We start from the raw sequence: 121,896 nt of genomic DNA, 5'->3' as shown, positions 1-121,896 counted from the left end.
ATCGAAGAGAACAAAATTATGGTACTTGTAATAAGGAAATCTGTATTTATTGCCGAATGAAGGCAAGAAAAGCACTATCTACTCTACATGCTCGCTATTTCCGCCATCATTTGCAATACATTCATAGCATACTTCTATTTGCTTTAAAATGCATATATAGGGAAAACAGACTTATGTCACCTTGTGCATAACTTGCTCACTGAGGAAACGTCATTTGGGTTTAAGAATATTTCTATAAATCTTTGTAAAAAAGTTTATTTAACACTTCGAAACCAATTCAATTACAATGTATTATGTAATGTATTTTCTTTAAAAAAAAGTGCAAATTTTTAGTTTGCATACAACACTTTTATTGAAACGTTTTAACTTAATTGTTTTTATAGAAACAGAAAAACAGCGTTAATCCATCCTAGTCTTCAAGTACTTTGTCGTCACTTTGTCCTTTTCACTGAAAAAGAAATATTAGACGGTAGAAGATTAATTCCCAACTTTCTTACTACTATGGGTCACTTAAACTATCAGTATACATTACAGAAGTTGCAGAAATTAAAGCCTACCAGTGGACTTATCTTTTCTAGGAAATTCATTTTTGAGGTCCACAAAGCAAAATACCATATATTTTTTCTTTCTCTCTTTCCACGAGGCCGAAAGTGCGTCACATGACTGGCAATATTTGTAGAAGATGGTCGAGGCAGCAACTCGGTTCGAGTTGGCGAAAGATAACATTATAAATGGAAGACATAAATAATTTTCTTAAAAAAATTAACTCTGCTAAAGATAGGAAAGAGGATCATATGAAACGTCAATTTTGAATGTTGAGTTCATAACAAGGATTAAGAATTTCAAAAATTTTCACCTAGATGTCATCCTTCCCAATGACCTGGAAAAGTCATGGAATGTCATGAAAAGCTGAAGAAATCCATAAAAGTTAGGGAACTTTAAGGAGATGGTGATGAGAAATGAATGCAATGATGGAATGAAGAAAGTGAGAGGAAACGGGTGAATCCCGAGAAAACAAATGCACACGGTGTTTGTCCACCACAAAGCCTACTTGGCGCGAGTTGAGAACGAACTAGGTACCCCACGCACCAGAGGTGAACGCTCTACCACTGAGTCACCGTGCCCTCCCCCCATTCTCCCGGAGAGAATTTTTAAGCACAGAAGTTTACTTCTCAGCTCCGATTGTTTTAAACCTTTATTTTGCTACAGCAATTGCTTCCACGGCTATTTCGGAGAGGATATTTTATAGCATGAATTAGTTTGCTTTCAAAACTTATCTACACATATGGATACATGCAGAGTAGATGAAGAACCCATGCGTAGAAAATCAGTGCATGGGGCGAGAGTATACGTGGCGCCCCCGCACATATAAACGAGGTCAACAGACCAGCCGCGAAGCGCGACCATGGTTGGCGCGAAGCGTAAAGAAAATTTTCAAAAATAAACCCTGCTTTTCCTTGATTTTCAGTACTTTTTATTACTTTTTTCCTTCTATTTTATATATGTGCATATACATTTTCCTGACAACATTATAGGAACACTTCCTAAAGCAGGAAGAGGATTTAAGTAAATATCAGTTTGTACTGATATCTAACATATTCCAAATAATTTTTCCTAATTTTTTCTTTCGAATTCCCCCAATCGTCATCTTCGTGCTCGCCAAATAAGCGGGAACCCTGGATGTTTCTGCAATCCGTTGCTCTTAAAGTGTTACAAGGGTTGCGTATTAGCGTTACGCAAAACTTACATTTATGAATGAGTGGGATATAGATAGCCACCGTTAAAAGCAACGGATCAGTAACGAACATGTTAACGGACTGACTTCACTAACGATGTCAGAACGAGATCATCGTTCTAGCTATCGAATGCATATAATGGAACTCAAAAACTCTCTCTCGTTCAAGGGTACATATTAACATTACAAGCTTAGGCTCACCAGTGCGATCCTAATCATTAATATTCTTTATTTATTTCTATTCCATCAGCACACCATATAATGCCTGCATTGAAATTATATTCGCAATTAACACACACGTCGCAGCTGCATTCAAAACAGTAACAACACATGAATCCTTGACAAATGATCATGCTTCGATCAGGAATTGAGAATGCCTTCGTCGTATTTCCATGCGTTACTTACAACACTTGTCGATAATAGCTGGTTGGTTAAAAGCTGAAGGCAAATATGATTTATTATTAATCATATTATTTGCTGAGGCTTATGTGCCGCACTCTCGGCCTTCAACAGAAAAAAAAAAACACTTTATCTTGTTTATTACCTTACAGAATATTCGTTTTCCTTACGAAAATCTATTTGAAACCTCTCCGATCTAACCTATAGACAACAAGTTTCGACATACAATGAAAATATCAACACGACAAACAATAGTTTTAACGAACTCTGTTTTTATACAGGGTTTCAAAACAACATCGACAACGCTTGGGAGGTGATTCCTAACACCACGATAAGACAAAAAGTATAGAGCAATTTCAATGCACAAATGCTTCCTTTCGGAGTTATAGGTTGGCGAACGATCCCTATCCAAATATCCAAGTTTCAGAACCCTGCGGTACTCTCACAACAATTTTTTACAGGGAGTTTGGCTAAGGGCATACAATTTGAAGTACTCACCAACTACCTCTATAAAAATTGTTGCGGAAGTACCGTAGGATTCTGAAACATGGATATTTGGATAGGACACATACCAGTTCCTAAGTGATGTCTTGACCCAACTACGGTAGGTTTCATTGTATGGGAGCTATGGACCTTTCAAGTTCACTGTTTCATGTTTTCGGCAGGCTATAACTCCAAAATGGGGAATTTCTGCAGCCAGTTTGGTCAATAGTTTTTGTCTTACCATGGTGTCAGGAATCATCTCTCAAACGTTGTTTGTGTTGTTTTGAAAAAGCCTCTATATGAATTAAGAGAAGCTCAGTGGAACCTCAATATTATACTCTAGTCACACAGAACCTAAGGGAACAAATTTTGTGTACAGGTAAGCTTCTGTAGGCTCATGATTAGAACGTTCCTCTTCGATGCAAGCGGTCACAGGTTCAAACCCTAATGGAATTTCATTTTTTTTTGGGGGGGGGGGCAGTGGCTCAGTGGTAGAGCGTTTACCTCTGGTGCTTGGGGTCCCGGGTTCGATCCCAGCCCCCGTCAAGTGAACTTTGTGGTGGACAAACACCGTGTGCGTGGGTTTTCTCGGGTTCTCCCGTTTTCTCCCACTTTCTTCATTCATCTCTCATAATCACCGTCTCCTTTAGCCTAACCGCCATAACCGTGGGACGTAAAACTCAAAGATTTATTTTTTTAATTCATTTTTTTTGTGTAAGAAGTATATGCAATTACTTCGTAAGGAATAACAGTAGAATCTTCTACTTATGTTCCTCAGTCAATTTTTCTTCCAATATTCCAAGTGTAACACTCGAAATACTCATTCTCAGGGACACAAAATGCCTTAAGTCTTTTTTCACAGCATAATCTTTACATTCTTTTATGCGTCAACAATGGAAATGTAAAAATATAAAAGAATGGGAAAGGTAGGTGATCATAACTAGCTAATTTAAGGGCAGAATATCAAATGAATTTGTTTAATTTAACGTCACACAATTATGCGCTTTAGGCTACAGGACACGGATAATTAATGAAAGTGAATGACTTGTAAAATTTTTGTCCTTTCCCACCAGGAATTGAACCCGAAACCATGCGCACCAAAGGCACACTTGCTAGTCACTATACCAGCGCGGAGGACAAGGCGAGAATATGTAGCCTTATATGTCAAGTTGGATTTGTATTATTATATCGCCTAGGTCAGAAGAAAATTTTTCAAGCACTGGAAGTGAGTATTAAAAATATAAATATTTTAAGTTTAAGTAACTACACAATTACTAATATTAGTAATACAAACCAATTGGCTTCCAAATACGAATTACAAGACCTGTAAAGTTTATACATATGGCTTGCAACTTTCGACTGATCAAGATTTCTTATTCAAAAACTGAGAAAGTAGAAAGTGTTTACTCACATAACATGCACGACGGCACCCCAACCAGAAATAGCGTCTCTGTCACAAGCATTCACCAGCGCCTGAGAAATTGTTTCAAATAGATCGTCCGGTGCAAGATTTGGCTCATACAAGGCTTCACACATTCCATACAGCTGCTCGGAGCATGTGCCCCCTACAACAAAATCCTCGGGAACATTCGGGCAACCAATTAAGTCCATGTTGCAGACGTACGGTTCATAAGTTTTGGGGTCCAAACCTGCGATCACTGGTTCTACGAAATATGGCCCGAATCTGAAAAGAATGCAATGATCATAGTCACGAACAAACATCATAAAATGTTCTAAATAAAAATTCAATGCAGTAAAATTTAACGCTTACTTTAAAGTACAACAGGCAAAAATATTTTGGTAATACGTTAACGCACTTCCCATCCATTAAAAATACAGCGCATCAACAGGAATAGTAACAGTAATATAAATTGTACGAGAACTTCTATTAACAGCTAGTACGGGGCGTATTCGGAAAGTAAGTGCCGTTTTGAAAGAAAGAAAAAAAAAGTTTGTTCAATTCAAATTTATGTTTACACGAGAGAGCATACCTGAAATTATTTTTAGACAGTTTCCACCGACGTTCAAACACTTATTGCGGGTGACCAACATGTCCAAACCTTCCTCAAAGAAACATCCCGTCAGTAGAGAACAATAACTCTACAAGCGGCTTTTCCGTCATCGTCACTTTCAAAGCGCTTACCGCCAAGCTCGCGCTTTATGTGCAGGAATAAGTGGTAGTCAGACGGGGCTGTATGGTGGGTGGTCAAATTACTCCTAACCGAACTGTCGGTTTAATGTTTGAGTGACACCAACAGTATGGGGACAGGCATTGTCATGGAGTAACACAACTCCTATACTGAGCATTCCTCTCCTTTTGTTTTGGTTATACGTCGAAGGACACTAGCGCTGCGGTGGAGCTCAAACAAAATGGTGCGTACTTTACGGACACTGGTGGGATAAATAAATTCGGCTTGAACAAACCTGTTTTAGCACTTTTTTTTTTCAAAATGGTTCTTACTTTCCGGATAGACCTCGTAGATATGCATCTCACTGTATCAATTAGTAATTATTGATAATAAATATTTTATTGGATAAATATAGTTCTAACCTTTTCGTATTCCTAGAAGCTGAAATAATTTTCGATATTTTAGCGAGTATCCAGTTTCCAGCATAATGGGGGTTTGAGTCATATTTTTTTGCAGTATGGTCTTCACATGCTTATTTCAGCTGGTACTATTATTATTTTATAATATGTATTCCATACATTCTATTAGTCAACTACTTTATTATTTAAGAATATTGTGGCTTTGTGGTCTAATATTTTGAATATACTACGATAAAATCTGCAAATGTTTCACAGGTACAACTAATCTTACGTAATTTGTATTCCAGTTAATTACGAGACCAGATTAAAAGCTAATGAGATTTTTCACCAAATTTCGTAATTATTCTAAAATACCTAAATGATCTTTTCAAAGTACTTCCCCTTCTTCACTATACGTTTTTACCCGTGCTACTGCCACGCATCAAATTCGTGATTCAGGCCATTCTGTGAAAAGTGTTTGCGAGTAGTTTCCTTCCAGATTGCATGAAAATTGATGGCTTTGCAGCCGTTTCTTTAGCTGAAGAAACAGTTAAAAGCATCACCCTCATTTCGAACTTATTCTTGCAAGTTCTTGCACTTTACAACATGATTCGCCTTATGTTCCTCATTCAGCACACGAGAAACCCATCGACATAAAACTCCGATCATCAGGAATATCATGAATGCTACCAAATGAAAGGTTAAGACCGGTTGCCATCTGTCGGATAGATGTCTTCTCTTATAATGGCGGTCACAGTGTTTATCCTACTTCCCGTTCTTGATGTTGTTGGGAGTCCCGATCTTTTGTACTCATTTTTCTCTTCTGATCCCTTCAAACTGAGTTATAATCATTATTAAGTACTGCCTTTCGGCAGGTTCTGCGACTAATGAGGGTTCTTTTGTTTTTCAATTTTAGATTTAGGACTGGAAATGTTTTTTCCGCGTTTCTCGATCTTCAGCCTCCTATTCTGACTCTCAATATTTTCTTCTATTTCTCGAATCATCGTTCAGTTGTGTTCTTCTTCCTATTCCTCGCTTTCCTTCTATGGCGGTCCAATCCAATTGACCTTCCTACGAGTTCGTGGTGAACATCATCATATCTGTGAGTCCTCTCGGGTTTCTCCCACTCTCATTCCATCAATTCTTTCATTAATGAATCGTCTTCTTTAACCAAAAAGAACGTTAAATTAAAGTTTTTATTATTATTATTTTCATAATCAGCTCTCACTACTTTCTGAGAACACAGTCCTGTCATGTAAAACCCTCTCCCTGTGTATATATAAACAAGTTCTTACTTTAACTTCAGAGACAAGTAAAACATGCAAAGATTGGATTGGCAACAATGATGTTCACTGATACAAGGGGGTTATGTTCCTGACCTTAACATCAGATTTTAAATTTGTAAATTAATCATTGCAGCTTTGGAAAATTCAAGATTGCTAATAAAACTCCAACTGACCAAAGCAGTTTATATATTTTAAGATTATATATCTGTGTTACAGTTTCAACTATGTAACATAGCCTTCCTTAGACACATTATGAGAGAAATATCCAATTTTGACAGCTTATATACAATCTGGATGCAACACACGCCCACTTTCTCTTTATAAAACGTAAACTTTTAATTGGCTGTAAAAAGTAAATTTTTAATTGCATATAAGCGGTCAAAATTCAATATTTCTCTCATGTGTCTAAGGAAGGCTGTTACATAGCCGAAACTGGAACACAAATATATAATCTTAAAATATATATATACTGCTTTGGTCAGTTGCAGATTTTAAAGTGACAATATTTGATATTAACCATATTTACGCATGTAGTATATTTCTTTCCCTTAAAAATGCTCCTATGAGTTACTACCTAGTTTTAGAAAGGCAATATTATGGTGGTTGCACAAGGAATAATTTCCAGAGCTACATAAAACCACGTATGCTTCTGATTAAGCCACTGCATATACATCAATTATGGGACTGTAAAAGAACATCTGGTTGGGAAGGAGTTAACTTGGATAAGGAATAAAGAACACGCCTGTATGATTTTCCGTGGATGGAAAGCCAAGTACACTGATCCAATGTATAGGTTGACAATTCAAGCACAACAAATGCAAAAACTCACCTTCTCTCATACAGCAGATTGGAGATCATAGACGTGAAAGTCTTTGGAGAGATTCGTCTATTTTCTTTCAACTCATACAAATTGAGTCTGAATCGCAAACGTTGATAAACAGTTTGAGTATCCGTCGCTAACCCTGGCAACCCTAAATACAAGTGTGGACCCATTTGGAATATTCTCTAAAATAAATAAATAAAAAAATCCATATAAATAAATATTTTCAAAAATAAACTTATCGAACTATTCACTTGAAGACATTATTTATTGCATCTTAAATCTAATTATTGAATAACTATGTAAAACATACTTTGTTGATCGATTAACAGAAATCCGTATGTTCTAGTAACTAAACATACAATGGAAATTCTCCATTGAAAGCACCTTATTCTCATCCAGAAGAAAAGCAATCGATAATTTTGACTGAAATATCGATGAGCATTTGAAGGGGGGAAAAAAAATCATTACAATAAGAATGGATGCAAGTTAGTACTGTGTTGTAACTGATAAGCGTTCTTTACGTCCGATCAGTTATATTAGTGCATTTACTCACGCTCTATGCACACATTACATTAATTACATTGTAAAGATCCCCACATCACGACGAAAGCACATGTCAACACAACACGTGATATTGATTGTAAACAGCGTAGCAGAAGAGAAGCCGACACATAAGACACCGAGGAATGCCGAAAGAAGACGGACCTCACGGAAGGACTCGAAGAGGACAGATAAAAGCCCGATCATCGAGGGACCCAGCATCAATCGACCAACTGATCGTAACCTATCCTAAACCCTGGAGGCTGCTATGAAACTAAGGGAATCACCTTGAATACCATACCTCGTAAGGGCTGCTACGTATGAGCGAAGGTTTCCTAGAACCGAATCCTTGAAAACCCTGAAGGTTGCTATGAAGCTAAGGGGTTACCCATACAGAACGTTATAACCTATAAACCTGGGTCATTATAGAAACACTTTGTTGTTAGAACTTTTGTAATAAAATTATAATAAAATTGGTGAAGGGATAAAATCTCGGTCCATTTATTGACTCTACCTATAAGACATTACAATATTTAGATGATGGCTTGGTTGTTTACATCCAAACTAACCTGTATATCTTAACTACTGAAAAGAATGCTAAATGAACTAATTTCTCAAGGTAATAAAAATGTACAGTATGCTAACCGACTCACTTTATACTATTTGAAATTTAAGAGTTCCACCCCTCACCAACTCTTTTGGGTGCTTTGCTTTAGTCATAAATGTAGTTTCTTACAATAATGACTTCTTGGTATTCTGTCATCCTATTAGTTAGTTTTGGAATTTGATTCAGATTTTAGGAATACTGTCCGCCTTTGTAAAATAAGACTTCAAGTTAAATCTATAGCATACAAAGTGAAAACGTGACTGACTGGACTGCAACACGAACCCGGGACCTCCGGCATACTGTGTCGATGCATTAACCACTACACCACCCAATCCACTTCCCAGAACAGCCACTCATTCTCTCACTCTCGAGGTCGGTGCTCTCCACTCAGACTACGTGGGTTGTACCACAGACCATTGTGCTGATTAGACAATCCCTGTGTCCATATACCGAGCACCTATGACGGTTGTAATTTCATATAGATATTAGTAAAAAAGGAAACAACTATTTGTGTGTTATATTTATGTTGTGAGGTGGAAAATTTTCCATTCTAAACAAATATTAGTAATCAAGTAACACTTCCTCGTAACCATAAAATTGATTGACTTCATGTATAGAAATGTTAAAAAGCGGAAGACTGTTTAAAGAATCTGAAAATTTTCATGGCTCAGAAAATTTCCGGTACTATGTAGGAGCAAGTGAAACGATTTTTCAGGAATCGAAAAATTTTCTGTCGTGTATGGAAAAACTTAAAACCTTTTTATAAATCGGAAATTTTTCATCATTTTGAAGCAAAAAGTAAAACATTTTATGAATCAGAAAGTTTTATTTCTCATTAGAAACAAATGAATCGGAAAATTTTCATCATGATGTAGAAACAAGTGGAACAACCCTTGATAACCCGTACAATTTTGAATATTATGTATAGTAAAGTGAGCTAGAAAATTTTCCACTATATTTAACTGTACATTGAGCTACAAAATGAAATTCCTACAGAGGAAAGTTAGTAACAAATTATAATTTTCCAATTAGCTTTCAGGAATCGGAAAATTTTCGAGTATTTCCAGTTGGCAAGTAAAAACTAATATAGTGTTTCTCTCTCTCTCTTTCACTGTGTGTGCGTGTGTAAAGTGCAGGGTTCGTAGAATGCAAATATCTCATCCCATTGTTTAAAATGTAACAAGAAAGAAAAAAGAAACTTTTGTGAATTTATCACTTATTTCAAAAACAGAAAATTCCACTATTTCTTCACATATACGCCTGCCTGCCTGTGTAATGAAATAACTACATAAAACATAAGCTCCAGTTCCTTATGACAATTATTTTTCTAACCGGAAATAAAAAGAAACGCTTAGATTTTATTGTGTTTAAAGCTATGAGGAAATATAGTCTTACGCATATTAAATTAACGAAATATGATTTTGTAAGATCAAAGGTGAATTCTGAGGGAAGAATACATTGATGTTTTTGAAACATTTTTGCAGAAATGAAGAATCGTTAGATTTTCACTTCATGAAACTTTTTTTCAAACAATATTTACTAGAAATAAATTTTATGGCTAAACAACGATGTAGGGATAAGTAGAGTATTTTTTTATGAATCGGAAAATTTTCAGTTTCAAAATTTTTCGGGAAATTTATATCACTGGTTATATTATTCCAATCTACAGAGGATCTGATGTGTTATTAATCGCTTGTTTCCTCTTTCATTGATATACATTAAATCTAAAAATTTCTATACATAATTAAAGTCTACAAATGAGAAACTAGAAATCAATGTCAAACTAACATCCAACTATTGAATGTTAAATAACTTTGTTCTTAAAGGGAATCAGCTAATATTATTTAGTAAGTTTTTATGATACCAATATAATACTTACATCAAAATCAATAGCTAATGTCTGAGCTCTAATACCAAATCTTCTGTCTGATGCGATTGCAACACAATCTTTTCCTTTCATAGCCACCACAGCTCCACCATTATATGCAAGGATAGACTGAAAATCAGAAAAGGAACGGTGAAATTACAGGTTGATAATATAAATATTCATAAGAGAAAGACTGAATGCAGCATATATCTTTAATACCAAATCCTCTGTGCATGTAGATTCAAATAAAATTCAACGAGAGAAAAACTTCGATTTCGATGTAAATTGTACCTGGATTTTCTGCTTACCGTTCCAGTCCGCTAAGCACTACGCTACCCAAATTATTAAGAAGTTGTAACACTAAGTCCGTTACCTGTATTTGAAAGAGTTTTCTTAAACAGTTTCGATCAATTGTTCTGTGGCCTTGTTTACGAGGTTAAGTCACTTAGTGGCCTTGTTTACAAGGTTAAGTCCCGAGTTCGATTCCCGGTGGGGCCACTCGGTCGAAAGTGTAAAAAGCTTTTTCAGGCCAGTATCCTGAATGAGGTTTTCCTGAGTTTTCATAATTCACACCAGGCAAATGCTGGGGTGGTACCCAAATTATAGGTCAAAGGTCGCTTCATTCCTTCCCTTTCCCCAGATAGTGTGCTCGCCGAGAGACGTCACCCCTCATACGTGACGGGCTAAAGGGCCTTAGACGCCAAAAGCCTAGAAATCTAAATCCTAAATCGAATCATTTTATAAATACATTTTGCGCTTTCGACGCAAGAGTTCTAACACTGAAATGAAACGCTCGACGGCTCCGTAGCCGGTACTGTGATTTTTATACTTAACGTAATCAATTACTGAATCACAGTTACAAATAACGAACCATAATCACTACCAAATGGACCCAGACTCACTTTCATGTCATTTGGGGAAGAAACTAAAGGGTGAACTTTACAATGCCCGCTCCAGCTGGTATACTCACAAACGAGAAATTACACTCTATTAGCCTAATTTTTTGGAAATGGATCAAAACTTCCTTAAGCTAACCCGTTTCTATCCCTACTCTACTTATCCCTATCATATTCGACTCTACTCTACCCTTTTAAAGTAGCCCTACTTATAGATGCGTAGTGAAGGGTGTATTGTAATGTTTACTCAAAGCACGAACCAATTTGTGCTAGGGGCCACTAAAAAACACGAATGCCATCTAACCAGGGTTTGCCCAAGTGGAGCCAGTAAGAAAAAAATCACCAGGTTGGATCCACCTGAAAAAAAAAACAACTTAAAACCCACCTGGGTTTTTGAGGTTTTTCTTAGTATATTATTGGTACAACTAAGATGATCACATTGAAAGTGATTTTCATCAGATTTTGAACTTTACTTGGGCGAGTTAGATGCTTTCACGTCAAGGTATACAACAACATTCAACGTAAAAACTTTTATAAAGTTTAGAATGCACTGAATGAATGAATGAATAATAATTTCTCCTAGACTTCATGACTACCAAGGTTGGCAGCCAACTAGTTTTTGGTATTCGGATATAAACCGCCTGTCTTTCCTGTTTATACGCTGTGTTGTCATAATAATAATAATAATAATAATAATAATAATAATAATAATAATAATAATAACAACAACAACTTAGCTTGAGATAATTATAGAACAAGGTAATGTATGGACCATGCTTATAGCCTACTTAATAAATTAAATATGCAAGTTTATATTTAGAAGATATTTTCCGTGAATAGTATGCTGGCTGACACCAAGGCAAGTTATCCCACATACGTTTGACGGGTTTAAGGCCATAGGTGCCCGTACTATCAGTAAATATGTAAGGTGCCTTTCTTTTCAATTCAGGCAGAGCATGTACCATTACCATCTCAGATATTGTTGAAATTTTCTTTTTTATAGAAACTAAAAAAAAAAAAAAAAAATCCCACTAAGTAATGGGGCCATGAAAGACGACGAGTACAATTTATGAATTGTAGAAAACATGGAAAATGGTCAACTTCGGAGCCGCACCATTCAGCTGTGGATACAGACAGAGTTATAATTCTTGTTGTAGTATGTGCATAGAGATATAAATAAACTATATTTTATTATAGTTTGGCTTACGAGCACTTCTGGTTCAAATTTTAAAATCCTGTTTTCACGGTTACCTGCTTTCCCAAAAACATTTTGTATCGTTTGTGTGTGCAACCGTTTTGTTAATAGGAAAAAAAAAAAGTCAAATTTTTAATAATCGCCATTTTTGGGCGCATTTTCTCGAAAACACCATATTTTAAAATTCTGAAATTTTGTCAGATGATTTAACTTTACATGAATAATAACAGGGTGTCTACTAAAATGAAATGAAATTTCGTGACTTTTTCGTGACCTTTTCTTTACCAAATGATAAAATTTCCTAATATTTTCAAGAGCGAATTCGGATGCGAATTAGGCCGAATTTTCATCCATGCGATAGAAACGTACTTTGCTTGCGCTTTGGTAGCGTCTAAAGCTGATCATAGACATTTTTGGTGGTGAACTTTGACGTTTTATAGAACAAAATTTTCCAATCTGTACTTACATTTGAACAGTTAAAAAAAAATCGTGACCCAAAAGCTAAATTTCGTGACTTTCATGACCATTTTCTGATTTCGTGACCAATAGACACCCTGAATAAACATACCAAATAGCATTCTCGACCAATGCTTCATGAATTAACTACAGTCTTTTGAAGTTAGCGAAGTTTTGTTGATTTTGATGTCGCATTTGGCAACACTGAAAATAAAAGTGCAACAATTTGATGATGTTTGTGGTTCACTTAATTAAATAAAGAACAAAAATTTTTCCTAACTGTTTTTTTTATTATTTTGATTAAGAAGGAAAAATGAAATAGTAAAATGAGTCTCTCCCCACTCCTCCTCTGTTTTCTTAAACCGAAGCAATCTGAGGTGGAAATTACGATTATGAATACACAAATTTTAAGTATACTTACTTAAAATTTTATTCGGGAACAAAGTGTCACTGAATGTTTTCTCACACTGAAGCAATCATTTGTTTGCTTAGTGTCTTCTTCGCTAATAGCATGTAACCGTGCAAATGCTCCTATAGGTGTTAGTGCACTCATTAACTCGTAGCACATTGTCGATAGTCACAAAACACTTATTTTCACTTCTCTTATACTCTTCTAGAAAACTGTTGACAGTCCATGTGGAAGCATAAACTGCAGGTAATTCATGATTTATTGGTAATATATCTGCTACCCACCACTGATTATCACATATGCATGTATGCATGTTTCCTTTTTGCAGACTCCTTAAATCTACACTTTGAATTGCAGAAGCTCGATTTTGGGGGAAGCATGAAATTAGTTCATAGTGACTCGTTACTGCATTAAAATTTCGCTATTTTTCGAAAGCCAAAGGTGACTTCGTTGAATATCTTAGCCGTTGCATACTTTTCTTTTCTCGAAAATTGTCAATTTCATTTCCTGGCAACAAAACGAGAGTAACACCCAGAGTTTTGTACTTGTACTACACTCTCGAATTCTTTTGCAGTTTTAGAACTGTATGCTTTTTAGCCTAAGGTTATGTCGCTTTGCCACATTCTTTACAACGTATCAATACCATCGCAGGGATCCTTGCCATGGCCGGTTTCACCGCCAATCCACTCCTTTATTGAACCTGTCTCCATCTCGGACACCTGAAAGTAATTTTTAAACTGGGATGCAACACCATAAGAAATTACCGACAAAGTTGGTGAAATTGTAGACACCTGACGTTTTTCTTCTAGTATTTTTAGAATCTTGTCTATGGCTATGAGTACACGAGCCGGATGCTGTGTTTTGTCATCACTTATTACAGCAAAACTATCCGTTGTTTCATAATAATATACCACTACCGTAAAGATGGAGATTTGATCATTTTTCCAGTGGTAACTCTGAATTTCACTTTGCAGAATAACAGTCGTTTTCAGCGAAGTGCACATGCAGTAAAACAGAATTTGTATCTTGAAATTTTACACGATGCTTTTCGTTAGTACCGTAATTAATTCTCTTCGGATTATTTGATGAAGTCATGAGTTACAATTCTTACAGTTAAACCAGCAACGTACGACAAGAAAACAGAAAATGGACTTTTTTTTCCTTTTGTGAGATAATTGTTTTCCCAAATGGCATACGTAACACTTTCATTTTCATCAGGATCAATAATTAAAGACTCCATACTTACTCCCTCCAGGACATTCACCACATTCTTGAAGACAGCTGTCATTTCCTACAGAGCATAATACTAGTGAAAATAAGTCACTCATGAGTATGACAGCTTCAATACAGACTGTACCTTTGATTGTTGCAACGCAGTAGCAGCTAATTTAAAATTTGCACTATACACACACACACACACACACACTTCCCTCACAGGTTGCGGACTGACCCACTTTGGTGGGAGACTATAAAATTTCGGGAGACCCATTCTTATGCTGGGATTGTTCTGTTTAAACAGTCCGTAAATTTCTTAGATGGAACGCGTCCGAAAACGTTTCGATTTTATAACTTTTTGTCCATTTTTCTTTACTGTAATGACATCGCACTTATTGGGACTTCGTCTGGAGCACTTTAAAATATCTCTGAGATAATAATTCAGGGCTCTTAGTAGATCATCAGAATTTATAGGATGGCCCTTGTATGGATCTGCGCATCCGTATATACCTAGTTCTCACATACGATTGGGAGGGAAATGGGCACATTTCACAAATTAATAAACGCAAAAAACTAAAAAATACTTCGAGAAAAGTGTCTTATCTTTATTCAATTAATGTGAACTACAAACATCACCAAATTGTTGGACTTTTATTGTTTCCAGTGTTGCCAAATGCAACATCAAAATCAACAAACCTTCGCTAACTTCAAAAGACTGTAGTTAATTCATGAAGCATTGGTCGAGAATGCTATTTGGTGTGTTTATTATTCATGTAAAGTTGAACCATCTGACAAAATTTCAGAATTTTAAAAGATGGTGTTTTCGAGAAAATGGCGCCCAAAAATAACGATATTTGAAAATTTGACAATTTCTCGAATTTTTTGCGACAAAATGGTTGCATACAGAAGCGATACAAAAGTTTTTGGGAAACCGGGTTACTGGTTCTTACCAAACGTGAAAACAGAAGTTTAAAATTCGAACCATAAGTGCTCGAAAGAAAAAAAAAATCGCAACTTCGACTTTTCAGATGAACTGATGTTCATTTGTTAATTTATGTACAAACAAGACACGCATGCGCAAGTCAAACTATAATAAAATACAGTTTATTTATATCCTTATGTACATACCGCAACAAGAATTATAACTCCACCCGTTTTATTTACCTTTTGTGCTTTTTTATGTAATGTAGTGAATCTATTTGATCTTCATTTATAAATTCATAAGAAATTCTTTTCTTAAAGTGAAGGGCAGGGAGCTTCCTTGGAGGCCAGTCGCCCGCTGCCCCCCACAAGTTACGGCCCTGCACTGAGGCTACTGGGATGATTCGATATACATTTGTTCGTTCGTTTGCCTGTATCATACATACTACAGGGTACCACTTTCGGTCTCAAAAAGTTTAAATTTTCAGAGTACAAGCACGAGACACTAAATTTCCTGTATAGATTTTGGCGGCATACCAACGTAAAATTTCAAAATGGCTGCCATTTCTTTCAAAATAGCACGTATCCACGTTACAAAGAGCAATTTTGGTATTTTAGGTTGAAATTTTCAGAGTACGAGCACGAAGCACTCTAAATTAGCTGTATACATTTTGGCGGCGATCCAACGTGAAATTTCAAAATGGTGGCCATTTTAAAAAAATAGCAGTGAATAAAAAATTGTTGCAAGTTGTGACAATGATAATCTTGAAATATAAATCACCTTTTTACACTTCTACCCCAAAGACAATGAAATATTTCGATAAAACCCAGTTAAACCCGAAAAAACCCATATGGTTCCAGGTGGATTGGGTTTTTTCAGAAAAACCCGGTTTTTTCAAACCCTGGTCATGGTACATGCTCTGCCTGAAAAATGAAATCTTTAAGTTTTACGTCCCACGGTTATGCCGGTTAGGCTAAAGGAGACTGTGATGATGAGAGATGAGTGAAATGAAGAAAGTGGGAGAACCCCGAGCACGGTGTTTGTCCACCACAAAGTTCACTTGGCGGGGGCTGGGAATGCTCTGCCTGAATTGAAATGAAATGCACCTTACATATTCACTGATAGTACGGGCATCTATAACCTTAAACCCATCAAACGTATGTGGGATAACGTGCCTTTGTGTCGGCGAGCAAACTATTCACGGAAAGTATCTTCTAAATATAAAATTGCATATTTAATTTCGATAGCTATAAGCATAGTCCATACATTACTCTGTTCTATAATTATCTTAAGCTAAGATTATTATCATTCATTCAGTGCATTCTGAACTTCAAAGTTCTTACATTAAATATTGTACACCTTGATGTGAAAGCATCTAACTCGCCCAATTAAAGTCCAAAATATGATAAAATTACTTTCAATGTGATCACCTTAGCTGCACCAATAATACATATACTACGAAAAATCTCAAAAACCAAGGCGGGTTTTAAGGTATTTTTTTTCAGGTGGGTCCAACCTGAAAAAACCCGCTGGGTCTTTTCGGGCTGAGCCCACTTGGAGACACCCTGGTTAGATGTCATTCGTTTTTTAATGGCCCCTAGCACAAGTTGGTTCCTGTTATAAGTACTTTATAACACTCCTCGCATCGATAAGTAGGGCCACAGAATAAGAAAGTTTTGATCCATTTCCAAACAAAATAGGCTAATAGAGTGTAACTTCTCGTTTTTAAGTGAGTATACCAACTGGAGCGGGCATTGTAAAGTTCACCCTTTAGTTTCTCCCCAAATGACTTGATAGTGACTGGCTCATTTGGTAGTGATTATGGTTCGTTATTTGTAACTATGATGCAGTAATTACGTGAAGTTAAAAATCACAGTACCTGCTACGGAGCCGTCAAGCGATTTGAGGAAGATACTAAACGAAATGAAATGAAATCTTTGAGTTTTACGTCCCACGCTTATGCCGGTTATGCTAAAGGAGACGGTGATGATGAGCAATGAATGAAATGGTGCAATGAAGGAAGTGGCAGAACCCCGAGAAAACCCACGCACACGGTGTTTGTCCACCACAAGGTTCTCTTGGCGGGGGCTGGGATCGTACCCGGGATTACAAGCACCAGAGGTCAACGCTCTACCACTGAGCCACCGCGGCCCCCAAGATAGTTATCCGCATGCTCTATCTATACACATAACGCTGAGTCGTCCTAAACTCGTTGAATGTATCTCTAAAATAGAGAAGTACGACAATTTGTAAACAAAAAGTCAATTACCGATTTCTTTTCTTCACCCTAGTAACGTGACAATGAAAATACACGTTCCTTTGTTATAATATATATTAACAACTTATTTAAATGTTCTACCAATTACAAACAATTAAACTTTAATGAACTACATCAACTTACCATCTTGAGGGTAAATAAGCCTGAATTACCAATTTACCACTGACAACTTGGTTTATTCCCTAGAGTACTTGTCTTGAATTATGAAACCATGAAATGACAATTTATGTACCACTACAATTTCTTCTTCTTCTTCTTCACCAACTAATCGACCCAGGAAAAAACTCCATTGAGCAGTTATTCAGATTCTTAAGCGCTCACGGACTTGAACAAATTATTAGCAATTTTCACTTGAAAATTGAAGAAAATCACAAATTAAAGAAGTAATTCTTGTGTAAACGTTTTAATATAAGAATAATTTTGTATTCTACTACATTCTACGTACTGGTACAGTATTTCAGTACTTTGTATGGAAACCAGGGTATTTGCTAGAAATTTTCTTCAGGGGGGTGTAGATTGTAATGATATGTACGTAGAAAAACCTTAAGCGTATCTTTTCTTAATACTACACACACATTACAAATTTAGCATAACCTTCGCAAAGGAAAGCATTATTTGCTTTAGTTATGAATAGGAGAAAAGAAAAATTCTCTCCTGTCACTTTTATTTGCTATTGTATAAACACATTTTGTTATTATCACTCTCATGCACACACAGAAATATACTTACCCTCATACGTATCTTTGGTACTACCAAAACCAAAGTTGTACCACGTTCATTCATTCTTCACGCATCTTTATGCATAAAAGTTATCTACATTCTTCTCCATAGGCAAGATGCAAGAGTTTTGTGTGTGTGTGTGTGTGTGGACGCTGGTGTTAGGACCTGCAGGAACTCTTTTGTAAAATTTGTACTCTAATTCGACTTCAGATTTATTAACATTACAAATGCTAGCCACTTCAGTTACACCAGGTGGGTCGGGGGTGTTTTTGAGCACATCATATAAGTGAGACACCTGTTTGAGAGGACCACCAAACCTTTCTTTCATGTTGCTGATAATTTTTGATTTGTAACTGGAGAGAAAAGCCTTGAGTTCTTGGGTTTTAAGTTTTCTTCCATTCTCACACCCTCAAATTTTGCCTCTTCTACAACACTTTCAGCATGCTCTGATCTTTTCAAAAGTGATATCTTCCAAATGTGCAATAATACTTCAGCGCTGTAACCACATCATTTCCACTTGACATTTACAGACTTTTGCTTAGTTTTGCAAAAATGTATTTAAGATTAGATCTACTAGTGTGAAAGTTGTTGATGTCTTTCGTAGTTGCAGTAGTAGTCCATAAGCATCTGATGGCATGTCTCCTGCATCAACATAGATATGCTTTAACACAACGCATATTGCAGCATAATGTTTGATTATCATATGAAAGCCACCTAGTGGAAGCAGGTTGCATCAATTTGTAAGAAGTAACGTCTATTGAAGATTCCACTTCCTGCAGAATTTTCAGCCTCTTGTGACTCCCATGAAATGTTGTGTACAGTTTATTCGTTACATTTACAACCCTTTTGATATCTTTTGGAGTTCCACAAGCCCTTATCAAAGCCAGTTTCAAAAGATGGAGTCAGCAATGAACGAAAATCAATCTAGAAGAATCTTCTTTGAGACGTGCTTGAACTCCGGATTTGTCACCGCTGAAATTTGAAGCATCATCAAAAGTCACAGCAGTCAGTTTTGCAGTACTAAGCCAACACCCTCTTATAATGACTAAGAGGGTGTTGACTAAGCCTTACTTTATGCGTCTCTTGAATAATTGTCTCTTTGATGCATTTTGCCTTAGTAGATTGAACTGGAACAGCACAAACGAAGGTCGTCTTCACTTTTGCAAGCCTCTATGTAACGTATACAAATACCCAGAATTTCTGTTCCATTTATATCTGTGCACTCGTCTGTCATGAGAGAATTTACTAATTCTAGAGAACTTGGCTATTGTAGATTCAGTGATGGCAATGCCAAAAGATTATAGAATAGAAGTAATAGAGTAATGTGACAAGTGATGTGCATTCTCTGGTGAGTTTCTTATATGTTGCCTTATTGTTCCTGAATGGTCTAGCGATGCCAATGTACTCCATTTGGATGTATGTGGTATTTCTTCGGAAAATAGGAAATACGTGATTTTGAACAAATCATTATTTACCATCGATATACCTTCACGCTGAATGTTAAACTGCTGATGGACTTGAATAATAACAGTCACTTTGCATTGAGACCTGTACCGCACGTATATGTTCTTTACTTTTGTCATGTTTTCTTGCCTTTTCTGAAAGTTCTCTAGATAAGTATAAAGACGCAGGAACTAACAAAAGGTGATGTGCTTCTTACAAATTATTCCGCCCCTTCATATGACAGACTGACGCTCTGACACCACTGTTTCTTGTTTCAAGCTCTGTTATGGATTGAATGAAACAAGAGTAGTTTAGAATACTGCTCTTGACGGAACAGCCTACGTGCGCCACCACCACCAGGGCTCCAGCTTATCACGGATATATTTTAAGTTTCCTACTGCTCTTTTGGAGTTACCTAATCACCTTTATTTTATTGATTATAGTGAGCCAGCTTTGACATTGTTCTGGTATCAGATTTTATTTCTAACATGGAATGTTTATATGATTGTCAAGCACTTCTTTGAGCGCAATACTTCACACAATTTCGTGAGGAGAGAAATAAAAGTATAAAATCAAAGCTAATATTTGATTGAAGCTATTGCAGCTAATTTTTAGATTGATGAGTTTCGTGCCAGTCAGGTTCGTAGCCAACCCAAAAATGTAGGGGGGGCGGCTGAAGTTAGGGGGCCCGATCCAACCATATGATAGTTCATCACCATATTATAGTTCATTTGCAAGCCTACCGTGAAAATTTTTAGGGGGCCAGCAAAAATTTAGGGAGGCCCGCCCCTCCTGGATACGGACCTGGTGCCAGCTATTAGAAAACTATCACCAAGACATTATTTATTGGGCTATATTTTACACTTATGGTACCGATGATAGTAATAACATAAAAATTCCCACACTTCCCTTTGAGGGTGGTATCGAGCTGCTTTGCTAGGGGGATATCGTCTATCATAGGGAGAGTGTAAGGGGGTGTTGGGGGAGTGTGAAAATTCCCTTATGGAAATCCTTAAGTTGACATAGTGCCTGGATTCGCTATGACATCTGGTTTACTAACGTAAAGCGAAAGTTCTCTACTTCTGGATCACTATGGCATACATTATTCACCACTTCTGTCAGCTTGTTTCTTGAAATTGGATGCTGCTCCATAACTTTTCTCTTCAGGAAGGTCCATCGAGACTCTATGCTGTTCCTATCTGGGCTGTTTCCAGGTCACGGAAGGACTCAGACGCTTTTCTTTTCCAAAGTCTTTTGGAAACAATTTTGAAGAAGATTCTGTTTACTGATCACATTGCTGCCATGACCAAGAGTGCTATACGATTATTAGGTCCTCTTTACAGGTTTACAGAGATTAGGGATATTACAGCCTTAAGTATATTCTATAAAACATTTATTTCAACCAAAATAGAGTACTGTTCCACCATTTGGAGTATGGCTAGCGTATAAAATCTCTCTCACATTGACTCAGTTCTAAATTTCTTTCTTGCCATTGTCAGGAAAAGAATACCTTCTGTACGCTGTTTAAGTAAACCTGAATTGTTGATTGTTCTTGTCATCCGTACACCTTCATCTCGTCGCATGCTATTTGATAACTCTACATGAATCTTAAGGAAGCTTAATTTTGTCCTCATTTAAGCATAAAAATGGTCATCGTAGTGATCTGATGAATTGTTAAACACACCCCTACCGCTCAACATATGGTTGACAAAACATGGCGGTGAAACAAACAGAAGAAAAGAAACATAGCAATGAAATGCCTAGGAGAAAAGAGACCAAGAAAAGTGAAAAATGTCAGAAAAATGTTAAAGGGGAGAGAAGTCAAAAAGTAGAAAAAGAAACTGATTCAGGTGTATTAAACTCATGGTCATGCTGGATTGCCGTATTACTTTTAGGTAAGACACTGGAGATCGGCAATATATTATATTTAACAATATTGTGACCTTAGTATTAGAGCTCTTATGAAATTTTGGCAGGAATTAGTGATGCTGGTCAAGTTTAGGCACACCGCATTTTGTAAATTTACTGCTAAAATTCAATACTGTTCATAGCAAGACATGTTTATCAGGAACAAATTTCTGCAGGCGGCAGAATTAAATACTAAGGTAATAATAGTATTTTAGGTGTAGAAGTGTAGATTTGCTTGTGTAAAATCATTCAGGGATTACACGGGTACAGGTTTTGCCACATTTCTTACATTTTCAAGTTAGGTTAGAGCTTTTTATTTCTTTTAGCAGAGTATGCACTAAATGAGGAGGGATATAGTATACGTAAGACCGTCTGAGTTCCAGAAGGAGCTGGACGCTCATACTTTTAGGGATTACTCATTGAGTATCTACGAACTTAGAAAGGGGGTAACAAACCCACTTTCATTTACTTATCCACTGATACGAAAATAAAAAAGAACGTACCTATTTGCCCTTGTACTTTATATGCTATAGCGCATTACATTATATGCAACAAGGATTTTGGTCTGCATCACGATATAAATTTAAAAATATTTAACATTTTTCGAATCGAAATCAACAAAATTTATTCTAGAAAGTAAAAATAGAATGTTAAGCACATATAATGAAGACGGCGCAGTGATTTAATTTGGTAACGTATAAATATATAATATGAAGTATCCTCGTGCACGGAAGACAGGGGGTTCTCATGTATACTATTACCATGAGGAGCTCCATTACCACTTGCAGATTGACTTTAAGAGCGCTCAGTATAAATACAGTGTGGAACAAGGTTCTAGGACACACGTCCCCATTCCCATTTAGCTGTAATAAAGACAGAATACAACGTATCCTGTCGGGTCCCAACCCTCCTTCACTCAACTCGCTCGACAATACTATGTGAATTAAATATTAAACTTTGGTACAGAAAGGAACCAACCTAGCTACTAACCTATATGGGGAACCTGTGTTCTAGAACCTTCCCCAGTGTGAACGTATTGCATAAAAACACGAACCAACTTGTTAGGTAGGGCCACTAAAAAGCACGAATGCCATTTAAGCGGGTCAGGCCAGGAAGGTAATAGGGGAGGCCAAGCGTTAGCGAGGGATGGATCTGTAGGGAGCCGGCACGTCCGCGACGAGGGTATACAAATAAACGAGGATAGTGGAAGAGCGTACTTATACATACAATATTTTCACTATCACTCAAAATCTATTTCAATATGCTGTGTACCGACAGTTATTACATTCACACTCTCATTCCTTCACGAAAAATTTTTCACATCGTATTTTAGCTATAAATTTTCTATTTGCTCGAGTTAACCCGTGCTTCACGACAGTTAAAATAAGTGCGTATGAAAGATGGCTTGATTAGATATTATTTTCCACTAGTGGAGTATTGTAGCACAATGTACAAACGTTGTATTTTGGGTTTACAGGTGTAGCGTTACTAGTGTCCAACTGCTATTAGAGCTCGTATCATTGCGAAAACATAAGGGACCTTATGCAGAGTCGTTCTGACGCGTGATTAGTGCCATGCTAAAGAGTTGAACTAAAATGTTTCCTGCAGTAGTCAGGCCTTTAGTATGACGCTAATCATACGTCAAAACGACTTTGCATAAGGCGGAATGTTTTCACTACCCTTGATTACGCGTATATCTACCGTCGCTGATGCGCTTTTCCCTTCGAACATGTGGGCCCGCCACATTCTCTCTGATCTTAATCGTTTAGTAATATTCATGCTTTTTTGTGGCGACCTAGGAGAGGTTGGTTAGAGTATTTTGCACTAGTTTTCTTTCTTTTTTTTTCTTTTTTTTTTTTTTTTTTTAATGCCACACATCTGGACGCTGCAAATCGTGAAGAATTGTAAACTTTGAATAATTGCTTCTGATGTCCCTTTTGAATTTTATCTGTGCTAAGTGGGGTAATGTTATGTCGCCCAGTGTAAATCTTTTGGAGGATAAAAAGAATGAAATTAATGAAAAGAAAAATATAATTTTTCAACGATTATTTCGAGTAGTGTGGCCAAACTTTACCTGCACGATTATTGATCATTATGTTAATTGATACTTAAATTTAAAGTTGTTCCGATGAAAACTTAAAAAAAAAGGGTCATTTATACTGGTTCATGTATTGCTCACTTAATTACTATTCTGGTTGTAATTGGCGAAGTAACGGAAATGGTCGAGCGTTGGCTTCGCATTCGGGAGGTCGTAGGTTCGTTTCCCGATGCCAGCCATCCTGACTGGGGTTTTCCAGGGTTTCCTTCAGTTCTAGCAGGCAAATGCTGGGATGGTACCTATTAAAACGCCCTGGTCGATACCTTCTTAAATCCTTTCCATTGTTGTTGTTAGATGTCTAGTGTAAAATGGTCTCTGAGCTGTATCTGGTGACTGTCAAATAAATGATTATCAAAACTACGTAACTAGTTTGAGAATAACCTGAATGTCTGTATACGGGAAGGGGAAATGAATAATAAATAATCAGGGTATCGGTCACGAAAGTCACGAAGAAGTCACGAAATCAGAAAACGTTCATGAAAGTCACGAAATTTAGCTTGTGGGTCACGACTTTATTAGCTTCTTAATACCATCAGGAGTTGTATTATTTTGATTGGCTCAGTGGTAGAGCGTTTACTCCTAGTGCGTGGGGTCGCAATTTAGTTCCTAGCTCGCACTAAGTGAGCTTTGTGGTGGACACAATGCGCATGAGTGTTTTCGGTGTAATTCGTTTCGTTCCACTTTTCTTCATTCCAAGAGCTCCTCCATGGCTAAGCGGCAGGGTTGGTTCGTTTAAACCAGCTGTTTTTTTCTTTTTTAAATCAACTGGTTTAACCCCCCCTCCCTCAGAAAAAAAAAAACGTAAAATGTTTTAAATTATGTGAACTTCATGTGACGTTTCCACATATCAAACCATATGCATTAGCTGTATCTCCTTTTCACGTTTTAATGAAGGCGTCCCATGTTCAATTCTCGGTCGAACCACAAACCTTATTTCAAGTGTAAACCAAGTAGCGGTTCGGATATCACTTTAAGCGAAAGTCTTGATAACCTCGGGATTATATAAGGATGTTAAGCCTAAACATACGAAACGAAACCAAATTGTATATTTCTGCTTGCCTGAATCTCTGTTGTTTTACCAAGTAACCAAGGTTGCTTAAATATATTGATAGAAATTGGCAAAATTTATCGACTGCCTATGTAGCTTCCAACATTAGCTTGGATTGGACTTTCAGGTGTGAGCGGTCTCAGGTTCGATTTCCGGTGGGGGCACTCGGTCGAAAAAGTAGAACAGCTTTTTCAGGCCAGCCACCTTGAATGAGGTTTTCCTGGGTTTTCCTCATTCACACCAAGCAAATGCCGGGGTGGTACCTAACTTATAGGTCCCAGGCCAATTCCTTCCTTCCCTCTCTCCGAATAGTGTGCTCGCCGAGGGCGTATCCCTCAAACGTGACTGGCTAAATGGCCATAAGATGCCGGGAGCCCAGAAATCTAAAATCCTAAATCCTGGATTGGTCATTCAGTTTTAATTTAATTGAATGATATCTACATACTACATTTGTAATTTAATACTTCAGTTGTAGTGTACAGATTATGATAAGTTTACCTTAAAATTTTACATGACAGCAATAACAGGATTTTCCCGTCATTGCTTGGCATTTAAAGTAGTAACAGGATTTTGCCGATGGCTAAGCAGAGAGTGTCCCGATTTATATATAATTCTGTATAATGGTTTCACTTGTATAACTGTTTATCTTTTTGTTTCTGAAATGGCTCTTGACGATTATATTAAAACGTATGTAAAGATCAGTAAACATATTTTTATTAGGAGTGCTTCGTGAGTGAGTCGGCAGAGCCATCGTATTTGTGACCAATTAGTCCCGGTTTCGAGTCTAAATGGAGGACAATTTCTGTCGGATGTAAGCTGAGAAGCGATTTGGATTCTGCTTTAAGCTTATGTGACCACTTCCAGTATAACCTCGTTGTTGCATAATGACACCAAGGCGAAAGTAACTTATTTCTGTTCATATGTACTATAAATACATAGAGCAAATTATTAAACCCAAAAACCGTTTTTTTTTTGTTTTTTGTTTTTTTTTTTTTTGTTTTTCAGGAAAGATGGTTTTTGCCAACTCTCCTAAGCGGTTAGCGTACGCGCCTTTGGCGTGGGACAACCGAGTTCGATTCTCGACGGGAGCTCATGTGGTTCAGATTCCACGTTAATCAATAGGTCCCGTCTCATATAGCCTCGCTGCTGAAAGGAACATTAAACTCACAATCAACTCAACTGAATTTTCTTCATTCCACCATTTCATTAAGTCTCAACATCATCGTCTCCTTTAGCTTACAAAGTAAAACTGTGGACGTAAAACAGAAAGAAAGAAAAAATTATGAACTGCGGTTCAAGATAGGGTGAAGCCAAGGGGCTCGTACAAGAGTGCGACCATAGATAGTAGGCGCGCTATCGACGGTGAATATGCGTGTAAACAAAGACAAATACGAAAAACACACACCAACCTGTGTTAGGTAACTAGTACAAGCTAATTTTATGAACTAAATTTGTATAGCAGTGAACCGCATCTCATCTGTATTTGCATGTTAACGGATATCTTACATGTTTGACGCGTACATATAACTTCCTTTAATATTATACTTGCTTTTTTGCTAGTTAACATATTTCATCTTGCAAACTTGAAGATAAACTAAACCTCCATGGAAGGAGTACAACGTAAACGGGAATCATTTTTATTGCCTAATTTTTTGACTACTCTCTCTTCGCAGATATGTTGCGCTTAACTGATTTAATACTTATGCAATACTCTTTCATTGCAATATAAATTTCACTTGTAAATTTTCCAAATTATGGATCCCATATTGTAAATTAATACCAAAGAAATAAGAACTAACCTTATGCCTGTGTGCAAATTAACCCTCGCGTTACGTAGATTTTTTTTTTTGTAACGCGGAGTACCAAGGGGGGGGGGGTCATTTTATGCCCACTTGTTAAGATTAAATATATTTCGCAAGAAAAATAAATTAGAAACTCGTACAAAAATCTAGAGGCCGTGGTGGCTCAGTGGTAGAGTGTCCACCTCTGTGCTTGGTGTTCCGGGTTCGATCCCGGCCCCCCGCCAAGTGAACATTGTGGTGGACAAACACCGTGCTCGTGGGTTTTCTCGGGGTTCTCCCACTTTCTTCATCCACCATTTCATTCATTTGTCATCATCACCGTCTCCTTTAGCCTAACTGGCATACACGTGGGACGTAAAACTAAATTATTTCATTTTTCTTATAAAAATCTACAGTGACAAATGAACAGTACATGGAATACGACTAACAGCTCCCCTTCCTGATACTTTGTACCCACCAACTTGAAATAACAAATTTTATGAGACACACAAACGTTCAATTTGCATCATCGTAAAGTATACGCTTTAGCTAAACATGTTGAACAATAACTTTTTACAATTTTAAAGAAACGATTAGAAGAGCAATTAGAAGAAATATACTGCGGTCGCCACAAAGTATCCCCTCCCCCCGGTTGGTAGTCAGAGGGTTAAGTCTGGGGCTGTGGTTTGGAAAATTTACTTATGAAATATAATCTAATATATAAAAATAAAGCAGATCTTGTATGATTGAATCTCGGGAATGTAACTAAACCGTTTGAAATGAATTTTAGAATATATTTGTTACGTAGCTATAACTGAGTTTTTTCGTGTTACTTTGATTAAAATGCATATCCTAAGGGGGAAACAGAGAGGGGGTCATAATTTGTACGAGAAATTCAGTATCTCACGAGTTCACTCCTACTCTTACTAGTAATTTATTGATGCTCTAATATGGTTGAAAGTATTCAAAGCTCTCGCACAATGTTTTCGTGAGTTCATTTAAGTATTTTGTCACGAATTAAACAACAGAACGTAAAACAAAACTAATGTTATTTTTTTCGTTATAGGTATAGGGTTTTCATATCTCCACGCATATCATGTGTCAACAATGTTCGAGAACGATCGTCATTTCTCTCACCTGTCGACCTTGGAACGGGAGATGACATTTCGAACCGAAATGGTGAGTATTAGGTTGTATAGATGATTCTAAGAATTCTGGAGTAAGACGCTAGCGATAGGTAATCATAGGTGCATGTTAATCAAATGTAACTGTAAATATATGAAGCACTTGCTTTATTGCAGATTATATTATGAGGATGGGCGCTTGAGAACAAAACATTCCTTTCTTTCTTGCATTGAATTCGTTGTTCCCTGCTGTAAGTATTATTTCTGGTGTAAGTATTTTTCTTAGCAAGTTATTTCAAATGTTTTGGTTTATGCAGAATGTTTCAAAACAACACCGACAATGTTTGGGAGGTGATTCCTGACATCAAGATAAGACAAAAAGAATAGACCAACCTGGGTGCAAAAATGCTTCCTTTCGGAGTTATAGGCTGTCGAAAACATGAAAAAATTAGCTTTAAAGGTCCATAGCTCCCAAATTATGGGTCCTACCGTTGGGTCAAGACTTCACTTAGGAACTAATATGTTCGCTGTCCTAAAATGTATGTTTCCGAATTCTAAGGTACTCACGAAGCATTTTTTATAGAGGGAGTTTGGCTACGGGCATATAATTTGAAATACTCAGCAACTACCTCTATAGAAATTGTTGCGGACGTACCAGGATTCTGAAACATGTATTTTTGGGTAGCGCACATTTTAGTTCCTAAGTGACGTCTTGACCCGACGGTAGGTCCCATAATTTGGCAGCTATGGACCTTTAAAGCTAATTTTTTCATGTTTTCGGCAGCCTATAACTCCGAAAAGAAACATTTGTACACCCAGGTAGGTCTATACTTTTTGTCTTACCTTGTCAGATATCACCTCCCAAACGTTGTCTTTTTTTTTTTTTTTTTTGTTTGTTTGTTTGTTTTGTTTTAAATACCCTGTATATTACTGTTTAAGTGGAAATCGTTTTCCAGAATGAAACTAGAGAATTCATTACTGTACTGGAAGAAGCATATGCCTTAAAGCCATATAATTGTGAATTTATTTCAGTTGAACTCCTGATATGTCAGTTCTTATATAGACTTCAAATTCTAAGTAAACTGTTCTCCTGTCCAAAAATTATAAAATTTTGAAAGGTTCACAGTAGTTCAGTACTAGAGCGCCCACCTCTGGTTCCTGGTTCGTGGTTCGATCTCAGTTTAATGCGAAATATTCTTTGTTGTGAACAAACAACGTATGGATGAGTTTTCTCAGGTTTATGTCGTTTCCTCCCAGTTCCTTTATTATCATCACTGTCATCCTTAGTCTTGGGATATTGAAGAAACAAAAAAGACATTTCAAGGCAGAAATGGGTGGATATTCCCTAGAATACTGAACTGAACGAAAATATAAGATATTCTATTATTTAATTGTGTATCAACCATTCTCCCCCCAAAAAATTGGATAATAAATTTACCAAATGTAAAAACTATTTTACGTGGGTGTACTCCGACGCAAGTGAAGCGCGTTGCTAACATGGTGAAGAGTGTGGGTCTGTGGAAACGAAATATATACACTAGACTGAAGGAACATATGAAGGACTTGAAAAAGTGTAATTCCCAGGCATATAAAGGGACCTGATAAGTGTAGCGAAAGTTATAAAGGAAACTAAGAATGATGTGAAACTTACTTTTTAAAATATTTTGTGGACATAAAGATATTGATACAGGGTTGTCTGTAGTAAGTGTTTTCGTATATTACTTATGTTAGGATCATGCAAGTGGGATTTACAAGATTGTAATGTTGGTAAGTCAGTTACTCCACACAAGAATTCAGCAATTAGCTAGGCGGAGTTCGTCAATGGAGTCAGTCCGTTAGCGTCCATATCCTTTCGTTTCGCGTACTTTTCAATTGATTTCTTATGTCTCCCTCGGATGAGACCGATTTATGCACTTATGGAATGAAATTTCAACAATAAGTGGGCCGCGGTGGCTGAATGGTAGAGCATTCACCTGTGGGTCCTGGGTTCGATCACAGCTCGTGCCAAGTGAACTTTGTGGTGGACAAACACCGCGTGCGTGGGTTTCCTCGGGGTTCTCCCGTTTCCTCCCACTTTCTTCATTCCATCATTTTCATTCATTACTCATCATCACCATCTTCTTTAGCTTAACCGGAGTAAACGTGGGACGTAAAACTCAAAGATTTAATTTCATTTTTTTCAACAATAAGTAAAGTTGTACGAGTGAACTGAGTGAGAGAGAGAGAGGGAGTGTGTGTTTGTGTTTTGGTTTGTTTGTTTGTTTGTTTAAGTTTGCTTTTCATGATTTGTCTTTTCACTGAAGTTTCAAATATGGACAATTTACATTCAAGTGAATTTACAACACTAATGTTATTGAATGCATTTAACTAATGCTAGTTGACTTTGCATTGTTCAGATTTCGCTTAATTGGAATCTTCTGTGTTTCAGGGCCTTTATTACTCTTACTACAAAACATTAGTTGAAGCTCCATCGTATGTAGAAGGCTTACACCAGCTGATGCATGATAACTTAACCGAATATCCGTCTATAATAAATACATTAGAGAGATTTAATATATATCCCGAGGTAAGTAAGACAAGTTTCTAAATATTTGAATATCTAGTAGCAAAGTTACAAATGTTTCATAAATGTACACTCATGTCCAAAATGATTGTCGCATATCTATAACTGTCTTCTTGTAAGAATATAATTTGATAATGATTTTGCAGGGTAGTTTTAATACTGATACTATGTGTATAATCGGGAAATGTATGTTTGTGGTAAATTTCATAGGAAAATAATTATAAATACGAAAATTAGAGTGAGTAAAAGAAAATGTTGCTAAATGCACAAGAAAATTTTATTTTCGTTTTATTGTTCTTATTTACTGCTCATTTGACATGAAATTTGCCACATACATGTCTTTGCCATTATACACATACTAACTTTATAAGAAATACCGGACGAATTCGTTATCAAATTACATTCCTATAACAACATATTTATAGACATGCGACAATAATTTTGAACATGAGTGTACATTAAAAAATATATATATATTTTCCAGACGAAGAAATAACTTGTGTTATCAATAAGTTCCAATGGTTCGCAACGTTCTTAATACAGCTGAAATGATTTCTCTGTCAGTTTACTGTAATTTGGACAGTATCACTTTTCCTATGTTATTTATATAATTTTCATAACAGTTAAAATATTATTTCCTTTTGTAGGTCGTTCTGGCTGGTTTGTATCGCTTGTACAAAAGTGTAATGGAGAGCTGGAAGATAGATACAAAACAGTGTTGGCAGGTCCAAAGAGGCGAAGGTCTTTCCCCCGTGTGGAGCTGTGAAGGGCTTGGAGACCCTTCCTATTTTTATCTTGAAGGAGTGTGGTACTGCGCGGGTCTATCTGTTGCAACCATTTTTCTATCTGGAGTGTTTCTCAGGTACAGTTATATTGCATTTAAATTAGGAAAGAAATAAAATTGATATGTGTAGATAAGTGATGAAGGAATTATTTATTTATTTTGTCAGTCTGAGTTGTTAGTTACTCCTTTAAAATTAACTTAAGAATGTAGCATTTCTACTAATAGAGCACTTTGATTAGACCCAGATTGGTAGCATCAGCTCAAGATATATCTTAAATTACCTGTATTACTAATGTTTAAAATGTAGGCACCTAAAATGTGCTATGAGATACTTTTGGGGATCTCCTTCACTGTTTTGAGTCGACAGAACAAAACTGTGTGTGTGTGAAAGAAACACAAATTCAAAGTGGTATGTTAACATGAATTTTGTCTCATTCTTACTGTGTTTAAGTAGCGAGTACTGTCGGTTATGTACTCTAAAGTGTTTGACAATTCTCAGGCTAAAAGAGGATAGGTTAACTGGATCATACCTGACGTAGATGATGATGATGATGATCAAAATCAAGAAGCAGGCCGCGGTGGCTTAGTGGTAGAGCGTTCACCTCTGGTGCATGGGGTCCTTGGTTCGATCCCATCTCGCGCCAAGTGTACGTTGTGGTGACAAACACCGTGTACGTAGGTTTTCTCGAGGTTCTCCCGTTTCCCCCCACTTTCTTCATTTCACCATGCAAATGGAAAGCTACTAGGTGACTCGAGATAACGGTACCTCATGCAAAATAATATTATCTAGCGCGCTCTTGTTCCACATTTCGATTATCTTTTATCTATTTGAAGATATCACATAATTACTGTAAAATTAGCGGCATTTTAATTTCGCATTGATTAGGCCTCTTAAACCCGACTATGGTGGTGGTACTGTTAACCGCTCGACTGAATTATTGATTTTATTGTGTACAGTTGCTTCAAAAATGTGGAAGAGAGAAAGAGGCTGCAGATTCCGGGACATTTAAATGGTACCGAGTTTAAAGTATTGATATCTGCTAAGTTCAATGTCAGTGTTAAATATCGTATAGTGTGTAGAAATTGTTTTAATTAACCAGTTTCTAATTGTCCTTTCCAGTGGTTCAATAGCAGGAGGTTTGCTTGCTGCCATATGCTTCTTTTATAATCATGGAGAGGTAAGAGATATTCAAATATTATTATTATTATTATTTTTAATTTTTTTTTAATTTTTTTTTTTTTTTTTCATATAGTATTAGTTTAGAGTGCTATTCTTCATAAGTATTCATTTTTAAATTAAGATGTGGACAAACTGGACAAAATATGTCATCAGTGTAGCCACTTGTCCTGGAAAGCGGGAAAATCAGGGAATTCTATTTTGTGAAGATTTCTTTTTTCTTTTTCTTTTTCTTTTTTTTTTTTTTTGTTTGTTTGTTTAATGGTTTGGTCTCCCCCTTTCAGTACTGGTCTAGCAAGTAATTTTAACCAGGGTGAAAATGGTACTCAAACAACTTTCTCATTTTTTTCAGCTTTACTTTCATTTCTATTGGTTTTCAGTTGCTGTGTTGGGCGTTTTTTTGACAGTACGCAAGCAGTTTCCCTTATCTAGTTCGAACACTGCTCCTTCGCTGCTACTATTAGACTCTTTCTCGAACGAAACTACGTAGAATACTGCGAAGTTGCTACGAGGACGTTGTTTCCCCTTAGCAATTTTATCCTATACGTCCGGCTCGTATAGGCTGATTAACAATATGTAGTGTATAGTCTAGAAACAATAAGTTTTTTTTTCTTTCTTTACAACTTTGCAAAATTTTATTGTCTAATAGTGGCAACCGCTACTTGTTCAATATAGTTTCATTACAAGTGTGACTGGAACTTTTACAAGTTTGGTCTGTAAAACCTGTAAAAGTCAGGGAATTTTGAAATCATGAAAGAGTGGACACCCTGTGTCATTCATTTCTCAATAACTTCAAGATCTGAATAGAACAGGAATCGGATCAAGTCTCTTTTCCAGCTAAAAGTATATTTTTTACTGGAAAAATCTCTATCATTCTCTACTAGGTCTCTCTTTTTTCTCATTCCTGCGTAGTGAAATTGTTTGGACTGATGGCCAATGTACTGGAAAATGTTAGTTATTAGATAAAAAATAATAGTGATGATAACGAATAGGAGACCACATTATACAAGGTAAATATACTCAGTACAATAATAGAGTTGTCAGAGAGATCCTTCTGTGTTTGTCTTATCTTTTCTGTTCACTAGAAGTGAATTTGGACACGTTATCACTTCTCTGTGATTAGTTTTTAATACTGCACTTTATTCACTTTTTTCCCGCTCCTTGAACTTTCTCTAATGTATAGAACCATACAATTCATTTCAAAAACATCGTTATATTTGAAAAAGCACTAAAATATAGCACTTCGGAGTAACTACCACTTGCACTCTCTTTCAGATCTATTTCACAGAATTCAGCTTAACACAGTAATATAAAATATCACTGATTTATATTTTATATTTAGAGAATGTCATATTTAGAGAATTATGGATAAAACAGTTTGCGTGCAGTAGGGTTGAAATACGTATGTAAAATACAAAATGGCATTAATCCAAAAGATCATAGTGATCTACATAGTTTAGAAACTCAAAACACATGACTAAAGCGGAAGAAGAATTTATTCCAAATAGTTTGTTTCGCCAAGAATAAAACAGCCTACGTCGCTGAGCTTCGTCCATTGCGATAGCCCCTGCAAGTATACTCTACAAGAAATGTGCGTAGCTTCCTGACAACAGATGAAAGCACAAGAGAAATAGCGGAAAGTGATTAGACAAGCAAAGAATACTGACATGAAAACCCAGCCATTTTGAATCCTCTAGAGTACTTATATTAATCTTAAAATATGATGTACATAAATGTTACCACCAGGTCTGAAAGGGATATCTAAGTCTTAGAATTAACCATATAATAATATGTTGTAGTTATGTCTCATCTAAGAACATCAGTTAGGTCAATAACCTAGAGAAAATGATCAGAACTACTTGAGGTCTACAAATGTGTTATTCTGTAACTCCCAAATTTAAGGAGTACTGTAACAAAAATTTGAAAAGAGAGCATTAAAGTATACATGTTCTATAAAACGAAATAAATCCCTGTACACAACCATATATTTATATAACGCGTCAAACCTCATCAAGGTCAAAACATGAACCGAACACCTTCCAGTAGTACAAAGTATTGCTTACGTTTATATGTTGGTATTTCTGTAGGCGGGGATAACCTAGACCAATACAAATGTACAGAAATGTATATTACGTAATTTCGTTTTGACAATTCTCAAATTTAAGGAGAGTAATCCTAAGTACTTCTCCTAAAGTCTAAGAGAAACGCATCAATGTACTAATGTCCTGGACTCCTATATAATCATATAAGATAATCATAGGTCAATAACTGATCACATGACCATACTAATATTTGACAATTATTTACCCAAAGAATGAGATAAGCTGGACCACCCAATTTTTACAATGATACATATTCATATCTTAAGAACAATTACCAATTATTGATTTAACAATTCCCTAAATTTAAGGGTGAAGGAATGTACCCCTCCCAAAATTTAAGATTGCTGCACAAATATACCTATGTCTTATGAAAGGTAATGAACCCCGTACTCATTCATATAATTATATAAGATAATAAAGCCGTATCAAACTAGATAAAATAGGTCAATAACCTTCGAAATTTGATAATTTCACCATCAAATTTTTACAATGGGTCCTAGAGAATTTTTACCGAATTTTGTTGTTTGGTAATTCTCGAATTTAAGGAAGGGTTCTATGTACCCCAACAAATTTTAAAAAGGGAACATCAAAGTATACGTGTACTATAAAGGAAATTGACCCCTGTTCACACCCACTTAACGTGTTAAATGCTTATCAAAAAGAATAAATTGGGTCAGTAATGGAACACGTGATCGTACTAATTTTTGGTAAATTCTACCCCTGAAAGGGGACGATATGGACCACCCAAATTTATAGTGGTATGTATTAAGAACCTATACTACTATAGCAAATTCTTAAAGTTGGCAATTTCCAGACTTTAAGGGGTGGGCCAATGTACCTGTGTCAAATTTTAAGAGGGAAGAATCGATGTACCCATGCCTTATAAAAGAAAATAGACCCTTGAACATATTCATACAATCATATAAAATAATAAAGCCCTCATTAAAGGGAATAAATTGGGTTAATAACCGATCACATGATCGTACTAATTTTTGGCATTTTTTTTTTATCCATAAATGGAAACGAAATGCACCACCCAAATTTATAGTGATACATATTAGGGTCATTTACTACTATACTAAAATTTTAAATTTGGCAATTTCTAAAATTTAAGGGGTGGGCCAATGTACCCTTCCCAAATTTTAAGAAGGTGTAGCAATGGATGCATGTCTTATGAAAGAAAGTGAACATACCCATACATACTCCTATACAAGCCCATATAACCATATAAGGTAATAGGACCTCATCAAAGGGGATAAATTGGGTCAAAACCGAACACGTGGTACAACGTATTGCTTACATTTATATTTTGGCAGTTTTTTTACTCATGAAAGGGAACGAGATGAACCACCTAAATTTATAGTGATATATATTAGGGTCCTACTATTATACCACATTTTTAAATTTGGCAATTTCCAAAATTTAAGGGATCGATCAAGGTACCTCTCCCAAAATTTTAAAGGAGTGTACCAATGTACCCATGTCTTATGAAAGAGAATGGACCCCTGTACAGGCCCATATAACCATATAAGGTAATAAGACCTCATCAAAGGTGATAAATTAGGTCAATAACCTCCGAAATTTTAATTTTTGGCAATTTTTTACCCATGAAAGGGAACGAGAAGGACCTTCAATACTTAAAGATGTACGTACCCTGGTACCATACCAGATTTTTAGTTTTAGCAATTTCCAAAATTTAAGGAGATGGTCCTATGCACCCTGCCAAAAATTAGAGGCTGGCCAAGGTACCCGGGTCAGGAGGCAGGGTTCATTAAGCCGTAGAATGGGGAGTACTATCAAGTGAACCTTGTGGTAGACAAACACCGTTTATGTGGGATTTTTCTGGGTTCTTCCGTTTCTTCTCACTTTCTTCGTTCCACCATTTCATTCATTTATCATCATCACCGTCTCTAACCTAGCCGCCATAACCACGGGACGTAAAACAAAAAGATTTCATTTTTTTCAGCAAAATATGAATTGTCGTAAGATACCAGAAATAGATGTCCTACAATTCTTGAAGAATGTACAAACATACGTTATATTTCGAGTGGTAAACATTTGCTGCAAAATACAATGACTTATTCTGTTCAAATTTTACGAGCTCTTGCATTCTCAGTCGTCAGGGAAGAAAATCAAAATAGCTGCAGATATATCAGAACTGTAGCAAAAGCAGTATCAGTGGCCAATCCAAATGATCAACTTGTTGATGAGAGGAAATATCTGCAGCTTGAGGATGAACCTGCTGGAATTGAAATCACTTCTTTACATATTGACAGTTACGGGATGGAAAAGGGAGGATGGTTTACCAAAGTTTCTTCTGGTGACTAAAGTAATAAACGGTGCACTCTGTCAATCTCATGATAATGCTGACATTGAAAGAATATTTTCGTATAAAATAATACTCTTACAGACGAAAAGACGGAGATGTCTTGTGGAATCTTAGACAGTATTCTGATGGTGGCAGATGCTTTGAAATTTGGAAATTTTATAACAACATGCCCCATCTCGTTCGAATTTCAAAGAAAATTGAACCTTGGATCAAAATGGTCATAAGAATTACCAACAGTTTCTGGAGAAACAGCGCCTAGCACAGGAAAGAATTGTTTCACTTAGGGAAGAAGAAATGAAATTGGAAAAACAGAAGAAGGGACGTTGGAAAATGCTAGCAGTGCTAAGAAGAATACAGAAGAAATGAAAAGGAAGACGAAGTACAGTGACAAAAGAATCTGCAAATTCTCAACTTGGTAAAGCCACAGATCGACTTCGGGTAGCTCCTGAAAAGGAGGACGTGAAGGAGGCACATATTGCTCAGGGAGTGTTGGAAGGTGTCATGTCTTTGAAAGAAGAGCATAAGGATGTTCAGGCTCTTCAAAAAAAAAAAAAAAAAAAAAAAAGTTTAAAAGTGTTTCTGAGATGTGTGTCTAATTACAGATGATGTAAATATATATGAAAAAAGCCAATCCCCGTCCAGGCCCAGAAATAAAAAGTGTGTTCAGTTTAAGACTAGGCAACTGAGTTGTCACTCAGCTTTCTCTACAGATATATTCAAAAATTAAAAACTGTTTTAATCATTTGTCAAAAATTGGAAGATATGCAAATGTATTTCTTTTATTTCTGGTCTTAACCGGCATCTTGATGGGAGTAAATCACTATTTAAAAAAAAGTTACGTTTTCTGTCCTCTAAATGAGTGTTAATTTGTCAAATATCTTATCACAAGCTGGTTAGTCAACATAGTACATGATTTAGCTTACAAAGTACCTTTATTCAATGTCATTAGATCCCTGAAAGAAGGAAAAAAAAGTTAATTAATGTTCTTAAGTTATATGACTTTCACATCGTGGGTAGCTTCATTTTGTACTAAAATTAGTATGGTTTTCATTTTTATGTTCTGCAGTGCACACGAGTTCAATGGACTCCTCCTTTGAGGGAGAGCTTCGCCTATCCGTTTTGCGTAATGCAGATGCTGACCGTGAGTGCTTCTCTTAAGCATAATACCTATTCATGGATATGTGTAAGTATAGTACGTTATGTTCTATTGTGTAAGTGTATTTATTTGAGTAATTGCCAAGTATAGCCAAGTTTTACAGGAACCATTAGCTAACAACAAGAATGGGATAAAAAGTGGAAGAAAGTGAGACAGAACCCATTTTCTTTGAAGGTACGAGAGTCATTTGAAAAGTCTTGCACACAGCGCATGCGCAACCGTTTGAATGGTGTGATCAAGTTCAATTTTATGTCAGTTGTGAGTCAGAGTTTGGGCTGGAAGGTTGTTGAGTTGAGTTGATTTTGAGTTTAACGTCCCGTTCAGCAGCGAGGCTATATGAGACGTGGGCCTACTGATTAACTTGGAATCCGAACCACATGAGCTCCCGCCGGGAATCGAACCCGGGCCTCCCACGCCAAAGAGGCTTGAGGGTTGTGTCTTAGTTTGCTAATTTGCGTAGCTCTGTTGTGAAAAATTCAGTGTTAAAATGGAAAGTGAACCCGACTCAGCTCGGATTACACATAATGACCAGCGTTCCTATATCAAAATCGAAACTCTACGTGGAAAGAATCCAACTGAAATTTACAATGCTTTTTTATCGGGGTACTTCAGTTTCCTCCCACATTCTCATTCCACCAAATAATTCCATCATCATTCACTTGGCTTAATCATCCGTCTGCTTTAGCCTAAAAGGGAGTAACCGTGTGACGTTAAACTCAAAGATTTCATTTCATTTCGTTTTCTATGTTGCAGGAGGAATTTTACTATATAATTATTAACAACTAGTAGGAGTGTCCATTTTTGTTTCACAGACTGAACAATATGCAACACTGTAACACAGCAGAGTAGTTGGGTTGTCTAACTTAAAGGGATTGTGAAATACTCTATATTTTTTTAAATCTCAAGAGCGTGTTGCCTCCTGCCAATCTCTCACTCGAGTCAAAACTCAGAAGAATGGCTTCGTGCGCGATTAGATTGGCAACGCTCTATCTGTGAACAAAATTTGATGGCTCTAGTTTACTCCCTTATGTACGAAAATTCGATGACAGACAGAAACAGGGTTATTTTATATATTAATGAGAATAAAATACAAACTAATAAGTAGATCATAAGTATGTAGTGCATTAGAAATGCTTACATTGTGATCTATGATGGTATTTGTTGCAAACTACACTTATTTTCTGTAAGATAGTCATTTTCATTTTCTGTAATTTGGTCATTTTTGAATGGAACTGATCATGACCAATATATGTACGAGAAGGTATCAAAAAGTTCGTGCATCACCTAAATGAAACGCACTCTGGAGAACTCTACCGTGCCTAGCGACACAAACCTGCAGTTTGGCTTTGAAAGCACAGTTCAACCTCAGAAATGACGTCATTCCTGTCAAAATGGTGTTCTCTGAGTGGACTCTTTATTTCTGGGAAAAGAAAGAAGTTACTTGGTGCTAGATCCGGTGAGTGTGGGGGTGAGGCAATATTTCATATCCTAATTCTGCTGCCTTTTTCATGGCTGCATGGGCGGAATCAGCTGGTGCATTGTCTCCCAACAGCAGCACCTCTTTTATGACCATGACGTTTTTCATTCAGTTCCTGTCATAACTTAGGGGATGGGAATAATAGGTACTAGTAATAGTTTGCCCCCGTGCGAGCTAATCTATCTTGGTGACCTCTTCACAGTCCTAGAAAACGGAAAGCACCACCTTATCGGCAGATTTCTGCACTCGTGCCTTTTAGGAGTGGGGGAGGTGGTCTTCACCCACCTCACAGCGATGGAACATCTTCAGCGTTCTCGCGATTTCTTTTCTGGAAAGGTGTGAGCAATCGTGGCATCCGTTCTGCTGACACTTCCTGATGATGCAGCTGGCTCAGTTTGGAATTGCCATTTCCACTTGGATACCACATCATAGAATGAGTTTTCAACCCCGTAGACTTCTTTCATCTCTTCGTGGATCTGCTTTGCTGATTTTCCCTGAAGATGAAGGAACTTAATTCGCTCCGTGCCTCAAGCTTGTCAGTCATTGCACCTTCAGTGATTTACCTGCAAGAAAGAATTGTTCGGACAAGTTCAGAATTTACATGGTTAACATACAAGGACCTAATTATAAAACGCATGTCCGAAGGAGTTTGTAGTTCACCTTGTAGGTGATTACACGATTTTTTTTTTATACCTTCTCGTGTTTCGGTGTATTTTAGACTATTTATATATATGCATAAGTACGTGAATTCCTTTTAAGTTTTGTCATAGAGCTTAAATATATCTTCGCATCAATTAATAACTGAAAAAACATTTATTTGGTAGCATATAAAAATGCTGGATAGAAATGGTAATATACTAGTAAAAAACGTAGTTTAACTAACTATTCAACTGGATGCTAACGTGTACAGCTAAGCGTAGCAGAGAATATATGTAATGAAATGAGTACTAATTACCAAAGAAATTTGTTTCTCAATTTCAGGCGGCGTGCATTGCCGTGTCAACGATGTTGTGTCTGATTTTGTGGCAGTTTTCTCAGTTCTTCGTCACAACACAGATGGCAATCATATTTCTTATGTTTCTTGGAGGCTACATTAACAGAAGAACTCTTTTGACTATTGTAGTTGGACAGGGGGTAAGTGAATTATGCATTCTGTGTGTGTTTCGTATTTAAAAAAATATACCGGTTGTATCAAAAGTTACATAAAAACCAGGCAAAAGTGATTTCTGTTACTGATCTTTCAAAAACGTATTGTTATACAGTATACTCTCGCTAATCCGGATACTTCGTTCACAGGAAACTATCGAATTATTGACAGTACTTCCAATTTTTTGTATTTACGTTACATCTTATTTATGTGATACTGTAGGGATGCAGTTTAAATACACTTCAACACAGTGCAGATGTGCTCATAAATGTCATAATACAATAACACAAATTGAAGACAAGTACCTGTACAAAACAATGCAGGGTACAGTAGACAGAATTTTAAATTTTTTATCGATATGAGCGGTCTGAAACATGTCACCTTTTTTGTAGTGACTACGTAGCGTAATCGCTATATTATTGCCTTCGGTGGGAACCAGGGTTGGCAAAAACCATGGTTTTTATTGAAAAAACCAAAAAACCAGGTTTTTTTGGTTTAAATAATTTACTCTATGTATTTATATTAGATATGGACAGAAATTAGTTTGTTTCGCTTTGGTGTTATTATGCAACAACAAGGTTATGCTGGAAGGGATCACATAAGCTTAAAGCAGAATCCAAACCGTTTCTCGGCTTACATCCAAGAGAAATTGTCCATTTCGACACGAAACCGGGACTAATTGGTCACAAATGCGATTGCCGACTCACTCACAAAGGACTCCTGATAAAAATACGTTGTACTGATCATTACATAGGGCTAGTTGTTAATATAATTGTCAAGGGTCATTTCAGAAGGACAAAATGACAAACAGTTACACAAGTAAAAACATTATACAGAATTATATATAAATCTTGAAACTCCCGCCTTAGCCATTGGGAAAATCCTTTTATTAACTTAAATGTATTTGTATGTAAAATTTTAAGGTCAACGTATCATAATCACTACGCTAAAACTGAGGTATTAAATTACAAATTTGGTATGTAGATATCATTCAATAAAATTAAAACAAAGTCCAATCCAAGCTGATGTTGAAAGCTGCGTAGGCAGTTGATACATTTTACCAATTTCTATCAATATATTTAAGCAACCTTGGCTTCTTCATAAAACAACAGGCATTCAGGCGAGTAGAAATATATAATTTGGTTTCGTTTCGTATGTTTAAGCTTAACGTCCTTATGAAATACCAAGGTTATCACGGAGAAGACTTTCGCTTAAAGGGACACCTCGAATCGCTACTTGGTTTACGGGACCCCTTGATTAAAAGGTGAAAAGTAGATAAACGGAATGCAGATGGTGTGATATGTGGAGACGTCACCGTGAAGTTCACACGATTTAAAGCATTTTTCGTTTTTTTTTTTTTTTTTGGTTTAAACCAGTTTTTTTTTTTTTAAACCAGCCAACTCTGGTGGGAACGGTTCCGGTTCGATTCTAGTGGGGATATTCGGTCGAAAATGTGTAAAAGCAGTTTCAGGGCAGCCATTCTGAGTGAGTTTTTTCCTGGTTTCCTTCATTCACACCAAACAAATGCCGGGATGATACCTAAGATACAGGTCCCAGGCCACTTCCTTTCCCAACCCTTTCCTCGGATAATGCGATCGCCGAGGGACGTCATCTCTCATACATGACAGGCTTAGAAGGCCATAGATGTCGAATACCCAGAATTTCAATTTCTCATTCTTAAATTTTCTTTGTTTTAGTGAAATATTCGTGGTGGCGTGCTTTGTGATGTAATCTTGGCACTAGCAGCACATGCATTGTCTATTTGATGAATTGTGTCTGCAACTTTGGCGCCGTCTGTGTGCGAGGTTGCATGTTGTGATATTTACACTGGATTAGCAAGGGTGTAGTATATTTGATATATTGTTAACGCATCTTAAAACTAAGTAATTATTCCGTATTATAATTTATTATTATTATTATAAATTTCCACTTTTGTGTAATGCGCAGTTATATATAATAAAAAGTAAATAAGTTCAACGTACCTTTTTGCATATTTTGGTATTTTTTATTTAGAAGTCGATGATTTCGATACCTATGTAATCCTCTGGTATCTTTAACCTATCTGGATAATTTGCATGTTAGTCCATTGATATCTTGAACCAAAGTATTAAACTAAACAACTTGTTAACAACACTATAAAAATTTTCGGGAATTCAATTATTTCTCCCAGCGAAGTAAGTTTGTGACAGACAAGATCGTACTCGTGGGTTTTCTCAGGTACTCCAATTTTCTCCCACTTTCTCATTCCACCAATTCTTCCATCATTTACTTTAATCATAGTCTCTCTCAGCCTTACAGGCATAATCGTGGGACGTTAAATTCAAAGATTTCAATTATTGCTGGAAAATATACTGGTAATAAAACTTATCAAGGTACGTTGACTTTATTTACTTCCTATTTTTCTATATTGGTTATTATTATTATTATTATTATTATAAAAACATTATTGCGATTCTTTTTCCTTCCAGCTGGGTGTAGAATACAGTATATTCCTTCTGTTTGGCAATGAGCTGCTGGTATGCTCGTTCTTAGTCAGTCTTTTGTTGTCTATTCTAATTGTTGTGTTGATGGTGGAGCCTGCGTTGAAGCACTTCCCAGACATTGCTCGTAGCCTAGTATTAGTAGGATTCACAGTATTAAGCACAGGCACAATTAAAATGAGACTGTCACAGTTTATGGGCAACAAAGATGATGTAAGTATCCATGAGAATTGTTTTATGTTTATTTATTTTATTTTAAATACGTATTTTTATTTTAGCGCATTGTTTTTCGGCATTTATTTTCCTTGAGAGTGACCAGCAAAAGTAATATCCACATCCTACATTTTTAATAACTCAACCCCTAAATAAGCTAGAAAGATAATTTTGATATTAATGTGTTCCTGAAGGATAAAGCTTGCAGCCGATGTGCATTTTATGTGCCACAGTGGAGAGGGAGAGTGTAAAGTTCATGTTTGTTTGCTTTTTTTTTGGGGGGGGGGTATTCCCTTCCTTGAGGGTACAGTCATAAAAATTGGTATATGAAGCAATGAACTACACACTAATACTATGCAAAAGAACTTTTACTTATACGAGGGGAGTAGGGGAGGGGCAAAGTTGGCCAATGTTTTAATTTTTTTTTTAACGTCAATTACATGTATTTTCTGGACGGTTCTATATAAGACAGATATCTTTTCGTTGAATTGGTCTACACAAATGTTACCTCTTTGAAATCTGTGTTCCATAAGCTTTCTAACGATGTATGAATCATGACTCTTGTCATAATTAGAGGGGTTACCAGGGCTGACAATGTGGAGGTCTACAACAGCCCTTCCAAAATGATATACAGGGCGTTTCTATAGGAATTTTGTTCTGCATTTTTATCTAGCTTTATATTACAGCAATGGCTGCGGGTTTTTTTATATTATTGTTACACGTGTATTATCTACACATTAGCTTCATTCTGACAGCGTAAAGTGACTGGAAGTGTTGCCAAGGCCCCCAAATTATGTTTTATTTCGTATTTTTTAATATTTTTTCTTCTACGAATATGACGGGAATTGCACAAAATATTACCGCGTTGGAATCAGTGTTCTATAAGCTTTCTAACGAGGTATCAATCATTATCCTGTGATAATTAGAGTGTCGCCAGGGCCTCCAACGTGAGAATCTATGATTTCGTTCAAATCCCTGCCCGGTGTGTCAAGGTTAATAACTTTAATTTCGTACTTCAAACCTTAGTCACTGACTATACACAAAATGGAGAAGATCATTCTGCAGGAAGGTCAGTTTAATTGTGTTATGCACTATCGCTGTGCTGATAATAGAACTGTATGTACAAAACAGAATAATAATTACAGGCATTTTTGAACAAATCAAATAACACTCACTGAAAAATCAGATTTACTATAGAATTGGAAAAGAAAACCTGTATAAGATGTTTGGATTTGATGTTGACTAGGACAGTGGTTCTCAATCGATATGTCGCGACACACTCGTATGTCATGCAGTCCCTGAAATCATGAAGAATTTAATAGTTAAAATCGAGACAGACTCCAGCGGTAGCCATAATGCTCAGTGCTATATAGAGTCATTTAATAGATATAATAATAATAATAATAATAATAATAATAATAATAATAATAATAATAATAATAATAATAATATAATTACCAATTAATGCGGTAAAAAAAATGAGAATCAGAATAAATGTTGCGAAGGTATTTGGAAACTGAATATAAGATTTGAACAGACCGAGTTGATAGAGAAAGTTCCTCGTGCAGGTATGCCTAAATCAATTTATACAACAGAGAATTTAAATGTTTTTGCCAATGTGAACTTTGCATCAAACAGAATGGAAGTTACTTTGAACATCTTTTGCAGGAATATCTTGTAACCCTGAGCACTAACTATTTTTCTTAAAAGTTAGAAGATGTAACTGTATTTCTTTTGGCTTGTATTTCACTTCTATATTAAAAATTCATTTTTTCCAAATGATTTATGGGTCCCCCTGTACTGCAGATTCGTACAGTGATAAACTTTGAATAAATAAATAAATTAATGTGCAGTTCCCAAAGTAATCATGTTATATTTTTTCGGTAATGTGAATGAGAGATTATTTCTTTTCTAGGCCCACATTCTCAACATACTCCGAGCCAAGTTCACCAATTACAAAGACTTCCATACGTTGCTTTACACATGTGCTCCAGAGTTTGACTTCCTGCAGATGGAAACTTTGTGGAGTTTAACCGAGACGCTGTTGCTTCCAGGTGGTTTGCTTGTTGTTATAGTTGTTGGGTGGCGTATGTTGAATGATCTCATATCTCAGTGTAGACTAAGTGATTCCACAAAAAGTGATACAAGACTTTCGTGTGATCCAGACGTTGTTTACAATGTCTTGCAGCTGTGCACTTTTTTTGTGATGGCTGTGTTAATTATGAGACTGAAATTGTTCTTTACTCCACAGTTGTGCATAGTCATATCGTTACTGGCCTCGCGAAAGGTAAGCATTATTCCATTATAACATATTGAATGAGTAAGTCACAAAGTTATAGGCATAGCTTAAGGTGTACTGTTAAGTTATAGACATACTGTATTTACATTACGGTAGTCGGGTCAAGTATTTTATAACTGAAGTTAATAGTGCGATAGATATTCCGTTTAGTAGTACTGCAGAAAACATGGTGCTTTCCGATACTGTGTCACATGTATTGAGTTTGTTTGTTATGTGCCAAGTCACAGACTCCATTTGCAGACATTATTTAACAGTTTTTCACATCAAGTTGTGCGCAGTGCCGTACCGTGGAAAATCAGCGGCCGGAGCGAGAGTATACGACGGTACCTCCGTACATATGAGTGAGGTCGACAGACCAGCCGCGAAGCGCCACCATGATTGGCACGAAACGGAAGAAAATTTTCAAAAATAAACCCTGCTTTTCCTTAGTTTTAAGCACTTTTTATTACGTTTTTCCTTCCATTTTACATATGTGCACATGCATTTTCCTAACATGAGTAACATTTTAACAAGTGTCTAGGGAAAAAGTATAAATCTGACCCTGGTCAAATTAAATATTAAAATTGAAAAATATTGCTGTTAATTTAAAATATAACAAGTAATTTTTCCTTTCTCTTTTTTCTTTCCTTTTTTCCTTCCGAATTTTGCGCCTCCTTACTTCGGCACCCGGGGCCGTCTCCCCGCTCGGCCTCGCACGGTACGACACTGATTGTGCTTGTACATTGTTTAAAACTATGATGAATCCCGTTGCGCGTTGAATGTTGTCTGTAATTCGCATTATGAATGCTAAGAACACTAAACCGACTGATATTCATCATCCACAATAAGTAACCTGGCATTTTTAGTTCGATTGGAATGATGACTGTGATAGCGCTCGCGTATTCAGTGCTTCCGAAATGCACGATCACATGTGAATACTAAAATTCAGTATTTCCTTTGTCCCCGCACATCACACATTTAGCACGAAATTTGTTATTATTTTAAATATATTCTACGGCGCAAGTTCTTTCTTTCTAGATAGTATCATTCTAAAATCATCATTATCATAACTATTCTGCCTTTATTGGCAAGTCATATGCCGCAGCTGAGAAGTTTCCATGTTCCACAGTCTTCCGCTAACCTCTTCGTCTTCATGTACGATTTTCCTGTTTTGATATCGTCCATTAGTTGTAGTCTTCTTCATCCCATCCCTCTCTTTCCTGCCACCATATCCTCTAGCACGTCCCTCATGATACAGTTCCTTCTTATCCAATGTCCCAACCACTTTCTCTTCCTTTTCTTAACCATGTCGGTCTCGGCATCCCCTACAGGGGATATAAAATATGACGACATTATTATTGCTTTACAACTTTAAAATCCGACTGGCAACATTGAAAACTGTTTATAAGGGATGGTCCATTTATGATTATCCCCTGTAAAAAGTTTTCAGTGTTGCCAGTCTGATTTTAAAGTTGTAAAGCAATAATAATATCGTCATATTTTACGTCCCCTATGGGGGACGCCAGGACCGACATTATTCTTTTCTCTCCTACCATTTCTAACACCCTTTCATTAGTTTTCCGCTCGACCCAGCTAATTCGCTCCATTCTTCTCTACACCCACATTTCGAAAGCTTCCAGCCTTTTTTCATCATTTTTGCCATTCTAGAATAAGAGAAATAAATCATATCCTGCTGTGACAGTGCTTTAACCATGGTGAAAATTACGTCGAAACGTAAAGCAGTAAACGGAATATAACCTTTCTTTTCTTTGTTTTAACCTGGTCTATCACGTTTCTTAAAGACCATCTTCTTGCAAGAGAAATATATACGGAAGTGAGAGTAAATTAACATTACATTTTTTTTCCACTTTTCAAACCCCTCCATATTTATTTCGTGTTACAGAAGTTGATGAAAGTGAAAAATGTATGCTGCAATATGTCGGTATCTTTTATTTTTGCTCTCATTTAGGACTGCTGTGACTCCCTTAGGAGTTTGCTGCCAGAGAATTTTATTTCCACCTGTCACAGTTTCTGTATATGCATTTTTTCGCGCAGTGTGTAATTTTTTTGTTTCGTTGTTAACTTGGTTCTAATTGATGTCCATTTTTCTTCCTAGTATTTCAGTTTTATCCGGACCAATGAAGTTCATTGGGCAATAATAGTAGCTCTCATAAGTGGAATGAGTGTCAAGGGATTGAAGAATATCTCTGACCAGAGAGGAATTCTAGGTACCTTGGATTTTTTCTTGTTCTTTTGATTTCCTTCAAGTAGATAGCATTTTGTGTTCGAAAAGTAGATTGGATTGCTTATGGTTATAGTAAAGAATACGTCTAATGGCTTGACTCACCTTTTTATTCTTCAGTATATTTAGTTAGCGAAATTTTCGATGGAGAATTTCTCAGCAGCGTTCTTCAGAACATCTACTGCTACTCTTAATTGCATCTCGTGGCATCAATATATTTTTTGAGATATTTACTGGTATGGGCCACGTGTACACAACTCTGACATTTTCGTAATGCAAACGAACGAAACGTCAGTGAATTGGTCTGTAACAAATATTGCAATTCCTTTTTACCTAAATGTTCAAAATAATACAAAAATAGATGTCGCAGAGATTACTTAATAACGTAATGGGATATGTATCGTTAATAGTAATAAAATAATGTGTGTATCCGTTTGTCTGTCATCAGCTTTTCATATGAAAAGGAATAAGATCTAGAGCCATTAAATTCGGTCCGTGAATAAATCTTACCAGACGTAATCACCTATGAGGCTCTTTTTGAATTTCAGGACGGGGAAGAATTAAGAATGGGTCAAAATGTATTCATAAAGGGAGGTGATAAAGACATGGGACGCCGAATGTTAGTGTCAAATTCGTAGTTTTCGGGGTCACTGAGATAATTAGTAACAAACGCAATGACAGTCAAGCCCAACTTTTTAGCCCTCATCATTATGAGGGATTAAGGAGAAGGAGAGCGTGAGAAATAACATGTTCAAAATGACTGATATTACTGTCGAATCCCTAGTTTTCGAGATTTCAAAGCTGATTGATGAGAGTCTCGATGACGTTTGAGTTAATTTTAGGCTAAAAGGGACATGGCGGCCGATTCGGGAATTGACAAAGGCAACGCTCAAGGCGTTGCTCTTCCTTATTTATTTGTATCATTTCTTTACTTTGAAATATGATATATCACATAATCCTCACCTGCTCTTACGAAGAATGTGTACTTCATCTAGTTAATAATTACAACTGTACTTACGTAAGCACTCAAATGGTAATCTATGATTTGACGTAAATGTTTCAGTTACCAATTGTCATCTTCTGCAATGCGTTTTCCTTAAGAGAGATGCTGTATTCAGAATTACATGTTTTCATCAGTTTTGGCCGTTGGAGAGATAATGTTTGTTGAATCATAGCTCTTATTATTATTTTTCGTTTGTTTGTTTGTTTAAAAACACTGCTTCCTGTTCTTAGCATTTTTCCTAAGAAAACATGCAGACAAACCACAGCACCACAACAGACATGCACATAGACGTAATTAATATCAGAGGAATATAACAACACAGTTTCAAAACAGGGGCGTCATTTCAGACTTCGCTTGGGGGGGGGGGGCAAGAGCACCACCGACATAAGACTTTCACGTTTTGTACTAGTATATTAGTAGGCAATCTATTAAAGTATATGTATTCCTCAAACTCTTGGGGGGGGGGGAATTGCCCTGCCCCCTCCTGCCCTCCCCCTAAATGACGCCCCTGTTTCAAAATATTCAGAAAAAAATAAAACTACCAATTACAAGTGTTATATAACTATTCGTAAATGCACTAGGGTACATATTAATACAAAAATGCATTCACTTTATACACGCTGTTATTGCGTTTCATTTAAGAAAACATATCTTCAACATTCCACTCCGCTCTCTATCTTTGGCCACGAACAATCCAACCCTAAACTAGAAACCTCTAGTTAAACATACGACCTCGTTTTTGTCGTGTAACAAAAGATAGAAAGAAATATAACGTTTATTCCATAGGATGGTGATCCAGATAGAGCAAGCATTATATTTGATAGTCGTAAATAGGACGTTTGCTCGAGCGTTGACGATGAAACAAGTTATCCGAAGAAAGCTCCTTTCAACGCCAACTACACATAAGCAAAAATTCTACGTACAACTTTTAGAGACACAAAAGATTCAGCATCATATTTTCGGAAAATTAATGAATTACACACATAATAAGTAAAGTAAATTTTGCACCATGTACTCAATAGACAGCCACGAGGCGTAGGAGATGACATGCACAATCGCAGAAAATACTCGTCAATCGATTTGAAAATTTTAATTATATTGATACTTACATAGCTTTACACTAGGAAATAACGGTTAAGAGAATAATAATAATGGATGTGCCTTAAAATGTGAAAAATAATTCGATTCGGTTAAGTGCAGAACATTATTACGCAGTGTCTTGTTGCAGCAGGGTAGAATGTGCTGTTATATGTTCTTCTCTTGGGCGCCAAGTAGTTTGTCTCCCGCTAAATCTCTTCAGCTCTCGCTGTTTGCGTGGGTTTCACGTGTTAAGTGACGTAAGAGCGGACAGGGCTGTGATTGGCTGAAGAAGTGCTGATCAAGGTCACAACGCCCACATGCATCCGATGAGAGAGAACACACACACATAGTAACATCGTCTGCTAGGATGTGCTAGTCCTTTTAAATTAAAAGAGAATTAAACTGCTTGAACTGCATACAGCCAAAATAATGAATAAATGAGTTTATGACAAATGGCACCCGAACAGTTGATAGGTAAAGTTCTGATGAGATACGTTTATCCTAAGAACCCTGGCAACATTGATAGTTTGTGTCTGCGTATGACGAGGACACACTGTATAGAGTTTTGACGTACACATGGGTTGAGTTACAGTTCACACAAACACTTCACTTCACTTACTGCTGCAATCACGACCATATAAAATGTTTATTCAGTCCATAAATATGTAATATATCGATAAATGTACAGAAATATATTTATTATAGTCCTATTAATTCAAATGTAAATTCACTCAATACTTAAAGAAATTGGATATATAACACATACACTAAAATATTGTAAATAATGTGAATAAAATGAGAAAACACTTCAAGCAATGAATTAATTTCAACTTTTAGGAACACTTTCACCTTTGCAATTAATTGAACATAAAAAGAAAAATGAATATTGAAATAAATATAGATATATTTTCCAGTTCGAATAATAACACTTTACTGTTCATTTATAACACACTGTTTATACTTTACTATCTGCACACGTCACACTGTCCAAGTTATTCACTATTCACAATCTACACCATGCTCCAGAACAAGGTCCAGTCCATAGGCCATCCTCTTCGTTCATTCTCTTCCGACTGAATGAACACTCGGCGATTAAATCTTCTGCTCCTATCCTCTTCCCATTGGATAGGGCTAGGTCCATCGGCGGAAGTTCTAGAAGGTCTCTGCAGGCTATAGTCCCTTTTATTTATTTATACAGGACTATTTACCAAAATTCGGCGCCAATATGAAGATGCGTGGAATATTGTAACTTATTGCGTATAAACTTATTAACGTATAATTTGCATCTTCCTTTCTACCCTTTTTTTTTTTTTTTTTTTTTTTTGATTTAAAATGTGCTGCAGTTGTTTCCGCTGCATTCGTATTAATTGGAAGTGAATAGAATGTGTGTTCTTCTTATTGTTTGGACCTACGTGTGTTCTTCCTTGTGTTGTATTCTTCGTGTATGGATATCAAGTGTATGTTTTTACGTGTTACATGTAATTACTATAATAAGGTTAAAATAACATAATTATGGTTAAAAGGAAGTTGACTTGGGATGGGTTAGCAAAAGAAATGTAAGTATTTCTTCTTTCATTCATTTTTTTTTTTTTTTTTTTTTTCAAATCACTTCACGAGCATAAACTACGACAAGCACGTCCCAATCCTCAACGCCTTCGTGCAACTTCATCAAATAAGTACATGGTACATGATAAATTAATATTGAAATATACCCATACAGGACATGATGCTGAATAAAAATATATATATAGATAATATAATAAGCCTATAGATATAACCTTAATGATGACTATTACATGAATACTATAATGAAGAGAGAAATAAACCAATATAAGCTCGAATGATGGAGAATTATATTGAGGCAATGTCAGATGTCTACAGATGCCAACCTGTATCCATCTTAGGGATGGTCTGACGACTAAATGAAGAAGGGCCAACCCACAAAAAACCATATAAACCTACCTACTGTAAATACGACCACGAAGACACACAGAGATGTGGTTACAAACAAGTTATACTAAGGAAACCCCATAGAGTTTTATAGAAGACAAAAAGAAAACGATGCACATGAAATTCATGGCGAAATGTGGTCGTAGGTCTTAAGGTAAAACTTCAATGTTGTTCCAATAACAACAAAAGGAATACTGTAATAAACGTGTATATTACTCTAATATCTCCTAACATATCTCTAAATTCAAACTGACTTCTTCGAAGTACTAATGGTAATATTTCTCTAATAAATTCAACAACTTTCGCTTATCTAAATAACCATGTCGTATATACCACAAGACATTTTCGTCGACAAAACTAGAATGTACTCTCACTTCTTGATCTCCTTGGGAACGCTAATAAACTAGTCTTCGTTCGTAGGGATTCAATAGTGTTCAACTTTCTTCTCTTTTCCAACACTATATGCAAAGGTAGCAGATGACGTGATGAACTAGGTCTGATTACACCCCACTTTAACAATTTTCGGATCTCTTCACGCACTCCTTCCTTATATTTGTGCGGAATATCATAAGGACGAGCAACAATGGGTTCATTTGTATCCACTTCTAATCGGTACTGAAATTTATTACACAGGCCAGGAAAACGGGCGAACACTCTTCTGTGTTTCATTAACAACTGAAATAATTCTTCTTTCTCGTTTTCACTAAACAGCGTAGCGCGTGTAACTGCATCCCTTATTTCATCTACTGTGAAATATAGATCTGGTGGGAAGTCCTCCACTAAGTCACTAGCTTCAATTTTCTCTAAAGGCTCGGCGCACCCACTGCGGAACACATTCACCTTTCTCGCATAAAAATCATTAAGGTCCCTTATCTCGGACAACACAACAATAGGGGCTACCTTGCACTTAATTTCACTTACATTAGCTACAATGACATTTTCACTATTTCTCTGTATTAAAGGCACTTCACCACTAATTCCTTGAAATTCAACACGCAAGTTACTTCGCTTAAAATCAATGACACTGTTTAATTTCTCTAGAAAGTTTGCACCGAGTATTACATCTTCATGCAGTTCTGGTAACACAAGAAACTCAACTGACACTTCCACGTTTTCAATTCGTACCGGTAAAATAACCTTTCCTTTCACGTTCTTTTTCTTTCTTCCTAGAAAATCGCACAAAACGATATGCTCTCCTTTTTGCAAATGCACGTTTGCTACACACTTTGTTACTTCTCGAAAAATATTGTACCGTAATAGGCACAGTTCTGATCCACTATCTAACAAACAGATTTTGGGTTGATCGTTTAACAAAATTTTTACTCTCATTGTATTATGACCTAATTCACATTTGATTACTTCTTCTTCATTATCATTACTTATATCATCTTCTGCTTGTAAATCTTCCTCGTTGCACATATGTGGAAAAGTAATCCGGTTTACACTACTGAAATCCCTCCCCTTTGCAGCGACCAAATGGGAGGGCGCTACTAGTTTAAAGGCACAGAACTCTGCGGGTAAAAACCACTTTGTTGGTATGGATATTGACGTTGCTGATTGTTACCGTTGTTTACTCCAGGACCTCTATTAAATGTTGGAAACCAATTATTATTTTGATTCGGGCTACCTGGAGAAGTCGACGTACTACCTTGGTTTTCATTTGCCCTTGCACCTTGCGTTTCATTTCGATTTTCATTTGCACTCGTGTTTTGTCGGCCATTACCTTGCGACTGATTACCACCGTTCGAATTATTATTATTGTTTCTGTTAAAATTACCTCGTCGTCCACGTCTATGAAATTTCCTTTTCCATCCCTGTTTGAAATTCGAGCGCGCACTATTATCACTGTTTACTTCGCTACCGTGTTCTACTTTCACATTGTTCACGCTAACACCTGTACCACCCTGCTGTTTCTGCTTATTACGCTGATTATCGTACATATTAGTAATTCCTGACAATCCTTCAATGGACTGCACACTCGCAAGGAACTGATTTATGTTATCGGGCATAGAGCCCATCATAGCTAACTGGTACCTCTTGGGCAGGAGAGTGATGATGTGTGACAACGTAATGGTCGGGTTTTCATATTCTTCCAAAGCTTGAATTTGACTAAAACGCTCTGTCACAAAATCAACAACACTACTATAACGTTTTGGGTCAAACGGAATAGATCGCAAGTTGCGCAGACGCGTAGCTTTCACTAAGGGACTCTCAAATGCATTCTGAAACTCTATCACAAATTCTTGAAAAGTTTGACACTTCTTACCATGTAAATCGTACCACTTAAGTGCACTGTCCTTAAGAATCAATGGCATGATCGTCAAATATTCACTTTGAGGCACTCCGGCGAATGACATTTCTCTACCAAAATTTTCTAAAAATGCACTTGCACTTTCCTTCATCATATCACCTGAAAATGTGGAGAGTTGTTTAATGTCTGCTAATCGCAATGAACAACGCCTTACATTCACTTCACTATTTCTTGCACGCTTAATACGCGGACTTTCTCTTTCGGTTCTGATTCTTGACACGGTTGTCTTTATTACGTCACTTTCCACCTCTGTATCGGACGCCGTTTGAGACTCACTGCTCGATTTTCTCTCACGCTTCACACTGTGCACGGAACCTGTGTTTCTTTGTGACATATTACTTCCAGTATCATGGTGCTCATTTGCTAATTCTATACGCTGCACACGCTCTGATAATCGTTCCACATCTTGCTTAGTTTGTTCACTTAATTCACTGGCGCGGAGACACGTTTCAAAACACTGCTGGTTAAATTTACTCTGTTCGTGGCACACTTGAATACACTCTTGCACTGCTATACCGTATTCACTTTGTTTAGTCTCGCATTTCTGAATTCTGCTTTCACGGTACTTGTCGAGACTTTCGACCAAACGCAACCTTTTTTCATAATCATCCACTCTATTGTGACATTCATTTAATTAACGTTGTTGGTCGTTTACTTGGCGCGTATTTTCTTCAACTGTGCCCCGTATATCATGCACTCCATCGGCCAATTCACGTACACTTCTACGTATATCTTCATTCGTATTAAAACACTTTAATTCCACTGCTTCAATTCGTTCTATCAATTCCTGCCGCACTGCACTAATACACTTATTCACATTGTTAATTTCACCTGACAAATCATCTTTACATCGGGATATGTTTTCACGACACTCGCTACGTAATTCATTGATATCATCTTGCATTTTCTGTTGGTTTACATTTATCGCCTCAACGCTTTCACTCACACGCTTTTGATTATCACTCAATGTTTTGGCTTTCATTCAACTTGTTCTGATTTTCTTTAATTTCGTTAATTGATGCACTCAGTTCTCTTTGCATTGCAAGGAGAACTGTTCTAAGATCACCCTCAGCCATGGTGTTGCAAATATAACAAACTCGCTAACACAAATAATTGACTAATTTCTGCAAAAATCTAAGAATGCAGATAATAAAATATTCTAATTTAGACAGGATTTAGGCTTCAATATGCAAGGATGAATGCACTGGATAAGGATACAATGACACGAATTTCATGTACTTATTGACTGAGATGGCGGCAAAAATTACACAGCAAGTTTTGAACATCAAGAATACCTAGGCCTATGCTCATAAACACAAAAACTGAACATTTATACAAAAAGAAAGGTTCCTGCTTCGACATATATATCCCGGCACCATTTTATAACGTTTACTCCATAGGATGGTGATCCAGATAGAGCAAGCATTATATTTGATAGTCGTAAATAGGACGTTTGCTCGAGCGTTGACGATGAAACAAGTTATCCGAAGAAAGCTCCTTTCAACGCCAACTACACATAAGCAAAAATTCTACGTACAACTTTTAGAGACACAAAAGATTCAGCATCATATTTTCGGAAAATTAATGAATTACACACATAATAAGTAAAGTAAATTTTGCACCATGTACTCAATAGACAGCCACGAGGCGTAGGAGATGACATGCACAATCGCAGAAAATACTCGTCAATCGATTTGAAAATTTTAATTATATTGATACTTACATAGCTTTACACTAGGAAATAACGGTTGAGATAATAATAATAATGGATGTGCCTTAAAATGTGAAAAATAATTCGATTCGGTTAAGTGCAGAACATTATTACGCAGTGTCTTGTTGCAGCAGGGTAGAATGTGCTGTTATATGTTCTTCTCTTGGGCGCCAAGTAGTTTGTCTCCCGCTAAATCTCTTCAGCTCTCGCTGTTTGCGTGGGTTTCACGTGTTAAGTGACGTAAGAGCGGACAGGGCTGTGATTGGCTGAAGAAGTGCTGATCAAGGTCACAACGCCCACATGCATCCGATGAGAGAGAACACACACACATAGTAACATCGTCTGCTAGGATGTGCTAGTCCTTTTAAATTAAAAGAGAATTAAACTGCTTGAACTGCATACAGCCAAAATAATGAATAAATGAGTTTATGACAGAATGAAAACATATTCTGTTGGTTCTGTTAATGACAGTTTCTGTAACTGTAACTTCAGTTGATTACAAATAAATTTTTAACGTAATAAAAACAGACATAATTAAACAAACCTAGAGTGGCAAAATTACATACGATGTCAAGTGATTTTCATTTATAACGAGAACAAATCATCCTAATGCAATTACCTCAATTTATTAAAAGTAAATGGACATAATTCCAGCCTTTAAATGTTAAATACGCTTTAGTGTCTTTCAGAATACTTGCTTTTTTTCTTTTGTTACAAGACAAAAAACGACGAAGTGTGCGTATAATTAGAGGCGTGTAGTTTAAGGTCGGATTGTTCATAATCAAAGTCCCAAAGCGGGTTGAAATATTGAAGATACGTTTTCTTAAGTGAAACGCAACGTGAATAATTTTTGTACGACTGTAGTGATTTGTCCGTTATTTATTTATTTATTTCGCAAGTGGATGGTAAGAGGCAGTCGATTTTTAACAAGAAAATTAAACAGGAGTGATTATGTAACAAATATTAACATCTCTACAGTGGAGAAAATTGATCAAAAATATACTTTTACAAGCGGCGTAATTTCTTAGGGAACGCGCATTGACCAACTAGTCATCGAAACATTTGCGTCAAATTACCTTTTGCAATTTGGGTGCTTACGTGAGTACGTTTCTAATCAAGCAGCAATAGGTGTTTTGAAGAACGACTTTAAGGAAGATGAAAGCTTCGTCAAAAAATCCGGTAATTAAATATCTCGACGTATAAACAGGTAGAAGTTATTGATACACAAAGAGGGAAAAATGTGGATGACTGGACCGGAATCTTCGGCGTACCGTGCCGATGCGTTAACCACTGTGCTACCCAGTCCGTTTCCCAGAACAGCCGTATTCCTCTCACTCATGAAGTCGGTGCTCTTTACCTAGACCACATAGCTTGTATCACAACCTAGCTGTTGTGCTTGGAGAATCCAGTGTCTATATTCAAAACACCTCTGACGGTTGTATTATCATTATATATTAATGAAGGGGGAAAAACTGGATTTTTAATACACCAAATTCTCTGTAGGTGTGAATTCAATAATACACAAAGAATAAAAATGTGGATGGCTGGACCAAGTGTCAAACTCAGGATCGTTGGCGTACCGTGCCGACGCGTTAACCATTACGCTGCCCTGAGTGGGAAGGTGTGTAGCTGTTCTGAGAAGCAAACTGGGTAGCGTAGTGATTAACGCATCGGCACAGTACGCCGAAGACCCCGAGTTCGAGTCTCTGTCAAGCTATCTACTTTTGCGCTCTCTATGTATCATTGGCTCCACACGTGCAGAGAATTTGGTGTGTTAAATATCCGGTTATTTCGTTTCCGTCATTGATATATAAGATAAAGTTATTATTTGTTTTTGCATCTATAAATGTATTTCACTAAATACAACAATGTGAGTTTGGGTAAACCCTTTTAAAAACAATTAGCATAGCATTTAGGTCAACTTTAGGTTATCCACATATCTTGCAATTTGTCACTATCTTCAGGTGCATATATATATATATATATATATATATATATATATATATATATATATATATATATGAATATCCATGCAGTAGCTTCCTACAAATTAAGAAATAATAAAATCTTCATTAAGTACATAAAAAACGAATGATTATTTACTTTATAAATGTCGGATGAAGTATTGGTCCTATATAATCTAATTTTTGTATTGACTATTGTATGTTTGCAATTTTTAACAATTTTTATAATAATAAATCGATGTCATCCATATCTCCTCTTTGTAGAAATTATTTCTTCAAGATTTCGGCAAAAAATCGTCATTCCTATACGAAATAATGCCGAGTCTTTAAAAACTTTTAGGGAAAAAGTGGTAAATTTTCAATTTTACGGTTGTCAGAAGTAGTAAAATCGATTTGAATTGCATGTTTATTCTTCCATCATTTCATTTCTTTTTTTCTAGTGTTATCTCCATAAGAAGATAGTTCCGTTCGGTGTTTCCAACCTTAAAACTTTGTAATTCACAAATGAATCGCAATTTAAATTGGGTAATGAACGCAAGTAACAGAACATTTTAAAATTTTTAACTTTTTTTTTTTTTACTTAAGTTTTTTCTAAGTGAGCAAAGAAATAATACAATATATTTTTTGTACCTAAAAAATATATATATGATATAACTATTTAAGGTGTTCTTTGACCGTTTTCTGTTTCAGGAGAATATAGTAATATTCCTTTTGAAGAGCTTCTAGTCTGGGTTCAGACCCAAACAAGTCCAAATGCTGTGTTTGCTGGTCCCATGCCAGTGATGGCAAATCTCTTGCTATCCACGCGGAGGCCGATTGTCAATCATCCACATTATGAAGACGCAGGAGTTAGGTGGGTAATCTTCAGTCTGCAACATATTGTAGAGGATGCTTCTTAATTCCTGGTACAGCGTTTGAGAAATAATGCTAGTCATAAAAAAAGAGCAAAAAAAATAAAAATCAAGTTAGTCGCTGGGTTTGATAATATGCGAGAAAGTGAACTTTGAGACCACGTAACACAAAAACTATTCGCTTTCGAGGAAGCGTTGTAGATAATTTTAGAGGAAGTCGTACTTGAAGACTCAATAGTATCCGATTCAAAGTTAAGAGTGGTGTGCAAGGTTATTTTGTTCGCTTGTTTGCTTGTTACTGATGTACCTTTGCTCAGGAGATTACTCGAGATTCTTTTAGTGTTACACGGGGCGCGGTGGCTCAGTGGCAGAGCATTCACCTCCGATGCTTGGGGTCCCTGGTTCGATCCCAGCTTGTGCCGTGTGGACTTTGTGGTGGACAAACACCTTGCTGGTGGGAGTTCTCCCGTTTCCTCCCACTTTCTTCATTCCACCATTTCACTCATCTCTCATCATCACCGTCTCCTTTAGCATAATTGGTATAACCGTGGGACGTAAAACTTAAAGATTTCATTTCATTTCTTTTAGTGTTACAGAGAACACCTACCGCACCATCTCCAAATACTTAAATTGGATGTTACCTTTACCGCTGGTCTATTGACTAGTACGCACACCTTTGATGCACAGGGTCTCCGGTTCGATTCTTGGTCTGAAAGCATTAAAAAAATTGAACCCATTACTGTGCTTTGGATTCCACCTTAAATTGTAGAAATGAAATCTTTTAAATTTTACGTCCCACGGGTGTGCCGGATAGGCTAAAGGAGACGATGATGAGAAATGAATGAAATGGTGGAATGAAGGAAGTGGAAAGAAACGGGAAACCCCAAAAATCCCCCCACACGGTGTTTGTCCACCACAAAGTTCACTTGGCGCGAGATAGGATCGAACCAGGGGCCCTATACACCAGAGGTGAAGCTCTATCACTGAGCCATCGCGCCCCTCCTTAAATTGTAGATGCACGTTTCATATATATCCTTGGTGTTGAAAAAGACCGTTAAACTTCGATGAACGACCAACCAATTAAATTGAGAATTGATGGATACTTCCAGATATCTTTTTGTATTACGTGTTCTCAAAATTCATTTTTCCATAGAGGAACAAAGCAGGTTTGTGACAGTTTTTGACTTGGTCTTGTAAGCACAATCCAACTTCCCAAACGTTGTAGCAGAGTTGTGAAATATATTGGCTGTCCGTTGTTCGCTCTATTGTCTCTTGTACATACTGGTATTATCTTTAAATAAAAATGAAAGATGACTGAACCATTTGAAATGCATTTTTCAGTACAGTTATTACTTACTTCATACTGGGTTTTTATCATGTCGCTTTAATTAAAATGCGTGTCCTAAATGAGGAAAGGAGAATTCAAATTGTATGGAAAACTAGAGTATCTCAGTAGCCCGTCAAGTTAGGACGATACAGCGTGGAATATAAGCTCCTCATTAGAAATAAGAAAACACGTGTTCCAGCATTTTCGAAAATTCTGCTTTTGAAGCACGAAAAGTGGTCAGTTCTATAATACTTTAATTTCTTACGCTGCATTTATAAAATGTCGAAGTGAGAAAAAGGTTGAACCGTTTAAAATGCATTTTCAAACATAGTTAGCACCCGGGTTTCCATCATTACAATTTGATTGAAATACTTATTCTAAGGAAAAAAGTAGGATTTAAATTTTTCGCAAAGAATAACAACTGCACCGGTTGAAAGAATTTTTAAACATATGAGTAGAGATGACCGTTTATCATTTTATTTCGATTCAAATACGCATTCTAAGGGAGAGGGAGAAAGAAAATTCAAATATACTTTTTAAAAATTTCTTCCCGTGCGAAGAACAACCATTTCAGTTAATATGAACTAAAACAGTACATTCCGAGAGCCGTTATCTACTAAGGACCAGGCCGGCTAAACAGTCTATTTGATTAATATGTGCTCGTATCGTTATTTCGGGGGCATAGTGGCTCAGTGGTAGAGCGCTTAGCTCTGGTGCGTAGGGTCCCTGGTTCGATCCCTGACAAAGTAAGTTTGTGGTGGATAACATCGTGTCCGCAAGTTTTCTTGGGGTACTCCCGTTTCCTCCCACTTTCTCATTTGACTGTGTTTCTGGTTAATTAAAGTAGCCTCCAGTTGTGTTGTGACACTGAATCAACACCAAAACTTGTATCCCCCATCGGCAATAACCAGTGCTAGCCGTTTGTTTGGTTACACTAGAGCACTTGCTGTTATGTAAAATTTAAAATACAGTAAACCATCCATGCAACGCACAGCATTTGTCAAATGTAGCAAATGTGGTTGGGAGGAAAAAACTATTAAGGGAGAACCTTCGACCAAATGTTTAAAAAATATGGCGACGGATGCGATTGTAATGTAGCAGTGGTTCGTACACAAAACAACAGTACTACCACCGCTGCTTAATCGAGTCGAAACTTCGGATACATTCGTAATAATTTGTACATATGCGCAGCTCCGAGCATCAATTCCGATCAGCTTTCAGCGTTTACTGTGCTTTGTTTTGTAGCGAATTGTAGTCTTCTGTGGTACAGTGGTTGCTATTGAATAGTGGGTGAACCTGGACGAGGTGATCCAGGCTACCGGGTTGTCACCCAAGAGGAGATAGTAGAAACCGTTATGAGGAAGAAGAATTAGTCAAGCCTAGTCCTAAATTATCAGTCCATATGGGCTCCATAGGTAGAGAGATCTGAAGTATTGCGTTATTATGAACATTGCGAGCAGTTTAGATTTTTATTATTAAAAGATAACATTTAACTGAAAAGCAGCTGAAGTCTAAGGCTTGTTTCCACCCTTATAATACTCAGTAAAAAACATTTTGTTATTAATATAGTGTACGCAGAAAATAATTTAATATTATATTGTACAGCACCATTTTAAGTGTAATGTCTTATTTTAAATATTGTCATAACACAATTCGCGATTTTAGGGGCAACCTATTCCATAATTAAGTGGTGAGGTTACTGTGATTTAAGTTTGTACCTGCTGCTCATGTCCTCTTTAAAATTCTGACTTGTCAAAAGTTTATGGTTGGTTAAAACCCACCAATAAGCATCAAACACAATTTCACTAAATAATATTTTGTAGATTCTTATAAGATTATATAGAGAAAATGGTAATATGATATTTGCAATATGTATTTATAATACAAAAACAGCTCAATCTGGGAATTCATAAGAATCAACAATTCCCTGCCTGCCTTGATTTGAAAAGGGATAGTGATAATGTTGAGAATAAATTTGCTTTTCTGTTTATCATTAAAACAATGACCTTTTAAGTGTGAATACGGTTTTGATTACTGATAGAAAATCCACAAGTATGTATTCCATATTAAATAATAATAATAATAATAATAATAATTTAGTAACTAAGCAAACGTGAGCAGTATACAAAGTACAGACACTTGTTACCGGTCAGCTTTAGGACAGTGCAGTATTTAACAAACTTTATAACACAAATCTACATGAAATATACTAGTAGTAGCAGGTGAACTATGTTTAAATTTGATTAGTAATGTTCATGTAATTCCAAGTTAATTGGTATTCAGATATAAAACAAAATAAATAAAGGAAAATAAATAATGTAAGTAAAAGGCTAATAGTCACCGCAAGAAACAAACCTTATCTCTAGGAATTACTTTCGAAGAACATTGTCCTCATCGTCAGCCTTTTCTTCCAAAGTACTTCCTAGTGATAAGGTTTGTTTCTTGCGATGACTATTAGCATTTTACTTACATTATTTCTAATCATTATCACCGCTCGCAATATAATAATAAAGAAAAATAAAATTTAAAAACTTAAATATGAACTATTAGAATTTTTAATTAAATACGATTTTTAGCCTATAGCATACAGCAAGCCGAAAACTTCAAGGCGGACAACTAGGTTTGATGAATATGCATAGTTGACAACATGATCTCTAATATTTGGCAAGAGATTTCAGTTGTGATATTTTGTATCTCATTAATTGTTTAATTTTCAGGGAAAGAACGAAGAAAGTGTACTCCGTGTTCAGTAGGAAATCTCCAGAAGAAGTGTTTGAAATTCTTTCCGAAATGAAAGTGGAGTATTTAGTTATAGAGGAGTCGTGGTGCTTTAGGAAAAGCAAGTAAGTAGCCCACTTTTACGTATTCGAAACAACAACATTTGTCATAGAAAGTCAAACATGCCTTTGCTTATGTTATTATGGATCAGTGATAGAGCGCTCATTTGTAGTGCGAGTAGTTCCTAGTTCGATCGTAGATCAAGTAAGTTTGTGGTGGTCAGCGTCGTATATCTGTATGTTTTCTCGGAATTTTTCCGTGTCCTTAATATTCTCACTCCACCAATTCTTTCATAATTAATCACCCGCCTTATCCTAAAGTCCATAAATGTGCGACGTTAAATTAGACATTTAATTTGATTTTCATTTCCTATTTGTTGTATGACCTATTCAGCGTTATCGGTGGTTTCTTGCGTGATCACTTCGCAATAGAAGAAAATTTGTGAGTTTGAGGTTTGAGGAAGCAATGGAGGGGTAGAAAGGCCATAACAAGAGAGTAAGAGAGGAACGCAACCATTTCGAACTCGATGATTTGGATTCACTTTTCATTGGATACAAATGGATAATGTTTGGAGTAGTTTAAATTCATCATCATCATGATTATTCTGCCATAATTAGTAGGTCATTTGCTGCAACTGAGAAGCTTCCATGCTCCACGGTATTCCGCTAACCTTTTCGTTCTCACGTACAATTTTTCTGGTTTGATATCGTTCATTAATTATAGTCTCCTTCGCCCCTTCCCTCTTTTTCCTACCATCATACCCTCTAGCACGTTTCCCATGATACAGTTCCTTCAATAGCAAATGTCCCGTCCAGTTTATCTTCGTCTTCTTAATGATATCTAAAATTGTTCTTCCCTTCCCCACCATTTCTAACACATTCTCATTCGTTTTCTGTGTTTTATGAGTTTTCTCAATTCTTTATTCAAAGTTCCACAAAATAGTATTTTCTTCCTCCTAAAGGCTTCTTTCGCTATTCCTGTCTTTGCTTTTATTTCACGTTTACATTTCAATCATCAGTAATAATGCTACTCAGGTATTGAAAACTAGCCACCTGTTCTGTTTTCTCCCCTCCTACTTCTATATTTGGCATCTACCCCTTCGTTCCAATCACCATGGCTTTTGTCTCTCTAACAATTATTTTCATCGCATATGCGCAAACTAAGAATATTTACTATTTTTTCTTGTTTTTTACAATTCTCATCAGAACAAGTAGGAAATGTTACTTCATTCAAAAATTTATTTGATTGCTTTTGTTTTTTAATTTTCCTAATTTCTACAATACAATACAAAGCGAGATTTAATTCAAAACGAAATCCCTAAAAGCGCCCTGTATATAATTTTCGAAGGGCTGTTGCATATCGACAGAAAGCTTCATCCTTGAGGAATACATTAATACCAAAGAGGGGGCGCGGTGCCTCAGTGGTAGAGCCTTCACCTCCGGTGCTTGGGATCCCCGGTTCGATTCTAGCTCGCGCCGTGTGGACTTTGTGGTGAACGAATACCGTGCTCGTGGGTTTTCTCGGGGTTCCCCGTTTCCTCCCACTTTCTTCATTCCATCATTTCTCATCTTCACCGTCTCCTGTAGCCTTACCAGCATAACCGTGGGACGTAAAACTCAAAGATTTTACATTGATATCAAAATTACCTTCCTAGCTTAATTAGAGGCTGAGCTATTGAGGTTTAAAGCCTTGACGCAGGAGTTGCGTGAATGGGCGTTTAAAGCTTAAAGTCCCAGATGTTCGCCTGTTCGCCGAGGCTAAGGCAGACGGTGATGGTGGGATGAATTATAACTCTGGAATGGCGAGACTGGGAGGAAACGGAAAATTCCGAGAAAACTCACGCACATAGTGTTCGTCCACAACAAAGCCCATTTGGTGGGAGCTGAGATCGAACCAGGGACCCCTCGTGCAAGAAGTGAGCGCTGTACCACTGAGTTGAACATCCATGCTTTCTGTACGTGTAGTGACGTGTTTAATCTCTCATAAGAGTACTTACCTTCAATATAAATATATGGGCAGTGCTGCCAGATTGGGCGATTTTTAAGTGCCGTCCCTACCAAAATTTCCAATAGGGCAACACGCTACTTTTAATTATATGCAGGCTATAACTGTTAAGAATTGGCTACTTTTTTATTTTTATATATGAAATCACGAATTATTAGTTTTATATAACAAAATGAAACTTTTCTTTGTCAAGTATTCTATTCACAATAAACAATAGTTTTACTAAAACTAACATATTCAATAGTAGTTCAATTCTTGTTGTTATACTGTTTAATCTCCAGATCTGACAATAATAGGCTTCTGTTAAGTTTGCGCTGTTGCAGTATCACTGCCCGTATTGGTATCTCAGTTAATACGTGGGTCTAATAGTTGTGGAGAGCTATGTAAACACGAACATCGCAAATTTATCTGTATTACTGTATTGTCCGTGTTCACATAATCCGTAAGTGGAGCTACACTAAATCTCCGAAAATTCAGGGCTCCTAGATAAAGAATTTAGGAACTGAATTAAAGAAGTGAGGAATAACAATGATTAGACATACTGAAACGTTGTAAAGTATATTTCAGAATCTACAAAACTGACTTAGGCAAACATGTCTCCTTGAAAATCAAAGTCACCCAGTTTATATACCTAAGTGCCGGTATATTTTATGTTACCGAACCGAACCGCCTGCCCAGTTCATTGTAAACTTCAGTTCTACTGCGACTGATGTAGTATGGAGTTTGCCTTAACATTCCAGCGTCAACAGGCCGAAACAGCGGTCGCTGCCTGACCATTGCCAATCCAAATGTCTGACAGTTTTATGTTTGAACTACACGTAGTTCAAATCCGCTACTTTTGGAGCATAATTTCGCTACTTTTTAATCTTCAGATCTGGCAACACTCCCTGAAAATAGTTTTAATCCCACATAAACCAGCCAAGTAGGTCTCGTTTTATTTAGCCTTCATTCTGAAAAGGGATAATAAACTCGAGTGAATCATTTAATCAAATTGATGGTTTGAATTTGGAAGGTGAGGCTTCGAGACTATAGCTCTAAAAGTAGTTTTCAAGGTTTATACAACAGTCTCACTCTATACAGTACAGAGCTCTCTGATGACTAAATTATGAAAAATGTAATTAAATCTTTTGGCTGAAGAACACAGCTGATTAATGGTTGTGAATTATAGCAGAGTCCTTAAAACTTGGCACTCAATAACCCAATTGTCCTAGTAGCTCGGCCACACTGGGAAGGCGAAAAATCTCCGTGTGGAGACCATTGCCCGCGTGCGTCTGTCCCCTCGCGTCATACTCTCACTCCTCCACGGTGTGTCTAAATTACTGTACAATGTATATTGATTAATTTTCATTTTCATGTCTAGTAAAGGCTCTATGCCTTCATGAAGTACGTACTTTCCCTTTGTTTAAAGGTAATTGGGCAGTTTATTCTCTGTTGTATTCTTAAGTAACCAATACATACAAGTACAGTACTGTATTTTCTGAGGAAACACTCTCTTAACCCCATTCTTTCTTATTCTTAACTTATTCTTTCTTAACCCCATTCCCGATAACCCGGCATTTTCACAAACTCAGCCACCCTTAGGTCCACATTAGGCCAAGTTTTCGGGACCCTACTGTATTATCAAAGAATGGTTGGTTGAGAATGTGCGGGAAAACGTGAGAATCCCAAGAAAGTCCAGCGACAGTTTGTTGTCCACCACTAACTCACATCACCTGAGATCGAAGCAGAGTCCCATCACAGCAGAGGTGAGCGCTGTAGCTCTCACCCTTTCTAAATGGTTAACGTTTTTGGTCCACTGGTATGGGAGTCCTAGGAGGAGTGTGGTTCGAATTTCGCATCAAATTAAGTTTCAGTATAATTTTGTCTCTGATATAGAGTTATACTTAAAACAAAAAATCTATTAAACAATCCATATTTAACATTTAATTATTTGTATCTGTGTGATTAGCTATTGTTGTTTGTTTATTTCCAGGGCAGGTTGTAGTATGACTGAGCTGTGGGATGTGGAGGAACCAGAATATAGAAACAAGCCAGCCCTTTGTCCGCAGCTATTCCTGAAGAGTCCTCCGCCCTTCCAACGAGTGTTTGATAACGATGTCTACGTTGTTCTTCGTTTACATTCACGTTTTGTAGAGTTTAAATTTTTAAAAGAGTATAAATTATAGTACAGTAGTTGATTAAGTGATTCACGCCACGCAAAACTGTGCTTCCGAAAGTGACAATGAAGATAAAAACGGTTCTTCAGTTCACAGTTTATGTGTCTTTTGATATTTTATTTTTGTATCTGTTTACACTGGAAAATGTAACTGGCTACCTTACCCTACTTTGCTCGTTTTGTGCCCTCACCTAATTTTGTGAGGGAAAGTGGGTTAGAACTTTCCTTTTTAACGAAATTGAGTTTTACTGACGAGGATAAGATGATGTACTTTGTAAAGAATAGTAATTTATTATTACGAAATGCGATTTTGTAGAAAAGACAAACTCCATCTTATCTTTTTAATTTGTACCTTTATGAGTTACCTGTAAAATGCCTGCCTGCACTGAGATTTTATTTTCGTCCAATATAAGTCAGCTCTTTTGTACTGTAAAGCAAAGGGCGTCCCATATAAAATGCAATCCAGTTTTCGTTATGTATTTTTAAAGGAATGCAACATGTGAGATTAAGCTCGGACGGAAAAAGGTGAATAATAAGTACTATTTCCACAATAAGTTCTAGAAGAGGCCGCGGTGGTTCAGTGGTAGAAGATTATTTCGTGTGCATTGGGTCCTTGATTCGGTCCCATCTTGTTCCAAGTGGGTTTTGTAATGGACAAACACCGTATGTGCTGGTTTTCTCAGGGTTCTTCCGTTTCCTCCCACTTTCTTCATTCCACCATTTCGTTCATTATCATCACCTCCCTTATCCTCCAAGGCATAATTGTGGAATGTTAGGTTAGGTTAGGTTTCGCCCGATGATTTCTTTTGAAATACTCTTCACGCATTGTCAGTCCATATAAACACTTGCGATAGACTACTCTGCTTCACACGTCCCGTAGGTGTCAGCATTCTTTTCTCCCTAGTAATACAGTCAGTAGTCACACACCAGCCAAATCCGTTTTGCTTTAACTGTCTTTTGAACCGCCTCTCTCGACTACGATGGCGGAAAACTTGGCAGCTTCAGGCGTCATTTTTCGGGACTTTTTCTAATGCACTGATAAACAGTGTCTCCTATTTACCGGACGTGTTAACGACACCTATTATAAGCAGAAGGACGTTTTTTGAACCGAAGGAAAAAAAGTCATCTTACAATTAGTTAAATACGGTATCAATTTTTTTTCAATAATCGCATATTGAAGTATTACGAAATCAACTTTCTGAATACTTATAGGAAACACAGATCCCCTACTGAGCTATGTTTTATGGGTGAAAACAAATTTTTATTTTGTGGAGGGATAATAACAGAAGGAAAAATCTTAATACACAGACGATATTAATATTGGCTTTATGATAATAATAATAATAATAATAATAATAATAATAATAATAATAATAATAATAATAAACTATCGGAACGAGTCTGCTGTGTTGAGAGTCATACTATATGTTGGATGAATCAGCTCAGCTACAGAGAGATATTGTGTGTAAATAATTAATTTTTTCGGTAACTTCAGTCAGCGGATTGCATTTTATATGGGGCACCCAGTGTATATATATGTATTTATTTATCATCTGCTCATGTATTTATACACCTGTCATATCATTTGTGTCACTTGACATTTTTATATAAATAAAATTTTATTGTTTATTTTTGTATTTGCTTATGCATTATTTTCACACAATCCTTTGAAAATATTATCATTTCACAGTGACAAGTTTTTAAGTAAATACACTAATGGAAATATATTTGAGGGCACCCAATAGGCCAGAAGTTGGTACATTAGAAGGTAGCTATAGGTGGTAATGATGCCATGATAAAAGTAGTTGTGTAGCTTAGCCAGAGCTCGGCTGCCAATCATGTTCGAGACCTAACAGACCAAGGTAGGTTTATACCGAGTAGAGCAGTTTTGTAGCAGTATGGAAATTGACACTATCTTGCTCAAATATGGGGTGCCGTGAAGTCTTGATAAGGCCGGAAGATATGATTGACGACATCCTGAATGTATATCGCACTGGTCATACTTCTCTGAGTGAAGATCAGAGGTGAAGGGATATGTAGCTTGTCTTTATACCAGAGTACCAGCTGTGGATCCTATGTAGTAAGTGTATTGATTTTCCAGCTCTTTTCTGTCTATGGATATATACACGGCCACTGTGTGCAAGATAGAAACGACTCTCCATTGGGTTAACCACTGCAGTCTCTTTCGACACCACCCAAGACGTTGTTAGCGATGAGAAGAAGTAAGGGATAATCGTGCGATAGGAACTCGGGAAAATGGACCTACCTTCAACGATCGATTGTTTAAAATTCCTATCGGCCTCGATAATTCAAACTGAACTGTTGGTCCCCATTTTGTCAGTTACAGTAACCCGAAGATCCTTCTGTCCCGGCATTTCGTGGTAGTTGTGCAAACACTGGAATGTTAACATCTGCTGGAGAACCTTTTACATCCCATCGTATACAGCATCGATGGATCACTAGCACGTCGCGTCTGTTACGTGGAAAGACCACCTGATCTCTAGTAGTCCTACTATACGCACTCTAACAGTACGACCAAACTCGAAGTTAACTGGACAAAAGGTGTTCCCTAGTGTCGTGACATTGGAGAATTAAACCAACTTCCAAACTACTAACAGTGTGCCATTTGCAGTTCTCTAGAGACATGCATTCTGTTTTACGAATTTCTAGTTGAATAATGGGGATGTTCTTAAAGTGTGTTTCCATCAGTGTATATATGTATATCGGGTGGACAATTTATCTTGATCATCCGCTATAACGGAAAAACCAAAACAGAGAGAAAATCAAAACGTTGCACGAAGCAACTATAAGCAGGGGGCATAGGCGTGCCCACCAAAAATTTTCTGGGAGGGACAGTACCCTTCACTCAACATTGTGGTCCAAATTTAAAGAAAGGCTGATGTCATTGCACCCCCCTTAATTTTCAAAATGTCACATAACATGAATTAAAAGTGCCGTAATTTAGGATAGATAAATCCTATCAATGCTGATAACAGGTTCTATTCCAGCGACACAAAAAATCCTATTTATGTACTGTTGACAATATTTATTCTAATTAATGGGATTTCCAGGGCGATGATATTAATTTGTAGGTTTCATGACAGTACAATGAACTTATAATCAGTGACTAAGCATAATTTTCAAGTTCATGTTTTCATTTTTGATTTGTATTGTTTCCCATTTTGACACTGAAATTGGGTCTTTAAGTGTCCTGTTAAAAAGCTCCAACCTCTGATAATATCTCTAGCCATATGAGTCCAAGAAACGTAGACCCTTCTTCAAAAAACTGCAAAATCCCAGCTGCTGATCCTGAAGATGTGTTGACTGAAGATCCGTCAGTCTTCATCTTGCCAACGTAAAGAGAATTTCTTCATAATGTTAAACAACTCCCGTTATTAGAGTAAGTCTACAAATTCACCTAGTGGGATACAAGGAATTAATGTTTACAATGTTTAAGACGAGACCACAAGCATTAGCCTCGATTAGAGCAGAAAATCGTGACCTCACTGAAAGTGACTGCGAAAACAGTACTCATAGTTCGTGCACCCACTGCAAAGAGTTTCTCATTACTTCTGACGCACTACAGGCACCCTTAATCACAAGATTAGTACTGAGCTCTACAATGTACATACAAGGCAAGAAGTTGCTATTTACATATATTTAGTTCGTTCAATAATGATTGCCACTCCCCCCTATAACTGGTGCCAAGTAGCAGTTGGAAATGTTTGTTGATGTATGCATTAAGATAGACTATAGTACTATCAAACCCCACTAAATGGTTTTGTTTCCGTAGGTAGCACATTGTAGCAGTAGTTGTTCCAACTTGCCAGGACGCTGGTGGACAGCGAAAAGACAGCAGGGAAGGAGTGAATACTTCAGACATCCACAACAGATTATTAGCCGTATGTGGGGACACAGCACCAAGTCGCAGATCCGTGTTTCGTTGGGTATCCAAATTCAAAGAAGGCAAAACCAGTGCTGCAAAAAACAAAAGCACTGGGCGTCCTGCAACTGCACGCAGACCAAGCAATGCCGCGTGAGTGAATGATTTGATAATGGAGCACAGGAGAATCACGTTTGATGAATTAGAGAAAGAAACATCTATACACTATCATTCATGAGGATTTGAAGCTGCACAAGGTGTGTGCACAATGGATGCCTCATGACCTCACCGTTGCACAGAAACAAAAGCGTGTGGAGATTTGCCAGCAGTTGATGCGACAGTACAGTGAAAATCCGACCGAGTTCTTTGAGCGTCTGGTTACCATCGACGAAACTTGGTTCCTCTACGAGACTCCAGAAAAGAAACGCCAGTCCATGGAATGGAGGCATACTGGAAGCCCTTGTCCCAAGGTGGCACGGATGGGACTATTCGTGCGGAAACAAATGGCGACCGTTTTCTGGGATCAGGAAGGGATACTGCTGGAGGAATGGCTCCCTCCCAATACGTCCATCGTCAATGAGAGCTACTGCAGGTCACTGCATAGACTCCGCCGACGCATCCAACAACGCCGACAATGGGGCCGTGGCGTTCTTCTCCAACACGACAATGCACGGCCACATGTCAGTCGCGAGACATTTGCTACAGTGCATGAACTAGGGTTTAGTGTACTGCCGCATCCTCCATATTTGCCTGATCTGGCTCCTAGCGACTATGCTTTATTCGACACAATGAAAGAGGGCATGAGAGGTAAAAAAAAAAAAAAAAAGTTCAACACAAATGATGAACTCCATGCATTTGTCCGCCAGTGGCAGAGAGATACCCCAAAGAATGGTTTGCTACACAAATAAGGAAGCTTCCAGAACGGTGGCAAAGGCGCATAGAGCTTGCCGGGGAAAACCTCTAAAATAAACTGTAATCGTTTGTTCAATAAATGGTTGCTGTGAAAACAAATTAATTGTAGTGCCAATCATTTCTGAACGCCCCAAACAATAGATGGAACACTAATTCCAGAGCCATCATAAACTTGTCCACTGAGTTGAGCAATGGAAAGCTGGAGTCTCACCATCTCATCCAGAATAACTGAAGCTATAAACTCACCACTATTTTTTGATATACTGTAGAGCACAAGAAAACTTTCATGAGAACAGAGATCTTCATCAACTTACCTGGCACAAATAACCTAATTGTTCTTCGCCATTCACATCACGGGAACCATCAGACACGATAGAGTACAGAGAAGAGTTTTGAGATTTGATTTTGTTACATATATGAAAAGCAATTTCTTGGCCCATGGTTTCGAGATTTCATTCTGGATTTTAACATCCATGAAATTACATATCTTCATGTTTCCTTTCTCCGGCTTTTCAATTGTGAAAAATCTTCAGAGCAAAGGCTCATCAACTGAAATAAATTCCTGAACCGGGAGTCATTTCCTCTAAATGTGAGTCCTTGTCTTGCAAGATAAAGTATACTTGAGATTACATTTTTTCCAGGAATTTCCTGGCTTTGACTTGATCATCTAAAATTTGTCTGTCAGTTGGTTTTCTATTGGAATTTTTCTCTGGGTGTAGCGCAGTACAGCCAGTTTATGGCATTCTGAAGTTTCGTGATACACTTACCAAATTTATATACATACACTTACGAAATTATATATATATACTTAATTTCTCTTTAGCTTTCTTCGAGCTGCAAAATTCTACAGTAGAGAAAGCGTCTTCCATGATTTTAGTAAGATTAAAAAAAAAATGTTTTTCAAGATGTCCATACAGTAAAAATAGAAAATGACGTTAATTTTGTTTGGATCGGGGTGCAGCCATGGAAGAAACCAAGTTAGCACGACCTTTCAGAGGCTGTTGTGGAAAATTCTAATTGTAAGTCTAATTGAGCTTTGAAAGGTTCGAAGGGTGGGGGAAAATCTTAACCACTTGCTAGACGTGGAAATTGAAAGGTTTCTTCTATAGACACTGATGGTGATGGTGACCGATACAAGATTTGAATTTCCATTGTCAGTTTCAGGTTGTAATCCATCAGCTGAACTATTAGCTAACTATAAAATGTTATCTTTAAAAACGCACAGTATAGTCAACTACTTTTTTTATAAGTTTCATTTATTCATAAATTCTTACACAACGAACTTGATTGCACAATACTCATTAATAAAATTGACGGGTTAAGTTTAGAGTTGCCCCTCCGCTTTTTATGAAAATTAGGAAACTTTACAGAAGAAATGAGGTAAGAAATAATGACCTGGGGTTCTTATGTGACGTTTAGATGTGCAAGTTTGGCAGTAAATATGTGTTTAATATGAGAAAAGTTCTGTAGAAGTCGTACTATTTGCAACACGCGGACGGTTTCTGTCATTCAGCAGCATGGTAGTCGTATAGGACGACGAATCGGTGCGTTAAATAAGATATTTCCGCATTGCGTTTTATAAAATTATATAAGAATAACGTAGATAATCTATTAAATTTTTATGAGAACCACGGATAATTGAAGCTTGTATGAGAACCGGGTCTAATCATTGTTCTAGTCTGACTGAAGTCTTACCAATGTCTTAATTGCTTTATTGTAGGTTCGAAACTGGAGCGGTAACTCTAAACTTAAGCCAAATTAACGTACTCTCACTGAAGACAAATTAAATTAAATTAAATTAAATTATTATTATTATTATTATTATTATTATTATTATTATTATTATTATTATTATTATTATTATTATTATTGCAGTTGTAAGAAGGAACCAATTCCAATCAACATTCTCCAATATGGAGAATTTGTGCGGTCTTCAACAGAATTGGAAAATATATTTGACACAACTAAGGAATTCAGAGAGAAAGTGATTATGTAAATACCTACATGTAATGAGTCAAGATATTAATTCGAGGACTAGCTCGAGAGAGTAATACTACCGGAAGTGAGAACTAAGTACACGGTTCTGATTGGTTGGCGTTATCCATGTCTTGTCACGTAGCATACATATAACAGAAATCAAACACTTGCTGCTGTTGGTCCTCGCGGGCGAGCGTACTAGTGCAACATGCTAGCAATAGAAATTGCTTTTGGTATGAGTTCAAACCCGACCCAAGGAAAGTTTTTTTCTTTTATTTTCATAACACTTTCTTTTATTAAAATAAGATGAAAATAATACTCAGAACAGTGAATTAATTACTTTTGTGCAGATAGGTAGTAGTAGTAGGAATGGGTTAGAGGCCCTGCAGGGCTCATTTTGTTCCACCTTGACCCCATGATATAAATTTGGTGACTAACTTAAAACAGCTGGTTAGGATAGCGTGCGAAAAATACGTACATCAGGGAGTATTACTTTCTCGAGTGGGTTGTTTAATTCCTAGAACACAGATTGTGTATTTCTCTATAAATATTATATTACTCCATCTTGTTACTCCACCAAAATGTCCTTAATGCTGACTTTGCAAGAATTACACACTCCGCACATAAGTCAAGCATCTCGACTTTATCTGTATGTTATTAGGTATAATACGATTTTCAATATCACATTACGTACTAAGTGTCGTTATGTGCGAAACTTCCAATATAGTTAAAGAAAGAGGGTAAGAACTAATACAGCAATTTATTCAGAGTTCCCTATATATTGATTTTTTTTATCCGACCATAATTGCGCAAGAGTCATTGACGAAGTCCGGTTATAGATTATCCAGAAAATATTGCATCCTATGTTGAAGTGGTGAAAATATGGAGATTCCTGCCCCTTTATTTGTTAAGCCTTGTTTTTTTAAATTCTTAAATTATTTTCAACATGAGGACGAGAGGACCGAGAGTCATCCGCCATCTTTCATTATCAACAATCATTTTTATCAAATTTTACATTGAATTTATTGCAATACAGACAAGGGTGCCCATCAGGGGGGCAAGGTGGGGCGCTTGCCCCCCCCTAAGAGGAAATTGTACTTGGGAATATTGAAAACCCAATAGAATTTTTACATTAGTTACAGCAAAATTTGAAACTATATTTGAAACGTCGCTTATACTTGCCCCCCTTGGAAACCACAACATGGGCGCCCTTGAATACAGAGAATATTTAATAAGAGCGTAATTTAGTGATATAGGCAACTAAGACTTACATCTGCTTAAAGATATAATGCCTTATGCAGAGTAATTTTGACATATGATTAGCGTAATACTAAAGGTCTGACTACTGCAGGAAACATATGTTGGTCGAACTCTTTAGTATGGAACCAATCATGAGTCAGAATGACTCTGCATAAGGCCCATAAATTCTTAATTAGTGTTAGGAAAGAACAGGAAAACAGATATTCATTCACCATTTTTCATCATCGACTATCATTTTCAAAAATTTTTATATCAAAATTACAATATATACAAAACAATTATTTTGATAAAACCCAATGATACAGATAGCTAAGACCTGGGTTTACACCTAAAGATATAGAAACTCAAGTGAGGTTAATGATAAATTCGGAAATCATTAAAAAGAATATTGCAATGTAATTAAACTAAACAATAAGAGGAAAACACCCTTTAGAAACAAATTACTATGGGTAGTAAATATTTATTGAAGTCTACAAATATTTTAGTCTGTATACACAAAGTTCCGCTACTATCATGTTTAATTTGGAATTACTATATCAATAATACTTCAGTTCTATAATACCGCACTACTTTAAGGCAGACAATGAGTATTTAAGAAATAACATTTATACATTAATTTGGAATTCATTTATCCAAAAACTTCCTCAAGGTAATGTTCTAATCTATACAGATGCTTTCAAAACACATGAGAAAAATATTGGGCAGAAGTACTTATACCCTCAAGTGAACTTACTATGAAGTACATACTACATCTATGCACATCAATATTTGAAAGGGAATCGTTCGCCATTGGACAAGCTTCAATTTACATTAAAAACCATTAAGACCAGCATGTATCTGTACTAACGCATTTAGTTTTCTAATGGCATTGGCAAACACTCATTGGAAGAAATAAACCTTATGGGTCATCCTCAATATTGAATTCTTATTTCAGAAACTGTCGGAGAAACATTTTACCATATGGGTTTTAAACACGAAAGGACATGTAGACATTAAAAATAATTGCATCGCCGATATAGCTGTGAAATTTGCATGTGAAGAAGACAGATCTTATTCTATCAAGTTACTTTTCCACAATTATGAGTCTAATAATGGAAAATTACAAACAAAGGATTTTGAAATGGAAAACACAAAATATAACTTCTAATATGTAATAACGCTTTAGCACCAATAAAACTACATCAACTAAAGGGAAATTTTACGAGTCGTTGTTCATGTGACAAATGACTGAACCATATAATCTTCTTGGGTTGTACAACTGGAAAGCAACCACAAAGAACTAATCAATTTTTACAATTTACAGGTATACATTTGTTTTTTTTAAAAAAAGAGAATGAAATCCCCACATAGCACACGATATCACTAGGACATCTCATTTTGATCCCAATTACCCTATATAGTTGCCGGGATCATCGGGACAATGAGTAGAGATCCCATCGACGTCTTGCATGAGACGTTCTAAAGGACTTTCACGTATGATGTCCACGGAACGTCCCTGATGGAACAGGAGATCTCAGGGAGATCCCACGCCAAACATACCTAGGACCATATTATCCCACGATTTACCAGGGGACATCTCTTTGAAGTCCCGTTGAATATCCCGTTTTCCGGGATATTAGTAGACATCTGAATATCTCGCGGAGATCCTATGAATATCCCGGGAGCAAATTCGGATGATTCCGGGATGTCCTGTTGCCCATTACGGCTCAATCTCGGATGTTTCATGGACGTCCGTGCGCTGTGTCGATCTATAATAATGTTCTCTTAAACCACAGATCTTCGGGATTTACAAGCTTGTAGCTATAACAGTACTGGTTAAGCTAATTAAATTCAATTTAATATTCACTATGGACATAACATAATACATAGATATAATACCTGGTCAAGCCCCTCAGGAACGAAAAAAATAAAGAATTTTTTGGTATATAACTCTGGACAATCTTCAGGATGTAGATAACCGAGACAACTTAATCTATACCAACAAAAATACCTCTAAAATGGTATAAAGGATAAGGTAAAGGAGAGATGGGAAATGGTGGAAATATGGCGGAAAGCTAAGTAGCGGAGTTTTATATTAACCTTTAATACATTTTTTATACCTTTAAATAAATTTAATTTAGACTTTTTGTTTTGATACGATTTTTCATATTATGTAGTTTAAATAAAATACAATAAACGCTAGTATCAAAATCGATCTAGGATATAGTATACGTAAGACCGTCTGAGTTCCAGAAGAAGCTGGACGCTCATACTTTTAGGGATTATTCATTGAGTATCTACGAACTTAGAAAGGGGGTAACAAATCCGCTTTCATTTACTTATCCACTGATACGAAAATAAAAAAATTCGATTCCCGGCGGGAGCTCATGTGGTTCGGATTCCACGTTAATCAGTAGGTCCACGTCTCATATAGCCTCGCTGCTGAAAGGGACGTTAAACTCAAAATCACCTCACCTCACCTCACGAAAATAAAAAAGAACGTACCTATTGCCCTTGTACTTTATATGCTATAGCGCATTACATTATATGCAACAAGGATTTTGGTCTGCATCATGATATAAATTTAAAAATATTTAACATTTTTCGAATCGAAATCAACAAAATTTATTCTCGAAAGTAAAAATAGAATGTTAAGAACATATAATGAAGACAACGCAGTGATTTAATTTGGTAACGTATAAATATATAATATGAAGTATCCTCGTGCACGGAAGACAGGGTGTTCTCATGTATACTATTACCTCGATCTATAACAGTTCAAGAGCTTAAACATATCACGCACCCATGTCCGTGCAATTTTGATACAGTATGAACTATAACTATTTAAACCATTTTAAAGAATTTGACACAAATTAATTTGATACTGTTTGAACTTTGATACGTTGTTTGGATTTATGTCTGTAGTAATATAATTACACGATTAGTGTAACGAATCAAAGAAAAAAAAAAAGATAAGAAAGAATTTTTTCAATGGTCACAGTGTGTAATTAAATGAAGTATTTACATATGTTGCAGGAGAAAAGAAGTCAGAAGAACAGGATATTTAGTGATAATATTGAAGTAATTACTGATAAATTTTGTGTTTAATGATTGTTCTGAACTAAAGACTACAATAGATTTAAGTCTGTATCATTCATCTGCATCTACGTTTATAGAATTAACAATCCATTCTATTCTATTTTCTAAAGTAAATCTTTTTAGGTAAAGTTAGGAACACGTTTTCCTTTTTATTACCTATCAGTTTCACACCTTAAATTTCGACTTCAAGTTAATCAGAGGCAGGGTGGATTGATTTAAATCAGTCTGATTTAAATCGCGATTTAAATCAAGATTTAAATCACTTGATTTTTTAAATAAAAATCGTTGATTTAAATCGAATTCCGAAATAAATTAATTTAAAGTGAAAATAAGTAAAATCTCGTTTCTGTTTTGTTATTTCGATTATGGAAGTTAATAATCATACTACAATGAGACTCAAATGTACATTATAGTATGAAAACAAGTGTCATGCAGAGGATGATTAGGGAAAATCCCGTTTGGAACAGGTAACGGAGCAATCCTGCTTTCTTCTTTTCGTAACATTGGGTTTGGGTTTTTAAATCGTTCACTATTCCAACGGGGAAATCACCATCGACATTTAAGACGAAAATTGTTTTTTTGTGCGTGTCTGTTTGTTTGTTCCCAGATAATAGGGTGTATTTAGAGGGATCCTATCCAGTCTCCATTTATTTTTTTTGTTTCTTGTTAATTTTTTAACTTTAGGCGAAATTTATGTATTTCATGGCGCAAGCTAGTTCTGAGTTTTTGAAAATAGGCCCCTTCCAAATATCAGTAACTTTCGTGAAAAAAAGTGTCATTTTGAAAAACGTTGCTGTACTTTTTCCTTAATGCTTAACCTTTTAAATTATATCACCTATTTTTAGGTGATAGGGTAGAATCTTCATTATTCGATTAAAAAAAAGTACCAATAAGGCTTTTTACTTCGTTTTCTTCAAGACTAGAGGCATTTTAGAACACGTTACATATTCTTTCACGCCCTTCTGCGTTGAGGTATAGTGTGTGATGACGTCATAATCTTAAAAAGATATTTTTTGTTATGCGTATTATTATTATTATTTGGCGAGTTACATTTTGCATTCAGAAGACTGAAATTTTGCACACTCGTTCAGTGCACCTCTTAATAATTTTCAGATGTTTTCAGATCTCTGCGTGAAAACAGCGGGGTCCAGAGGGGCAAAAATATTTTTAAAAATGGATATTTTTAACAAAAAATAGCTTTTTTCGTGATTTTCACGCCTCAGGTGGAGACATATGAATGGTACGGTTTGAAAGGCTGTTGTATTCTGAAGAAAATGATGTACGTACTATGCTCCTAGGATAAATAGGGATGTCTCAGGAAACTGTTACCTGAGATCCTGTTTTATACGGGAATCTGGGGTATTTGGGAATATTATTTTTCGCGGGCTTACTTTTGCACCTACAAGATTGAAATTTTGCACTTTTACGCAGTGCACCCCTCAGTATTTTTCAGATTTGTTTCAGATCTCTGCCTTAAAACAGGGAGAGGAGTCGGGTCCACAGAGGTATTTTTTTTTAAAGATATTTTTTATCAAAGTATTCCTTTTTTCGTAATTTTCCCGCCCCAGATACATGATACATTTGAAGGATACCGTTTGAAAATTTGTTTTATTCTAAAGATAATAATGTACAAATCATGATCCTAGACAGGGTTGTCTGGTTTAAACCAAAAACGAAAAATGTTCGTAAAAGTGTAAGTGTTCGTAAAATCTTGATGAACACACATTTGTGGGTTATCACGTTTCACTCCCGTATATTATTTGTATTATATTCAGACCTAAATTTCCCATTCATTTCTCAAAGAGATTATACTACAAAAGCAACTTTAAAAAAAAATCAGTTTATGAATGTTTCTTTTGTGATTTTTTTTAATAGTTTGTTATTATTGTTATGCAATTGCAATCAAAGAAATTCTAAATATTGTTTCGTTTTAATAATGTTTATTATTGATAAAATACATTGAAATGCCGTACTTTGGGGGGGGGTATACAAACCCCACGAGAGGTATTTATTGAAATCAGACGTATCTTTTATGTGAACTCAAATAATTCGTATCTTCATTCACTTTTCTTACTGATATGCAAATTAAGTCGTCGTATTTCTTTTCGTATCTTTATTCACTTTTCTTACTATCTATACAAATTAAGTCGTTGTATTTCTTTAACTTGGACTAATAAAAGTCGTAGTGAACTAACTTGGACTAAATTAGATCTTGGAATTGTCCATATGTAATTCTGTATAATGGTTTTACTTGTGCAACTGATTATCTTTTTCTGAAATGACTCTTGACAGTTATATTAACAATTATGTAAAGATTAGTACAACGTATTTTTTTATCAGGAGTTCTTCGTGAGTGAGTCGGCAGACGTATCGCGTTTGTGGCCAATTGGTCCCGGTTCAGAGTTCAAGCGGAGGATAATTTCACTCGGATGTAAGCCGAGAAGCGGTTTGGATTCCACTTTGGGCTTATGTCACCCCTTGTAGCATAACCCGGTTGTTGCATAATAACACCAAGGCGAAAGAAAGAAACTTGTTTCTATCCACATGTGGTATAAGTGCGTAGAGCAAATTATTTAAGCCAGAAAAAAACTGGTTTAACCCCCCCGCCCAAAAAAAAAACGGATTTCTGGTTTCAAAAAATAAAAATCATGGTTTTTGCCAACCCTGATCCTAGGATAAATAGGGATGTCTGAGGAAATTGTTATATTATATCCGGGTCATCTGGGGCATTGTGGGAATGTTCTTAGCTCATTGTTAAATAGTTTCCTCACCCTTACTACTCAAGATAGAAGCTCGAAATTTTGTACACACATTTAGTACACCCCTTAATATTTCACAGTTGATTTTGAAATCTACACAGTGGAATCCAGAAGGGATCAATTTAAAAAAAAAAAGTTAAAAAATGCCGATTACTCTCAAAATTTTCCCCTTCAGGGACATGATAAGGAAATGTGAATGTTACCGTTTCAAAAGCTGTTCTATTCTAAAGAGAGTGATGTATGTACCATGATCCTAGGATAAATAGGAATGATGTTGTAGCTGCTTGACTGAAAGTCTATAATTTACCTTTAAAAAGAGCCATAATTTCAAAGGGTTAAGAAACATTGTTTGGGATTGATATAGGTTAACAATTGGGGATAATTCCAAATTCAACCCCAATACTTTCACTTAAATGGCATAATTAGCATTTAATACTAATACCTAAAGCTTTTTCTTCAGTTCGTGGCTTGTATTATACGAGGAGAAAGATTTGATTTAAATCAAAAAAATCGATTTAAATCAAAAAAATCAACAAAAATGATTTTAAAAAAAAAATCATGATTTTTTTCCACCCTGATCAGAGGTTGTGGTTATCCAGTCAAATTGCCCCTAAGATAAATTCACGAATGATAGACTAGAATTCTTAAGGTTCAAAATTTGACATTGTAAATCAGAAGTAGGGATCAACCGATCTGATTGCACCAATGACCTTTGACTACGGCTTGTTCCTCGCTTTCAAAGTGTTAAGATATATTAGGTAAAAGTCCTTAACCTCTTCACGGATATGGCATCAAATGATGTCACATATTTATCGGGAAAATAATCCGATTTTTCTTTCACGAAAAACAATGCGAACTGAAGGAAAGTAAAAATAATATTCTGAAACACTTGTTTTTACTTACCTTCAGTTCGCACTTTTCTTCGTGAAAAAAAAAAATCGGATTATTTTCCTAATAAATATGTGGCATCATTTCATGCCATATCTGTTGTTGGAATGGTACAGATTGGCACAAAGTGTTTTATAAATGTGACACTAGTTGTTTTGAAGCTGAAAATGGTTATGAATATGTGCAAACATAGAGAAATATAACAAAAATAATTGATGGTTGGTATCATAGGCGCCGACTTTGGGGGGGGCAGGGCACTTTTGGCCCCCCCAATATTTAAAGGTGGGGTCCTCGCCCCCCCAATATAATCCAGTTGAGGAAACATTACCAAAGAGGAGCAAGAATTTCTGTCGTAAATTACGTCGTGCCTTTAATTCAATATTAGGAACAGCCTTCTTATTCGATAAAAAGCACCGTTTTCAAATCGGCGTTTAACCCTTTTAGGATTTCCACTTTTTCAGGTAAATTTTAGACTTTCACTCAAACAGTTACTGCTTCCTTACTATTTATCGTAGGATCGAGGTTCATACCTCGTTTTTTTCAGGATAGCTCATACTTTCCAACGGTACCACTCTCTTGTCCGTATTATACACCAGAAATAAGACAATTGAAAAAAAAAACGAGATTTTTCGGAAAAAATAGAAATTTTTGTGCCCCTCTGGCCCGGGCCTGGGTTCACGTAGGGATCTGAATCTTTTTAAAAAATCTTGTTATATACATAATACGTGCGCAAAATTTCGTTCTTGTATCTTGAAAACTGAGGTCGGGAGAAATTTTTGAAAGTCTAAAGGTGACCCATCTTTTCATACATGTATATAAATAGAGGAATGAAATGAAATCTTTAAGTTTTACGTCCCACGGTTATGCCGGTTAGGCTACAGGAGACGGTGATGATGAGTAATGAATGAAATGGTGGAATGAAGAAAGTAGGAGGAAACGGGAGAACCCCGAGAAAACCCACGCACACGGTGTTTGTCCACCACAAAGTTCACTTGGTGGGGACTGGGATCGAACCCAGGACCCCAAGCACCGGAGGTGAACGCTCTACCACTGAGCCACCGCGGCCCCATAAATAGAGGAAGTTCGGGTATTATGGAATAGTCGGATAATATGGAATACCTCATTATCTCGCCTGTGATGTGTTGCTTCCAAGCGGAGAGGAAAGAAACTACTACCTCACGTCCCCATGATGCTCTACAGTCAGTCTCCTTGTGATTGCGACATTCGTTGTGTTGGTAGACGTGAAAATCTGATTTCTTATTCAGGAATACTTTTACAGATGAGTGGTTTACAACCTGTATTTTCCTATTGAAATGTAATAGAACAACAATTCTCTATTTACTACGACGTTGGATATACAGAGGTAGTTTGATAAGCGCCATTATGCGTTCGAATGCGTTTAACAGCTCTTTCGTTTCCAAGGTGGTGTGGAGGGCAATATGGAATACCCGCAAGAAAAGCATGGTATTCCGTATTCTGTATGGTATTCTGGTTACATAAATATCTATCGATATTGTGCAATTAAATATACATTTATGATGACAACAATGCTAAGTGTATTTTTTATTACAGCAGATTTTCTTATGATAGAAGGGGTGAGCTTGGTTACAGCGTTCATCATGTTTAATGTGAGCACACAATGACCGTGCCGATCCTGAAGCAGAGTATTATATTTATGACTTTTGCAAATAATCACAATCAGTTATGGCTTGGCATTCAGAGTCCCTGTATTCATTGTAGGTTCAACAGAAAACTCATTTCTTTTCTGTATAGCATTTGTATTCCATGCTCGACTATTTCATATTACCCTCCAAAGTGGTTTCTTTACAAATTATAAATTTTACTCACCCCTGTAACGAAACTTCTTTATCAAGATATGCATAAATAAAGCCAAATATGTAAGGCGTATACTTGTTTTCCTTTTTGTTTCAATGTGCAATTATTAACTGAGTTACAAGCGAAACAAAAATGGTATTCCATAATACCCGAACTTCCTCTGTATATACCTAGGTATAAAATATTTTTAAAATGTACTGCGTTATTCCTACTTAGCCTAGAATCATGGTTTAAACGCCATTTTCTTCAGTATAATAAGCCCTTTCCAACGGTATCACTCACATGTCCGTATCATACACCTAAACCAGATAATTAGGAAAAAACTCGGAAGTATTTTTGCAACTCCAACCAAAACATTTTGTCCCTCTGGCCTAGGCCTGGGTTGACGTAGGGATCTGAATTTTTTCTAAAAATACATTTTATGTACATAATACATGTGCAAAATTCCAATCTTGTATCTTAAAAACAAAGAGCAGGAAAATTGTTGAAAGTCTGAATTTAGACACACACATACTCTCTCTTTATACACACACACGCTCTCTCTTTATACACACACATACGTATATACTTATTATAAAAATTTTCTGCGTCATTACTATTGAGCCTAGAGTCAAGGCTTAAACGTTATTTTCTTTAGTATAACAAGCCTTATCCAACGGTGCCAAACACGTGATCGTATCGTATTCCTGAACCGGAAAAATCGGGAAAACTGTTTTTTTTTTTCTGAAAAAATCAGCCCCTCGGAACATTCGCGCCCCTCGAGCCCGGACTCGGCTTCACGTAGAGATCTCAGGAAAATTTGAGAAATATTCAAAGGTACATACAATTCCAATCTGATATCGTGAAAACTACAGGCGTGAAAAATTTTTGAAATTTGCCTTAAGAAAAAGTAAAAAGTCACGCCCTTCCGCCCCCACTTGGCGCAGCCAAGTTGACCATCCGATTCCAAAACGCATCTAGGGTGTTCTTTGGTCTATCCTTGACTTTGAATAATAAAAAAAAACGACTCAAGTACCTGTTATAGAACCTAAATAAAAGGTTAAAGACCATAGTACGCCATGGTAACAAAAGTTACCAAAAATCCTAAAAGAGTTAATAGAGCACTGAAGCTTCAACCAACACTATGGTAACACTGATATTAGAAGTGAAGATCAATGTGGTGCAGTGAAGTTCCCAGAATTTGAACTTGAATTTGTTTTAATGCGTTTACACAAATTTGACTTAGGTCATGAATTTAGCAGTGGAGCGGATGCAGCAGACCGAGATGTGGAGGGAAGGGGGCCTTTACCCAGCAGTTGGTAGAAAATGGCTGAATATGTTTATATATTTATTCATTGTTTTGGCCCCCCCAATATTTTCTTCAAGTCGGCGCCTATGGTTGGTATGACGTTATTTTGTGGTGGTTGTAAGTACAATAACAAATAAGATTATAGGAAGTATGAAGATGTGTGTTAACGGATCTTATTAATGAGAATATTGTGAATATTTGGTTCCTGTACAGATTAAGAATAAATGGACTATACTCGATATAAGAATACATCTGTGAAGAGGTTAAGTTTGAATTTCGGCAATTTTATACCCATAAAATGACACAAATGTATTCGATGTACAGATGACACAGACGTAAATTTAGACTGTCGAAATTTACAAAATACATATACCCGAGTCCGAGAGAACAATTGCATTTTTTAAAATTTTTTGATAACTCCAAAAATTTAAGGGTAAGCTAAATTTACTTCTCCCAAAATCTGAGAAGAGTCTCAAGGTACTCATGTCCAATGAAAGACAATGAGACCTTATATTCATTCATATGATCATGTCACAGTCTATCTTAGTGAACATTAAGCAGGAGACTCGGAATTCATGCGTCATACTAATTACATTTTCCGGACAAAATTTAATATTACCACAAAATACGAATACTTTTCACAATTTATTTTTGCCAATTTTGTACCCATAGAAGGAGAAAAATTGGATCAACCAAATTTACATAAGTATATATTCAAACATTAGAGAACATTAACCAATATAGGTCTATATATTTAACAATTCCCAATTTTAAGAGGGAGCTAATGTACCCCTCCTAAATTTTAAAAGGAAAAGATCATGTCCCATAAAAGAGAGTTGACTCCTGTACTCATTTATATAAACATACGAGGGACAGTCATAAAGTTCCCGGAATTCTATTGTATAGTGCTGCCAAAATGTCTTGAGCCGTGGCAAAATGCGAACTAAAGCTCACCGCCTCACACACCCACGCGTTGAGCCATTAAGGGTTCAGTTGTTGCTAAGCGAGAGAGCCTTAGGCAAAGGGAATGGAATTCCTTAAGCCAATAGCAGCGCTCGGAATGAAAGACTAGGTGTCAAGTAAATGTGGTATATATTTAGCTCTTTATTACTACAATATAAGTATATATTTACTTAATCACCTTCAAAAGAGGTACCTTTGGATAGTGCTCTCAACGGGTCGGGTTGAAGACCCACCCGACCCGACCCGTGACCCGAATTGACTGACCCGACCTATGATCCGATCCGATTGACCTAACCCGACCCGAGCTGATCCGATTGACCCGACCCGAGTAGCCTGACCCGACAACCCGGCCCGGCCCGACCCGTAACCCGACTCGAGCTGACTCGACCCGACTTGACCTGACCCGATCCGACCCGTAACCCGATTCGAGCTGGCCCGACCCGACCCGTTTGAGAGCACACCTTTGGAACACACACACACATTTGTTTCACTGTTCCTGCAGTTGAGGATCGGCAAAAGTCTTCTTTTGACATCTTCCGAAGTTTAGCCGTCCCGTTCGTTTTGATCTCTTCCCTGACGCGTATCTTTGAGGCCCATTTTTAGCTTTAGAAGGAGCCAAACGTCCCTTGGTGCTAATTATTTTTAAGGCTATCAAAGTCTGTGAAGCCTATTTTCCTCCATTTGCACATGAATTTCATGGTTGATCGTTGCTGGATCTGTGAAATTGCGCCAACTGATTATTATACACCCCTCCGTTCAGCTACACCGTATTCGTACAATGCGTGTTAAGATATGTTGACACTTGTTAGATTCATAAGTAGACAACCGAAGGACTATACTGCACAGGATTCGTTGTGATTGAATCACAAATGCCAAAACTACAACAACATCCCTGAAACTTTTTGATTGCTCCTCGTATAATACACTAGAGCCTCATCAAGGAGGATATAACGGGTCAAGAACCTCAACATTCTGAAATTTTTACAATTTTTACCCATAAAATAGAACCAAAAGGGCCAACCAAATTTACAGAAATATATATATTCGAGTCCTAGAGAATCTTAACCGATTTTTATTCTATATTTAAGGATGGGCCAATGTATTCCTCTCAAAATTTTAGACAGGTGTGTCAATATACCCATGTTGAATGAACCCCTATACTCAAACATATAAATAAGGTAATAAAGCTTCATGAAAGAGGATAAAACAGATCGAAAACCTCCTAAATTTAACATTTTTAACAATTGTTTACCCATAAAAAGAAATTGAATGAACCACCCAAACTTATAGAGGTATATTATTTACCGGTCCTATACTACAGTACCGAATTTTTAAATTTATCAATTTCCAAAATCTAAAGAGAGTAGTCCTATGTACCCTCCCAAAATTTAGGGAGTGGGTCAAGGTACCCCTACCAAAATCAAGAGTTCTTTGACCGCTATATCGTCGTACTATGTGATCAAGTCACATGGCATCTCTCAGTTAATCAGAGCCGATTTTGTCTGAATCGGACCTAGAACTTCCCATTCTACTTAGTGTTTCTTCCAGGCTTATCTCCCCGGAGCTAAGATAAACTACATTGCTATTACGTATCCAAAACATGTCCTTTAACAAACAGTATCCCAATAAAATTCCCTCACATTTTGATTTTTCTTCCTCGGACAAAAATTTCTGGAAGAAATCCTGGTCAGTAGGTACGTTTAAGATCTAATACTGAAAATTTTAATGAAAGACAGAGTAATCCATCTTGAAGATTGATATTACAAGGCTTCGAGACTGTTCACACTCTGTGCAGAAATATTTGAAATTCGTCTTCTCAAATTGTTAATATTCTCATGGATGTAAACTTGATTGAAAACTATCTCTTTTAGACTAAAAATCGAAGAAGATGGTTACCGACTAATGTTCCATCTAGTTCTAATGTCTGTGCGTCAAATACGCATGTTCTCTTTATGTCTGTGTTGTCATCTCTCTATTTTCTATGTGGAAAGACCCTATCACATACCTTTTATATCTTCTGATGTGTTTGATGTAAACGTTTAGAAGTACAAAATATGTCATTATCCGACTCAGCGTAAGTTATACATAAGTTATATGGGGCTATCTTTCATAAATTAAGTTAGCATAGAAAAAGCTCAACTGTCTACAGTGGAAAACAAAAAAGAAAAAAATCCTGTTCTTATCTCTTAATCTTCCAAGTATGAATATCATTTCCGTATAATTATCGATAACAACTAACAGCTCTCTAAATATTCATAATTTCCTATCTACGTCCTTACAATAGTACTTGCTCGTAAATGTCTAGGGTATTTGGCTCATATCGAAGAATATTAAATGAAATTTCGAGAAATTAAATAGGAGATTAATCGTTTATTTACAAAAGGAATACTCTAATTTAAAGGTAGGGTACTAACTTTAATTCAGGACGCCACTCCGCCCTATATACACTCTATCTTCCTTCTTACCCGTCCCCAATAACTAATGGAGAAAGGAAGTATATTAATCTAACCTCTAGAAATCCTGATTTCCTTATTAATCAAATTACTCTCTATTATAGCAGGGACCTGTGGAAAATACGGTTTACAGAATTGAGTAACTCCTGGACCGTACTCCTTGCTTTTAAAGACGGGACCTTGACTCAAAGGACACTGTCTGGCCTAAACCTGTCTCTGGGACTCCAAGTTAAGTCCACAAAAGGATTCTATCTAGCTTAAGCAAATAATTATATAGGATAGGTTGGTATTAGGGATAGGATGTCAGCCTTTATTCATGGCTCTAACTAATTTTCCTTACACTCAAGGAAATAAAGGAATTTGGTTAGTCACTCACTCTAACACTCTCTTAAATGAAAGTTGCAGTGAGAAAATCTCTAAACTCTTACAGCACCTAAATATGCTATAATTACATAAACAGGGATCGAACCCAAACGCATTTGGATTTCAAATTAAATGTTCGCCCACCATTAGGATGGAACCAAAACCTCGAGTCTATACGTGCGTCACTCACCTCCGCCATAGACCCTTAGGAAGCTTAAATACTCCCATTCTAAACAAGCAATAGTAATCCAATAGCCTCTGTTATAGGCGTAGGATTAAGCATCTAAAATAACAACTTATTTCCTAACTCCCTATCATTTGTATATCCTATCTCTCGTCCAAAGCTCAGCTGCTTAAGCGGGCATATGTAATGTAGTAGAATCACTATTCTGACTACATACAGTAACTAACTAGAGGGACTCTCTCCAAACTGCACTATTCACTTCCAGTGCACCGGACTGGCTGGCCAAGATCCTACATTCAGGAATCCTCAAAACGCGCAGCCACGAAGATAGGGGAGGCAGCCTTTTTATACGTTTTGGCCTGCTAAAAAAATAGCAACAAAAAATTCTTTTGAAAGCTTTTTAGCGCCAACTTCTCAAATGGAAAATTCCCAGTAAGGGAGACTGAAATACAATAGATTTAGCAGCTAGCCTCCTCGACAGGCTTCTCAAAGAAAAAAGTTAGCATGGAAAAAGCAACGATAGCACTAGCTAAACTGTAAATAATAATATGGTTAATTCTTAAATAATAGGGGATGATGCTCTAATATATATATACATAAACATACAACATAAATTGAATAAATATTTCCTTACACTAATAATAATAAAATAAATGAATAGATATATATACCAATAAATTAATATACTCCAGGCCTGGATTTCTAACTTATAAATAAACACAATTATTAAATAGAGCAATATTTAAATTATATCATTTATATTTGAATCTAATATCAGCAAGGTCGCAAGATGTACCTTGCATTAGCTATTAGGCCTAACCAGATATTGTATGTCGATAATTTTGGATCGTTAGTGCCAAGTAAAATAGAAGGATATATATATGGATTAGTCCTTGTTGATGGATTTTCAAGATTGGTAAAGATTTATCCTGTCAGAAGACTTACTGCAAAGACAATGGTAGACTGTCTTTTAACTTTTTTCTCGGAGTTTGGACCTTATTCTCAGATATCAAGTATCTCCATTTTGATTTTCTCTAAGTTTATCTAAATCTCTGATTTGCTAGAAGTCTGCATAATTATTTTCTTCCTCTTCTTCTACTAACATGCAGTAAGGTAATTCTGACAGCATTTCTCTCTTTTCATCTAGAGAAAATTTTCTTACTTTCCTCACGACTAAGTTTTTTCTTCTCTTCCTTTCCTTCATTTGTTTCTTTAATAGTTTTACTTCCCTAAAACTATTATAATCAATGAGTAGTATAGGCGTCTGTACGGACCACTTTTTTGGACCACTTTTTCAATGATAAATTTATGAAGCCGCCACTGTGCACTTTAACACAGAGGGATACCCCAAAGTGAGATTGAATATGCTGTTATGACATTTAAAATCATAAAAACTTACATCTAAAAACTTACAATGGAATCCTACACAAAATATATTTATTGCATCTTAATCTCCAGTTTATAAGCTTTCATTTGACACTTGAATCATGAAAATCCGTTAATAATTAGCTTTAAATACTCAATGAGAAGGAATACATACAAATACTATATCTACTTCGGAACAGGTGATCTGTCACTGATTCATTTGAACGATTCCAGTACTAACATTGGAACATCACAACACGAGCAGCAATTCAATTACATACTAACACGCAACTTGCTCAGTGATATATAAAAATTGCCTGGAGCATGCATGCATACTACCATCCCACACAGCCAGTAGACATCAGATGGCGCTGTTATGACGTAATCCCGCGAGATGGGACTACGCAATAACTATGACGAAATCCCGCGAGATGGGACTACGTCATATATCCTTCCACCTCCAGCAAGAGAGAGAATGACTTACATATAGCTCAACATGATTTCCTCAACATGATTTCCTCAAATAAAAGAAAGAAATTCACAACTCACATGATGTTCTCACTAGATGGCTTTTTACCATGCAGTGTATCCAACTCAATATATTTTTTCGGAACGTTCCAGGATTTTAATTTTTCAAGATATCGCTTTAAAACATATCGGGATGAATTCACCCCATTACTAATAAATATGATAATTGTTAAAAATGAGTTGGCAACACTGACAGTTTTACCCCCAAATAAGGTTATTATTTAATATCTCAGCTCCTAATTAACCGATTTTCAAAATTCAAACGACATTCGACAGAGAAATAAATTTGCCATCTTCTGAATGTATTGTGGGTTGCATACCTCTAAGGGTACTATTCCGAATTTGTTATATCTCCGTTGTTTATTAACCGATTTTCAAAATTCAAACGACATTCGATAGAGAAATACATTTACCATCTTCTGAATGTATTGTGGGTTGCATACCTCTAAGGATACTATTTCGAATTTGTTATATCTCCGTTGTTTATTAACCGATTTTCAAAATTCAAACGGCAATCAATAGACAAATAAATTTCCTATCTATCGAATGTCTTATAAATTGCATAACTCTAAGGATATAATTACAAAAAAACTCAAATAAATCTCTTATTTATACATGTATCTTTAAAATTCGAATGACATTCAAAAGTACTGCTTCTCCTTATGCATTGTGTATGTTTAAAGATCTCAGTTTTATGGCTTTATCACCATAAAACACTTAGAACATACTTAAAATTACAAGTTCGGATACTGATAATGGAATCTTCTGTTAACTTCGTTCTCTATAGGAAACAATGACTTCTTAAACTCTGTCCATTGATCGTAATTCAAGCTGAATAGACAAGCGTTAATATCAAATACCACTTGAACTTCGGTTTGCACATTTTTTACAATTACATTGAAGTTATTAGTAAGAATGAACTTCTTTTGGGGATCCATTTCTAAACACTCCATTTTTTACTTCTGACAACATATTTTTGTTCATTTTCGTTCATTTTTGGATTTACATACAGAACTCAACAGTTGGGTAGTTACCCTTTAGACCAGTGTATTTGATTTTTATTCCATCTTTAACGATCTCATCAATCATTTTATCTGTTAAGTGTTTTGTAAATCTAGGTGGAAGAAAAACCTTGAACTTCTCACACTCAGCTAATATGCTCTTCCCAAACTTAGTTTTAATCTTTTCCATTTTCACAATCTTATATTCTGTATTTAATTCTAATTCTCTTAATCCAATAACCTCTTTTTGTTCAAGACTTCCAAGCTTGTTTAAAAAATCAACGTGTTTTGCCATCGTATTTATTATATAGAAAATCAATCTTCAATTTTTATCTTCACCAAAAATATTTAATCATTTTTTATCAATTTCGTTTGATGGAAAAACTTCCATAAAACAATCGTTAATGAAAACAGTTTGAGGGTATCTTTTCGATACCCTTATGTCCGTTGATATTTTGTTAACCATCTAAAACTCTTCTACTACTTTCTCATTCTTGGGATCATATGTAAAGTTCTTTCGCCCAATTAAAATCGCATAACATATAGTATCAGCAGCCATACTTTCTGAAAAGTCTACAACAATCTTTATGTTTGTTCTTTCATTTACTGATACATTCTTTCTCTTACTACAATTAATCACATACATTGGTCTGTTGTCTATAAACTCTTTAGGGTCATAGTACATTTCGGTGTTGCCACATGTTATTCTCTTAAACGCAGTATAATCTTCATACATCTTAAAGTAATCCTTGTTAGCAATATCTAAGTTTCTTGATTCTTTTGGAAATACCTCATTCCTCCCATTCTTAAGATAGATATTCTTTACCTTACAATGATCAAACTTACTTGCATCTGCTGTTTGTTTGCCGCTTCTATCAGTTTGGAACATTACAACTACGAAATCAGGCATATCAAATTGTCTAGAATTAAATTGAGTAGTAACATCAAACTCCAAGAAAGAACCTACAACAGCCTTTTGAACACATTGATAAGTATGGAATGAAAACATGATTTTTGGTTCTTTAAGAATGCTCAACTTTAACTTGTTTTCATAATTAGATTCGTATTCAACAATAGACATTCTTATCTCCATACTTTTTATTGTTATTTTTCCATCATGAGGAGCTGCTCCTGATCCAGTCCATTTGTACAAGATATCGTTATTGTTGTTAGCTTTTGTAAATGTTATTCTCAATCCACCTTTCCACATAACCTCTTTATAATCACTTAAGAAGCCTGGAATTAATCTTAATGGATACAAAACGCTAAAGTCCTTTCTTAGACCAAGTTTATCATCTGTTTCAAATCCTGCTTGTTTTAAATATTCAACTTCTGGCTTGGAAATCTTTAATGTTCCGACAGCTGTAGATGTTATTCCAGGTAGCTCAACCTTATCTATAACAACTCCATGCTTTCTAACCTCAATTTGAGAAAAGAAGAATGGGAAGAAGTTATCTACAAGTTTTATAGTATCATTTGCACCAAATGTTCCTCCAGCTGATGCACCAACAACTTCAAAAGTCATATGACAATCTGCTTTGTGTGGATGTACGAACCCATCACCCACGTTGAAATCGAACTCAATATCTTTGTTAGCTTCATTCAAATTATTAAATGTTCTTGTGTTAGCTTTAAAACTCTGTAACTCGTAACTTTCAACACTATCCATTTATTATAAAGAAAATCTTGAAACAACGCTTTTATGGGATATGTCCATAAAAGAATCATTGGTCCTTCACATGTGAAGGGCATATTAACAATCAAAAACTTATAATCCCCATCCCAACTTAACCTTAGCATTCATAGCAGTACCAACTCCAAAAGTAGCTAATCGTTCACCAATTGGCGCATCACTACTAAATGCTCTTTTCCATGCTTTAGTTTCTATTTCCTTATCTGCAATATGTCTTGACTCTGTATCTTTATTGTCTCTGTAGTATATATCGTGTTCTTTACAAGCCTCATCTAATGGGTTAATACCTTCATCACCTCTCTCTAACCTTTCTTGAAGCTTCGTAAAAGGTCCGCAAAATCTGAAGCCTGGTATATGTAACTCCGGTATTCCCTTCATGTTTAAAATCTTATTCATTAGTCCTTTCCCAAGCTTCTCATCATTCCAGAATCGTGGTGGTAATGTATTTAAGATCTTAATCAAATAACCTATACCTTTTGGATCATTAGGAATAAACTGTGAAAGCTTATTATTAATCATACTCACTATACCTACTTTCTCATTGTAAAAGTTATGATTTCCAGCCTTTTCTTCTCCATCTATAATTATTAACCTATCTATAAGCTTTCTCACGTCATCCATCCATACATATTCTTTAGGTATCTCGGTATATTGTTTAATTCCTTCACCAGTCCTTTTAGGTGTCGTGTTCTTTTTAGGAGTTGTTGGTAAAGTTGGTTTAATATAATTATCCCAAATAGGCTTGATAATATTAATGTACTTTGAACCTCTACTAGATGCTACCTTTTTATCTCGATTATATTTTTGGAAGGCAGCATCTGAGTCTATTATTATTTCCTTGTACTGTTCAAAATCATCATCATCATAATCTTCAATGGATTTATTAGTATTCGTCGTTAACAATTCCCATAGACCTTCTGTTCCTTTATAAGTTTTACCATTAATTATCAAATCATCGCCATTCACTTTAACTTCCAAATTTCCTATCTTGTTTATTATTTTTCCATCTTCTTCTACAGTTCTTATTCCAAACACAGTATCATTTCTTTTACTATAATATTTCGTTGCAATCTTACCAAATGACTGTGCTGTTGTTAAAGGTTCTACTCCTTCCACTTTGTCTTTAATTTGTTTTCTCATTTGTTTTATTTCTCCCGTTATAGGCGTATCACTACTACTTGGAGAACTATCATAAGTTATCTTTTTAGGTGTTTCTAGTAGACTGGGATCTATTGAAGCCGTCTTATGTGCAACTGGAACAAGTTCAGTTATTAGATTTTTATTTTGTTCTGCTACTTCTTTGATCTCACTTCCCAAGTTTTGAATAGCATCAATTACAGGTTGCTCTTGTGTCTTAAATTTATCGTATATACCTGCTCTTTCTTTCTTCCAAGATTTGAAGCCCTTTATCAAGAACTCCTTCAACTTAATATTCTTATCAATTTCTTTCTCATCCATTTATTGTATAGCAAACGAACAAACGTCAATGAACGTCAAAGAACGTCAATAAACGTGAAAAACGTCAATAAACGTCAATAAACGTCAAACGTTAAAACGTAAAACGTCAATAAACATCAAACGTTTAAGAAGTGTTTTATCTTGTTCCTATACTTACCATTGTTTACTTTCCTTGTCATATCAATTACTATGAAACCATAATCTTCTTGCCAACATTTTGAACATATCTCTTTAAATTTATCATAAGATATCTCCCCCAACAAACTCATTATACACATGTTTGAGATTAGTATCATCTTGTCTGAATATGCATAGGAAGTTGACGTTATCTCTTATAAGCTGTTTAGGTACTTTTGAATATGTTTGTGCAAGATAGAAACAGTCTAAATGTCTATGCCTACCTCTTGTAAAGTAATTTCTAACAGTATCTTGATTCTCCAAAATGTAATCGTCAAACACAACAACAGAGTATTCTTCACATTCATCAATAGGTACAATAGAGTCATTACTGTTTAAAAACGTTGCTATTTGCTTCTTAAACTTTAGTTCTGCCTTTTCAAATCGATCTTTTAACTGCTCATACTTTGGCTGATTCATGCTTTTAGAATATATGTAGAAGTAATTATTGTTTAACCAACCTGGCTGTAATAAGAAGTTAAATAGCAAAAACGTTTTACCAGACCCCGACGAACCTACGATAAGACAACGAACATCATCAGGTATAAGCTCTCCATTTCTTTTCTTAGCTGTTGTTTCTTTTATCATCTCTTTCACATCCCAATTAATAGTTTTCTTACTCATTTATTATAGAGAAAATCAGGGGGTGAGCGTTTTGCTCACACTTTCAGGCCCTTCACATGTGAAGGGGCAAGGATTAGAGTTCTTTACAAACACGAAACATTTTGGACCTCCGAATACAGCGGGGCAAATTTTATGATCTTATATCTTTAAGTTGTTCTCTGATCTTAAGCAACGTATCCTTTATATATTCGCTATCCATTTCGCCATTCAATGTTATTATCATCTCTAACTGTTCTTTAAATGAGTTAATACAAGTGACAATGGTTTTATACTCGTCTTTTCTTTTGCTTATGTTTAACTTCGAAGATAAACCTGTTATTATAGCACTTCCAGTTGCAAGAGACGTTGTTAATATCGAGTAAATTGTTACAGGTATAAAAATATTAATAAACCCAGTTGTCGCAGAAAGTATAACCGACAACGTGATCAAAGTGTAGTATGTATATTTAACAATTCGTAGTTTTCTCTTTTTCTTCTTTAAACTGCATTCTAACTTTCGAATGACATCTTCTATTAACTTGATTACTTTCTCTCTTGGAATATCTCTAGGTAAATCAAACTCGTTCATTTATTATATAATAAATGGCTAAGGTATTTAAGCTAACGAGTGATACTTCTGTTTTAAAGAAGAAACTTCATTACGAATTAGACAACAAGAGCAACTATTTAAGTATAGGACTAGTTGGGCTTTACAGTACATATCTGACACCAAACATAACAACACAAAAAAACAGTTTCTCATATAGTGATAGACAAGTTTTTATACCAGAAGGGCAATACAGCTTAAACAGTCTTAATGAATATTTAAAATCTCAATCCATCAACATAACATTATCAGAAGATCATTTAAGAAATAGAGTTAAAATTGAAACTGATAGTAATGATATTACAATTGGGAGTATAGGCACTGTCCTCGGGTTTAATGTTTTTGAAGTTTTAGAAAAGAACAAAACACATATTGGAAGTAAGTTGCCAAAGTTTCATCCGTTTAATACTATAAATGTTCACTGTAATATAGCAGATGGCATGTTTGTTAAAAATACAGAATACACACATAGAGAAACAGGAATTATAGCATCATTCAAAACAGATGCTGAGTTCAAACATAGTATTATTTACGAGCCTACTTATCCATTATTTTTCCCTATATCCAAAGACAAGGTTGACAATTTTGAGATAAGGATAACAGATGAGAATGATTCCTTAATTGATTTTGGTGGAGCAATAACAACTGTACTTTTACAAACCAAGATTTTCTCTTAGATAAATAGGAAGATGTGTTCTATTAAGGGTTGTATGTTTAGTGTTCCTTATAACGAACTAAAGGATTTAAATATTGATCATGTATTAACAAAGAAACAACTTAACGATAAAGCCAAGAAAATTAAAGAAGGTAAAGGAATGGATTTAACTTTAACTACTGCACAAATGAAAAAGATTAAGAAAGAGCATATTGGCGGTTTTATCTTTACAATTCCAGCCATTCTAGCAGCTTTAGGAGCAGTTGGCTCACTAGCAGGTGGTGCAGCAGCGATTACTAAAACTGTACTGGATGCTAAGAAGAATAAACAAGAACTTGAAGAACAAAAAAGACACAATATGGCTATGGAAGAAAAGCAGGGAGCAGGTAAACCGAAGAAGTCAAAAAACTAAAACCATTGACCAACTTCGATATAGAGAGGTTGGCTAAAGAACTAAAGATAAAACGATTTAGAGGTGTATTTATGAGTGATGAACTTCCACAAAAACCCTATGTAAATGAGTGTGGCGTAGTTAACCTTGATAAATCAGAAAACATTGGTACTCATTGGATATGCTATTGGAAAGATAACAACATAAAGTACGTGTTCGATTCTTATGGTGGTGTTCCTCCTAAACAACTGGTACGATATCTTGGTACCGAAAACTTACTTTACAATGACGAACGAATACAAGACTTTAACTCAGTTATATGTGGTCATCTTTGTGTTAAGGTCTTAAATCTTCTAAATCAAGGGTATTCTTTTAGCGACGTTATGTATATGATTAAAAATGATTAAGTGCTTTTATGGTTTGTATCCATAAAAGTTTTGCTTTAAGATAAATATGGAAGCTATACACAATAGATTTTTAGATTATTTTGAGAAGCATGAGGATGAACTAGATGCACTAGATAGATATAATTTTTATCAGTATTTTCAGGATGTTAGCGAGATAGACTTAAACGATAAAAACAACGTATACAATGTTATTGATCTATGGAAAAGGTTAATACCAAAAGTTTTGTACACGGAAGAAGAGTTGAGAAAGTTACGTCCAATAATTACCTTAAAGGACTTGTTGTCGAGTTATAGCTCTAGGCCATTACAATGCAGTTATTGTGGTAGTAAGTCATTAACAAAAGGTATGAGTAGTTACATTTGTGATGATTGTTCTGTAGAGAGTGGCTGGGTTTACATTACTTGTGAAGAAACGAAAGCTGCTTGCGTACGAAAACCATGGTATGATACTATAAAAAGATTTAAGTTACAGCTATCTCGTTTGCAAGCTTTACAGGATAGAATTATTCCCGAAGAGGTGCTCAAGGTGTTAAATGATGAACTTAGAGATATACCAAGAGATTTAATATCAACAAAAGATGTTCTAGAAGTACTAAAGAAAAACAAATACACAAAATATTATGATGATGTCTATTTAATACACTATCACCTTACCGATCAAAAACCATTAAAATTACAACATATGCAGGAAACACTTATAAACGACTTCGAAAACTTACACGAGGTCTTTAGGGAGCTGTATCCGGAAAGAGCATTGTTTATTAACTTGAAATGTGTATTGTACCATCTGTTGAAAAAGCACGATGTTCATGTTGATATTGATTTTAAACACTCACCTAAACAAATAGAGATGTTAAAGAAATGTTTTGAAAAATTAGGATGGGCATTTTCTGTATAATAAATGAGTATAGATATATTTGGTAATGTTAAAGATAGAAAAGGTGATGTTGATATTAGTGAAGAAAAATTAAAATTGTTGGAGAATTTAAATGATGTTGTTAGCGTAAGTCAACTTAGGTCAATAGAAACTCAATTAGAGAACGATAGAAAACGATTTGAAGATGCATTAGAAACGTTACAAGACACATACATAAAGAAAGAAGATTTTCAAAAGATTAGGATGGATACTACTAAACTGGATATGCAGAAAGAAAGCATGCCTCTACTATATCGATTAAGAGCTAAAAACGTTAAGGAGCCAATCTTTAGAATATTTAATCTCTCTAACGGTTACAAATTTCTCTATAATGGAAAAATAATGCACATGGACTTAAGTTTGGATAAATACTTTCTAGATATATATTTGGGTGATACTTTGATTAAAGATATACCTTTTGACTTTAAGAAGAACGATATAATTACGATTAAACCAAATAAAAATTCTGCTATGGAAGAAGGACAATTATTGTTTGTTGTGATATACATAGAGAGAGAGCTTTCCTAAAGACGTTTGCTATATAATAAATATGGATATCTTTGGTAATGTTAAAATGACATCAGAGTTAGATAATGCAGTTGTGAGAAAAGACATTGCTATGTTGAAAGAAGAGCTTAACTTCGTCAAACGGAGTTATGTTATAGAGCTTCATAGTCGATTGATATCAGAAAATGTTGAAACTCCGTTCTTTTTAATACATAATCTATCTATCACATACAAATTTCTTTATAAAGGTAGGTTAATGCATATAGAGTCATCTTACAATACGTATTACATAGATCTATATTTAAATGATTCTCTAGTTGAAACTTTTCCATTGCACTTTAATACAAATGATAATTTGGCAATTAGACCATCTAAAGGTTCTGATCTGAAACATGGTAAATTACTATTGCTTCTTATGCATGTAGAAAGAGAAGACGAAGATAGTGATGATGATGGTGAGAATGTTGATAGCATAATATTAAACAGCGATAGTTATTGATTTTCTATATAATAAACAGGATGTATTGTGTTAAGTGTAAGAAATTGACAGATACGAAGAAAGATACCATTAGAATTGAACAAACAAAGAATGGAAGATATCTAAAGAAAGGTATTTGTTCTGTATGTGGTGTTACTAAAACTCAATTCGTTAAAAAGCCTGATTGACTAGAAGAAGGTAAAGGTGTTAGAGAAGACATTGTAGAAGAAATTCACAAACCATCTAGAAAAAACTTTGACAGATTAAGTGTGGTTATAAAAGGTATCGATGATCTTTGGCAGGCTGATCTTGTAGAAATGGATAGTGGTGTGTTAAAAGGTGTTTCCAAAATCAATAAAGGTTATAAGTATTTGCTAACGATTATAGATGTGTTCTCGAAATATGCGTTTGCTGTTCCTGTTAAAGATAAGAGTGGGAAGAATGTTACAGAAGCATTCGAATCCATATTAAGAACGAGAAAACCTAGCAACTTACAAACCGAACAAGGTAAAGAGTTTTACAATAAAGAGTTTAAGAAGTTGATGGATGAAAATAAGATTAATCACTACTCAACCTATAGTGGTAAGAAAGCTTCTGTTGTTGAGAGATTTAATCGAACGCTTAAGCAGAACATGTGGAAAAGGTTCACAACACAAGGGAACTACAAATGGATAGAGATATTACCAACACTAGTTAAAGAGTATAATCATCAAATTCATAGAACAATTGGTTTAAAGCCTGTAGAAGTTAATAAGAAGAATGAGCAAACAATATTGGAGAAAGTGTATCAAAAAGAATATAAGCGTGTTAAGCCCAAATACAAGTTAGGTGATCATGTTCGTATAAGTAAGTCGAAAGGGTTATTTGAGAAAGGATATACGCCTAATTGGTCAACAGAAGTATTTGTTATTAGTGAAGTTATTCCATCTAATCCGCCTACATATAGAATTAAAGATTTGGAAGAAGAGGATGTGCAAGGTAGATTTTACGAACCAGAACTATTAAAGACGAAACACAAAGATGAATACTTGGTGGAGAAAGTGTTGAGAAAGAAAGGTGATAAAGTATATGTCAAATGGCTAGGGTTTGATGATTCACATAATAGTTGGATAGATAAGAGTAATATTGTAGTGTAAATATAAATGTTTGTCTTTTATGGTTATTATGCCATAAAAGGATAGTTCGAATGAGATAAGGGGGTAACGAAAAGATACCCTTCATAGCATATATTTCCAGCGCTTGTATTCAAGCTGTGGAAATTATCAAAAATTAACAACACAAAAAATAAGCAACTCCCCATATATGAGTGATTGCTTTACGTATCTAATTTTAGCTGTGGAAATTATCAAAAAATAAGCGACTCCTCATATACGAGGGGTCGCTCCAAGACAAAGTTACATACAAACGAATATAAAGTCATCACAACGAATTCGTGGGGATGACTTTAAGATTAGTAAGAAGTAAGAAAATACTTGAATATTATGATAACAATTAGCTAGCCTACATCCAAGCTAGCAAAACTAATTCGGGGGAGCAATGGAGCACTTTTGCTCTGTTGCTCTACATAAAATTAAGTGGAGCAGATATGGTGAGAAATTAAACGAAGTAAGAGAATGATTAAGGTATTTGGTAAATTTTTCCTCGGTCGACTTTCTGACAATGCCAATATTTATACAGCTATACAAACTTCGAAGTTCCTAGCATTCTAGGGACTTCAGAAACTCATCTTACACAGAAAACTAGCTGGTAACGAAAATGAAGTTAAAAATAATGATTTTCTATATAATAAATATGGGTACTATGGATAGTTCTCTTAGTTTAAATGATATTTGTTACGAGCAGATCAAGGATCAGTATTGGTATGGTCTGTATGGTGACTTCAAGTTGATTATAGATAAGAGTACAGGATATTTCAATGCTACTAAGTTGTGTCAGAGCGGAGGTAGAAGATTTAAACATTGGTTAGAAAACAAAGAATCTACAACCATAATAAAAAGATTAGAAGAAGAGCATCAATCTAAAAAAATATATTACGCGGTTAGTGGAGGAAGAATAACTATAATCAGGGGTACATATGTTCATCCAGACTTGTTCCAAGAAATAAAAAGATGGTCTCAATTGAAAAAAGATAATGATAAGTCAGGTTTTGTTTATATAGCAACTACCAAACAGCACCAAGAGAAGAATATATATAAAGTGGGTTATACAAGAAACCTTGAACAACGCCTAGGTCAGTTTAATGAGTTTAGACTTGACTTCGAGCTATTTCATTACGAAGAAACGTATAAGGCAAATGATGCCAAAAAGTTAGAGTCACTTGTGCATAAACAATTAGATGAATTTAAATATATAGGTGAATTTTTCAAGTGTGAACTCAACACAATCAAAGAAGTTATAGAAGAAATTCAAGATGATGAAGTAATCGAAAAATTAAAAGGATTGGAGTTAAAAGATGAATAGGTGTAAAAAAGGTAAAAGGTAATGAGTTTCGGACGTTTTTATAAGAAGATTTGGTTACAACTGGAGGTCCACCAGCACTGGACCCCTTTCAAACATACAACTTTTATGGTATAATAGCCATAAAAGATAATTAGTTATTTTTGGTAGCACCGATCGGAGCTCCCTATCTGTTAAGTATTTTTCTCACATCTAAAGGTACAAACCCCCGAACGGAAGATTTTCCGGTTGCAAAATACACCATCATGACACAAAACAAAACATCAGAAGACAAGTTCATTTCAGAAAAGATAAGCGATCTAGATATCTAAAGAATTATTGGAATACTACAATGAAAAATTAGCTTCCTATAATTGTAGGAGACTAAATTTAACGTATTATATAGAACCAAAAAGTTTAAATGATAACTAAACTGTGTCAAGATGGTGGTAAGAGGTTTGATCGCTGGTTAGAAAGTAAACAATCAAAAGAGCTAATAAGGTATTACAATGAAAAAACCGACTCCTAGAATTCTGGGGGTCGCCCCAAAACAAAGTTACATACAAACAAATCAAGGTCCTCGAAACGGGGACCTACGTTAATCCACAACAACATACAATCTTCATCAACGAGTCCGGGCTACTACAACAAACTTCATGGTTACAATACAAACACTCAAAAGATTTATTGGATTATTATAAGAGAAACCTAGCTTCCCAGTTTGCTGGGGAGCTGCAAAACCCATTTTACAAATCCGACTACTTCAGAAACTCATCTTAGACAGTAAAAACTAGCGGGTAACGAAAATGAAGTTAAAAATAAAGATTTTCTATATAATAAATATGGGTACTATGGATAGTCCTCTTAGTTTAAATGATATTTGCTACGAACAGATCAAAGATAACTATTGGTATGGTATCTTCGGTGATTTCAAGTTGATTATAGATAAGAATACAGGATACTTCAATGCTACTAAGCTGTGCCGAGATGGAGGAAAGAGGTTTGATCATTGGTTAGAAAATAAACGATCCAAGAGACGAGTTGAATATTATGAGAAAAAGCATGGCTCCCGGAAAACCGGGGACCATCATCAGCCATTATATGAGATTAGACTTGGCGGCACAGAAGTCAATAATGAAATATCAGGTACATATGTTTACAAAAAGATTCTTTTAGATATTGCAACTTGGTTGTCTGATGATTTCTATGATAAGTGTTATGATATAATAGAAGACTATTTCGTTTCTAATTTTAAACAGATTCAAGAAGACCAAGAAGAGTTACAATCAAGAGTAGAAGAGATAGAACAACAAATGAACGATTTAAGAATAGAAAACACAAGACTTAGAGAGATAGCTGCAGAACATACAGAAGATCCAGGGAAAGTACACAAACTAGTTATTGTTAAAAAGAATCTCTCCCCTATTCAACTACAAAAGATATTAGAAAAGTATGAAACAGACAAAAGAGAACAAGTAAAGAGCTATGAGAGTTACAGGTATTGGGTTGGAAGAATTCAAGAGTGTAACGTAAAGACAAGATTACAATGCTTACAAGAAAAATATCCAGACATGACTATATTGTTTAAAACCAAAGACCCAAACTCGATTAATCTCCTAAACAAAGTAAAAGAAAAGTATGATTGTGTTATTTCGCATCGTTGTTATGTAGATCTAAAGAATGCAGATGGAGAAGATGATGAGTTTGTTATTGATTTGTTTTTAAGTATAAGAGATTTGTAGAGGTAAAGGTAATAAGTTTTGGTTACAACTGGGGGCCACCAGCACTGGCTCCCTTTCAAACATACAACTTTTATGGTATAATAGCCATAAAAGATAATTAGTTATGCATTAACCCTCTGCTGCAACATCGAACGCTAAATTCAGCATACTACCTAAATCAGGATTATTATGATATTTTCTTATTATGGCTCTCCAATCTACGTAATGTCTAAATATATATATAAAATCTATAGATAGGTCTTGATAAGTTGAAATGTTAGTCCAATGAACTCTGCTTTCAAACTCTGCAATAAATTCTTCTGTTAAATTTTGAGACATTGAAATCATTTCCCAATTTACTTTGTCAGCGTAATCTCTTATAAAGTTTTCTGATAATTGACGAGTTCCAGATATGTACCACCAATTAACTCTATCTGCATGTTCTCGTATAAAGGCTTCAGAGAGTTCGTTTTTGTAAGATATAGCATCAAAATCAACTTTATCTATAAACTCATTAATAAATTCTTCAGATAGCTTTTGGTGATACGATACTTCTTTCCAATCAACTCTATCTGCAAATTCTCTTATAAAGTCTTCTGATAAGTCTTGACTTCCTGAAATAATCTCCCAATCAACTTTATCAGCTAATTCTCTTATAAACTCTTCCGATAAATTTTTCCATAAACATATTTCAATCAAATTAACTTTCTCCTGATATTTGCGTATGAAGTCTTCTGTAATGTGATCATAGTTATATTCCTCCTCATAATCATCATAACCTATAGATAACCATTGCTCATTAGTTAGTGAATCTAATATTTCATCAGACAAGTTCATAACGTTCGCATAGAGAATGTTTTGTATGAGAAATGAGTTGTTTTCTTTAGTGGCTTTCTTGAACAAATGATCTAACATACCTATGGACACGCTAAAATTTATTTTGTCTTTATCATTGTAACCACCAATATCTAAATGTTTACATACACAATCAAATACAGGTTTGTAAGATAATATTTCCTTAGCACTAGTCATGTTTGTTTTTATTCTTAGATTTTTAAATTTATTTCATTTTTTTGTTGGTTTTCTATATAACAAATATGGAGAAAGATTTTGATTTATTACATGATAGACTTGAACTAATTCATCATCATTCATGATCTTAAACTCTTAGCAACACTACTAGAGAAGCAAATACTGTTAAAGGAAAAAGAGTTATTAGTAATGCAACAAAAACATCTGATTTGAGTAGTGATGATGAATACAAATATGGTAGTGATGATTATGATGATGATGATGATGAGTAAGTTTACAAAAATGATTCAGTTTAAAATGTGTATATGTGACTTTGATGGGGTATTCCCATGAAAGTTCTAGACTAACACAACGAGGAAACATATGTAGGCAATGGCAGACGCGTGCAGATGTTTAAACGATGTGTTAGAAAAAGTGAAAATGAACTGAAATAACCCGGCGAAGAGTACTAACGAAGATTTTCTATATAATAAATAAGATGAGTAATTATAATAAGTTTACTGTAATAGATTTAAGACGCCAATGTAAAGAGCGAGGAATCAGAAGATATTCCCGATTAAGAAAAGCAGAACTAATAGACCTTCTTAAACAACATGACGATGAACAAAGCAGAAGGCAGATTAGAAATATATTCCCATTTAAACAAGAAGTGTTCTCTGAAAGCGAAATAGCACAAAATACACCAAAGTTAAAGCGAAAGCATTTGAAAAAGTTATTTCCATTTGATGATGATTTATTTACAAATAAAAATATTACGAGATCTTAAATGTTAATGAGCCGACATACAATGAAAAATTTAAATCCTATACAACAGATTACAAAATAAAACTGACAAATATAACAGGTGAAACACTTACTGAAACAATACAAAGATTACACACAGCAGTAGACGATATGATTGACCAAGCTAAACAAGCTTCCAATTTTAAAAAGAATGACAGAATAAGAGTTGTTGTGCACAACGATGGATTTTGGACTAAAGCAATATCAACACCAATAACAACTGAACTAAATGCTAGAAATGTATTAACACACGTGCAAAGAATTGTAACATCTGACGAAACAATCAATATTGAAGAAACAACATTTAATATTCAAATCATTAACATGCCTAGAGGAAGTAAAACAAACAGACGATTATTAAACCTTGCAGAAGACAAAAAAGCTAAAAGATGTATTACCAAAATCAATAACAATGACAATTTGTGTTGTCCACGTGCAATCATTTCAGCCTTAACGTATAAAACAAATGTAATACTTGATCAAGAGCTAACGCCACAAAACATTAAAGATATAAGACGTGGAAGAAAAATACAGACAAAATTAACTGAGAGACTTTGTAATCGTTTACCGAGCTACTGTGAAGACGGCTTTACATTAGACGATATTAAACAATGTGAAGAACTATTAAAAATTCAAATTAAAGTTGTATGTGCTGAAAACATGAACGCTATTATTTACTCAGGGCAAGACAAAGAGGTGAATATTTATTTATATAAAAGTGGAAATCATTTTGACGCAATTAACAGCATGCAAGCTTTTATTGGAAGTGTTTATTATTGTGAAAAGTGTGATACAGCATACGATCATAAAGAAAAACACAAATCATGTATACGAATTATACCAATTTGTAATATGTGTAAGCAACCTAAACATCAAGAAGAAGAGATTGATAACATTTATTGTGAAGCTTGTAATCGATTTTGTTATAACCAAACATGTAAAGATAACCATTCAGTTGTTTGTAAAGAAGTTTATAAGTGTAAAGGCTGTAATAAAATTTTATTAAGATATAAGAAACACAAGTGTGGATATTACTACTGTATCAACTGTAATTGTGTAGCTAAAGAAAACGTTCACAAATGTTACATGCAATACAAACGCCAGAAAGGTTATTGTGATGATGAATGTGTGTGTAATGCTAAAAAAGAATTAACTGTTACAGATTTGTTTATTATGCTATACAAGACTTATGGTATCGAAGATCGTGGTAAGAAAATTGTTAAAGAAAAAAACATGTACGAAACCATGCCTAAGTGGAGGAAACTTCAAAAGATATATGATGCATGGAACAACAACAAGTTAACAGTAGATGACTTTAAGTATATAATTAAGAACTTTCTAAAGTCGAGTATTAAACAAATGAACAGTTGTAATTACACAGAAAAGTATATATGGTTTGATTACGAAGCACAACAAGACACAGGAATTCATAAAGCTAATTATGTAGCTGCTCATGACTTTAAAGGTAGCAAATATTACTTTGAAACAAATGACGATTTTTGTAAGTGGTTAGTTTCAAAAGAACATAGTGGTTACACTTGTATTGCGCATAATGCCAAAGCTTATGATTCGTACTTTGTTCTTCAGTACTGCATTAAGAATGCTTTGAAACCTTACACTATATATAACGGCTCTAAGCTAATGTTACTTGAAATTCCAAAAGCAAACATAAAAATTATTGATAGTATTAACTTTGTAGCACAACCATTATCGAGTTTTCCTAAGACATTTGGTCTAAAAGAATTAAAGAAAGGTTATTTTCCACATTTGTTTAATAAGCCTGAAAATCAAAACTATGTTGGGCCAATACCTAACGCAAAATACTATGGGATTAGTACCATGAAAAAAGATCAAAGAGAAGCGTTTCTTAAGTGGCATCAAGAAAGAAGAGAAGAAAATTATGTGTTTGACTTTAAAAAAGAGTTAAGAGAGTATTGTGATTCGGATGTAGATATTTTAAGAAGAGGTTGTTTAGAACTAAGAAATCAGTTTTTAGAAATAGCAAACATTGATCCATTTCAATACTTAACAATTGCAAGTGTGTGTATGGGCATTTATAAATCAAAATACATACAAGAAAACACAATTGGTATTATTAAAGAAGAAAAGAAAGAAAAATACTCTAAACAGTCTATTGCATGGTTAAATTCTTTTAAGAACAATAATATTAAACACGCGTTAAACAATGGAGAAGTAACGATATGTGGATCTAAAGTTGATGGTTACGATTATAAAACAAAGACAGTGTATCAATATCACGGTTGTTTCTGGCATGGTTGCAACAAATGTTTTGAGAAGTATACTATCAACAATGTCAATCACGAAACAATGGAAGATCTATATGAGAAAACAAGAAGAAGATCTCAACAAATAAAAGAAGCTGGTTATAATCTTATAGAGATGTGGGAGTGTGATTGGTTAAAAGATAAAAGAGCCAAACAGTTAATTCAAAAAACTAGTCTTATTGAGAAACTAAAGTTCAGAGATGCATTCTTTGGTGGTAGAACCAATGCTTCAAAATTAAACGTTACTAATAAGAAGATGAAATATATCGATGTGTGCAGCTTGTATCCAACTGTTTTGTTTTATGATCAATTTCCTATTGGCCACTCAACAACATTAAAGTCTATCTCTCCTGAAAAATACAAGTGTAAAAAGTACTTTGGTTATATACTTTGTAAAGTTCTTCCGCCAAAACAATTGTATCATCCTGTATTACCAGTTAAAGATAACAATATTAATAAGTTGGTGTTTCCCTTATGTAATCAATGTATGATAAATCAAACTAAGACGTGTACACACAGTGACGAACAAAGAATGATAACAGGTACTTGGACAACTATAGAGTTAGATAAAGCTTTAGAGAAAGGTTATAAGTTAATTGAAATTTACGAGATTCAACATTTTCCCAAAACAAGTAACAAACTCTTTAGAGGTTACATTAAAGACTTCATGAAAATCAAATTAGAAACATCACCATGGAAAGATGACTTTCAAACAAAAGATGATTATATTAAAACTATTAAAGACACACTGAATATTGATTTAAATCCTGATCAAATAATGGCAAATCCTGGTAAGAGAGCAGTTGCAAAAATTTGTTTAAATTCGTTATGGGGAAAGTTTGGCCAAAGACAAAACTTAACTCAAACTGAATACATTACAGATGTTAGAAGATGGTACGAGTTACTTTTAGATGACAAATTAGAAATATCTGAATGTTTGTTTATCAGCGACGAGATGGTTCAAGTTTCATATAAATACAAAGACGTATATGTTAACAATTCTTATTCCACTAATATTCACGTTGCAACTTTTACAACAGCACATGCGAGGTTAAGACTTTATGACATGTTGGATAAGTTAGGTGAAGATGTAGCGTATTACGATACTGATTCTATTGTTTATATTGTTAATGGTATAGAAGTAAAGACTGGTAGTAACCTTGGTGAGTGGACAGATGAGTTAGGAAAAGATGTTTATATTATTGAGTGATATTCAACTGGTCCAAAGAGTTATTACTACAAAACAGATAAAAACAAAACTGTGATGAAAATTAAAGGATTTACTCTTAATTATGAGAACTCTTTGAATCTTAATGGTGAAAACATAAAGAAGGTTGTTAACAAAGAACTAGCGAACATAACTCTTAATTATAATCAAATAACAAGAGACAAGAGAACAAAAAATTTAGTTAACAAACCTGTAACTAAAGAGTTTCAAATGGATTACGACAAAAGAGTTGTTTTAAAGGAAAAAGATAATATCATCAATACTTTACCTTATGGTTATTAGGTTTAAGTTTTAGATTTAGGTTTAGTTTTAGTTAGATTAAATCCTTTATGGTTATATATCATAAAGGTCATTATGTTCTGTCTTCTTATGTTCTGTGTGGTTTATGTTCTCCAAAGACAGTGGTCCGTACAGACGCGTAAAATTTGAACTTGATCATTGAAAAAGTGGTCCAAAAAAAGTGGTCCGTACAGACGCCTATACTACTTCAATGAGTAAAACCTCTGACGTTGGTAGCTCCTGAACGTCTACTACTTTTCCTTCGCTTGTCTCTATCTTTAGAAAACCAGAATCGTTTTCAGCTTCTAACGGTAATAATTCATTAGCCTCGTTGCTCCCCTCAAACTCTGGACCTTCAGTGTGCGAGCTTTCGAGACGAGACAGAAAATCTACGGGATTTGTCTTCCCTTGCTGAAATTTCAGCACAACTGGAAATCTCATTATTCTTGTTAACCACATCTGAACAAGCGCTGGTACTTTCATAGATTTTATCAGTGATAAAATCGGTCTATGATCTGTATATACATAAATGACAGGAGCATCAATTAAATATAATTCGAACTTCTCAAGTGCAATAACAATGGATAAAAGCTCTAGATATGTAGAACTATATTTACTCTGAGTGGGAGATAACTTTCTAGATCCATACGCTACTACTGCTAAACGGCCATTATCATCCTTTTGGCAGAGGGTGTACCCAGTAGCCACCGAGCTTCCGTCCACATATAAGTAGAACGGATCATCTAACTTCGGTAGAAGTAATTCAGGATCTTTGGCTAATTCCTCCTTTAGTTGCAATAACGCTTTCTCGTGCTTTTCTTCCCATTTAAATTTTGCATCTCGCTTCAACAAATCTGTAAGCGGTGAAACTATCATAGCCATATTTGGTATCCGAAAGTGAAAAAACTGGAAAAATCCCAAGATCGCTTGAAGCTGTTTTACATTCTTCGGCCTAGTAATTTGCCGCGCCATCTTTAATTTCTCCGAAGTGCATGTTATTCTACCGGGAGTAATAGTATATCCCAGAAATTCTATTTTCTGCGTAAAAAGAACTGCTTTATCCGGGTTAAGGGTAAGTCCTGCATCCCTAATTCTCTTCAGTGTTTCTTCAACAGTTTCAATTAACTCATCAGTTGTTTGACCGCCAACCACTATATCATCATAGAATGAGATGACCTTAGTATAATATAGTTCCTTTAAAACCATTTGCATTAACCTGCCTAAAGCAAATGGGTAATTACATAATCCATAAACTCCTCTGATACACTGATACGTGCCCAAATGAGTTATAAAACCTGTATACGGTTCACTTTCTTCATCTAATTCAATCTGAGCGAAAGCGTATGATAAATCAAAACATGCATAGAAATTCATCTTCCCTAAGTGAGTTAGGGCTTCCATTATACTTGGCAAACCTACTTTTTCCTTCTCTGTTAGTTCGTTAACTTTTCTACTGTCTAATATGACCTTAAAACTACCATCCTTTTTCTTATGCAAAATCGGGCAGCTTACGTACGGAGTACTTGCCTTTTTAATAACTCTATCTTTTTCCATTTGATCTAACGCTTTCTCCATAATCTGCCTTTTCTCTATAGACATAGGTCTAAGCCGACAAGAAAAGGGTTTGGGGTAGGGCTGTTCCTAATTCCGGAATTCCGGAATTTTTCGGAACGGAAATTACAATTCCGGAATCGGAACACAGTTTCAAGACGTTCCGGAATTCCGGAATTTCGGAGCGTTCCGGAATTCCGGAATTTCGAAACATTCCGGAACTTCTTATTGAAAAAATAATTTTTGCTGTTACCCCGAACTGAGAGGTGTGCGCAAAGCTTAGCTTTGAAACTGGATATTGATTCCGCTGTGCTGAAGGAAGGAGTTTTGGTCCACGGCAACTGGTTTGTTTCATTCTCTAGATCCGTTCACTGTGAACGATTGCGCATAAGATTTGGAACTTTGTCTGGTTATCCATAAAGTCTCAATCATAAGTGATTCATTGTAAATTCCGTGATTTTGTTGCAGAAATCGGAACATAGAAATTCGAGCTAGTTCTTTCCTTTAGTTTGGTTTATCTTCCAAGAAACACCTTTTTTATAAACCACTTTGTATATTCTTTTTTAAATGAATACCGACTGTACCTTTTCCATTTATACGAGGCAACCCTAACAAGAAATTGAACTGCATATCTTTTGATGTGTGGCCATTGTTAAGTATAAGTACCTGAAGGAGGGGCAGAGAATCATTTAAAAGAAAATACGATTTTCAGTAATTAAAGGGATAGGATAGTCTGAAATATTTGGAAAAAATTTGACCAGTATTTCCGGTGGCCCCACACCCCTGCTTACTGGGAGGGAAGTAGAAATTATTTGTCAATAATCTAAAGAGAACATGATTCCCAACCCACCGACGTCCGTGCTTTGTTGCTAGATTTTTTTCTTGATAGTTGGTTGATGGCTTGGCATTTTAATTTGTGATAATCTGCAATAGTGCACAGAATATTATTTTGCTAAGTCAGGTGTTTCCGTTTTGTGAACAAATAGATCATTTCGTTGACTAAAGCTTGATGTGCATATGTAACATGACGTGAACACTAGAGTATAGTTTTCATGACATTTCAGTATGCCATAGCATAGCATACGCTATGAAGCAGTGTCCTTTTGGAAATAAGACGTTGGAAAGCTTTGTGTACAAACACTGGTCTAATATTTAATTGAATTAATCAAGGATCACGTAATTAAAAAAAATAATATTAGACGAGTGTTTGTGATTGAGGCTTTGCATTTTTTAAGCCATAGAGGAAGAATAACTTTTGAATTTCCGTCGTTGAGCTGAAAAGTAAAAAAATAAATTAATAATTAATTAGCATATATTTTTTTTAATTTTCAGTTACAAAATGCATAATATTACTACCTTCTTACTTGCAAATATAGATAGTAAAAATATTTTTTAATTACGGAAAAAGAAAAATCAAAATGGCATGGCGAAAAATCAAAATAAGAGAAAAATCTCCTTAACTTTTATTAATGAATAAAGTAGAGATAATATGGGAAAAGAAAGCACTGAGGTCATGGATCGTCTCATCAGCTATAACGAACTATTCAAAAGTTACATATAAAGCTGTACGGCCAGGACTCTGCCTTTCTACATCTTTACTCCTACGCCTCTCGCGCGACAGTTTTATTTTTATTTTTAGCCTTAGTTGCCTAAAAATAAAACTAAATTCAAATTTAGTCATTCAAGTTTAAACTCAACCAGTGAAAATTCAATAAAGTTTTTTCATAACACCACAAAATTCTAGTAATTTGTAATGACAGTTTAATACTATGATGTTATAGCTGGTAGGCAAATATTATTGTGGTACCGTTTAGTATCTTACATAATTTGTTACAAAATAGTGTTTAATATTCTTTTATCTTCAGATATATAAATGTACAATTATTATGCTGCTGCCCGTGTTATGTAAAAATATGCATTATTGATGTTACATAAACTTTTTGGAAACTAGAATCAGTATTTCATATTTCAGGTTCAAATCACGCAAAGCTAAAATTAATAATGCATTGCTTGTATTGTATTTAGTATACTGCATGCTGTAAACAGCAAAAAATTTCTTAGAACAAGGGATTACTGTTTAATGTTTTTTGTAACTTCTATAATCATGATGCTACTGCTTTTTTTTTAATGAAAGCTTTATCAAGCATTATTTGCATAACTTGTCAAAATGTACAACGAGAGTAAATCGAATAGAGGTGCAAACTTTACATAATATCTTATAATTATTCACATGTACGCGCTACTCTTTTCTTGTCCTGCGACACTTATTTGAATAACTAACTAAATAAAGGTGTCTATCAGTTAAATACTAAGCATTGGAAACTACGTATGAAGATTAGTTCTAACTCTACTAATCAAAATTTTATGCAAGGTGATAAATGAATTGTGTGAGTGAAAAACATTTAAAATTGGTTTGCTGAGAAATTGTATTAATCACCAATATATTATCAATGCTGTGAAATTCTGATGTAAAAGTATGTTACTTTCTTTAAACAATTACATTGATACAAGCCAACAGAATATGTACGTTTTCATACAAAGCTGCAATATGAAGGGTAGTTATGCATTCAGATGAAAGGGTCTGCACCAATGACTAACTAACAACAAGAAAGATAAATGTTCAATTAGTATACCCGAAAATGTGAGTAGCGATGGTAAAAGTTAAAAATGAAAGAAATCATTTCGTAAATGTTAATATTCACATTAAAAGTATTAGCCTAATGTTCATATTTCGCTCTTACGAAATAATTAATTTGTATCAAAAACTATTCGTACTTCGCGTAAATTGATTTTTACAAAAATTGATGTCTTACTTTCCTTGAGTAGAAAAGTTGGCGAAAACTTTCTTTCTCCTGATTTCTCAAATAAATCAGATAAAAAAGATCAATGAGATAAAAGAAGTTTGTTAAGCTAAAAGTCCCTAAAGCCCATTTTGTGCGATGCAATTTTCTATGTAATCTTGCATGTTAAGAGTCATGCGTTCAAATTATTTCGTGTAATAATAATTAACATTCAACTTTCCATAGTAAATTGCACGTATTTCACCTTGTTCGGAGATAGAACATGTGCAATCTACCATGGAAAGTTGAATTCTAATTTTTATTACAGGAAATAATTTGAATGCATGTCTCCTAATTTTGCATACTAATTGCCTTGTCTAATATCGTCTAAAGTCTACTTTCCCCTAATTTAAAAAAAATCATCTGGGCATTTATATGAAAATTGACATTTAATATATGCTCTTATAATATTTTATCCACATCATTGTTCTCTAACAGTATTATTTTGTGGCACAGAAATTTTGCTTTTTCTTTCAATAGTAATTTACATTTACATTTTTGTTACATTATTTGATGACGTCTCAGGTAGCATCAGTTATACCATTTCAGGGTTTCAGTTGTCAAAATTTTCACAATTATGTATTACTCATGTGTACTCCTTGTACTTCAGATTAGAAGTTCATTAATATAATTCCAAATGACATGACTACAAATGTTTCGTGTGCTCTTGTATTGTTTGCTTAATAGTAAAACAAATATTTTGGAATTAAAATGCCAAACATGTAAATTGTTTCCTTGTTGGTACTTCAAAATACAAAATGGCAATGATTGAAAAAAATGTAAAAGATAAAGATAAAATGCTGTACTTTATTCCAATAATTGTAAATACGAGAATGCATAACTGTTTAAGACATGTTGCTACTATATTCCATAGATACCAAAGTGAAAACGAGAAAGTATTTGCGAGTAAATTTGTGGGATTAAACCCTTGTAACAATGTTTGAGAACCATTGCCTCAGGACTGTTTCGAACTTTTATATTCAAACTTCGAACTAATATTAATATTACGATTCCAGAATGAACAGTGAGCTTCAAAATTTTAGTCTTGAAAACAGTTCCGAAATTCATACTTTTGAGCATTCCACAATTCCAAACTTTTGGAATGTTACGGAATTTGCGGAACATTCCGGAATTTCAAAACGTTCCGGAATTTCGGAACATTCCGGAATTTCGAAACGTTCCGGAATTTCGGAACATTCCGGAATTTCGAAACGTTCCGGAATTTCGAAACGTTCTGGAATTCCGGAACATTCCGGAATTAGATGAATTCCGAATTCCGGAATACGAAATCGAATTCCGAACACCCCTAGTTTGGGGTTTTTAATATTTATATGATGTTTCATTAAATGTGTAACTCCTGGTTTGTCTGAAAAATCGTTCTTATATTTTTCCAAAATATTTCTCATTTTATTTTTTCTCTGTGGTTCTAAACTAACATTGTATAACATCTTTTCTATAAGCTGGCTGGGGGCATTCTCAATGGCCGCACAAGGGACATTTTCCTCCCCTCTACTTTTATGAGGTTTGTCATACTCGCATACTGCCATCCCTCCGCTCTCAATACACCATCCTCGGAGCGATATACACAAAACAATCTTTGCCCTCGCCAGGCAATCTCTCCCTGCAATTATGGGTTTCAAAAGAGAAGGTACCACGTGGATCCGTTGCCTAATTTTATGGCCGTAAAATTCAACTTCTACGAGCACACTCTCTAGGGAAGTCGTTGACCCACTCGCTAGACTTAAATACAATGGATCTTCCTTAAACTTCGCCCCTCTCTCTCTCTCCACAAATTTGCTTCGTTTTCGTCAACAAAGCTCAGTAGGCTGCCAGAGTCGCAAAACAAGAATACCTCTCTATTTAATATTGTCGCTTTTATTAGTGGCTCTGTTCTCCATCCTTGAGATTCCTTTTTTGCTTTCGATGCAATAAAAAAGAATTCTTTCTTTTTCCTAACGCACCATCGTTTCCCTCTTTACAAAGAGTATCGTTATCCCTCATTGGTGTTGACAAACTTTTTGAAGTTCTCTCTCGATCCTCTGGAATTACGAATCTCGTAAGTAACGACTCATCGCTAAAGCACCATGAATTTTTCGCCAGGTAAAGATCTATCTTTGCTTCTGATAGAAAATCAGCACCAAGCACTAATTCAATAGAAGCGTGAGAAAGAGCATAGAACTTATGCGTAAATTTCCTTCTTTTTATGAAAAAAGTTGGCATAACCACAAGACTACAGTTGGCTTCACCTGTAGCTAACAAAATCTTTTCATTTACTTTTTCCGACTTCGCTCCTTTCTCTATCCAATTTTTCGCGGTCTTAATATCAATTAATTAAATAAATGATCCACTGTCCAAGTAACAGTCTTTAATCTGTCCGTAAAATTTCCCAAAAAGATAAGGAGGTGCATTTTCCCCTCTAGCAAGTTTTCTAGGAAATCTAGTGACCGTAGCTGCAATATTTTCCCTTTTCCCGTGGTTCTCAACCTTTTTCTTGCTGGGGCAAACATAGCTTTTGTGCCCAAAACCTCGACACGCATGGCATTTAATTTCAGCCTTACTTGGTCCCTCTTTTTTACTTTCTCTCTTTTCATCTGTTTGCCTGCTAAAATATGCTGGATTTAATGCTTGCGGTCTAATCGGGGGGACTGACTCAGTGCCTATCTCTCTACTACTCACTGCAGCCAATTGGATACTTTCTTCCTTCCCTGCGCTATGCTGCTTAGCATAGTTATAATCTTCTAATAAATACGCTTGAATTTTCAAGGCGTATTCTTCCAACTCCCTTAAGTTAGCAAATTTCCTGTTATGAAGAAATTGTTTATACTTAGGGTGTGCTTTACTTACAATCTTGGCTATCTGTTCTACCTCCTCGACTGGATTTTTCATACGAGAGAAAAGCAATGCCATTTCTCTAATAAATCTTGAGAACGATTCGTCCGGTCTCTGAATTCGAGTCGCCAATTGAGCTTCTATTTCGCTTTCATAATTAAAGCTAAAATATTCCTGCAGTAGACTATACCTAAATGCAGTAAAATCTGTAAATTTCGACTTGAAATTAAACCATTTACGGGCGTCAGCAACTAAGGTATTTGGAATAACTTTCTCTAGCAATTCATTCATTGTCATATTTTTGCTCTTGGCAAAATCTGTCAATTCATCGAGGAAATCGAATGGATTCTCCGATACTTGTCCTGAGAACTTCGGTAATGGTAGTTGTATTTCATCCAAACTACTACATTTACAATTTTTGTGCTCATTATTTTCTTGATTCCCCTCTCTAAGCTTACGTATTTCCTCTACTATTTGGTCTATTCCTAGATCAACATCCGAATCTATCTCTAAAGCGGATTTTAACAAGTCTAATTCAATTACGTTCTCCATTTTCCTCCTACGTATGTTTCTCGGTTTCATTTAATTTCTATTCCGGACGAGAATTCCCCACTTTTGGAAGAAGAAAAAAAAAAGAAAAAAATCCTGTTCTTATCTCTTAATCTTCCAAGTATGAATATCAATTCCGTATAATTATCGATAACAACTAACAGCTCTCTAAATATTCATAATTTCCTATCTACGTCCTTACAATAGTACTTGCTCGTAAATGTCTAGGGTATTTGGCTCATATCGAAGAATATTAAATGAAATTTCGAGAAATTAAATAGGAGATTAATCGTTTATTTACAAAAGGAATACTCTAATTTAAAGGTAGGGTACTAACTTTAATTCAGGACGCCACTCCGCCCTATATACACTCTATCTTCCTTCTTACCCGTCCCCAATAACTAATGGAGAAAGGAAGTATATTAATCTAACCTCTAGAAATCCTAATTTCCTTATTAATCAAATTACTCTCTATTATAGCAGGGACCTGTGGAAAATACGGTTTACAGAATTGAGTAACTCCTGGACCGTACTCCTTGCTTTTAAAGACGGGACCTTGACTCAAAGGTCACTGTCTTGCCTAAACCTGTCTCTGGGACTCCAAGTTAAGTCCACAAAAGGATTCTATCTAGCTTAAGCAAATAATTATATAGGATAGGTTGGTATTAGGGATAGGATGTCAGCCTTTATTCATGGCTCTAACTAACTTTCCTTACACTCAAGGAAATAAAGGAATTTGGTTAGTCACTCACTCTAACACTCTCTTAAATGAAAGTTGCAGTGAGAAAATCTCTAAACTCTTACAGCACCTAAATATGCTATAATTACATAAACAGGGATCGAACCCAAACGCATTTGGATTTCAAATTAAATGTCCCCCCACCATTAGGACGGAACCAAAACCTCGAGTCTATACGTGCGTCACTCACCTCCGCCATAGACCCTTAGGAAGCTTAAATACTCCCATTCTAAACAAGCAATAGTAATCCAATAGCCTCTGTTATAGGCGTAGGATTAAGCATCTAAAATAACAACTTATTTCCTAACTCCCTATCATTTGTATATCCTATCTCACGTCCAAAGCTCAACTGCTTAAGCGGGCATATGTAATGTAGTAGAATCACTATTCTGACTACATACAGTAACTAACTAGAGGGGCTCTCTCCAAACTGCACTATTCACTTCCAGTGCACCGGACTGGCTGGCCAAGATCCTACATTCAGGAATCCTCAAAACGCACAGCCACGAAGATAGGGGAGGCAGCCTTTTTATACGTTTTGGCCTGCTAAAAAAAGCAACAAAAATTCTTTTGAAAGCTTTTTAGCGCCAACTTCTCAAATGGAAAATTCCCAGTAAGGGAGACTGAAATACAATAGATTTAGCAGCTAGCCTCCTCGACAGGCTTCTCAAAGAAAAAAGTTAGCATGGAAAAAGCAACGATAGCACTAGCTAAACTGTAAATAATAATATGGTTAATTCTTAAATAATAGGGGATGATGCTCTAATATATATATACATAAACATACAACATAAATTGAATAAATATTTCCTTACACTAATAATAATAAAATAAATGAATAGATATATATACCAATAAATTAATATACTCCAGGCCTGGATTTCTAACTTATAAATAAACACAATTATTAAATAGAGCAATATTTAAATTATATCATTTATATTTGAATCTAATATCAGCAAGGTCGCAAGACGTACCTTGCAACAGATTGTAGATGCTAACGTTGAATTTAAAATATTTCTTAATTCCTAATCCCAGTTGCTTAACATCCAATAATTGTGTGTCGCGTCTCTGACAAGACTTGGAAATTTTGAAGAAATTATTTTTTTAATAATTAGGAAAGCAATCTGAATCTCTCTGAATTGGCCATAATGTATTATCTCTAGATTTTTTGCGAGGTAATGATCAAGACACACCTCATTAATCACTGGCTGTAACACAAGCGTTTGGTATCGTGTACAAACATTAAAATAATATAATAATAATATAATAATAATAACCTTCATTTCTTTATATCTAGTGATACAGCCGATATTTATTTATTTGTATTTTTTTTTTAAATAAAACAACTTTGCATTTGTCACATAATGTTCGGTCAATACCTGGAACTTCTAGTTCCAACCGAGATTGAACTTTTCCACCATTGGTGATATTTTGACCAAGTAATGTTAGTGGTGAATACCTTTAATAATATTCAGATATATTATTAGAACTACTTGAGATTGTAGTTTCTTTAAAAACAAAATATAAGAATAGAAGTAAAAATAGGAGCCGGAAGACGATATCTTTTAATTGTTGTGGTCTTTGTTTATCTTCTAAAGATAAAGGTTAAATGAAAAATGTCATTGAATGAAAACATAGGCGAGGACAATTTCTCTCTTACTACTATTCAAGATGAGAATATTGTAGACCCAGAGCTGCTGGCTATTGTAGAAGCATTTCCAAAAAGACCTTTGGAGTCCGTTTGTTCCGTTTGCGGCTCTGATGAAGAGATTTTTACTGACAGAGGAAAGGAAGAAAGTGCTATTCTCTCAGAGCCATCTTCGTATGCAGTTGAGAGAAACAGAGCTTTGTGGAGTAAAGCTTTTTGTACCAGTAAGTGTACTTTAAAAACATTATTACGAACAGTATTAACTTTGCCTCTATCTTAAATTTAGTATTGTTTTTGTCAATTTATCACATCAGCTTCTAGTTGTAGAACAGTTTTAACATTACATTTGTAAAGATGTAAAATTTTTACTCAGTGAACAGTGGTGGATCCAGAAGGGAAGAAGAGGGCGCGGTGGCTCAATGGTAGAGCGTTGACCTCCGGTGTTTGGGGTCCCTGGTTCGATCCCAGCTCGCGCCGTGTGGACTTTGTGGTGGACAAATACCGTGCTCGTGGGTTTTCTCGGGGTTCTCCCGTTTCCTCCCACTTTCTTCATTTCATTCATTTCTCGTAATCGCCGTCCCCTTTAGAATAACCGGCATAACCGTGGGACGTAAAACTGAAAGATTTCATTTCATTTTTCCAGAAGGGAAGAGGGCCCCCATCTCCAGGGAGAATATAGTTCTTTTTGTCTTATTTCAACGAGACTATCTGAAAACAGTAAAATTTTTTTGTCAATATATTAGCATACTAACAACCTGCCCTGGCACTATTGCTACTACCAACTAGGTAATATCCCGGAGTATTACAGCTGGCAATATTTTGCGCCCTTTCAGACCTTTCCATCACATAACTGAAAACATTCCGTGCATACATCTAAAAAAACATATGCTTGCCCCGTTCCTTTTTAATTCGAAGAAACAAAATCCGTATAAAATGCTCATAATCACTTCTTCTCTTGAAGACCTATAAAATTAGGGTTAACAAATTTCTGCTATTCCAATGCGGGCCATTTTGATGGAAATATATTCGGAATTTAATCAGTTATATTTTCTTTATGTTAATTTTCCGGTAGTTTTTTGAACTATGATGAAAAGATGAAGACGATGCAGCGTATACGGGTGGGGTTTAACAAGGTCATTAAACGGTTGTTGTAAAACAAACTTATATTTCATGAAGGGTTCAAATGATTACAGTTAACACGAATCTGTATATTTTGTATTTTACATCTAAACTCTAATTTTTGTAGTTATATAATGTACATACTATCTTACTAGAATAGGCAGTAATCCCAACAATGGGAAACTGTAGGCCAGCCAACCATCGTTGTTGGCTTTACATTCTACTAGCCTGTTTTGCGGAGCATTTCTCAACCAATTTAGTTGCCAGTGTAATTTGAACGAAAAAGTAAAATTGCAATTGGAAGTGTGAAGTCAAAACAATTGGATAAATGGCGACAAAATGTTGGTTACCCAACAGGTACTTTTAACAACGTTGGGCCAACAAATTTGTCAACTTTATCAATTTCACAACTATGCCGACCATTAGCCAACCAAGTGTACTGCTGTGGCATATTTATAATGCATACAATTTCTAATCCTGGGTTATACATATGGTGCCGTGATGCATTAGTATTTAGTTGTTTGTTATGTTTTTTTTACGACTAATGCTCATTGCACCTCCAAATAACCACGTTCAAGTCTCTTGGAAGAATGTATTGTTGTTATTCCGTAACAGCCTTTGCAAAAATTGCGAAGCGTAACGCAAATACAAAACATTCACAAAATGAATTATTACATATGATTTTAAACTAAAACAATACTTTTGGGTTTCGTTGACACAAACCATATACTCGTGCTGGAAAAGGACGTTGAGTTCCAAGAAAACAAACAGGCATACAATTTACGTTAGAAGTGGATGATTAATCAGTAATAATAATGGTCAGGCGAATAGAAGAGAATTGCACTCCCAAAAGCTTTGCGCCAAATATTACTTATCAATAATAATATTCCAAATATTTTAGTTGGACCAAGAAATATTTACTACTGGAGATTGTTAGTAAGTTATGTTTTTGTTTGAGATTGAGTAACGATTTCTTATTAAACCAAAGTGCATATGTTCTTTATTAATAGAAGTGTTTGAGAAAACTAATAAGAATTCCGTGATAAAAGTGGAACCCGCTGTGCTAAGGATAAACTTTGAAGATGATCTGGAGCCTGTTACAGAGAGATTACTCGTTTACAATACTTCAAGATTATCACAGAAGGTCTACATTCTTCCGCCCCTCAGCGTTTATTTTGATGCCAAATACGAAGCAAAGGTAAGTATTTTATAATTCTATTCCTTGACAGATTCTTCTGCATTTCACTACGCAGAAGTAATCATAACACCGAAACAATAACTATAACACTGAGTTAAAAATAACTGATGTTTTAGCATAATTAAAACACCCTCTTGTAGTCTGTATTTAGACGAGTTATCTCTAGTAAAAATATTTTCTCCTT

At 35.6% G+C, this 121,896-nt stretch overlaps 5 protein-coding genes across 5 annotated transcripts in view; 4 read left to right on the top strand and 1 right to left on the bottom strand.

Moving 5' to 3' along the window:
• Window positions 1-239: 239 nt before the first annotated feature.
• On the bottom strand, window positions 240-17,892 carry Prosbeta3 (proteasome subunit beta type-3). The gene is made up of 5 exons (XM_081741224.1): window positions 17,762-17,892; window positions 10,280-10,396; window positions 7,260-7,435; window positions 4,029-4,301; window positions 240-448 (listed from the first exon to the last, which is right to left on the bottom strand). Exons 1-5 carry the CDS (start codon window positions 17,762-17,764, stop codon window positions 400-402), a joined length of 618 nt encoding a protein of 205 aa, XP_081597350.1. The 5' UTR covers window positions 17,765-17,892; the 3' UTR covers window positions 240-399.
• A 3,590-nt stretch (window positions 17,893-21,482) lies between these two features.
• On the top strand, window positions 21,483-68,476 carry LOC145672029 (protein C-mannosyl-transferase DPY19L1-like). The gene is made up of 13 exons (XM_081741223.1): window positions 21,483-21,696; window positions 27,703-27,815; window positions 30,189-30,326; window positions 30,971-31,185; window positions 32,228-32,285; window positions 37,782-37,898; window positions 40,330-40,482; window positions 42,964-43,188; window positions 45,104-45,475; window positions 47,583-47,694; window positions 58,418-58,580; window positions 62,623-62,748; window positions 66,660-68,476. The coding sequence occupies exons 1-13, from the start codon at window positions 21,516-21,518 to the stop codon at window positions 66,850-66,852; spliced, it is 2,166 nt and encodes a 721-aa protein (XP_081597349.1). The 5' UTR covers window positions 21,483-21,515; the 3' UTR covers window positions 66,853-68,476.
• Window positions 68,477-70,997: 2,521 nt separating this feature from the next.
• Window positions 70,998-77,921, top strand: LOC145671999 (histone-lysine N-methyltransferase SETMAR-like). Its single transcript, XM_081741181.1, has 2 exons — window positions 70,998-71,532; window positions 77,890-77,921. The coding sequence occupies exons 1-2, from the start codon at window positions 70,998-71,000 to the stop codon at window positions 77,919-77,921; spliced, it is 567 nt and encodes a 188-aa protein (XP_081597307.1).
• Window positions 77,922-105,555: 27,634 nt separating this feature from the next.
• On the top strand, window positions 105,556-108,939 carry LOC145671998 (uncharacterized). The gene has a single exon (XM_081741180.1). It carries the CDS (start codon window positions 105,556-105,558, stop codon window positions 108,937-108,939), a length of 3,384 nt encoding a protein of 1,127 aa, XP_081597306.1.
• A 10,409-nt stretch (window positions 108,940-119,348) lies between these two features.
• Window positions 119,349-121,896, top strand: part of LOC145671997 (cilia- and flagella-associated protein 221-like) — a 62,923-nt gene continuing 60,375 nt past the window's right edge. The window contains exons 1-2 of the mRNA XM_081741179.1: window positions 119,349-119,619; window positions 121,525-121,712. Coding sequence (XP_081597305.1) covers window positions 119,364-119,619; window positions 121,525-121,712 — 444 coding nt within the window. The 5' untranslated portion in view covers window positions 119,349-119,363. The remainder of the gene's footprint in view (window positions 119,620-121,524; window positions 121,713-121,896) is intronic.

This window comes from Thermobia domestica, chromosome 15, assembly GCF_964235325.1.
Source record: "Thermobia domestica chromosome 15, izTheDome1.hap1.1, whole genome shotgun sequence".
Lineage (NCBI taxonomy): Eukaryota > Metazoa > Arthropoda > Insecta > Zygentoma > Lepismatidae > Thermobia > Thermobia domestica.
The sequence above is the reverse complement of the archived record's forward strand: the minus strand, read 5'-3'. Positions and strand labels throughout refer to the sequence as shown.

Coding starts and splice junctions, on each gene's coding strand:
- Prosbeta3 (XM_081741224.1), bottom strand. Junction 7,436..10,279: donor CATTAGCTATTGATTTTGAT/GTAAGTATTATA, acceptor TATTTATTTTAG/AGAATATTCCAAATGGGTCC. Junction 4,302..7,259: donor AATCTGCTGTATGAGAGAAG/GTGAGTTTTTGC, acceptor CATTCTTTTCAG/ATTCGGGCCATATTTCGTAG.
- LOC145672029 (XM_081741223.1), top strand. CDS start 21,516: ATGGCGGTGAAACAAACAGAAGAAAAGAAACATAGCAATGAAATGCCT. Junction 40,483..42,963: donor CTATTGTAGTTGGACAGGGG/GTAAGTGAATTA, acceptor TTTTCCTTCCAG/CTGGGTGTAGAATACAGTAT. Junction 62,749..66,659: donor TGGTGCTTTAGGAAAAGCAA/GTAAGTAGCCCA, acceptor GTTTATTTCCAG/GGCAGGTTGTAGTATGACTG.
- LOC145671999 (XM_081741181.1), top strand. CDS start 70,998: ATGCCTCATGACCTCACCGTTGCACAGAAACAAAAGCGTGTGGAGATT. Junction 71,533..77,889: donor AATGAAAGAGGGCATGAGAG/GTAAAAAAAAAA, acceptor CATATGTTGCAG/GAGAAAAGAAGTCAGAAGAA.
- LOC145671998 (XM_081741180.1), top strand. CDS start 105,556: ATGATTGACCAAGCTAAACAAGCTTCCAATTTTAAAAAGAATGACAGA.